This window comes from Onychostoma macrolepis, chromosome 11 (assembly GCF_012432095.1).
Source record: "Onychostoma macrolepis isolate SWU-2019 chromosome 11, ASM1243209v1, whole genome shotgun sequence".
NCBI classification, from domain to species: domain Eukaryota; kingdom Metazoa; phylum Chordata; class Actinopteri; order Cypriniformes; family Cyprinidae; genus Onychostoma; species Onychostoma macrolepis.
Window position 1 is genome coordinate 14140648 of NC_081165.1, and position 114044 is coordinate 14254691.

At 37.6% G+C, this 114044-nt stretch overlaps 4 protein-coding genes across 10 annotated transcripts; 1 reads left to right on the forward strand and 3 right to left on the reverse strand.

Annotated features, from left to right (window-relative positions):
• Window positions 1–4318: 4318 nt before the first annotated feature.
• Window positions 4319–76096, reverse strand: sipa1l2 (signal-induced proliferation-associated 1 like 2). Of its 3 annotated transcripts, none has more exons than XM_058790847.1 (21): window positions 75939–76096; window positions 43143–44864; window positions 42898–43025; window positions 35473–35661; window positions 32363–32537; window positions 31946–32049; window positions 30082–30239; window positions 28443–29028; window positions 26232–26506; window positions 23024–23248; window positions 21139–21276; window positions 20349–20443; window positions 20017–20105; window positions 18184–18605; window positions 16965–17189; window positions 14823–14949; window positions 13030–13249; window positions 9626–9757; window positions 6180–6300; window positions 5867–5948; window positions 4319–5722 (listed from the first exon to the last, which is right to left on the reverse strand). In XM_058790847.1, exons 2-21 carry the CDS (start codon window positions 44509–44511, stop codon window positions 5576–5578), a joined length of 5007 nt encoding a protein of 1668 aa, XP_058646830.1. In that variant the 5' UTR covers window positions 44512–44864; window positions 75939–76096; the 3' UTR covers window positions 4319–5575. The 3 variants fall into 3 exon arrangements, with proteins under 3 accessions (XP_058646830.1, XP_058646828.1, XP_058646829.1); XM_058790845.1 differs by having other exon boundaries at window positions 20017–20123; XM_058790846.1 differs by lacking the exon at window positions 75939–76096 and adding an exon at window positions 58783–58869 and having other exon boundaries at window positions 20017–20123.
• A 1201-nt stretch (window positions 76097–77297) lies between these two features.
• Window positions 77298–91230, reverse strand: si:dkey-238i5.2 (uncharacterized). 3 transcript variants are annotated; one of them, XM_058790849.1, is made up of 18 exons: window positions 90592–91230; window positions 88241–88408; window positions 88047–88147; window positions 87853–87967; window positions 87672–87743; window positions 87309–87424; window positions 85288–85444; window positions 84821–84951; window positions 84235–84331; window positions 83864–84142; window positions 83587–83712; window positions 83247–83399; window positions 82752–82969; window positions 82407–82575; window positions 82145–82276; window positions 81007–81753; window positions 79332–80571; window positions 77298–77967 (listed from the first exon to the last, which is right to left on the reverse strand). In XM_058790849.1, the coding sequence occupies exons 1-18, from the start codon at window positions 91018–91020 to the stop codon at window positions 77915–77917; spliced, it is 4503 nt and encodes a 1500-aa protein (XP_058646832.1). In that variant the 5' UTR covers window positions 91021–91230; the 3' UTR covers window positions 77298–77914. The 3 variants fall into 3 exon arrangements, with proteins under 3 accessions (XP_058646832.1, XP_058646831.1, XP_058646833.1); XM_058790848.1 differs by having other exon boundaries at window positions 83524–83712; XM_058790850.1 differs by having other exon boundaries at window positions 83524–83712; window positions 88241–89824; window positions 90592–90721.
• A 2230-nt stretch (window positions 91231–93460) lies between these two features.
• man2b1 (mannosidase, alpha, class 2B, member 1) lies at window positions 93461–102591 on the forward strand. The gene is made up of 22 exons (XM_058791932.1): window positions 93461–93599; window positions 93896–93998; window positions 94251–94424; window positions 94801–94994; window positions 95063–95195; window positions 95429–95574; window positions 95650–95849; window positions 95959–96079; window positions 96169–96247; window positions 96557–96666; window positions 96832–96939; window positions 97033–97149; window positions 97231–97413; window positions 98964–99061; window positions 99292–99534; window positions 99649–99750; window positions 100030–100117; window positions 100336–100416; window positions 100864–101085; window positions 101193–101342; window positions 101898–101994; window positions 102072–102591. Exons 1-22 carry the CDS (start codon window positions 93507–93509, stop codon window positions 102179–102181), a joined length of 2952 nt encoding a protein of 983 aa, XP_058647915.1. The 5' UTR covers window positions 93461–93506; the 3' UTR covers window positions 102182–102591.
• A 10-nt stretch (window positions 102592–102601) lies between these two features.
• trmt1 (tRNA methyltransferase 1) lies at window positions 102602–110531 on the reverse strand. Of its 3 annotated transcripts, none has more exons than XM_058791934.1 (16): window positions 110344–110531; window positions 109548–109927; window positions 109241–109460; window positions 108376–108563; window positions 107948–108063; window positions 107742–107854; window positions 107476–107624; window positions 107122–107205; window positions 106931–107000; window positions 106292–106426; window positions 106077–106162; window positions 105591–105699; window positions 104573–104649; window positions 103425–103544; window positions 103226–103340; window positions 102602–102901 (listed from the first exon to the last, which is right to left on the reverse strand). In XM_058791934.1, the coding sequence occupies exons 2-16, from the start codon at window positions 109925–109927 to the stop codon at window positions 102824–102826; spliced, it is 2040 nt and encodes a 679-aa protein (XP_058647917.1). In that variant the 5' UTR covers window positions 110344–110531; the 3' UTR covers window positions 102602–102823. The 3 variants fall into 3 exon arrangements, 2 of the variants coding, with proteins under 2 accessions (XP_058647917.1, XP_058647916.1); XM_058791933.1 differs by having other exon boundaries at window positions 102604–102901; window positions 109548–109960; XR_009273449.1 differs by lacking the exon at window positions 102602–102901 and having other exon boundaries at window positions 104573–104671; window positions 109548–109960.
• Between the last annotated feature and the right edge of the window lie 3513 nt (window positions 110532–114044).

Genomic DNA, 114044 nt, shown 5'->3' on the forward strand with positions numbered 1-114044 from the left:
GAGAAACTAGTCGCATGCATTGCTCAGGTGTGATTTTGGCCTATTCTTCCACAGACTCTTCAAATCCTGAAGGTATTGTGGGCCTTTTCTATGAACTCTGATCTTTAGTTCTTATTTTCTATTGGATTCAAGTCAGGTGACTGGCTGGGCCATTCTAGAAGCTTTATTTTCTTTCTCTGAAACCAATCGAGAGTTTCCTTGGCTGTGTTTGGGATTGTCTTGCTGAAATGTCCACCCTTGTTTCATCTTCATCATCCTGGTACTGTAGGTGCGACTGAACCAGCTAAATAATTTCCACTGACTAGGGGCAAGATTGCTTTCTAATTACTGATAGATTTCAGCTGGTGTCTTGGCTTTCCATGCCTTTTTACACCTCCCTTTCTTCGTGTGTTCATTACCTTTTTCCTGTGTCATTCCATTTTATTACACATGACTTAATTTCTGAACGTGCTTGTTTTGTTTTCTTTGTATGTATGGATTACTTGGGTTGTTAACGACATCTGGTGAACATTAAGTCAACAGCACCTTTAGAAATATATTTACTGAGAAAAATGATGACGTGTTCAATACTTATTTTAACTCTTTTTTTGTCATAATTTTGACATTTGATCTCATAATTATGACTTAGTATCTCATAATGACAAGTTTTTATGTCAAAATTATGATTTTTTTATAATGTACCAATGCATGTTTTTTTTTTTTTTTTTTTATGTGGCAGAAATGGGCTTTCATACCTTTACCATTATTTTTATAATTTAAAATAATTTTAAAATAAATACTTAAAATAAATGCACTGTTATATTTTCCCAAAATCTTCTTCTGGGGCATTTCCCTGTTTTCAGCAGGGGTTAAATTTGGCCTTCTGGCACCTTTGTTTAGTAATAATAATAATGATAATAATAATAAATATAGCTGCAAGCAGCAATTACCGGGGTTCAAGCACTTTAAGGCCTTTAAGGTGGTATGCTTTTAGGGTCTAGGCCAACCTAGATGTATGGCTGACAGTAAAACACATCCAAAATGGAGAAAAGGCTCACACACACACACACACACACACACACAAACGTACACACACACTGAAATTAAATGATTAAACTAGTATATTAATTCTTAATAAGCATGCTTACACACACACACACACATACACAGACATACATGCACACACACATTTTGTTGCAGATACAGATATTTGAAGTACTTGATAGGTGACACAAAACTTATTGCAAGTCTTCTCTTTTTAAGAGTTCATATGTCATTTTCAGGTTTCATGGTAATCATAATCCGGCATAATTGTAAAAACTGATATGTCTCCATGAACAAAATGGTAAACTTTGACTCAATGTGATTTTAAATGTTATAACAGTGATTTTATAGTGTATAAGCATGAATCCATAAGCAAACCTATGAACAGCACTGTTTTAGTGCATTTAATGAGCCCATTAGTTGTCTTCCGCTGCCATCTAGTGGATATAATTGCAATTTCTCATAAAACGTGTTTTTCACCTTTATAACTATTCTAGTGTTATTTTTTTGTCCAATCTCTCTTAAATTTTGCTTGCTTGTTTAAAATGAAATTATGCATCATTTTACACAGTTTTGAGAAGTTGTGGGCTTTCTTTTAGGATTTAAAGACCTTGGGGTACACTGTGTAAAGCACATATTATAAAATGACCGGTTTATAGTTGTCCAAATTCAAATGCATTTTTTTTTTGATAATTATTTACCTAGATAGTCTAGAGAATTGTACTGCACTGATTTGATTGATTTTGAGTTAAAAACCTATGACTAGTTCACAAAAGTAGTTTTTTTAAATAAACTCAAATATTTAAAGAACAGTTTGACTGACAGCATTAGTCCCAAGGGCAAAGTTGTTCAGAATGAGATCTATCATATGATCTGAAGATCTAGCGTTTGTGTGAATATATGAACATGTTGTACAATTTGAGGTCATTTTCTATAGAAATTTTGTTTTAAGGCCTTTTTAACTGTTAGAGCGCCACCTATGGTCCGATCTCTATGAAACTTTGCATGCTTGTTAAGAGTCATCTGATACATGTTTTCACCAACTTTTGTAAAGTTTCGAGCTTTCGTTTAGGTTGTATAGGCTGTTGGGTACATTTTGCCATGCCCCTTTTCTAAATGACCCCGTTATAGCTAACCAAAGGACAAAATTCAAATTTTCTTTGATAATGTTGGAGACTCTGGAGAGTCTAGAGAATGTTACTGCAGTGGTTTGATTGAGACTGAGCGAAAAACCTAGGACTAGTTCGCAAAAGTAGATTTTTAACATATTTGTGAATATTTAATGAACGATTTGATTGACAGCAATGGTTCTTGAGGCAAAGTTGCTCATTATGAGGAGATCTATAAAATGATATGCATATTGTGTGGATGTGTGAAACACCACGTGATAACAGAGCCATAAAACTCGTTGGCGCCAACTAGTGGGAAATTTCTTTCAGAATTCTTACAGACCTTTAGGGCCTTGAGTCGAACATGCCCACCGAGTTTTGTTCCGATCGACCTCCATTAACCTTGTCAAATAGGTACTTAAACTTGTTTGGCCAATGGCGGCCATGTTTTTTTAGATACGCGAATGTTGTCATAGTCACTTGTGCCACTTCGGACAAAGACACTGCATACCAATTTTCAAGCCGATCGGACCAACAGTTGCCTAGTTATAGCTGTTTTTATGTTTTTCAGTCTTAAAGCGCCACCAATGTGCAATTTTTTTTATTTGACCAAAGATTGAGCTAGTAAACGTGTACTGAGTTTGGTGAGGATATCTCATTCCGTTCAAGAGTTATACTACTATTGGCTAACGTTAGCATAGAATGTTTCTTGTGCACTGTTTCGCACGAAAATCAAAATTTTAACCTTTTTTTTTGATAATTATTGATATTCAGCGTCCAGAGAATATTTCTGCAGTGGTTTGGTTCTGTTCGGGTAAAAAACCTAGGACTAGTTCGCAAAAGTAGGTTTCAGATATAACTAAATTTTGTGGAAAAATGGGCGTCGTAGAGTGAAAATTTCAGCTGCAATTTTGTTCATGCTGAGCAAAGGATCGCAACGATGTAAAGTTTTTGAGTCAACCACAAACGGTGTACGATCTATGGCCAAAAATGTCTGAAATTTTAGCTTTTTGCACTGTAGTGCCCCCGTTAGGCCGATTGGGGCGAGCCTTTGGATCTGAGAAGCAAGCAATACTACTACGATCTAACCAAGTTTCAGCTCTCTATGCCTTACGGTTTGGGCTGCATGATCAGTTTTACCAGAGTTTTTAAAAATCCTAACAATTACAATAAGGTTTTAGCACTACGCACTTGAACCCCTAATAATAATAGTTTCTTCGTCAACCCTTGGTGAAGGTCATATCTTGTCTAGGGTATCAGAATCACATTCAGATTTCACGGTTCATAGATTTCTGAAATCCCAGTTTAACCCTTGGCTGGTGCTCACACAAAGGTACAGTGACCAATCTTGGTCAGAGGATCTTGGAGTGACCCTCAAACGTACACCACTGTTTTACCTTGTCAGTTCCCACAGGAGCAGAAAGTCACCTTGGCCCATGCCATCCATCACAGGTCACCTAAGAAGGTTGACATTTTTCCGCTGCTTCCTCAGATGTAGGGCAGTGCTGCCATTTCTGTTCTCAATCACAACCAGAGAAAGGAGAAATGTATTGATTTTTCTCTGCGTTTTCACGAATAACACACACTCCTAAAATGGGTGCATATGTTCCTCCATCTTCTCAGCTTTTTATCTTAATCCATCAAAAACAATACCACAGTCACAGATTTCAAACATGTCACAAACATCTCTGAAGTAGGTTGAATAGGTTGGTTCCTAGTCATATTTCTTACTAGTAACATTGTGGAGAAGTTCATGGATGGTCACACGTTGTCATGTGCACCCAGCTTCCAAAGTGTCTGATCAATAGTACAAGCCAGTATTGATCAATCACTGGCTTTAAAAAATAAATAAATAAAATAAAAAAAAAAAGCTTTTAAAAAGCAAGCAAGTTTAAAATCCATTCCTTTAGATCAATGGATTCTCAACTGGTTCATAAACCAGATTTTACACTGGACAATGACCAAACACTGTACCAAAATTGACAATTTTTCCAAAATTAAATGAAAGATCGAAATGTATTATTTTTAATGAATTACTCTAATAATGCATTTTAAAAAATAATTAAAAAACTTATGCAAAATATGATGATCCAAATTGTTTTGCCATCTTAACTAAACATATGTAATGAATTGTTTTCCAACTGTTAAAGAAATCCAACACCAACTCCATATTAAAAGGACACAAGTCTTACTTTATTGACATCCTAAACTTTATTTTACAAAGGTAAGCTTTTCATCCCAACCTCAACGAAACAGATTTACAAAGAAATAAAAACATCTTTAAAAGGCCATAAAAAACAACATCCTGTCCTCTAGCAGCATCCGAACATCTGAACTTCCCAGAAATAAACCATTTTATGTTTACAGTTATCTCTCAGCCAAGCTATACACAGTACTGCTGACATGGTACACAAGTATACAAAGTACTGCCACATGGAGCCATTACTCTTTTTTTTTTTTTTTTTTAGTGCAGAAAAGGAAAATACTCTCATTAAAATAACAATCTTAGGTTAAATAAGCTTAAATAAGAGGGCGAAGGTACAAGACACTTTTCTGAGGTACTTTACACCAACAAGCAGAATTTGGCTTTTATATTAAGTGGTTTACAGGTGCTAGTCTGCATGTACTGGCCCACCCACACAAGTTCAACTGTTTAATGTCTGTTTGGGTAAAACAAAGCCAGTCAGCCGCCTAACGGATAAGAGCAGTGGGCATGGATTTTGTAAGCACTCAGACAGTCATATGATTTAACGAAAACAACTGAGGGACGATCCTTTTACCACCAACAACATCAGGCACACAAAAAAACTTTTTTTTTCTACATAAAAGCTTTTGAATACAACCAAACCACACTCAGTGCTAATCTTATTGAACAATTCTGTGATTACAGCATCAGCAAAATTATTGCTACAACATTTGTTTCAATTTGTTACTTACAAAAACAGGTATACAGTACACCTAGTCTTGGGGAGCTTCGGATACTAAGGAACGTTGCATCTGGCTGGTCTACATTTTGACAAATGATGGGGGTGGACAGCCACAAAGCCAGGAGTGAACTTGAGTTACGTCGGTAGCTTGAAGATGTTAAGCCCAAGGAACCAAAGATTTTAGAAAGAAATCACGGCTTATTGCATTACATTCACGATCACCACGTGTTCGTACCCTTTGATTGGTCATAAACGATTTAATTTTTCCCTTCCAGCCCTTATCACATACCTTATTTAATTTCTTACTCTCCCTTTTCTCATTCACATTCTCATGTCCTGCCAACTATGACTTACTTTTTTAGTGTGTTAGCGTATTAGCTCTGCACACGTTCACATTCAAATGCTGAAATTTCTCCCCTAACATCTTTTTTATTTTTTTACAGTATGCTGGACTACTTATCCTTGGGTTATGTAGTTTGCAAAGCACAGCAAGGGGAAGTTATAGACTACTTCAGCTCAAGGTTTCTTGTCCATTGTGTTCAGAAACAATTCAGTAAATCTCCTCAGCTGTGCGGCTGCTGTCTGGCTCTCTTCATGCAGTCGAAGGTTGTCTTGTCGAAGGTGTTGAACTTGTTCTTGGAGCATAGCCTTGTCTTCTTGCTCCTTTGGAGGATAATAAAAGCATGTGGTTACAAATAACTACTTTGAGGTGAATGTTGCTAACAGTGCGTGTTCAGCTATGTTAAGGATTTGTTGAAGCATTATGTTTGCCCATTAAAGGCCTGTTATTATGTTTGGGACTCGTACCTTCCTTAGGTCATACTGCAGCTGTCGGAGAATGAGCTCCAGCTGGTTAACCTTCCCAGTGAGCAGAGTAGGAGAACCTTCCCTGTGTATAAAATAGACAGACAGGAACAATTAGACACAGAGGCACACACATGAACAGACAGATGTGCACACAGACAAATACATAGACGGATAGATAGATAGACAGGCAGAACGATAGAGAGATGGATGGGTGTATGGATGGATGGCCAAATGTATGAAGGGACAGATGGACGGACAGATAGAACAGAATGATAGATCGAATGGATAGATGGTGTTCTACATCAGCACTTACCCTGCTGGTAGGGTTGAGGCATCCACACATGCCACTCTTCTGTTCAACTCCTCCGAGAGCTCCAGAACCTGCTTGGTCTGCTCTTCCTCAGTCAGAGAGCTCAGAGAGGTCGCAGTCTGATCTATAATTGAGCAAACAATTACTCTGTTAGAAATTCAAGTCGAAACATCCATTATCAGATCTATACAGGACAGTAACAGCCTAAGACTGTGCAATGTTTAATACAAGCAGTTGCGTTGTAAATCTACAATTAAACAATTGTTTATCACTCATCAGCATTGCACAGAACAAGCAGGAAATCCCCAAAGGCACACAGGAAACATGGTACATCACGCTGCTTCAGCTGAAGCGATACAGGCTGATGTTCCAGGTAGGAGCTTTGAGCAACACCCAGAGAAAAGCTTATTAAATGTGATCCTTCTTTTCAGCTCTTTCCGAGGTGTTAGAGCTAACTGTTAAGCAGCTTCAGCAGAGCAAGGTGTTAATTAAGTGGGGAACGGAACTCACGCGGCAGAAGGGTTAATGGCGAGACGGGAGGGGGGGGGTTCACACGCTTTCAGGTGAGTTTAGCATTACACTGTCAGTCGGGCATATCATTAAGCATTCAAGTCCAAGAAGAACACACCGATATAGTGCCTTTACCTCCGCTGAGAGGGCAAAACGGGGGCGCAACTGTCAAATGTGCTGCTTTTTCTGTTGTACATATAGTGAAACTATTTAGATCCAATTTTAAATGCCAATGTCTGTTCACCGACAGAAAAAGTTGGACCAAAAGCCAACAAATGTTTTTTTTTTTAACTGAGCTTTAATTAGAATTTACCATGCATCACTGACATAAGTAGGTGTTTTGCACTTGCATGTAACTGTCTAGATCTGTTTTTAAATACCAATTTCTATTCACTGATAGAAAAAGATGGACTCATTTTTATTCATTCATAGTTACAATTTGAATTTATCCTATATCACTGGCATAAATATTTTACATTGGCATAAAACTAGTTTTTAGATACCATTATTATTCAATGAGAGCAAAAGATGGACCAGAAGTCTTTGTTTTTTTTTTAATTTATGGAGCTTTTATTTTAATTTACCCCATATCACTTGCATAAAACAAAACTACAGTATCTACATCCATATTAAATACCGATTTCTACTCACTGATAGCAAAAGATGAACCAAATTGAAATTAAATGGTAAAATCACTGAATTTTCTTTTCTTTTTTTTTTTGCATTTTAATTTTCATTTGCATGAAACAAAATTATTTAAATATCAATTTTTACTCATCTATAGCAAAATACAGACCAAAAGATAATAAATGTTTTTATAGAGCTTTAAACTGGATTCACACCACATGTGTTTTGCACTTGGAAAAGCTGCAGAAACATGTAGGTGTGGTCTCAGAAGTGGAGAATTTATTTTGTTTCTTTATAAAGGCCTACACGCTCTTTGTTAACAGGAATGCATCTCACGACCCTTTACATATTCAACATACCATGAGCAATCTCACAAGATGTTGACCTGCCATTATTTCGTCAAACGCAGAGCTAAAAGCGTTCATGAGGTTCCTTTAAGAGCGCTCACCTCTATTCTAACACCTTTCAACGCTTCCTCCACCCCCCTCTCTCATTTCATTTCATTAACAGTCTCACAGTAAGGGGTGTAGTCGGAGCTGGAGTTGAATGGACGGATAATTATTAGCACTTCGAACAAAAACACACACAAAGCAGCACATGGAAATCAACAATGTAAGCTCACCTCCTCCCCACCCCCTTCTAGTTAGCACCCAAACCCTGAGGCAAAAGCTAACTTAATCATTTCTCCCATCATGAAACGATGGTCTCATATTTGTCACTATTTCGGGATGGAGCTGCACACTCATTCCATTTTTCATATCCGTCAGGTCCCAAGAGCGCATCTCTAAGGACTTGCGAGAAAAACCAACGCTAGCAGAGGGAAGCCGTATACCGGTTGCACCTCCAACCAATTAAAGCCATCTACCATGTATTTTTCCCCATTCCACATGCAGATCAAAAGAAAATTCTCAGTTCAAGAAGAGCCATGCCATGCCCTCGCCAACATTCGCCATGGTCTCCACAGCGATGGTTGAAGGTGAGGGAACAGCTGTAATTGCGCACGAGTAAAAGCGTCCAAAACCCAAAATGTGTAATTACAGCGAGCGATGGCTTGAGTCATTTCCCTAAGTGGTGTCTTGCTGGGCTCACATTGTGATAATGGCTTAATTTCTCCATGCTCAAAATACGTTCTCCGCTCCTAATTAGCACCTTGCGGAACAATGCGCCTTTAGGCAGTCACAGGAAATGAATGGGAGGAAAATAGAGACGTGGTGATTTCGACATGGTCAAGAGCAGTGTTAGAGACGGGTGCTTTTTTGTGGAACCTTCAGTTAACTTTGTTAATGGCGTGTGAGAGCGGCTCAAGCTTTCTGGTGAGGGAAAACCTTGGTCAAAATAATAGGACAAAAAGGCATTTTAAGGTTTTTGTTATTTTCAATGCTTTTTTAGCCTATAGTGAATACAATGAGCTGGAAAAATTTAAAAGGATGAATTAAAAAAATTGCTGTCTGCATTGTCTTAGCTCCCAATTCACTACAGGAATTATGCAAATCAGGTAAAGACACAAACACACAACAAAAAAAATTGTACTTTTACTTTACTGCGACAGAAAATGTGTAAATACACTACCATTCATAAGTTTGGGCTTAGTAAGATATATTTTTTAAATTAACACTTGTAACATTTTATCATCATGATTTCCGAAGGACCATGTGAATCTGAAGACTGGAGTAAAGATGCTGAAAATTCAGCTTTGCCATCACAGGAATAAATTACATTTTAAAATATATTAAAATAGAAACTATAATATTTTACAATATTACTGTTTTTACTGTATTTTTGAACAAATAAATCTAGCCTTATTGAGACTTCTTTCAAAAAATCTTAAAGACCCCCTTTTATTTTTATTTTTTTTAAATAAAATTATATATACTGCAACATTAATTGTGCTGAGCTAACAATGCTGACCTTTGTGAACAAGGCGAATTTTATAATGAGCCTCATTTGCATTAAAAAAGGCATGATTGAGCTCAAAAGAATGCCAGTGACTAAATTGAAATATTTACTGCCTGGTAATGCTGAACTAGTTGGTAAGAAAGATTTGTGTGTTGAAATACCAAACGCTGTTGAATGCTGTTTGACAGACATGAAGGCATTTGACTACATTTGTCTGGTACAAAAATATCCATAGAGTCAAAGGGTCAGTGCTGTCCTTGTGGAAAAAATACCCAGTAGTTGTTCATTCCATAACAGTGAGCAGCGAGTTTATGATCACAAAGCATGCTAAATGGGTCAAGACCGTACTCCGCTGTGGATATGGTGTTTTCCAGAGACAACCCAGTATATTCAGTGTATCTGACAGAAGCTTGTACCTTCAAAAGCCCGCGCCGCATCCACAAGATGTGACCAGTCGAGACCAGAAGAAGGGTCCGGCAAGGGCATCATACCAGTGTCTGCCAGCTTGGCCTTGTCTGCCAGCGAGCTGTCAGAGAACCAGAGCTCATCTGCAGAGACAGCACACACAGTTCATTAGAGGACAGTCAGAGTGCATGTTTAGATGGGACCCATCTGACATTCTCACCAGTCTGTATAGAAACAATCTTTACTGGAGACTTTTTCATTTATTTTGTCTCTTTATTTCTTCATAATTCAGTTCTTTTCTCTTGCGAACAGTCGTCCAGCTGGAAGTCCTATTAGCAAACCATATAACTTCTGAAAAATTAAGTATTTCCAATGGAAACAGGATATTCATCCATCAATTGATTGGTTTATGAAAAGTTACACAAGAAAGGAGCTAAATATGAATGATGGTTTGCTAAAATAATGCTTCAAGAGTCATATAATTATTGGTTTGCATCCAACAACCCACATTAATGTTTATAATTATTAATATTGTTTAAAAAAAACAATCATTTGTGTATTGATTAACATGTGATAGACCAAAACGCCTATGTGGCGTCCATGCAAAGTCATTTTATTTTGATTAAAGATTATAAAGACATTTTCATTTGGAATAATGTGCAGCACTGAATCATTCACAATTAGAGAAGGAACATGCATTAAAACATAAAAAAGGGTCCAATCTGATTCCATGTTGACTTTAAAGCGCTATCTGAACAGAACATTCTCTGACCTAAATGTGCCTTTATTAAATAATTTAACTCATGAGAGACTACAATTACACTTGAACCATTCATTTATCATGGATATAATGATCAGTTCGATTAAGAGGAAACTGAGACAGTCACTGAGGACACAACTGAAGGGCCCTGACCGTTGCATAAACTACATTAAACATTCATCCAGTGGCAGAGATTTCAATTTGACAGAAAAGCAGTTGCCGCTGCTCAACAGCCAAGGGCCAAAGGGCAACTTTACCCACAACTGGGTGTACTTATGGCAAAAGAATCAAACGCGGCAAGTCACAGAAGCAAAGGAAAATTAGCTCTAGGTGACCTAGAGAGCACACGCTTGCTAATTCACACAAAGTCTGCTCATGCAGGCAGACAGACAGGCCTCGCCTGAGAGCAGAGAGGTGAGAGTGATTTGAATAATGAATGAAGTTGGTTGGCTTAGAGTTCTGCTATAATGAGAGAGGAACTGTATGTTTCAGACAGCTGGAGAACAGCTCAAGTGTCTGTATGCGAAACACGCCAAGAGGCATTATGGCCGTTCACACAGGACGTGTTCTTGCGTTCCATATGTGCTATTTATTGCTACAATTTCGCTTGTAGTGCTATGCATTATATGGGCGTTGTTGTCTGTTATGGAGTGTCTAGCTCATATTTGCAGCATCCTATCCCACAAGTGCGATGTTTCTCAAACTAGTGAAGAAAATAGTTCCACTATTACATCCGCTGATATTACATAAATATTTTTACAAAAAATATTATTTTCAAAATCTGCATAAAATTTTTTATTTTTTATTTTAATTTAACAGAAAACAGTTCCCCATTTTGTTAAAAATAATATATGAAAATAAAACAATATTTTCATTACATTCTTAATACATTAAACAAACTTTGTATTTTTTGTAAAAATATAGTATTTTTGTAAATATATTTAAAGCTTTTAATACTTGGAAATTGTTAAAAATTTGTAAAAATATTTAATTTACAAAATATACAAAACAGGTCAGCGGTGATAGCCTCGTGAACAGCATGTTGACATGTAGCGCCATTGCGCTTCGGGCATCCTGTGTTCGAGTCCCACCTCGTGGACCTTTCCTGATCCCATCCCCCCTCTCTCTCCCACTTCGCTTCCTGTCTCACTACCATCTTATCAATAAAAAAGGCAAAAACGCCAAAAATAAACCTTTAAAAAAAACATACAAAACTGAATTAAATTAACTTAACAGAAAATAGTCCCCCTAATTTGAGAATACTGCATATCTATCTATCTATCTATCTATCTATCTATCTATCTATCTATCTATCTATCTATCTATATCTATCTATATATATTAGTGCTGTCAAACAATTAATCGCATCCAAAATAAAAGTTTTTGTTTTTCATAATAAATATCCACAGCACACACTCATATATTATATATATATGTAAATACAAACACATGCATGTATACATTTAAGAAAAATATGTTATGTTTATATATTAAATATTTATTTAATATAAAATATAAGAACATAAATATATAAATGTATATGCAAGTAAATATTTCAAAATATATGTAGTATGTATCTACATATACAAAATAAATATACACAGTACACACACATATATTATGTAAACAAAAACTTTTATTTTGGATGCGATTAATCGTTTGACAGCACTAATATATATATATATATGCACACTTAAAAAAAAAAAAAAAGAAAATCATTCTGTAATAAGATCAATGGAAGCATTTTCCAAATACATTTCTAGAAAAAAAGTCATAAAAAAAAAATTTGAGCGACAGTCTCAAACACTGACAAAGTATATTTTGCCGCTAGAAATGATGATTTCTCTTAAACACAGGGGTCTTCCATTGATCTTATTACAGAATGATTTTTTTTTTTTTTTTTTTAAGTGTGCATATATATTAGTGCTGTCAAACGATTAATCGCATCCAAAATAAAAGTTTTTGTTTACATAATATATGTGTGTGTACTGTGTATATTTATTTTGTATATGTAGATACATTGCTTTATTCACAATCATCTTTGCAATATTTCATTGTTTTCCCTTCGATGGAAACATCTTACGTTAGCAATTGTGTACATATAAAGTTAAACTTCCCTTGAACATGCCTTCTGTTCAACTACTTCACGCTCCAGCTGTTTAATGCATGAACACGTTCTGCTTTCAGTGACCAGTCCAGCACAATTACACAAAAATCATGCTATTATAATGATTTTCCTATTACAGCACACTCTTCATCCTACTAGCATATTTCAGTAGACGTATAATAGTATGATTAGCACTAAGTCTCTCAAGCATTAGCAGCAGATTTATAGTATCATTACTTGCTTCATTACTAAGTACAACATTAAAGTCTGCAGAGGATAAAATTACTGTAAAAGGAAGGAATGTGGTGAGCTTACCGAGGAGATGGAAAAATCAGTTATGAGCCAAAAAAGCTCATTTATTCCATTATCATCAAGCATGTCTTAATGCTGACAATCCGAGCGTTTACATTATATGTACATCTGGTACTGTGATGCATTCTGGGATGAAGTGGACAGCATTTTGAGGCCAGACTATATAAACGGAACCGTGCGATCCTTAAAACAATGTTAGCATCACTGATAGGGTAACGACATCTGCGAACACTCACTTTTGAGCTGACTGGCGGAGTGGTTAAGACCCATGCGAGGTGGTAGGGTGCTGTGGTAGGGCAGGGCGCTGCTGAACAGGATGTCGTTGGGCACGGCCTGGTCCAGCATGGAGCTCCGAGAGCTCGCTAAAGACAGCGCCCTCCGGTGGCTGCTGCACAAGCTCTCGTCTGAGAGCGTCCGGTACAGAGAGCGGCGTGGAGACTGACCGACAAGTGATATCTGAAGTAACACAAAAAGCAGAGATAGAGGAGAAGGAGAGAGACGAATGCGATAGAAATAGAAGACGGGTAACAGCAAGACAAAGAGAAAGCAGAGAGAGAGAGAGAGAGAGTGCGATTGAGTGGGAGAGGGGGAAGCAAAGATATTATTCATCAGAATATGATTATCTGAAAGGCTCTGCAATATTGTTAATAAAACAGCCGTGGCAATAAAGCACATATCACTTAATTGAATTGTGGGGGAGAAGTGGGGGTTGGAGAGCAGGAGGGTGAGCTAAGGGAACATGAGACTCAGCTGGGGACCAATCAGCAGTCAGAGTGAGTGACTGTGGGTCTGTGAGTCAGACCTATTAGAGTCATGGCGCTCTCATCAATAATGCAGGCGCAATGGACACGGTCCTCACGGGGGGTCTACGGGCAGGGGGAGGGGCTCAAACAGACAATTAGAGACATGAACGTGACAGAGGACCAGCAGACATCAGAGACAGGCTGCTTATAATGGCCTACAGGAATTAGAGAAAAATGAATACCACATTGTCGAAGTAATGTTTGTGCACAGTGAGACTGCATACAACAATGACATACGGATTCCTATTTTATTAAATGTCACAACAACAACAACAACAATAATAATATACAACAATAATACTCCTCATGTTATCTAATTTCATCTAATATCACTTGAAAATATTTCTATTAACAATTATTATGATTATCATCATCAAAGTTAACTGGAAATATGGTCCAGTATATGGTCCAGTTAAATATGTTCTTAATACCGTAATTATCGTTGTTATTGTTCTTGCTGTTGTTGTTGATGTTATCACTTAATTATCATTATTATAATTTAAAAAATATTTTTTTATTGTCATCATTTAAGTTAACAGGAAAAATGTTGTTAATAATAGTAATAATAATAATAATAATATTTTTTCCAACAATTGGGAATGCTTATAATAACAAAATTTAATAAATAAATGTTAAACATTTAAAGCTGTATACATTATGTATAAAATAGTTAGTTCATGATACCCAATGCATTAACTAATGTTAATTATAGTAGAGTGTTGCCTAAGAATTTCATAATTCAGATTTTGTTTCAAATTAACACTCGAGTACGTATGCATTATGCCTTTGGCTTTCTCACTGGGGGGTTTGTGAGGCATTATTCTTTGTAACACTGCTTTGGAACAATAGGCATTGTGAAAAGTGCTATGCAAATGAATCAAATTAAAGCTTACAGTGAGACTAACACACATGTAGAGTGTGTGGGCATATGCAGCTTTATAATCCACACTGCTGTGAACAGATCAGGTGAGGAAAATGACTGATTGTTGTGACCTCATTTCCTCTAGACACTTCCATTAGTCAGCCAAATGGCTGTTACCCAGGCTGCTGACTGGTTAGTTGATTTGCTTGTCATTGTAACACATCAGTGAATAATGTGTTTAGTGCAAAACATGTTTAAAATGTATAATTCCTTTGTTTTTCAGTGTTGCTTTATGACATGTCCTAACTACAGCAGCACTTGCTCACTGCATTACTCATCCTCCAGGGCTCAGCTCTGCACTCACCTTGCCTGGACCTGCCTGCCCCGGGGGACTGTCGGGTAGAAGCATCCTGAGGAAGGCCTCCTTAGAGAGCGTCTGGAGCTTCTCACCAGCACTGCTAACCTGGGATGGGTCTCTCAAATAAAGCCCCCTGAGAAAGACACATGGAGACAAGGAGGGAGAGGAAGGGCGAAAGAAAATTAAACAAATTAGACAAGAAGTGAGACATTAGCAGCAGGTTTTGCTGTAGTATCAATCTAAAGTGAATTGTGCCTCCTTTGTATGGGTTGCTGTAGATATAGGTTTCTCTTTGTAAAGGTGCTACAGACAAAACATTCGAAGGACTACAAGGACGCAGCTGCAGTTGTGACGAAACACAGGTTTAAGGGCCATTGAGTAAGGAACAGCCTTCACACAGTCATGACATGACTTATCAGGGAACAAATCAAAACAAATCACTGACTAATGGGAGCTAAAAGGAACAGTTCACCCAAAAATGAAAATTTGTCATAGTTTAATCACACTTTTGTTGTTCAAAACCATTTGATGAATTCCTAGTTAATTTTTAAACAATATACTAGCCAGGCCCTTTTTAATAAAACATAAGTGATGGAAAATGTTCGTTGACAAGCTTTATTCCCGTGACTAAAATGAGATGATGACGAGATGACAATCAGGTCAATAAACGATAACTGTGACTATCTAAACATGCAATATTGTTGATGATAAAAGACTAGACTAAAAGCTCTTACTTTCGTCAAAAAAAGGAGACAAAATAGAATTGCGGACTGCTGTAAGTGCCTCTACTACACAAGCTTTCAGGTGTGTTACCTGATTACTATTAGGAATTTTTATTTCCGTTTTTTTACCATTTTTCATAATGTAGACAGAGAGAGTGCCTCTCTAAGTCTTTATTAATTTATATATTAAAATAGCCTATAATAAACACTATAAAGATGAGGTAAAATAAACCATGTGTATGAGTTCACATTCTGTTGGTTTGTGCTCATTGGTGAAAGTGCAATACCTGAAATGTAAAAATAAATTTCTCAAAAATAATTTTTTATCAGTTTAGCCATTATATAAGTTTTCACTGACTAAAATGCGTAGACATTTAGTTGACTAAATTTTGACTAAACAAAAACAGGACAAGGCTGACTAAATATGATAACTAAAAAGTACATTTGACACAGGACTAAAACTAAACTGCTTTACAAAATGAACACTAGTGAGGAACATACCAAAATTTTATATTTTAATATTTTGACACTCCTCAGAAGAGTAACAATGTCTGATTCATGAATAACTGAGTCAGATCTTTTCAATGAATTACTTGTAGTTCACCAAACAGGTCTGAATTATTTGTTTAGCTTACAGTTGCAGCTTACTTAAAGGGAAGATAATCAGTGAATAATGACTTAAATTGCCTGTTCTTCACATGAAACTATCACGTAACTGAAATAAAATTGTATAGGCTACTTTTTTTCAATGACATAAGGATGAGGAAATGATATCAGAATTATTTGTGCGTGAACTGTCCCTTTAAGGGAGTAGATAGTGCCATTTTTACAGGACAAGAGGGAAGGAACAACACACTACAGTGAAATATTCAGGGCCAGGTAATGATCCAAATACCTTGATTTCCTTAACAGTGTCTTTAGGAGTAAAGACAACAAAGCCTCTGACCGACTGAGGCGGCAACAAAGAGGGAAAAAAAATGATTACAAAGAGCTTTGAATCAATTCAGTGACCCTTTTGTTTTTAAACCTGACACAAGAGAAATATGAATTTCCATCAAATATCATCTGCGTCAGGAAAACGTCAGCATCCCCTGGTGAGCATGTCAATCAAATCAAGTCTCTGCTTTAATCATCAGAGAAACATTTACCAGGCCTTCCGTCTGATAATGTGAAGTGGCAGGTGTCAAGTAGATTCTGTCTGGATTCTGTTCGATGGAGGTTATATAATATGTCTGTTGACATTGATCATCTCTTAGATGCTGCTAGCAAGAGATGTGTTACTGAACTAAAAGGTTTTCCGAATGTCACCGGTCAATGCATTCGTTAAACAAAAAATGCAACATAATTGAAGTGATTTAATCTCACTGTGAATACTTCACTAGCTCCAACGTTACATAAGATACATAAAACATTAAGTGCTACTTACCTAAAGTCTCTTGCTTGCCCTTGCTCCCCCAGTAAGTGGTCATTTTCTCCTTTCTTCCAGCCAGTCAAATATTTCTCGCCATGTGACTGGCAGCTAATCGAGTGCTTCTCCCGCCCTCCCATTGGAGTGGTGTCCGTAGGAGAGATAATGTAGATTTTAGAGGGGTCAATGGAGCTGGAGTTCTTCGAACAGCGCTCAGAGGGGCTTCCAGAATGACGAGAACCACTGGGGGAAAAACCAAGGACCGAAATGAAACTAACAACTGATTAAATAACTGATTTATCATGTAATAATGTTGCCTGACTTAGTAAGAACCATTAATTATCAGGTTTTAAGAGCATTCTTGTCAAGGCATGAACATGGCTGAAACAGCAATAAACAGTACAGCTGTTTCCATTCTGCCTCCTGCACAGCCAGTGTTATTTTATTATTATTTATAAACTAATAGTTTTAGTAATTTTATTCATTTTTATACATTCATTTGTATTTCAGTTTTAGCTGTAGTCATTTATTTCAACAAACTTATTTCAGTTAATTGCCAAGGCAACATTTGTAAATTGCAAAAGTTTTTCATCTTACATTTCTATTTCATTTTAGATTTATTACAATTAAAGAAAATTACTTTGGATATTTAACAATAACACTGCACAACAACATGCTTCTGTTATGTTATTAAACCAAAAAAAAAAAAAAGGACTGAGGTGGAAAACGCTGCAGGGCTGATGAGATGATGTTTGGCTGTTTGTGTCAAATCACCTCATCTCTGCTAACTCAGATCATTTTGACCCTAGCAAGCTCTCCATCTGTGTCTGTCTGTGTTCAGACCCTTAACAACAAAGCTGAATACAGAAGCATTTTTCATTGTATAACTGACCTAAGTTTGTCAAGTTGATCCACAAGAACAAGACATGCTGTTCGCTTCTTTGAAAGCATTATATGCCAGAATAAAATGAAAAGAAGATCTTATGTTTTCATTGTTTTTAATTCATTCAACTAAATTTTGCTGATATTTGTTTAATATTTGGCTCTTAATGTTAGTTAACATTCTTACTGAAGGCCGTGTAATTATGGACATCCTACTAAATGTGTGCAGCTGCAGAAAATGAAAGCAAAACATTAAAGAACTAGGCAGTTGTTCATAAGTAATCAAGCATGATCCAAACCTTAAATTTTTTTTTCAAAAATCTATAATAATTTTCTGCTCTCCTTCTCATCTCACCTCGAAAGCGAAGAGATCTCACTGAGATCTCCGGTGCTGCCATCCGTGGTGTGACTGGTGGGTGTAGCAGCAACATATCCTTGAGACAGGAACATCTTTCCCCTTCCTTCATCTGTCTCGCCATCCTCATGGTATTCCAGAGGCCACGGGAGTCCTGTCTCAACCCTCCCATCCCTCATGACCATCCGTGAGGGTCCCACCCCAGTCAGGGGCAGGGCAGGAGGTGGAGGGGGCATGCAGGGTGCTGTATCTATGCCGCTGTCGGTGGACGCCCCCTTTATGTAGGTGAGACCCAGGGGCTCTGGATCCATCGGGTCTCCAGAACCAAAATGTTTCTCGTCACTGCCGCTAGAAGCATTGCTGGAGAGGGTGTTGTTACTGGAGTGGCTGGAGCAATGACTGTGGCAGCTCTTCTCACCGGTCTGGAATATTATGGAAGATGACCAAGTGTTAAAGTAGTTCAAAAGTTTGGGGCTGGTAAGATTTTTCATGTTTTTCATAAGAAGTCTCTTATGCTCACCAAGGCTGCAATTATTAATTTATTAACCTGCATTTATTAACCAAGGCTGCATTTATCAAAAATAGTTTTACAAAAAAAAAAAAAAAAACTATTTCAGACTTAATTAATTTGAATTTACTAGCGAGTGAAAATAGTTTTAAAGTAAATCCTACACAATTTTTTTATCAGGGTATTTGTGAAATCAATTCAATTTAAAAAGAAAAAAAAAACGTTTTCTATTTAGTTTTTTATGTCCTGAACTACATAAGCACTGAATACGAGGCAGGCAAACAATTTATCGAAATGTGATTTGTTTACTGCTCTGTGAAAATACAGCCCAACAAAAATGGATGAAGGAAGACCCCCGGAGCGGTGAAGTGCATTTTGCAGAGCAAAAACAGCAACACATAGAAGAACCAGCACTGCACCATTACCACCTACTGTAACCAATCTCATGGAAAAATTAATAATTGATTATTCTGTTAAATTGCATCTTCTAAATTTAAGCCCTTTCAAATGAATTGAAAGTGGATGATTTTTAAACTTTAATGCATGGTTTGCTTTGGAAGATCCACTATGGTGGACTATTTCCAAATGTCCCCTCTGGCTAAAGCCAATGTGGTCAATACACTACTGCAAAACACTGTCAGTTCTGCGAATCATGCAATGGAGGAATGTAGGGCTTTGCATAAGTGATATGCGATAAACATGGCCCATGAATTTACTTCATGCCCTTAGCATCAACATCGGCTGCGAGCAGCAAGGGTAGGATGACCTTTTCGCGCTTGATAAATCAGGAGGATTTGTACTTAACCTGATGCACAGGATGCACAACAGAGACTGTACAGTGCGGTGTCCTGTAACTGGCGTCCAGTTTCTTACGTCAATTCCCACAGGGATTGCATGACTGGATGGGGCACTATGAGCCATCTGCCATAGATGTCAACCCCCTCTACTCTCCAAACCTGCGACCTCCCCTCCACAACCACCCAACCACATGGAGAAATGTGGTGCATTTGCAGTGCTGCCAACTACACGTTCCTGACTAATGAGGTCACTGCACCCATCAGCCACATATAAACACACAAACACTTGCACCGACACATGCATTCACTTAGCATATGTTCCTGTTGCTGTACAGTGCAAGACATTTACTCTATCTTAAAGATATTCACGCTCCAGTAACCAAAAGGTAATATGCAAACTAGAAAATCGCTGTCTGGAAAGAATGTACACAAGTGGAGTAATACAAGTCCCAGTGCAATAAAAAAATTATTAGTCCAATCAATTCAGAGGAATGGACAATTTTATAGTTCATTTGATTGATCACTTACCCGAGGGAATTTACCAGGTGATTCTTTCGCCCCCTGTCTCTGTAGACCTCGGTTGAGGATCTTGGTGGATGGGATGTGCCATTTCGCTTCTGGAACACAAGGCGAACCTAGAAGTCATGGATGTGATGTTACATGACGTTGATAGGAGCGCAGTGCATTTAAAACTGATTAGTTCATTTTAACCAAATGATTTATAGAAAATAAATTTCTCAAGTTATTTAATGCAGCTTGTTAAATTTAGCCAATTAAATTGGTAAATCAATTCTATAAGTCGTTTGAAACTAATGTAGTTGAATCTGCATTGGAGTTTGAGAAAAACAGGGCTTCCGTACCGGCAGATCGTGTCCTCTCCAGCTTGTGCTCTCTATCTCTGTGCCCATCTCCCTCTTTTTCTTCTGGTTGGTCGTGAAGGGCAGGTGATTGTGATCTATTGGAGTGCAAAGGTCCACTAGCATTAGTCATTAGTGACTACTCAAGAATGTTGTATAAGCCTGATAATTGCACTTCATATGGAGAGAAAATGCAGCTCAATGTCTGAAAGGGGTCATATTATAAAAATAACATTTTCCTTGATCTTTTGAGTATGAAGACATGAAAAAACTCAATTTTCAATTATTTTTAAATTTCCACATTCACATATTAACAAGTGTCTATTATTGGCCAGCAACTTTTATTCAATCTTTTAACGAACGAGGAAGACAAACACTTAAATACTAAAATAGTATCAGTAAGAACAACAGGAAAAATATTCAGAAAAGCAGTACTATTTAGCACAGATTCTGAATCTGTCATTATGTAAAAATAAATTATGACTAAAATTCAGGCAGGCATCAAGAGAACAAAAAAACTATGATATGAAATGTTTGTTTAAACTGAGTAGAGTCAACAATAATGATAACTGATCCTAGAATTGGTTGTGCGGGGAGGATTCAAAACTATTGTTGTGCATCTCTCTGTGAATGGAGAGCTAATACTGGACATGACTTCATCTTCTACCTAATTCTGTTTGCACCAAAGATTTACACCAAATCTCATATGATTAGACTCCTGCAATAACCTCTAAACCAGCTGGGCTCTTTGGTTTTCTGAGTTGCGAGGCTGCTTCAAACAGAATCTCATTACCCATCATAACTGGCTTTCTGGGCCCATGTGCCACAGGGACCAGGGTCACTGGAGGTTGATTGGTTACTGGGAGAACTGCAGTAGTGCTGGCCAGGATTTCCAGACGGACTCTGAACCATCTCGAAGTCCTGCAAAACCCTGCAATGAGCAAGCACAGGGTAGAAGCTCATTAATCAAAACTCTGGTGGCAAAAAGCAATGAGAGCGCTACAGCAAGACTCATTCATATTCTGGGCCGGAGGGAGGAAACATTGTCAAAAAAAAAAAGTGGTGGAGCAGATTCTATTCATAGCAGGACCCCGTGTCTCCAGGGCTGGGAACGTCTGCGCATTCCAGGGGGGAAAAAGAGAAACATACTCCAGGAAGGAATGACAGTCCATGTGCAACACGGATCCCAGCAGAGGACGAGATGACAGCCTGGGTGAAGAGGCCGCAAAGGTGTGTGTGCATTTCAGACAAGGTGAAGACACAAGCATGCAACACACAGTCGCTCAACTGCACAAGACGACGCACATTATGAAGGGATCCCAAATCTACAGCACCAGAAAATCAAGTTCCCAATTAGCTCACCCTGAAAGGCGTCTCCTGAGAAACACGAAAGCACGAATCAATGCCACACCAGACTAGAACATAATCATTCTGTACTTTTTTCCTTCCTCTAATCCACAGGGTGGCATGTATCATCCTTAATAGCCTCTATGTGCTCCCTTTTGGGCTTTCCCAGCGGATATGTCAGCGGAGATGTGTCTGGATAATCAAACATTACCATTATGAATCAGTGTTTCTTAAAGTTCCTGTTGCTGAGCCCGATAAAATCCAGGTGTTGCTTTTTGCTACCTGTCCTGACACATTGGTGACCAAATACAGAATAACTTAATACTGATATTATGCTGAAAATACTGTATTTTCAGCTCTCTTAGGCTTAACATTTGGACTCCATTCAAACATATTTAGGGCAAATATTTTTGAGTGAATGTGCCAAAACTGTCACATCACAACAAAAACAGCAGCCTACTGTATACTGTACCATCTCTCTCTCCCTATACACATATTACCGGTATTTAAATTTTATATAATTTCATATTAAAATCACATTTGTGATGCAGAATTGTAAATCTGATAAAAAAAAACTAAAAAAAAAAAACTGGATTCATATATTACTATAGCCATCAGAATGAGATTTTTCTGCATTAAGGAGAATGAGAAGGGGGTATGTCCTTAACTGTCATTAAAATAATGCTACATGTAAAAACTAAAATAGTCCTAATATAATTGTATTTAATAGAGTAAGTGAACATTAAATGTGTTGTATTCTTTGTTTAATTTTTTATTTCGTTTTGAAGTGAAATGTGACCTGAACATTTCCAAAGGCAGTCCTCTATTTACAGAGACAATATGACAATTTAATACATTTTCATATGGTAATATGAGCCAGAAAAATGTTTGTCCTTGTATCTGACTTCAGGCATTTTTTGCTTTAGCGGTCCATATAAAACCGATTTTCAGATCAATCAGCATTATAGAAAATCTGGGTATTATCTATTCTGAATATCATCAGAGACACAGACTAGAACAGAAAAGGCCTAGGGACGATATTGACACCTTTTTTAAAGAAATCAATGCATTGCACGTGCCCATACACAAATAAACAGCTAAGTCCTGGGTAAGGAAGGCCCACATGCTGTAACAGGGATGACAGGATCAATTACACAAACAAAACCAATCCACTTTGTGCCAGCCTCCATGAGAATCGCTTCCCTATACTTTCTCCTTACATCATGAGAGTTGGATGGCAATATGATACAAAAATGAAATTACAAGGTATATAGTGTATGAGTATGAAAGAGCAGCATATGTGTTTGGAATGACAATCACATTTCTCTTACCTGGAACCATCCTGGTACTTCTTATCAAAAGAAGTGCTACGTGAGATGGCAGCTTGGGCGTACTGGAACATCTGCTGGCTCGGGGAGGGTCGATCTGGACCCTGAGTGGGTGAAACACGAGACAGCGGCAGCCCCTGGGGAACATGAGTCATCCTGTGCCAACCAGGCCCAGCACCAAGAGTCTTGTACTCCACGATGGGGACACGATACAGCTCTGAGACACCTCTGAAAAACACAGAGGAAAACTACCATGGGTTTTTAGACTTGCTACCATGTTTTTTTTGGACACGTATTAAAGTAACACAATTGTGTTTATAAATACTCTACCATTTAAAAGCTTTTGAAAGAAGCTTCTTTAAGCCTGCATTTATCTGATAAAAAATACAGTAAAATCGCTAATGTTGTGAAATAATATTACAATTTAAAAGAACATTTTCTGTTTTAATATATTTTAAAATGCAATTTATTCCTGTGATGGCAAAGCTGAATTTTCAGCATCATTACTCGAGCCTTCAGTGTTACATGATCCTTCAGAAATCATTCTATTATGCTGATTTGGTGCTTATGAAACATTTTTCATTAGGATCAATGTTACAAAAGTTGTGCTGCTTAATATATTTTTGTGGAAACTGTGATACAGTTTTTAAAGGAAGTTGAAAAGAACAGCAATAATTTGAAACAAATCTTTTGTAATGTCTTCACTGTTACTTTTGATCAATTTAATGCATCCTTGTTGAATAAAATATTAATACCTGACCCATAACTTTCGAACGGTAGTGTATACACATGCATACACATTACCACTGGATAACCATTTGACACCGTCGCAGTTCGTTTTTACACACATCACTCACAACAGCCCAACATTTTATTTTTGATGACTCAGGTGACTCATTCTGAACATGGTGAACAGTCGTAAAGTGATTTGTGTTTTCAGGTTGAGTCACATTAACTTTTCTCTACAGGTAAGCAAGAAGCAGAAAGCAGAAATTCCTGCTCTGATAAACAGGACGAGGCCGATACTGTGCGTGGCGTAACATACATCCAGCATTACTGGCATCGTTACCTGATTTCTCACATACTGTATATAGGACATAAGAGCTTTGTGATAGGCGCCTATATGCACTAACCCAGTGTTCATCTTCACTTAGAAACAACTTGCATTATATCAACAGCACAACATCTAATTATAGAAAAGCCCGCAGGGATTAATCACATACATACTATGTATTAGCCTGATTTTTGGATAGATTGCTTTTTTTCCCTCAAGTAAATTAGCCTTGAAATGGCTGAGAGGTTGAACTCAGCATTGTGGGGGCAGACCGCTCCTTCCAAAAGAATAAGGATTATCATGGCAGCTGAGTTAACAGGTCAGAGCACCCCCAACAGCGGGATCGCTTCCATCACACTTCTGAGCTGACTGGATAACTTCCGGCTGTTGACGCATATATACACACACAGAGGGGTGTAAAGGTCTAAGACCACAGTGAAAAGCATGGAGTACAAAAACATGTTTTAAGTTTTGGGTTCATTTAGTTTGTGACATTCATTTTGTGATTCCTTTCTTCACATGGTCAGATGTAACCAAATACTAACCCATTCTGAAATTCATGTTAATTTTTCTAATTCAAAATCTCACTAATAACATAATTTGTATCAAATGAGAAAAACGCAAAATAGAAGCATTTTCTCCAGTGGTCTAAGGCTTTTGGACCCCACTGTACATAACTGTGAGCCGTATTTACAGCCAGGCTATTTTTATGAATCCATTCCAATTTATTAATCTGGATTACTTTTCTAGTCAGCTAGTGAAATAACAAATTTAGTGTCAAGGGAAGATCTCGTAAGTGAAATTGGCAGAATGTATTAAATGATAATCACCGCAGGGATGTTTGGCAAGAGAAAAGACACATCCGCAAATGAGATGACAAATGGTATCAGATAAATGATGCACTGTATTTTGCTGTGATTATCTATGGCATGTGTTATTAGAGAGGGGTTTCCGTTTCCGATCTAATCCACTCTGTGCCGACCACACGCACAGAACTGCTCCCAAAACAAGAATCTCTGCTGATCTTCTTGAATGGAAAGCTGGAACCGCCGAGAGCTCTCAAGACAGATTCTCACAGCCTCTACAATAAGATACAGTTCTTCAAAAAAGTACTTCAGTGAAGAACACCACACTCTTGGACTCTCACACACAAATTCCTGGAATTGAGAAATGTCTTACAAACAAAGTGTTGTGAATGAAAAAAAAGAAAAAACACACTATTCATTTCAAGTTCAAGACATCTCTAAAGAATGCAGACTTTAAGACAGAACAAGTTAGATTTTTACAGAAATAGGAGTTGTTTTGTTGCTCTGAATGGTTTTAATCTATTGCTATGCAGTAGCCAGTGTGATACAGGCAGTTTCAGTGTTGCTAAAGTGCTACAATTCGTTTTAGTGCATTGTTTTGCACTCGAAAGGGTGCTAGTTTAGAACAAATATTCTTGCTAAATACTTCTACTGCTAAAAACTCTCTGCTCTGATCTGTAACCAAATACAACCCTGACTTGTCCGGGCATGCTTCAGTTAACTATAGTTCTCTAGAAATGCTTGCCCAAGATACAGATATATAGAGCATTTAAGGTCAACCAGAAGTGCAAGCAATCCTCCATAAATATGTGTTTACAAAAAGCACAGACTGCTTGATATCACTGGCATTTATGCCTCGCAGGGAGGCGATAAATGTCAATCCAGTTACTGACAGTCTAGAGGGTCACTTTAATCTCTGCCTTTAGATGTTCTTGGTAAAGCCCTCAGCTCTTCTGAAATGAGCAAACAGAACATGAGGCACATGTTCAACAAAGTTCAACAGGGTTCTGGTTATTCCAGGATAGAGAAAAAAAAAAAATAATCGAGCAGACTATGATCATATCATTCACAGATTATCTCAAGAAGATTAATTTTCTCTTCAGAAGGTGACCTCTATTGACCCCATGAGAAACTGGTGTGGCCCATCTGTCCATGAGACACATTTAATAAAGGATAAAGGTTCAGTTTTGATGGTTGTAAATGTGGCCACAACATGATAAAGAAAATACCTGATTAAGGTTTATAACAAGTGCTTCACCCTTGAACGGTAAAAAAACAACAACAAAAAAACAACAACATTTTTTCACATTTTAAGCTTATCTGCACATGTAAGATGAAGGACCAACTGTACCTTCTGGGGGTGCCATCTTCATGTGGCTGTATGACCATCACCGTAACAGGTGTGGAGGTCCGCAGATATTCAATCATCTGCTCATGAGTTAGAGTCCCAACAGCAACCTTGCAGATCTCCAACAAACGGCAGCCTGGGCGAAGTCCTGCCTGCCAGGCAAACCCAAATGGCTCCACATCGGCAACCACACCCTCAAAGTTGACGTGGAAGCCCAGCTGGCCCAGGGCATTTCTGCGCAGGGTCATCTCTAGCGCCTCACAACCCCTGGTGATCATCTACAGGGAAGACGGAACAGACAAACAAACTTTAAACATCTGAAACTGGGCTTTTTGTCACATCAGCGACTTTTGAAGATTAAATCTGTGCCGTGATAATGGGCAGAGGGTCTTGCACAGGTAAGCATGCAGATGGGTAAGCAGGTACGCAGAGATATAGATGATGGCTGAAGCCAGGTCTCTCAAGGATGAAATTAACCGATGTCAAAGCAACATGGGAGAACTCAACAGACTGGCTGTCTCATGAATAACACATACTGACAACCTGTGGTCAGATTCACATTTTCTTATTATTTTCTTGTATAGAATATTTTGTATTCCCAAAAAAACGTATGATAACCTTGAACTTGTCTTAAATCCCAAAAGGTAAGATGTTATATGAATTTATTATTGTTTATTTAATTTTTTTATTATTATTTTTCAAATTGCTGTAATTAAGCATTAAAACATAACACAAGCTACGTATAATACATAATACTACTACTAGGGATATGCACAAGTTCACACCAAGGATCGATAATGTAAACAATGATTGCGTGACATGCCTTTTTGTTGAATTTGAAATTTAGTAACAACTCTACAAAAACAAGTCAATTGGGGATTTTAATGTAAGCCTATAATTACAACATAATTCAGAAATATGGCCTTTGAGCTGATCAGCGAGTCATAGAACCGCCATACAAACCAGATAATGTCACAAGCATTTTCTCAAGAAAAAAAATGATGAACTGAGTTGAACTGTTCAGAATTTATCTTAAGAAATGTCTTAATTTCTTTCTTTAGAGGATTTTCCATTAATCTGCCCCCTGACACCTAAAACAAATGTGTTTTGGATAAAACAGCTTAAACCTTCTGAATGCAACTACTTGATCTGAAAACAAACAGTTTTTAAGCAAACCTCAGGTAAGCTGATATTACTCTGACTCCGCAAAGTTGCTAAGAGCCCAAAGGCACCTTTTCTAAGCACCCACAAAAACAACAAAAGCACTTTGAAAAGACTGCGGTGGTTAAAATGAAATATAAGCTTCCTTTTTTTCCTAAACCATATTACATACATTTTTTTGACACCGAACTTTAAATGAAACGTGTAAAAATAAATGCTTTTAAAAAAGGCATAAACCACAAAGAGTCATAATTAAGGAATATGAAAATGCATGTTGTTCATAACCTGCATGAATTTCTTTCTTCTGCATAACACAAAAAATATTTTGAAGAATGTTTCAACTGTTTTTTTTTATCAATGAAAGTCAATGGGTTCCAAAAAGAGTGGGGACGACGACTAATTTTGTGTTCAACATAAAAAAATCAGTTGTATAGGTTTGAAACAACATGAGGCTGAGTAAATGACTGAATTTTAATTTTTGCTTATTCCAAGAAAAACGTGCTGATGGTCTGCTGCAAAAATGCTATGATGATGACAGCAAACCACCCAGTGCAATAAACACATTTAAGAGCATGTTTAAGAGTCAAAGGATGGTATTTTACAAGCTGTCAAATCTCACAAAGAGAATGGACCACACATGCTGACTGGGTCCATCAACCTAAACAGCATGTACACACATTTAAAACTCCACTACACTGTGAAAGTGTAGTGTAAGTCTGCAGGTCTGGACCAATTGAGCATAAATGGGTGGCAATAAAGCAAGAAGCGGAACTAATATTGATTTATGAAGGTGTGTGCTGATGTATGTTTTTATCCCAGAGTGAATAAAGTGAACATTCTGGCAAGCTTAAGGAAAGCTAAGGTAAGGTAATCTGCTCTATCATTGTCTTTCTACCATTCTAATGCTAATCCATTGACCATTGGCCCATGATTCCAAGAGAAACTTGATCCTGTATACCAACACTGCTCACTTATTCACAGTAAAAGGCAAGCTTGGTTTTAGCTTCAGCTTAGATAAAACTTGATCTTTCATCCTGGATTGGCTACTCATACCTCTAATCGTTGCACGACCTCTCGAACTTCCTCTGGGCATCCGTCCTGCACAGAAAACACCACACAGTCGCCGCGCTCGTAAAAGAGCTTTACCCTGCCCACCATTGAGGACGAGCTCCAACCAATCACGTCTTTGCAGTAACAGTTGAAAACCACTTCCCGGGATGCTTCCTCAATGAGCGCCACAAACTCTCTGGAGATGGCCAACAAACAACCAATATCGGTGGACTGGCAACTGTCCCGAGCAACCACCGGCCACGTGATGGCTCCCGTACTGTACAGATGAGCATTGTTCCTTGGCCGACTGCGCTCCTTCCTTTTGGCGCCTAGGGTGATAAAGCTGAATTTTGCACCCGTGGCGTCCACAGGCGTTGCACTGGTAAAGTTGTCCACAACGTCTTTAAGGTATTCCTGGCGGGTACGCGTTGCCATGGCACGGAACTTCTCAGACTTGTGGGCCGCATTTTCTCCGTTGATCACCTTGGCCAGCAGGAAGTCCCGGAATACAGCAGACTTTGGGAACATCACCCCTTTGGGTATGGGAGGTCCAAACACAGGCACGTCTTTGGATCTGGCAACTGCAACACTATTAAGTAAAGAAATACGATGAAATGAGTTTTAGTCACTTTAAATAAATAATGCTCTTTTGAACTTTCTATTCATTAAAAAATCCTAAAGAATGAATCATGGTTTACACAAAGATATTAGAATACTAGGTATTATATTAGATATTCTACAAATATATGACATATGATTTCTGAAGGATCTTGTGACACTAAAAACGGAAGAAATGGTTGCTATAATCATTGGAATAAATTACATTTTAAATTATATTAAAATATAAAACAATTGTACATATTGTAAAAAAAAAGAGGAGTAATATTTCGCAATATTACTGTTTTTACAGTTTTTTTCACCTAAATAAAAGCAGCTCTGGTGAGCAATATAATGTAATATAATACAATTCAATATAATATATTTTTATAATATTTAAAAAATATATTTATTTTATATATCCTTTTATCGGAAAATTAATCTAATCAACCTATGAATGGCTTAAATCTGTCTCCACATATTAAGCTCAACTTCAAATATCTGTAATATGTGCAAAAGGCTGAAGAACATGTCCCCTGTAAGAAGAATACATAGAAAGCTTTTCCGTTTGACTTCAACATTGACATCAATTCAGAAATCTTTCTGCAGCAGTCTCTCATAGAGCTGCTCAGAAGAAGAGATGGGCAATTTTGCTTTGAGCCAGGTTCTAGCCTCCCTCAGCTCTCTGTAATGTTACGCTGAACAAGCTTAAGAGGTACACACTGAGTAAATAAGACTGGAAATTGAATTCCCTTCGATCTTATCCTTTAATCCTCCCTATCGTTCTGAGAGGTCAAATCTGACTGTCACCAAGCTGTTTGGAAAGCATCTTCGTCTACCTCCGTCCCCCTTCCCAACAGATCGAGCTCTTTAATTGACAAAATTGGATTTATTCAGGACGGGTTGGGTATGACTTTGCAAAAAACAGTATTTTGTTTAGCAAAGCCACATGTATAAGCTAAACCCCCATTCTAATTGTAAAACAGAAGCTTTTATTTTACAGGCTAGGCTAAAAATGGTGAGTAACTGACATTTTACATCTTACCTGTAACACACATGCTCTGTGCAAGGATTGTGGACTTTGACGATGATGAAGACATGTTGAAAGTGAGAACGTATGTTTTGGGGTGTGAATGGAAAAGCTCCTGGTTCCTGGAAAATGATGGTAATGATGTCATTTCCAATGTGCCTTTTCCTCAGTAGCTGGATGGGTGAACAAATAATATGAAGACAGTCATTAGAGTGTACATTTGAACAAGAAACTAGTTACAGTTAATGCCATCCAATGAAAAACCCAAAGCAAAAATAAACTTCAAACACACTCTCCAAAATCGAAATCATTTTGAAATCATGAAATAATTTTTTATATAAATGAAAAGCAAAAAAAAAAAAAAAAGTATCAACAGAAACATCCACATATAATTGTAACTACTGCATACTGGATAAACAACTGTTTCTATAAGAAAGCTTAAGCAATGTGTAAATGGTTTAGCTGTAGTCTACTGTATATACCTTGGGCTCATCTCTCTGTCAGCAAAGGAAAGAAAGAGGATCAGAAGTGCACCGAATTTAAAGCTCAAAGCTGTGGAGATCTTCACCAGCTTATTTTCCAAGATTATCCCTATCAGACCATGATCCAATGGACAGAAAACAACAAATCCCGCAAATCAGCCAAATAATGGCCAAAGTAAGGGCTCGTACATTTCTCTTTTTACTCATTCTACAAAAAAGCTTTCTTTTAAAAGCACAGATCTCAATTTTATCTTCCAACTGAGCTCATTCTAGCTATGGGGATTTCAGGAAGTCATTGATGGAAAGCTGTTACGGTGGTAAATTAATCTGCGGCAGACTCTATTAGGATTGTTCCACCCATTGAAAAGTACAGCGGATAAGGGAAATAAATCTTTTTAAATTTGTTCCACCAAATAAATAAGAACAGCCTTTCACCATCAGTGAAAATGATGCATTTCTAATTAATTAGCCCTGATATATCCTGCTCTTCACTCATGACAATAAAATCTGTGCCTTGTCTGGGCAACTGGAAAGGGAGCTTTTTTTTTAAAAGATGGGGCATTCAGACAGTTGCCATGACAACGTGGCCTACCGGCAGAAGTGTTTACAATTAGCAGGATGCAGGACAATTGCTCTAGGTTCTGTGAGGTCTGTAAAGATGCACAGATCAAGACCAGCCACTTGAATAGAGAACTGACGAGGGCTGAAAGAGTTTGTGTAGACAGGCATGAGTAAGTGATCAGACCTGAATCTCATTCGCGCAGGTGCTTGTTCAAGTGTGCATAAATCAGCAGAAAGGCTGATCTATCTTGGATTATCTGCTTTTTTGTTTGCAATAAAGAAATTATAAATCGCACCTATCCACATGTTAATTATCTACCATTAAATCAAAGTGTTGTCATCAGTTACTTACACTAACAAACTACATTTTTTTTTTTTAGTATTTAACATTTTCACAGTAAAGATAGTAATATTGTGAAATACTGTTACAATTTTAAATAACTGTTTTTTATTTTAATATATTTTATAATGTAATTTATTCCTGTGATGGTAAAGCTGAATTTTCAGCATCATTAATCCAGTCTTCAGTGTCACATGATCCTTCAGAAATCACTCTAATATGCTGATTTGGTACTCAAGAAATGTTTATTATCACTAGCAATGTTGAAAATGATTGCGCTTCTGAATTGTTTTTTTTTTTGTTTTTGTTTTTTTTGTGGAAACAGTGATGCAGGTTTTTTCAGGATTCTTTGATGAACAGAAATAGCTTAAGAACTCAAATATATAGAACTCTAAATATCTCCCTTTAAGTTTCATCTAAAAAGGTCATATGGCCTTGGATCATGAAGATGAGTAAATGAAAAGAAGGGATCAACTATGAAATGTGTCCAACTCACTTGTTGTCTGTTGTTGGGTGTGTAGGGAAGCATTGTAGAGACGTGAAACATCAGTTCAAAGTCTTTATAGGTGGTGTAGAGAGAGTGAGTGCCAGTGGAGTCCGCTGCAGAAAAGATGCGGTTATATCACACACATCAGTATAAAGGCAGTAAATTAAATAGACAAATACACTGATTACGGAACACGAAATTAGTCTCTTGCAGTTCAATATTAATTTGCAAATGGCTCATCTGCACAGACTAAGAGATTATGAGAAACTGTCCAATGCACTGACCAAGAATAAATATGGTATTAACAAAACCCATTTCAGAAATGAACCTGCCAAACAGATTTTTGGCTTGTCAAAGATTCACAGCAGCGAAAGTGGATCAAACATTCAAACATTTCGAAAATATCATTGTGAGAGCTGCACTTACTTTTGTTGTCCAGCTGTGCCCTGTACTTGTTGAATCCCTTCAGTCGGACTTTCTGACCTAGTAGATCTAGAAACTCTTCCAGTGCAGGACTACCACTCTCATTATTGTACATCTCCTCCTCTGTGCTCTGCCCAGCCTGGCAGTACAGGATGCCCACTTTGTGCTGGTAACTCAGCTACAATTTACAAAGAATAAAAACACAATCAGTTTCAATCATTATAATGATATTTGACAATTTTTTTGTGTATTACCCTTCAGTTTGAACCAGTGATTCCATCCTTCACAGAGTATTGCAAAGCCCTAATTACACCTATTATATGTCTCTGCAGAATCTCTACAGATTCGCTGCATTCTGTGGTCTTTTTTTTTTTTTTTTAAATGACCATTGCACTGTACAGTATATTTGACTGGTTTCTAGCAACTGATCTTCCACACTGTGGTAATTGAATGTATTGTATCATTCTTTGGTCTTTTCTTTTCATATAATTTAAAATAAATATTATAAATATTTTCCCATATTATTTCAAGTAACAATATTAAAAATATCAGTACCGTCCCTTCCATATTATATGGCAGGATTACAAAAAACAGAATCAATTCCAAAAGAACACAGTAAAAAGTGATATATTTATCCGATCTTTAATGCACATTGTACAGGGATCCTTCAAAAGCACTCTTAAAGCATATTATGGAACAGTGATATACATCGCTTACCACAAGTGGTGATTTAGCCATGTTAAGTGCTATCAATCTATGTAAAAGCCTGACACGTAATGACATGCGGATTGGCCTCAGATGCCACTTTTGCATTATGTATGAGACACATACCAGCCATAAACTAAAGAAAGCACCTTTGGAACCAGACACAGGGCTTCAAACAGGCAAAAAAAAAAGTGCAGAGCCAGACAATTATTTAGACAATTATTAAAAGATAATGAACAATATGTCAAAAATATGATACTTAACATTCATAATAATAGGAATTTATGATCGGGGACAAACTGAAAAATGCTGGTTTTCAACGACATAGGAATTTTAAGAGGTCTATGGTAATTGTCCAAAATCTGCTGTAATTCCCAGCCCATACCAATTTTTTAAAAATGGTAAAAGCAATTTTAGTGTTTAGTTGTGCCATAAAATGCCACCAACAGTCTTTAGAGGAGAAAAAAAGACACCATTATCAGAGAGGGTAGAACTGGGAGAGAATATGGAGGCGAGATGAAGAAATGGACAAAGACGGGGACTCAAGAAAGCATAAGACGAGCAATGATTTTCTTTTCTTTCATTTTCACCACAAGTGCTGCTGGTCACAGTTGGCAGCGTCTCAGACGGGTCAAGTGGCCGTTATGTGTGGCTAGGTGGTTGCCATGGTGATGTTTTCAGCGGTTTTTGCCAAATAATTTGCCTTGAAAACTAGTTATCTTTTGTCTGAGCGCTGGAAATGCAGACAATAGCTGAATTATCATTTTACAGTTAGGTCCTCATTGAACTTGATTGATTTGAGATGACAAAATACCACTTGAAATAATTACCAACCTTAATTTTACAACTAGCCTTTTTCAATGCATTCATTGTTCTACAGGGTTACTGCTCAGATTTTCCCTTCTGGCTGTCGTGTGGCTGCAATATCGATCAAGAAGACTTTAACTGCTTCTCAGATTCCATTCAGTCAATTTACTGACAAAACTGCTCATCTCTCTGTTCTACTCTAGCCCTGAGATGTGCAAGTCTGGGTCTGTCAATAAGTAATTGGATTTTTGTTTTTATTAAGGCTTCTTTAGTAAAACACTGTCTCATTCTGACACACCTGCAAATTGAACCCTCAAACGGAAATGTTGTAAGTCCATCAGCGGCACCTGATAGGCGCCTTGCCCAAAGGAACCAGTTTACAAGCTCAATCTTGCTTAAGTTATCAAATAACCAACAGCGTTTAAGGACATCACATCATCAGCAGAAGTTTAAAACATCTGTTTCTGGTTTTATCAGTATGCATTAAAACTAAGCAAATGGGACGCATGAAGGATATAACTGATGGTTTCTTAAACCCCCACTTGATTATGACTTAGTAATTACAAGCCTTGCGGACGTGTACAGTTCACAACATTGTACACTGTATGCTATGAATCATCCCAGAGAATGAAGTTTCTTCCCACCTGTCAGTTTGTGTTAGCCAAACTGTCTCTTACTGTCCAAATGGTGGTACGATCATTTTACAGTCTGGCTGTATTGTGGGGAAATGCTTGTTGTATATTTTACCAATTCAAGAACTTACAAAGGGTAGTTTGGGTAGCTAATGTACAAAAGTTCATGGACATGTATTATTTCTTTTACCAGACTTTTTAATTTGTTATTCATCAAAAAGCATTTCTAATTAACTGAAATATTATTACTATTTTTATTTTTTTCAGAAATACTGTGTTGTGTATTTACATTTTCCTGCTAAACAAATTCTGGTAAATAAGTTCTCTGGTAAATATTCCTTTAAAAATAATGTTTAATAATAATTTTATTAGTAGTAGTACTATCATTACATTCAGTAATATTTCTGTCATGGTATCTTCAAGTTAAACAGAACCTTTATATTGATGGGTTGCTGGGAAGACCTTTAAGTTTCCGTTTGTATATGACGATAGTTTTACTCAAAAGAAACGGTAAAATGCTCATGAAATGACTCTCAGAGCAGCTCTGGAAATTATGTATGTGTGTTCATATACTCATATATTGAGGCAGCAGAGGCTGAAAACACTGCGAGCATCATGTAGTAAACGAAACTGCACGTCCGTGCCATTCATTCACACAGAACATGCAGGATTCATATTTAAATGGTATTTTTGCAGCTTAATATTCACATACACTAGTCCATATCGCGTTTTGATTTAAATGTAGTTTACCTACTTTTGATATATCCATCCAAAATCTGGCAAATTCTGTGACATTCCGCTTTATACAGTAAATTCCATTTTTATGACTGGATTCCACGATTCCATCCACGTTTTCCGCATCGCGGAACTCATAAGGCCCTATATGGTTTATAGTATTTAAATCAAGTAATTTGTCTACCATTTCTAACTGTGTAAAACTAACTGTAGAGCTTTTAGTACAATACGTACCCCCTGCTGATCCAGCTTCAGCAGTTGTTCTGGGACTTTAGGTGAGCTGGTGGCCAGTCTGAGGCACTGAATGTTGACCTCAGGAACTACGTACTCCAGCACCTCTTTAAGAGGGAGTCCACGGGAAGTCCCATGCTTAGCCGTGGAGGGGACGGCATCCTCCAGAATCGAGCCTCTCAAAGTGGTGAGCTGAAGATGGACAGAGTGAAGAGAGAAAAGTTTAGCAAAAAAGAAGGAAAGTTTACAATGTTGGTTGAACTGAGCAAATGTATCTATTAATGAAAACACTGCATTCTCAAATAGTGAACAGTTGGATAAACCATTGCAGTTGTCTCTCAAATGGCAAAGCACTCTCTAAGAGTGTCCCTGCAATGATGCTGAATCCAGCGACATGCTCTGCCAATCTTTCTGATGAATAATTGAGTTCAACTAACTGTGGCAAATGCTGAAGTAACGCTTTGGCTTTTAGCAAGAGGGCCATTGTACGCTCAACCGCCAGTTCAGCAAACTATCCAGTCACCCTTAGGAAAACCCCTGGCAGGCCACATATGAAAGATCTCTTGCCATTTTGAAAGCCGCACTGGTTGGGACTTTTATAGCGTCAGTGGTGAGAATCATGTAGTACAGTAAGGTTATTTATATCACCATACATGGAAAAATCAATAGTACACCATAGACATCATCCATCTTGAGCTGATTTTCAAAACAATCAATGCTATCATTGAGGCAGCTCTGATTTGTATTCAGAAGGAATGATATAAAAGCTTTGGGAAATGCACTTAATGGAAAGATGGAAATCAATTATAAATTAATGAGAAGTCCACTCATTGACTGATAAAAACAGTATATACAGTGGGGGGAAAAATTATTTGATCCTCTGCTGATTTTGTACGTTTGCTCACTGACAAAGAAATAATCAGTCTATAACTCTAATGGTAGGTTCATTTGAACAGTGAGAGACAGAACAACAACAAAAACAACAACAAAAAATCCAGAAAAACGCATTTCAAAAAGGTTATAAATTGATTTGCATTTTAATGAGTGAAATAAGTATTTGATCCCCTATCAATTAGCAAGATTTCTGGCTCCCAGGTGTCTTTTATACAGGTAACGAGCTGAGATTAGGAGCACTCTCTTAAAGGGAGAGCTCCTAATCTCAGCTTGTTACCTGTATAAAAGACACCTGTCCACAGAAGCAATCAATCAATCAGATTACACCATGGCCAAGACCAACGACCTGTCCAAGGATGTCAGGGACAAGACTGTAGACCTAGAATGGAATTGAAGGCTAGAATGGGCTACAAGACTATTGCCAAGCAGCTTGGTGAGAAGGTGACAACAGTTGGTGCTATTATTCGCAAATGGAAGAAACTCAAAATAACTGTCAGTCTCCCTCGGTCTGGGGCTCCATGCAAGATCTCACCTCGTGGAGTTTCAATGATCATGAGAACGGTGAGGAATCAGCCCAGAACTACACGGGAGGATCTTGTCAATGATCTCAAGGCAGCTGGGACCATAGTCACCAAGAAAACAATTGATAACACACTACGCCGTGTAGGACTGAAATCCTGCAGTGCCTGCAAGGTCACCCTGCTCAAGAAAGCACATGTACAAGCCCATCTGAAGTTTGCCAGTGAACATCTGAATGATTCAGAGGAGAACTGGGTGAAAGTGTTGTGGTCAGAGGAGACCAAAATCGAGCTCTTTGGCATCAACTCAAGGAGTGGCTCAAGAAGAAGCACATTAAGGTCCTGGAGTGGCCGCCAGTCTCCAGACCTTAATCCCACAGAAGATCTGTGGAGGGAGCTGAAGGTTCGAGTTGCCAAACGTCAGCCTCAAAACCTTAATGACTTGGAGAGGATCTGCAAAGAGGACAAAATCCCTCCTGAGATGTGTGTAAACCTAGTGGCCAACTACAAGAAACATCTGACCTCTGTGATTGCCAACAAGGGTTTTGCCACCAAGTACTAAGTCATGTTTTGTGAAGGGATCAAATATTTATTTCAATCATTAAAATGCAAATCAATTTATAACTTTTTTGAAATGCGTTTTTTCTGGATTTTTTTGTTGTTACTATGTCTCTCACTGTTCAAATAAACCTACCATTAAAATTATAGACTGATCATTTCTTTGTCAGTGGGCAAATGTACAAAATCAGCAGGGGATCAAATAATTTTTTCCCCCACTGTATGTATATGTATATATGTGTGTGTGTGTGTGTGTGTGTGTGTACCTGTTTTTCTATTCAGGTGGGGACTTAAACCTGAATACACACAAACTTATGGGAACTCGTGTCATGGTGGGGACCTAAATTGAGGTCCCCATGGGTAAACAAGCTAATAAATCACACAGAATTAAATTTTTGGAAAATCTAAAACTGCAGAAAGTTTCCTGTAAGGAGTAGGTTTTGGTGTAGGGTTGGTGTAGGGCAATAGAATATACGGTCTGTACAGTAGAAAAAGCATTACGCCTATGGAGAGTCCCCACAAGGATAGCAAACCAGACATGTATGTGTGTGTGTGTGTGTGTGTGTGTGTGTGTGTGTGTGTGTGTAAAATTAATAAATACTATAAATTAATTACAAAAATAAAAGAAAATTTCATCATGAACAAGAACAACATCACATTAGACCACAGAAATTCCAAAATGACATTTCCCTTACATTCAACTTCCAAAAGTGCATTCATCTTTGCCATGTTACATTCATTTAGTTGACTAGTTCTATACACACACACACACACAGACATACATACATACATACATATAACAAAAACATTAATGGCATTAATAAAAACACTTACACTGACAAGCTACGCAATGTCACGTTCATAATCGAATGTGACTCATCCGCAATTATGAACGCGATATTGCGTAGCTTTTCAATGATCTACGGCTCCGTGTATCCATCTGAAAGCACGTGATGGGGATTTGCTATTAATCACGGAACTGCCTTTACTGACGAGATGCACATCACAATCACATGTGATTTACCGTGCAGCCCTAAGTTTGTTTGTTGATCACGAAGTATAAAGTAGATGAGGAAAACTAGGAAGCCAGGTGTATTCAAAGCGCCGCTATTACTGTCTACAGTGTGTGGAATGGTGCACTGTGATTGGTTGAGCGGATATCACACATTCTGCAGAGAAAGGAGACTGGCATTTGTCGCGGTTTGGAAATAATGGGAGAAAACATGACCTAATAACTCGGCGGATATCGCATTTTGCATAAAATTAAATTAAATTTAATTAAATTAAATTAGACTTTTCAGTACCGACCAGATACATTACAGATTTTGGCGGAAACTCAATTATCTTTTAAAAATGGCGTTTAGGAACCAAACTCTTCACATATACATATATGAACTGGAAATGCTGCTGAACTTGATGCAGATCTGACGCTGCTTTACATGTCACTCATAAAAAATAAATACTTGCATGCACAGTTTTAAGGCAGCTTTAATCGCCTTTTTTGTGACTAAATGACTTAACTGACGACATAACTACAACATTGCATACTCGTAGTTTAATTTGGGTTTGAGTATGATACAGCGCTTTAATATAGCCTAATACAGCGGCACATTTGTGCGTGCACTTGAAGAGCATGCGCTAAGAGCACAGTATAACAGCTGACAGGACAGGAAGATTCGTTTTTACTGACATATGGCCTGACAACATCTCTTCTGACCGCAGTTCACTGATGTTCTTCTGAAGCTCCTCGTCTCCGGTAACGTTTCTGCGCTCGTTTGATTCGCACCTGGCGCTGAGGTGAAGTTGGAGCGCGCGTCTGAAAACTGTCCCGTTTAATGTGCTCGTAAAGACGTTCTGCATCTGAATAAACGCAATTCTTTAGCAGTTGTGAGTGGTGGCCAAACCTAGCCCCGCCCCTGCATTAACTGCGTTAAATATTTTTAACGCGTTAAACTGAAAAAATTAATCACCTGTGTTAATGTGCTAATTTTGACACCACTAATAAATAAATAAATAAATAAATGTGTGTGTATGTGTATATGATTATATATGTCATTTTTATCCAAAGCGACTTACAAATGAGGACAATGTAAGCAATCAAAATCAACAAAAGAGCAATGATATGCAAGTGCTATAACAAGTCTCAGTTCTCTTAAGGCAGTACACATAGCAAGGTTTCTTTGTTTGTTTGTTTTTAAATTATACAATAAAAAGAAAAACAGATAGAATAGAGCAAGCTAGTGTTAAGGGCCTTTTTTGCTTTTGTTAATTGTATAATAAATAAAAAGAAAACAAATAGATCGAATACAAAAACATTAGAAAAACTAGTGTTAGTTTTTTTTTTTAAATAATGGAATTAGAATAGAGAGAGCTAGAGTTAGAGGGTCAATTAAAGATGGAAGAGATGTGTTTTTAGCCGATTCTTGAAGATGGCTAAGGACTCAGCTGCTCGGATTGAGTTGGGCAGGCCATTCCACCAGGTGGGAACATTTAATTTAAAAGTCTGTGAAAGTAATTTTGTGCCTCTTTGGGATGCACAATAAAGGACGTAAGCTTCTAGAGGGCACATAAGTCTGAAGTAATGAATTTAGGTAAAGGGGTGCAGAGCCAGTGGTGGTTTTGTAGGCAAACATTAATGCCTTGAATTTTATGCGAGCAGCTATTGGTAGCCAGTGCAAATTGATAAACAGAGGTGTGACGTGCATTATTTTTGGTTCATTAAAAATTATTCTTGCTGCCGAGTTCTGGATTAATTGTAAAGGTTTGATAGAACTGGCTGGAAGATCTGCCAAGAGAGCATTGTGATAATTCCAGCCTGGACAGAACAAGAGCTTGAACAAGGAGTTGTGAAGCATTTTCCAAAAGAAAGGGTCTGATCTTCTTGATGTTGAATAAAGCAAATCTGCAGGACCGGGCAGTTTTAGCAATGTGGTCTGAGAAAGTCAGCTGATCAATCAATCATATCTCCAAGGTTTCTGGCTGTTTTTGAAGGAGTGATGGTTGATGTGTCTAACTGGATGGTGAAATTGTGATGAAACGATGGGTTTGCTGGAACCACAAGCAGTTCTGTCTTGGCAAGGTTGAGTTGAAGGTGATAGTCCTTCATCCAGCAAGAAATATCTGTTAGACAAGCTGAGATGCAAGCAGCTATCGTCGGATCATCAGGATGGAATGAGAGGTAGAGTTGAGTGTTATCAGCATAGCAGTGATATGAAAAGCCTTGTTTCTGAATGACAGAACCTAGTGATGCCATGTAGACAGAGAAGAGAAGTGGTCCAAGAACTAAGCCCGGAGGCAAAAGGAAGGCAGCAAACCGGTCTGTAGTTTTCTAAAAGAGATGGGTTAAGGGTGGGTTTTTTAAGTAGTGGGGTTATACGAGCCTGTCTGAATGCCGAGGGAAAAACACCAGTGTGAAGAGATGTGTTAATGATGTGAGTGAGTGCAGGTACAACTGCAGGAGAAATGGCTTGAAGGAGATGAGTTGTCAGGGCCATGAGGTTTAGTCTTGAATGACTAGTAATAGATGTAATGAAATCTGCTTTGTTTACTGCAGATTAACAATTCCAGAGACCAATAGAAAAAGAAAGCAGTGTATTAGCAGACATAGGCAAAGTGCGCAGGTTGTTAGGATTGCGGTGCCTGTAGTGTGTGATGTGTGGTTTGCGAGTGGTAGTAATAGTAGGAGTTGGTCATAAAAACTGAAACAGAAGTGAAGCAAGGTGTGGAAAAGAGAATGAAGCAAAAGAGATACTTAAGTCCCTTGCCGGTGTCCCTGCCCGGTGGAGTCACACGGTAGAGGTCTTTACACTCTTCGATCTTCACACTAGGGCTACCGCGTATACTAACCTTTTTTTTTTATACACGTTTGACAAAATGGAAATTGAATTCAGCTGAACACACTTTACTGTTTCTCACAACAAAGGGCTAAGCAAGTGCACGACACTGACAAGGTATGCAATAGAGTACGAGACCAAACGTAACTTCAGCACATCTCAACACAGTAAACAAAACCAAAATAAATATATGTTATATATATTACTGGTGTCAAAATTAGCGCGTTAACGCAGGCGATTAATTTTTTTCAGTTTAATGCGTTAAAAATATTTAATGCAATTAACGCAGGGGCGGGGCTAGCTTTGGCCACCCCACTCAAAACTTCTAAAGAATTGTGTTTATTCAGACGCAGAACGTCTTTACAAGCACATTAAACAGGACAGTTTTCAGACGCGAGCTCCAACTTCACCTCAGCGCCAGGCACGAATCAAATGAGCGCAGAAACGTTACCGGAGACGAGGAGCTTCAGTAGAACATCAGTGAACTGCGGTGTTGTCAGGCCATATAAACGAATCTTCCTGTCCTGTCAGCTGTTATACTGTGCTCACAGAGCGTGCTCTTCAAGTGCACGCACAGCTGTATTAGGCTATATTAAAGCGCTGTCTCATACTCAAACCCAAATTAAACTACAAGTATGCAATGTCGTAGATATGTCGTCAGTTAAGTCATGAAGTTACAAAAGAAGGCCATTAAAGCTGCCTTAAAACTGGGAGTGCAAGTATTTATTATTTATGAGTCACATTCAAAGCCGTGTCAGATCCGCATCAAGTTCAGCAGCGGCAATTTTTTATTAAGTAGCAGCCAAAATAACTTAATAACCAGCTGCTGTGTTGTCTGTTAATCAAAGAACAAAAATTAAAAAGAGGAAATCAATAACTTCTTTAGTTTTACTTTTTTTTTTTTTTTTTTTTTTAGAATTTAGTATTTGATAACTTTATTAAATTAGACTATATTTTCTTGCTGAAGGGCACAGGTAGCTATATGACGTTTATTATAATGGGTTTATGTGAAGATTGTTTTAAGTTCATTTAAATTAGAAGTTATTTTTTAAAGTCTAATAAATTGATAGCTCTCACTTATACTGCATGTTGAATGGCTATAGTCAATGGTTAAATATTAGGGAAAAAATTAAGAGACATCAGTTGGTATCAGTGATACTTGCCTTCAGTCATGAAAAAAGATGGCATTAAACAATTATTAAAAATATACTTTATGTTGTTTCTACATTAATTCGAAGATTGAATGTGAAATTATTGCAACATAAAAGTATAATTATATAATTATATATACACTGATATATACACACACACACACACACACATATATATACACACACACACATATATATATATATATATATACACATATATATACATACATATATATATATACATATACATATATACATATATACACATATACATATATATATATATATATATATATATATATATATATATATATATGGCACATAAAGGCAATGAGTACATGTAATTAAAATTTATTCCCCTGAACCTGACTGGCTCACAGACCAATGGATCTAAAAAAAAAAAAAAAATTAATAAAAAAAAACAATTGTTAAATGATGTGCGTTAAACAGTGTGTTTTACAGATGCAGTTCTACCTCGCTGGTCCTGAAGATGACTCTATAATTATACTGTGGTCCCTCCTTCCCCTCCTCCAGTTTCTCTCTCCGAATGCTAACTGCCACTGGGCCCAAGTTCTCATCAACACCAAAGTAGTTCTGGTGTTCTTTAAAGAAAAGAGAATAAGTAGGGATCGACATTATACAGGGAGATATACATATCTATCACAATAGTACACTTTTGTGTAGACCAATTAAATTAATATCTAGATTGCAAAACATACCTTTATTGAAGAAGAATTTGTGATAGTAGTAAGCACCCATGTCAATGTGCTCAATGATGTAGCGTTTGATGCAATCCCTTGGAACAGCGTAGTTTTCACGAGAGGCGTAATTTTCACGGGACATTTCCAAAACGGAAACCCCCGCATTGGTGCAGTGTGAGCTTAAAGTAGACTCAATGGTATAATTGTCACCTACATTGTTGTGGGGTCCACTGTTTGGTTTGGTGACACTCAGTTTCCTTTCACCTTCACCACCTATCTCGTTACGAAAGTACGGGCAGGTCAGCACCAAACCATTGCTCTTCCCATCCCCTTCATCAGGATCTGTACAAGCTTTTTGACCTAGCTCCTCACAGCTGTCCAAAGGGGATTCGCAAACAGACAGGGGGTCAGGACTGTCTATTCCTCCACCAATTTGGTGTTGGGATGCTGCAGAAGCCCCCGTGGTAATATTCTTCCGACGTGCCAAGTTGGCACGATTGGTAACAGCCTCGCTAATATTGAAAAGCACACTCTGTACGTCATAGTGGGCAAAACATCTCTGGAAACTCAATGGACGACCATGTCTACTACAATCGTCATGGTCGCTTAGTTGCCTCTGCTCGCTCTTCATGGTTTTCAGTCTGCGAAAAATGGATGTCTCGCCCTTTTCAGATTTCTGTCGCTGTAGGAAAGACTTCTCCCTTTCCCGGCTGTAGAAGAGTGAACTGTCCACATAGTCTGAGTAATTTGGAATGCAGAGAATGTCCCCCCGTGCAATCTGCGCAGCAGTCTGAAGACTTGGAGAAATGGCAGGCTCATACCGGCGAAATTCTGGAAAGCCATGTGGAGGTGGTGCACTTGGTTGCTCCGAAAGTTCTGGCTGGAAAACCTTCAAATTGCCAAAAAACCCTTCATCTGGCAAACCCTGGCGATTGATGGAGGACGTGCTTCCATACTCTCTGTGCAAAGTGGCACCTGTATTGGGGTTAATTGCAGTCTGATCCACGTCCTCTGCCCCTATATCGCTGATGGTGACATCACTGTTGCTCCTTTTCTGGAGAGCATGGTGAACTTTACTAGGAGAGTGGTTTAGAAGTTCACCAAGTCCATATTTTGCCTCCAGAAAGCTGCGGTTGGGAGGAGAATCTGGGCTTTGTTTGACCACATCTTCCGGCAACTGATTGGGTTGTCCATTCTGGAAGGTCGTCATTAGGCTTTCGTATCTGGGCGGTGGACCGTGGCCATCCTTCTTCTGTGGCCAATCGGACACTCTTGCACGTACGCCCATCTTGGGCACTGCTGGTGTTCCCTGTGTGTTTGCACCAGGAGGTCCCATATTACCATTCAAGGCTTGAAGCTTTTTGGCAAATAGATCATCGGTCTGCATTTCTGAGGTGAGGCGCTTCTCAAGCTTCTACGACCTTGTCTGCTGTGCCTCTGGTCCTAAAGATAGGGACATTCATACCTGACGTTAAATTGTCCAGACCAGAAATTCCAACTCCAGCATTTTACAGAATGGCGAAGGAGTTTGATGGCGCTGGGAGATGTCTGTGAAAGATGATTGACCCAAGTCAGGGCGTTCAGACCTATGGGTCTGTAATCCATAAGAGGAGAATGGCTCTCTTTATCTCTGATTCACTGTCAAGGACAACTGCTCACTCCATGAGAGGGCAAGCAGGAGATGCGGTCATTTCACAGGCATGTAGGCTTAACAAAGCCAGGTGGGATCTCTCTGATGCTCTGGAAGGAAAGGAGAAAGAGAGAGAGATCATTAGAGAATCCATTTGGGAGGGAGAGGATACCAATGTGACCTTGAAAGAATGCAAAGCACTCAAAATCCTCAGCTGAACAAAGCATCAGCAAAAAGACCAATTAATTTAATAAGGGTTTGAATGTCTATTCAGAAAGCACATTTCTTTTTCACCTGAATGCATGCCATTTCTGGATCATCTATATAACAAATGTACCACTTTTTTGACCTTTGTGCACAGACTAATTAAAGATAAAAATCTAAATGAAAAAGCATTAGTGAGCTAGTAGGCAGTCTACTACCTCTGATAAATAGCAGGACAGATCCAGACCACTTTTCCTACAGTGTTAAGCCAAAATGATATTCAATGATGTTAACAAATCTTTGAAAAAAATAATGCAATTTTTGCATTTGAAAGTACTTGACAGATAGCAATCTTTTTATGTCCTCTTTTTACAAATAGAAAACAAGATGCAAGCTGGAATATTTAATCAGAATTCAGAATGAAAATGACAAACGATTAAAATAATGTTAACCTCTCCCCCTTAAATTGTTTTCCAAATTAATCACAATTTTAAAATCAAATTTCTTTTACTGAGTTCAGTGGCTCTCAAAACAAACAAAAAGCTAAATGAAATTAATAAAATGCAATTAACCATAAAATCATACATTGTTGAAAATGCAAAATAAACAGGCATATGAAACTTTAAAAGGGAAGTGAAAACTTTTTTTTTTTTTTGACAAAGGTCACACATCAAATCAAATCATAAATTATACTTTGTTACTTAAATCTATTCCAATGACATGGTTTATGAAGTTCACAGTTATTTCAATATTTGACAGCATCTGACAGGGTGCCCATGTAGGGCGTTGGTATTTAATACTTGATTTAAGAACATTTGTTTTGAGTTTCGTATTGTTTTGGATCGCCACTTGTTATCCAATGTAAAATCTGGGTCCTGCACCAAAAAAAACAAAAAACAGTTGAGAATTACTGGTTTTGTGCAATGAACCCAGAGACTGCCTTTTAGTGAAAGAGCTTTCCAATATCAGATCCAAAAATAAAGTACTAGTGAGAACGGAAGAGAGTATAAAATTACATTACTGACCGACGCCACCATGGGTACACACTGAAATTCAGCAACCTAAAAATAATCCTTCGGAAGGAAAGCTGATTAAACTGGCATTTATTAATAATGTGTTTTGGACGTGCAGTCCTGTCTGTCTGTCTGTTACAAACACACTGACCCCAATACCTTTAACCCTCCCTCCAAAATAAACACATCTTTGTGTCAGCATCAACACCAGCTGTGTACCACGCTCAAGTTTTGCAATTTCAAACTGCAATAACAGTCTAGACTCTAGAAATTCACTGGATTCAGAGCTGTGATTTAATGTTAACATGGAAGAAAAATTGACCTTACTTAACTTTATACATTTATCCTATTGCACACAATTCATGGGAGCGTATTATTCCAAGAAAACTATTGTTTGTAATCTTTAATCAAAACATAAAAACTCCTCTAAAACAAAATTCCATTTCAGCTGACGTCGAGATCGAGGGGAAATCTCTGTTAAATATTTATCAAAAGACATGGCACTGACATTTGGACAAAGCGACACATGTTCATCCCCAGAGGAGATGCAGAGGTATTACTGCTTTTAAAACGTGGGTGTATCAAAAATTGAAAATGCAGAAGTTCCATGATCGCAAACATTCCCAGAAGCACTGAACATTGGGTTAATCTGAACATGGCGTGAAAAGAAAGGGCCTGTCAGGCTAAACTTAGCATCAGGCATCAGAAAAAGATAAATAATATGTGCACAAATGACAAGCTGTTTCATTATTAAAGAATGCTGTTAAATTTTAAAGGAGGAAAAAGCAACATGTAAGGAGGCTCTCTTTCACGAAAGAACACAAAGCTTTGATATCCTGGCAAGTGATAGTGTGGGCCTCACGAAATCTCAGGAAAACCAGCAAAAATGGTCCAGAATTCTATTACAAACCAAAAGCAAATAAATTATATATTATATTTTGCACCTATTTTAAACGCATAAAAATATTTTAGTAAAATTTAGGAGAACATGTTTTTTTTTTTAAAACATTATTAATATTATTTACACACATGACATTATTTTAATGACAATTATGCACATACCATCAATTTTCGTTATATCAGTGCAAAAAAACTGCCATTATCATTACTGTAGTGTAAAACACATTATTTTTGTTGCAAAGTAAAATACAACTTTAAAAAATATATAAATGGTACAATCTGTTGTATGGAATTTATTATTATTACTAATTACATTACGGTATATACCTTTGGGAGGAAAACATGCTTAATTGTCAAGAAAATACAATGGTTAGCCTAAAATGTTAAATGGTCCTAAAAGAGGCTTAATTTTCACTATGCAAAATACATTTAAATTCATCTTATTTTAAATTATATTCGGGAAGTTTCTTCCAGAGGTTCACAAAACAAACATGTGAAAATTCTAATCTAATCTTATATCTACACTTCATAGCCACATTCAGTCTAAACTCACATCTTAATCACTGAAAAAACATCAAATGTAACTCCCATGAATTATTCACGTCTTCCTGTGAATCCTCTGTGGTTTTAAAAATTCATATGTGAGAGGGAGGTCCGTTGTCCTCCAAGACATACAACATTACTGTGATCCCTATGATACAACAAATATCCGTTTTGGGACTCATTTACTTTAAAATAAATGGAAAAAATGTGTTATAATAATGTGTACACTGTCTTTAGAGGCATTAGCGCATTAGTTTCTCAATAAATCAGCCTTATCCAAATCAAGAGAAGAAAGAGAAACAGAGCATCAAGCACTAGAAAAGGCTTGAGAGGACAACAAATTGCACATCTGAAAGGCTCCCTCCCACCATCTCCCGCTGGGCTTCAGAGCCAGGCAAATGGCCAATCCTGTCCCCTCCAACGCCCTCCGTCCAGCTGCAGTTCCTGTACAGGTCATTGATTACCATTATGAGCTAGTCCCCTGCTTTCAAACGCTTGCTCACATGCACCGTGCCGCCCAAACAACAGAGCTCATCATTGCTATCATCGCCCACCGCGAAGACACACTGACCCAATCTATTTAGACAGCTGGATCTATAGCGGGGACTGTGACCACACTGGGCCGTCTATCATTTCCAACAGCCACAGAAGTTAAAAGGAGTCCCTGTCTGCCTAGGGTTTGATAGGGCAGGAGATATGAGGGAATATTTGAACTAAAGAGTGTTTTCTCTTGTTAGAAATATCCACTTCCTGACAGGCATGACTCAAAGGAGGTTTTTCCACAATCAAGAATAAGCAGCTTACATGGACACTCTTGTCTGATGTTAGGTAATAAATCCACAACATTCTGATTTTTTTTTTTCAGAAAACAGATTTAGTAAGTCTGATGTTACTTAACCCTCTGGTGCTGTTCGGTCTATGCTGCACACTCACTCACTCACACACACACACACAACACACTATTATACACACACAAATGAACTGGTGTGGCTATAACAATATGGCAAAATTGAGCCAGAAGACTCAAATCAAAAGAGGTTGAAATAAGATTGATTAAATCTCTGATAAAGCATTTCTGTTCATTTTTGTTACAATTTTCTTGAATTTTGATGTTATGTGTAACAAAATGCCTTTCTCTGTGTTCAGGTTTGACTGTTGTAAAATTAATGCAAAAACTAACATTTCAAAACAAAATTTCAAACAAAAAAAATCTAAACTTTTACAAAAAGTTGTCTTTGAGAATGTCTAAATATATATCCAGATCCACAACTTAATAAAAATATGGCTTTATGCCTAAAAACCACTAGAGAGTATATTAGCCTTTTATATAGAGCTATATAGGAATCTAGTGGCTAAACCATGGAATTGCAGATGTTTTTCTTTTTTTACTCCGACCAGATGGCACTAATCTGATTTCCAAAATTGGATTTTAAAGGCATTGTCTCTATTTTAACATGAAATACTGCCATAATTGAAAAGTAATATATATATTTAAATTTTTTTTTTATTATTTTCAATGGGAAAATATTGATCATAATTATTGAATAAATATTAATTAGTACCATGAAATTCTCTCAAAATAGAAATTCACATTTCAGGTGTTCGGTCAGTTTTGACCACGAACAACACAAGTGTGACCCCGAAATGAACAATACCAGAGGGTTAAATTTAAACTGCGTCACTCTTTACTGGATGACTGATGGGAACAGTGGTCTTTTTTGAGATGTGGGCTTTGAAATGTGGTATGAAACAGATCAAAACAATGCTGGAAAAGAGGGCAATGCCCTTACAGAGCATCCCCCTCTGTCCAACCCACATACAGAAAGGTCCAAAGTTCCACACTGAAAATCTGGAAATCTAAATCTAATTTAAATAAAAAAACTAAATCTGTAACATGGATCAGAAGTTGCAAAAGAAGCTATTTGGATCTCAAATAATGCTAAATAACATAAACATTATGTTTTGCACAAACTTTTGGAGATTGAGCACTGCTGTTAATAAAGCAAATGAGGCAAAATAATCAGTCAAATTCATTTTTAAAAAAAAATTTCAAATTAACTTTTTATGGAAATGTTATTGTTATTTATGTAAATGCTATTTACATCTCACAATTCTGACTTTTTCTTTGATGTTTTTTGAAGGAACAAAAAATCGTAGGTAATTGCAGCCTTTTATCTTGCAATCCTGACTTTTTCCTAAAATCATAGTGTGTTGATATTTCTATTTTGTTGAAAAAAATAAAAAATAAAAATAGACATACTTTAAAATCACTTTGGTCCCCACTGTGTATTATATTTCACAGATTAAAACACTGAAAACTGTAGGAAACTGAGACTTTCCTAAGCCCAAATCAATGCTACAAGGTTACAGCTAATGGATTATTGTTTCCTGTCCTGTCCACATTTGTTTGCTCCTGGGATTTATTGGAAACAAAAGGATGACTTTGACAGAAGGATTGAGTAAATTGAGCCCTGCAGTTTCGGCAGGGTAACTGGGGTGAGCAGACACCTAGTAGAACCAGAAAGTTTTGACACCGGCCTCAGTGAACACCCTACATGGGCACACCCTGTCAGATGCTGTCAAAGCTTTCCAGCCTCTTTCACTGCAGCCCTGAGCTCACCTACATTTCTCATTCCTGAGATGCTGCTGGGAGGTCTTCTGTTCTCATTTCCCTTTCCTTGTTAGGAGTAAGGACGGAGTCTCTTTGGCGCTTATGCATTCCAGTGCTAGAGGCACTATAACAAGAGCCAGGAGCTGATGTGCCCTAATGCCTCACATGCCACACACACTTCTGGATTTATTCTAAGCATTGGCATGTAGGAAACCTACATTACTGTTTCACATGGATATTTCAGCACATCGATAGTTCATTAGCACACAGTCTAAAATCCATAAGACATTGATGGATATCTGGATTAAAGTGTCCATCCAGCCATCGATTAATAAGATAAAATACAAAATAAAATAGGTCCGCGTACTTTTGCATCCATTCGTTTTTCGTTTTTTAACCCAGACCAAAAAAAATGAAAAAAGAACGGTTATTGTATTTTTAAATGCTATGCTGAAAACCAAAACTGAAATTAGAACAGTACACACAAAATGTTACCCGAAAAAGTAAAATATTGACTTCTTTTCAGATTTTTTTTAATGAATTTTTGCACTTTTAATAAACATTTGAAAAATGCACAAATTAATATAGAAAAATTTAGATTTTAAAAGTTTTTCTTTGGCCAAATTTAGTAATGCTTCTCCTGTTGAGAACTAGAGCCATCTTTGGAACAATGCAGAGACTTAATACAAATATGATTTTTAAAATAGACATAGCAGAATCCTGGGAACTTTATCATCATGAAATTATATACTGTGTGCTATCTGGGTCACGGTTTCGGAGAGGACCATGCATGGTTGCTCAAAGTACAGTAGGCTATATTGTGTTAGAGCTACACACGGTTTAATATATGGTGTAAATATAGAAATATAATATAGAAATATATAAAATTTATAATCTCCAGATACAGGTTGTCTTTTTTTCCCCTTCTCCCAAATCAGATTATAATACTGTTTCAGCTATTAAAATAGTTCTGTTTTGTATGTAATGGCAAAGTGATTATATATCATTTCGTTTTTTTATTAGGCTAAGTTAATTTAGAAAAACGTTTGGAGCATTTTTTTTGTTCGTTAAATAAGTTTTTTTCTTTCTTAAAGTAACGACCAAGCGGCCAGCAGCAGACCGGCAGGCTGATCATATTTATTTGAATTATGAATAAAAGTTACAAAAATAAACATCTCAAGTATCTCAGCACTCGGTTGATTTATTTTCCAGTTTACTATATTTTCAAACTTCAGATCAAAATGTCACTTTTACAATGAAAAACTGAAGGCGAACTCCACTGCAAAATACTGTATATGTGAGGATGTGAATGCAGAGAAAGAGAGGAAAAGGAACAGACCCAATGAGAAATAGGCTAGGAACAATAAACAAACAAAAGGCAGGTCTCACACCCTCACAGGCAGTGTGGGCAGGAGTTGAAAGGTTGGACCCCAGGGGGTGCACTGAGGGGGCTTTCTGAAGGGAATACAGCAACTGACCTTTACTATTCGGGTTAATATAATTTCCAGGTGTTTACCAAACAAACACGGCCCTCCAACAGTGAGCAAACAGAAAGGGAACGGCCCGTGAGAAAGGGTTGTGGTTTAGAACTGGGCCAGTGTTCTGGCTTAAACACAATAACCCACATTTCCATGATTTACAGTATGATACAGCCCAGATATGACTACTTCCTAAGTATTCTGCAAAGCGATATGACCTCTAGTTGGCAAGTTTTACACAGGAATGCAGGCTTGTGTGCCAGAACATGTCAAGATCTTGTCATTTTCATTGCCAGAACTTTAACAAGAAGGAAGACCCATAATTTCATGCTAAAAGCTTACAGCTTGACTGCTTTCTACCCCTCCTAATATGGGTAAAAAGGCCCTCGATAAGTCAAAGTGTGAGAAAACACTTTTCTCCACTCGCTTTCATGACTTCAGACTCAGCTTTTGGCTTTAACTGACCTGGATAACGTGTATCAGCTGTTAAAATGAGTCAGACAGGCACAAACGCAGAGACAGCCAGTCGGCATCTGCTACGCTAGACACAACTGTCTGTGATGGAGTTTATGGCATCCGGTCCAATGAGAGATAAAGTCCTGTTAATGACACACGCTGCGAACACAGTATTTCATGTGCTTATTGTCGATCTTATCAATAACATCTGGAATTGCCCTTGTTTAGACAGATTTTCCCTCATTCTCAGCTGCAACTCAAGTGGAGGAGACAGGCGTGCATTATCATTGAGATATTTTGCCTCGCAGACAGTTGGATTTAAACATGAGGGACAGCCACCTCCTCCTCCAAATCTAATTTTTCCTCAATCACTCTAGGCCAGAAACATATGCTAGCTTCTAGCTAAATGTGTCAGCAATTCATAACGCAAACCAATATGCTTTCTCAGCAATGCCACAGGGGCGTTTTAACGTAAACGGGTTTTCTTACAGCAACCGTTTGAAGACAATCTTGCTGAGCAAGTTAAAGTTAATTTAACTGTTGGCATATTTAAAGCTAGCTACCCGAATAATAACATGCATGGTAGCTACATTTTAGGGTAAGTCTATCGCCCCCTTGGCTTCTGAGGTTTCTTACGAGCACTAGAACGAGCCTTAAAGTCACCATAAAAGCAAAATTCGTATTTTTTTGTTTTATTATAAATTATTTACCCGTGCACTAGGGATGCGCCGATCCAATACTCATATCGGGTATCGGTTCCGATACTGCCATTCTTTGATTCTTAAGCTCAAATTTTTTAAGACCTGCACAAATAAAATTAATACCATATGAACGGGGTCTTCAAGACCATCCGGTGTTCCCATTATTGTACTTGATTTGTAAATAAATGTCTATGATTTTGCATAAAAGGACTTTCTCAAGTTTACAGTTGTTTCATGTTACCAGGTGTCTGTTAGAAGAAAACACGGGAGTAGAAAAGACTACAAATTTTTAACATGCACAGTAACTGAAACTTAAAACTGTTCGGCTCAATAAACTGTTGCACAGATATAATACTACGCATCAATATGATGTTAAATAAAATAAATGAATAACGTTTTTTCACTAAAAGTTTGGATTTATAAAACTATTGTGCGCTGATTTTTCTATTATATCTTTTGCTGCTAAATTATCCACAAACTTAGTTTATAATATATTTTTGTCACAGATTATGAATATGCGTATATTTTTTATTTTTGTTTTTATTTTATTTTTCTTTATAATGAAGTAGTCTGTATTTAGTAGCTTGCAAAAGAGTGATTTTCAGTTCCACACACAGAGATAAAGAAATTCTAAATTTATTTTAAAAAAAACTGCACCGGTATCAGATGGGTATCTGTATCAGCCAACACTAAACCCCAAGTACTGGAGCCGAAAAAGGTGGAACGAAGCATCCCTACCGTGCACATCTTCATTTTTTTATTCATGTGACCCTTGGTAGTTTTTAATAGAAAAATATGTACTCCCCCTCCCCAGAGCAACAACATCTCACATGAGATCGTAGCAATTCTCAACAACAACAAGCCAGTGATTCAATCAGTTCTCGATGGATAAATCCTGCCCTACAATTTTTCTTGTCAGCTTCACTTGGATGTGTGTCAAATTAGGGAAGAAAAGACACAATTTCCACTTTAAGCTGACTTGAAGTGGTGGTCAACTGTACCTAATAAATGAAAGTGCGTTGAGCACTAGTGGCAGCAAATGGAACCGCAACCTGTTTGGAACCAGTTCTGGTGATGAAAATACATATGCCATATTTAATTACAGTAAATTAGACAAATTAGTAAATTAGCACCTAAAATTACTGAAATTATATGAACACTTGTATATGAAATTATTATACATTTTTTTAAAAACCATCCAAACCTTTCTGGTATTTTTGGACACTGACACAATGGCAAGCTAACTCTTATGTTAATCATCCATGCGGACACAATTACCAATTCCAATAATCTAAAAAAAATAGCACAAAAAATCGGCCTGTAACATTATGCACAAAGGGCCGCCCACATACAATGCACTGCCCAAGCATTTACACACGTGCGTAGTAAGTATGCTTCTGGCACACACATTCACTGTTTTACAAGGAACCCAACTATTTTGGCTAATGAGCTGTGTTAAGGATAAGTTATCCTAATTTTAACCAATTTAATGTTTTCCATATGACACATCAACCACAAACGACACCAATCTTATGCGTAATGGAACCTTGTACGGGGGCATCTTAAACAAGGCCATGAGGTAAATTAACCTCCAAACCTTCAGTCCTTTAAACACCAGAAGTCTTGGCCTAGGCACAAATGGGCTTATTTGAACAATGCTCATCAGCTAGCAGCTAAAAAAGTAGAGTTAAGAGTTTATGTAAGCCTTTTGTAAGGACACAAATCCTTCTTTTCACACACATCAATGAGGGTTTAGGAATGGCATAAAGGGCGATTCGGCCTAGTGCCTCGTTTAATTAAAAACTGAATAAAGCAAAAGCTCGTTCGGATCGTGTACAGCTGCAGGGCGAATGACAAACATGCTGAAAGTTTGACACGAGTTTTGATTTCTGCGGTTCACCTGCTGACAACACTAAAGGGTAAAAACACATTCATAGGACAGGACCAGACACAAACAAACATGCGGAGACTGGTTGCTTCGCACATACAAGGCAAGTTTTGACAGCAATCGATGGCACAACTCTAAATCTGTCTCGGCTTCTTTAAGGTCAGTGGGAGCAAACAGGCCGAGCCTCTTTCACAAACCTGACTACATGGTTGAAACACACTGCCTCCTTGTTTCTCTCATTCAAATCATTCCTCTATGGCTTTGGACAGCAGCGGGCATCTTTGTGGAAGCAGAACTGCATTGTCCCCCCGAGCTGAACTAATTTCTTCTCGCGCTCGAGCGGTAACCTTCATTCACCGGGAGTTTCTGACGACATGCTGCACTTGAAAGAGAGGCTGAAAGGGCCTGTGAGAAAACCGAAGCAGCAGGTAGCTTTGGGTGTTGGAGAATTCTGCCTGTCTGAATTGAAGCTGGTCATTCCAGACAGCATGTGGTCCACACTGCGGAGCTCCAGTCGAGAGTGGGAGAGCTTTTTGAGTTTAACAAGCACCATCTGGCATTCTGAGCTCCTCACAGCAGCCGAAAAGACACACACACACACACACCCCAACACCCTGCTGCACCATCCCCGCCAAATACCTTAACCAGCACACACACACACTCACTGCTCAATAAAAGACCTGGACTCCTCAGACTCGGTAAAAATATGACCTTTAACCAGCATCCATTAGAACGGCGCTTCTCAACTGGTTTTACAGAGCCAGATTTTACACTGCAAATCAAGTGAATTTGATTTGTAGTGCAATATCCTTAAAAACACCCACTGAAATGTAATTGATTCATTATACTATTTTACAGTAATTAAACCTTCCTAGCTGCGAACTAACTTCTATTAAGTGAAAGATTCATTTGCACCAGCCCAGACTAAAGCATTTACACAACATTTTGAATTATTGTTTGTCTTAGCCTGACACCAATCAAAGTTTTAAAAGGGCATACAAGTGTATTTAGCAATATTATGAAAAATGGTTCAGTTCACTTGTGATTGTTTTTCCAAGCATGTGTGTATTTGCACTAGCGCAAATAATTTGAGCCAAAATACAGCAGAATTTGATTGGATGCAAGACATGATGTAAACAGAAAGGATATGTGAACTGTTTTCTACTCATTTAAATGATCATAGGCCTATGTCTTTGTATTTTAGCTATCATAATTATTATGCAGTTAGTAGCAGTTTTTACTGTTTTTTTTTTTTTTTTTAGCTTAGAGGTTTCCCCCCATAATGTCATAAGAACAAATCTGCAACCCACTCATGACCCACCAGATCATAAGAAAACACAGAAATTAATTTAAAGACACTTTTTCTGAAAGGATTTAACATGCGAACTGGCTAACAGCTAAAAGCACAAAAGGCACTGGCACCAAAATTAAACATTAACAAAAAAATAAAGATTAAGGCCAATGACATACAACAGCTTCCATAATAAATGAAAGAGCATGTAATTTATCTTCAATACATTAATTTAATATTAATATTTAATACAATTTAATTAATTAAATAATACGCATTTAAGAAGTCGTTAAATTTAAATAACACGATCATATCAAAACTACTAAAAATATTTTTATGGTATTGGGACAGTTGTATCACCTTGAAAATTTATTTACTTCACGAACAGTATATTTAATGTGTTTAACATAAATGATCATAAAACAAAATCATAATGGACTAGTTGGTTGATGGACGATTCGTCTGCCATTGTGAGCCATTCGTAGCACAAGCACTTCAAAACTACCCACTACATCTCTACACCATCACTCAATGCTTTCAGTAAAACTAAATACACAATGCAAATGCAGAGAAAGAAAGAAAAATAGTGTGTAAACACATCTTTCACTGCTGAAGGACATCTATCCCACTGACAGTTAAATGTAATTATACTGCAACCATTCCCAGCTTTGCAGAGCTCTTCATCTAACCTCAGAAAAGCCTGCTGAGAGCGAATCAGAACGTTACAAATGTCAAACACAAACAACAGCAACTCACCAAACAAACCCGCATTCTTCTTCACAGCCGTCATAGATACGAATCAAGCACACATTGGCAGTCATGTCAGGACCGATCAGCTCAATCAGTGGGTTTGGATCGGTTGCCCTCCACCACATCCTTACCGCAGAAAAACAGCTGTAAATCCATGTGTGTCGGCAGAAAAGTCCTCAAGGCCTTGGCTTAATCTGACATTCAGCACCTGGAAACCACACCCAAAGATGTACCAGGCGGAGTGTCATTTCTCGCAAACAGCGTTTGCTTTACCTCAACCAATCAATACATTCCCTGTGTAGGCCACAAGCCTCACTGATATGGAGGATTGATGCTGGTAACTGATTAAAACAAATGTGTGCAGTGAAAACGTGGTTAAGATAAAATAAAAGTACTCGTATATAGACTGAGAGAACAATTAAAAGAAAGCCAAACCTCATTTCCTCAACCCCCAACATCTCTCCAGACCCCTTTGCCCCCCGAACAAAAGCCCCTAATGACTGGTGTCGCTGGCTCAGATTAGCATTTCTTTAAAAAAAAGAGGCAGTACCATGAAACTCCAGTTATCGGACAGACAGATAAAGCCCTTTCCCCCCACTTCTCCTGAGCTCAACCCGCCCCCCAAACCCATTCAGTCCACCTGCATTGATGCAAAGACCCTCAAAGAGGCATAGAGACCATAGCTGAGGGGTTTCTACATGCTTTTTTAGTACTCAATTCAATTTTGGGGGTTATAGAGGGGTGAAAGAGAGAGAAGTTTTGAGAGTGACAGAGAGGACAGAGGTGGAATAATCCCATGTACGAGCCATATGCTGTGGCGCTGTAAACTCAGACTTCCTGTGGCGGTGAGGGCGAGTGGAGGACAACGACAGTGAGACAAGCCCTGACAGAAATACACACTCTGATTTAAAGTTGATACGTGTAATTTTTGGATTTAAAAATCAAAAGTCTAATCTTCAAAGACAACTAGAAGTAAGCTTGCTATTCAGCAAAACCAGGGCTTTGTGGTGATAAAACACTTACTGTTTGTTTGAGAATCCTGCCAAGGACAGCAACACTGGCTCAACCAATGGTGCAAGTTTGGGGACGGGTTTAGGGCTGCAGCTAACTATTATTTTTATTGTTGACTAATCTGTCGATTATTTTTTCGATTAGTCGACTAATCTATAGATTATTTTTCAATTAATCTATTTATTATTTTCTTATCAGTTGAAGGATTCTTTAAACTATCAGTAAGTAATAGCAGTAATTTCTGCTATTAGTCTTTTAATATTTTATTCAAACGTTTTCTCATAATTAATACTTTACAAAAAAAAAAAAAAACAAAGAAAGAAAAAAAACAACAATAAATAAAAATAACAAGAAAATAGAGAAAAAGAAATAACAATAAATAATAAAAAATAAAAATGAAAGAACAAAAGAAAATAACAATAAATAATAAAAATAAAAATGAAAGAACAAAAGAAAATAACAATAAATAGAAAAATAAGAAGAAAAGAGAAAAATAAATATAATAACAATAAAAAAAGAAAAAGAAAGCAAGAAAGAAATAATAATAACAACAAGAAAGAAAGAAAAAGAAAAACAGGGCAGTGATAGTACAATCAATAGAAATGCACATTACGGCTGCTTTCACAGTTACTGTTTGGGACTGACAGTAGTTGCTTACAGGTGAGAGACTTGAAATGTTTTATTTATTCAGCAGATTAAAACATCTGCTTGAATATCTGTATGAATGAACAGCTGAAGTCACAACTGCATTCAGGACACTAGAGCGACAGAATCAAAAATGGAGTCATAACCCCGGGAAGTTTTATCACAGCTGACAGCCCGTTTTTAAATAAACGAGTCCAGTCGAGGCTTGTCCAATTCATCACACAGTTAAACAACTAACAATGACTTTAAATGCTTTGTTAGTGAGTGCAGAGAGTGCGTTTGGTGCGATCGCGCCCACGGCACTGACGGCAGCTCAAGTGGATCTTCAGATGAACACGAATCATTTCTCCTTCTCCATCTCTGTGGGTGAATTAAACCAGTCATGATTATATAGGCAACTTGATGTCCCGTGCTGCTCCGTTCATTCAGCGCAGCTTTGAATGCAAGTTCGGCTATATATATGTTCTGACACTCTTATAATAATAAAATGCTCCATGACACAACTCTATGAAGTGATGTTGCCATGCTAGCCTTTACCTTCTGCTCTAGAGTCTTGTTTTGTGTTCAACACGGCAGAAAAACAGTCTTAAGTAGTGATAGCTGCAGGCTCGCGCAATGGGCGTGGCTAAAGTTGCGACGCGCCGACGCATTCCATGCTAATCGACGTATTTTCATAATTGACGTAATCAATGACGTCGACGAATCGCTGCAGCCCTAGACGACTTAAATATTGTGTAAGTCGTGTTGCAAAATGAGGGTTATTCTCGTGCGTCAAGCAAGTATGGTTGATCTACTGTTTATGTTCGCTGATCAATGTAAATAAAGCCTAAATGGATTCTGTTCATCACACAAAGAGAAAATGTGAACTCAACGGCTCAGTTTTACTTTTTATTTTGAACTTTTATTCTTAACTTTTTTAAGTGGTAGTTGGTGGGAGGGACTTAAATCTCTCAGATTTCATTAAAATATCTGAACAAAAGACTTACGGGTTTGGAACAAATGACAACAGAATTTTTTGGGTGAACTATCCCTTTAATAAATATAAACTATAAACAAATAATATTAAAATATATCTCATTCTCATATCTTATGACTGTCCAAGCTTTGGATCTGTTGTACATAAGCCAGAATTTTAAGTAATAATATTTACTATACTGCATCTGTTTTCCTCTGTTTACAGGAAATGTGCTATACAAAGTTTGATCAATGGACCATACACACACATGCAGTGTCAGGTCTGTACACACACCAAAACACTGTAAAACACTGAAAAGCTCAAACTTCCTGTCAGTATGGGCTGTGTGTTATTAAAAATGCATCTAAACAGACCGTAACGATGGGAACGAACCTCTGGGGCAGTTGGACTGAAACCCTGAGCACACAGTGCTGGACGGTAATGCAGTGTGATCGAACCACTGCAACAAATACCCAAGATGCCTTGCCTCGCTCTGCCTACAGCTGTGCCAAGTCTCCAGGGGAATATTTACACATCACTATGTCAGGCTAACCCAATCTGTTTATACAAGTCTAAATGTAAGGAAAGGACACCAAGTCCAAACTTCCTTCTCCCTCTCTTTCTCTCTCTACCATGTCAGCCGAATCAGTGGCACATTTGAAACTGCTTCTGTGCACTGTGGTGGTCTCTAGGTCTCCAGGGCCTTGCTGCTTGTTAGGGTCTATGTCTTTCTCTCTCTCTCTCCCAGGCTGCACTGTTCTGTCAAGCCTCTGTCTTTCTCCCTAACTCGCCTGTCTTCATTCTCCCTGCAGCCTGGCTAATGTGCTCATGGATCACTGCAACCGCCTGTGTACATGCTCCACTGCAAAGTTTCCAACAGACAACCCCAGAGCAAGTTAGACTAAGTGAACTGGAGCTACTGGATATGTGAGTGCATTTCAAAACTTACACTCGTTCCACTGCTCTAATTTGATTGAACAAGAGCCATTTTAAGAGCTCCTAAAGCACTGGAACCTTTCACTGTCTGTTTTACTTCTAATTTGGCAAGTCAATAAAAGAAAGATTTCTTGTTTTTAAGAGTTACAATCAAGCTCTTGTACTGGATATCCTGTCAACATACTTGCCTTCATCTTGTTTCAAGCCTGAATGACTTACGTTCTTGTATTGAACATGTAATGAAAGTGAATAACAACTTACAAGAAGGTTACGGCTTCAAAAAAATCAAATGGACTACTTGCATAATATATGTCTGTCACAGCTTTCATTATATTGAAAAGGCCGTGATTTTCTTTATAAAAATCACCATTTGAGGCATGAAGGGTGAAAATGACATGAGGATGAGGATGAGGGTAAACTAATCTTTTAAAATCACTGAAAATCACTAACCTGCACTCTCCACCTTCTCAAGTTGGGGTGCAAAAACAGAGAGAACAACGGTAGGGAGTTGAAGAGATGGTACCCCCACCCCCCCACCAAAAGGGTAAAGGTCAGTCAGTACAAGTTAAGTCTTGGAAGTAGCAGCGTGTTTAGTGTGAAAACTCCTCTCATAGCTGCTGTGGGATACAGTGGCCGCATGCCAACGAGATGCCATACACAACAGTTTCACGAACATGTTATTAGCTGTTTTCTAAAATGTGCACTTGCACAGTTTGTTGTTATTAGTTAGAGGTTTGGGGTCTGTTTTACCCTGTTACCTAGCAACCTCTGATCTCATGACTTTTTGATTGACGGCACATTTCCCCCTCGGCTGGGTTACTATGGTGGAGAAAGCAGGTTTGCCATATATCAAACCAAAGAGAAAAGATAAAAGACAGAGATGGCTAGAGATGGGAGAGAGCGTGTAAAGAGTACCACATATTGATGGACTACTTCCTACTATTGCTTTCTCTGGTTCTGTTTTTCTGGGTTATCACTTTCTGATGGAGCATATCAGGATGTGGCACAACCATAAAACATATGGCCACAGTATGTGTATAGATATTACATTTAAAAGGGCATGCAAAACCTTTTTTATTTCCATAATCTAAAAGCATTTTAGTGCAAAACAGGATATTTAATGAGAAAAAAAATCCATAAGGATGATGGTAACACTTTATAATAAGGTTCTGTATAGTAATATTAATTAATGCACAATGCTTTTATAGCATTTATTAATCTAAGCTAATTTTAATCTCATCATACACAGAGTCTTGTATGAAATTGATCATTTTATTTAGCAAGGATATATTGAATCTTGGTTTCCGCCAAAAATATTAAACAGCAGTGTTTTCAATGTTGATAATTAATGTTTCTAATTAAGTTTCATAGTATCTTAGTTTCATAAATTACATTTGAATTTTTTTTTTAAATAGAAAATTATTGTAAATTGTAAGAATATTTTTACTGTATTTTTGAAACCGTAAAAAATTTAATAAATGCAAACAAATTAACAATGGACAACAGTGTATTTATTAATTAACCAAGTGTTAGTTCATGTTACCTAATGCATTAACCTATTAACAAATTGAACCTTATTGCAAAGTTTTACCGAATAAATTAAATTATGACTGTAAAAACTGGGTGTTCCATATCAAGTCAAGCAAGACTTAAATGAAAGTTTACAATCGATTTACAATCTAGTGGGAAAAACTTGCACAGATCAACTGTGCACAATGAGAACAGCAACATGAAGTAATAAAGTAAATAACACCAGTCTTTTCATGCTGATTTTAAATGTCTTGCCAAGCTACAGTTTTCCTGACTCTCACACACTTCTGATCATCAATGACAGTCCATGGACATGTTACTTGACCTGCACTTGACAAGAGTTTCAACACAAACACTCAGACTCTCTCTATCTCTCTCTGAGGTGTGTTTGCAAGTGTTTTCATTTATTGTGAGGTATTAAATGTGTTGATAGGAGCCCAAAGGCCTTCTGGATCTGCAGCAGACAGGATAAAACTCATTCACCCTAAGGAGAAACACAGCTGAGGTGCTTGCGTGTTTATGTCTGTTTATATAGTGTGAACTGCATACATCCGTATACGTGTTTAAAATGAAAACCGCGTGGGAAGGCGATTCTCTTTTTCTCTCTTCTGTACACAGATAATGAGAATGAGAAATATGCGAATAGCTGCTTTTATTAAAAAGGAGAAGTTTATAGCTGCCTGTGGCCTCATAAAGCCCCAGTGATGAAGCACAGGAGGGAGAGGCTGTGAATTATTCTCATTCCTTCTCTCTCTCTCGCTCGCTCGCTCTAATGGGCCTTTGTGTCTTTATCTTTGCTGTCAAGTTTATTAGAAAGCACTGTTTAAATTTAGTTTGGAATTGTACCATTCTGTATCAGGTAACACGTTTAAAGTCTTTGTAGGATAAGAAATCGCCCTTCCTCCACACAGACTACCTTCTATATTAAAGATGAAATTTCAGCGCCACTAGTAGCACCAGTCTGAAAAATAATAACCATTTCCGCAGAAGGCTTCATATGTAAGCCCCAACACCCAATTTATCCTTTAATTAATATTTTGACATCAAATAGATTCTTTTTGTTTTTCAAAGATTTATTTGTAAAGCAGAAGAGGAGCCGCAAAACCAGGGTTGTTAATGTAAAAAGTAAAACGAATAAAACTGTTGTTAATTTCTATGAATACATTTTTGTTAACTGAAACAGTTGAAATAAACTAGAAATGTTGATGAAAACATAATTTAAAAAGTAACAAAAATTTGAAAAGCTCCCTTGGAACTAACAAAACATAAATTAAAAGTACTAAAATGACTAAAATCAAAAATTAAATAAAATTAAAACAAAAACAAAAAGAAACAAGAATGAACAAAATTACTAAAATAATTTTATAATGAAAATAAAAGCCAAATTGTTAATAAACACTAGAGTAGTATAGAAATAAATGGTAAAAATAACAGAATAAAAATAAAATAAAGCTCTAAATTGGAACGTGGTGAAAAAAAAACACTAAACCATGTTACATTTGAGATAACACTACTCTTAAAAAATGAATGATCTAGAGAGCAGAATACATAATGCATTGTTTATAATAGATCATTTGGGATCATTAGATCATTAATGTTTTGAGAACGTTTCAGGAAATAAACCTACCGATGACTTGTTTATTGATGTCTCTGTGCATTAAACTGGCAAAAAAAAGTATTTTATCAATAAAAATAATAATCTATCACCCATTAACATGCTGTCGACCACATCAGGCAATAATTTCAACACGTCCCTTTGTGTTTATAAACACACGAAACATGCGTTTACAATAAGCACGCATTTATTGTCTGAGGTAATCGCCGGCACTCCACAAATGCGGCACACAGACATCAGGTCGCAATAAACCCGGAATATTCCTTCAGCATTCCTCCCTTCCCCCTCATTGAGGAGGAGAGAGATGGGCAACAGCTGCTCCTGAGGTAGAGGTGTGAATTCTTAACGACAGACCGCCCCTTTGCCCCAACACTCTGGGTCACGTCAACAGATCTGAAACACTTGTGTCGTTTGTATTGACGTAGACCCATCCGTCATTTACGGCTCTATCGCCTGGCCCTGTTTCCGCCGCTCAGCTATAGGCCAGAAACCTTCTGATACTTGGTTCCCTTCCTGTTGTTCCTCCTAAACTAAGACATAAAAAACCCGTCTGTTTTGGCTCCTTGCTGAGTCTGTGTGCAGCTGTTGGGTGCCGCTTTCCACTTGGCTCACTCCTGCTGTGGGACGAGCACTCCGAGAGACACAGAGGGGGATGGAAACAGCTGTTTCTCATTCGCAATCACACGTCAGTCAGACTCGAAACACATTCCCTCTTTATTCCGCTGCATTGCCGGTGAAGAAATGACGTGTTTGAGAAAAACAGAAAGACTGAATAAAGGAGTCCTGCTATTTTCTCTTAACATTAGTTCACCCCAAAATGAAAATTCTGCCATTAAATTACTCACCCTCATGTCGTTCCAAACCCATAAGACCTCTGTTCATCTTCGGAACACAAATTAAGATATTTTTGATGAATAAAATGACCCTACATAGACAGCAATGCAACTGAAATGTTCCCAGACCCAGAAACATAGTAAGGACATCGGTAAAACAGTCCATGTACCATCAATGGCTCCACTTCAATTTTGCAAAGCTACAAGAAAAATACTTTTTTTGTGAAAAGAAAACAAAAATAAATGCAAAAAGAACTGGATTTTTAGTAGACATTTCTTGTAAGAGAAACCTGAAGAATTTTAATTCTGGCAATATTTGTTCACCCTCATGTCAACCTAAACCTATCTGAGTCTTTCTTTCATGGAACACAAGGTGAATTTTCGAAAACACGGATGAAAGTGAATGGGGAATGGGGCTGTCAATCTCTATAATGACAAAAAAAAGCACCATAAAAAGTGGTCCATATGATTGTTAGTCATTGAAAACCTTACCCTCCTCACAAAAATATTGTTTGGCTTCAGAAGACCCAAAGTAAAAATCACATGGACCAGTTTTATGGTACCTTTATGTAATTTCAGAAACCAAGAACACACAAAATAAGTTTTGAGGAACGTCGGGGTCCAAGCAACTTTAACCCTCTTTTATGTTCCACAGAAGAAAGGCATTCATACAGGTTTGAAGTGACATGAAGGTGTGTAAATGATGACAGAATCTTCTTTTTTTGAGTGAACTATCCCTTTTAAATAACAAAAAAGGAGGCAAAATGAGAGAGAGAGACAAAGACGGGATGAAAAAGAGAGCCAGACAGAGGAACGGTCCGTTGGGTGTTGTGAAGTATTCCCCTGGCTCTTTTCTTCACATTACAAAGCACACTGACTTTCTGAAATCAAACTGTCCTGCCTTGGCTGCCCAGCTGTGCTTGCCTGTCCCTTTCTCTTTCTCCATCCGTTCCTCACTCCTGGTGCTCCTTGGCGTTCAGGGAAGAAAAACAGCGTGAATAAGGTCTTTCCTTCCACATGGGAACAAAACCTCCAGGCCCAGTGAGTGACGTCTCTGAAGACAACTGACCTCTGACTGCTGAAATCCACTGAGACTGAGATCCGCTAACGATCTCATGAGCCTCGGTGCATATGAAAGGCAAAACAGGGAAGAAGAGGAGGAGGAGGAGAGACAGAAACTGAATCTTATTGAGTGCCTGCATTTTGCCAGCCAATTTATTCTGGATGTTGCATGTAAACAATAACAAAAACAAAAGAAGATAGGATTTTTCTGAATCCAATTTTGGACAATTTCAAATGTACTAAATGTGGCTTCGTATATGGTCAGACACTTCCATTAGCAACATACCAAACAAACCTAAAGGGTGACCAACAGTAATGAATTATAAAAAAAAAAAAATAATAATAATAATAAAAATACATAAAACTATAGCACAAAAAAAAAAATTAAAAAATATATATATATTTTACTACAGTAACCCTCCCCCCTTCCAAAATTCTGTTTGGAATGGACACACAAGACGCATTCTTGTGTTTAAAAACAGTTAGATGGAGCGCAACTGATGAAATGTAACAGGACAGATCACAAGGGTCTTGAGACATGTTTTTAAAAGCTGAACAATTTTTACCCTGCCACAACATCTTAAAAATGCAACACACATGGTTAGAGGCACTGAAAAAGCAGGTATGCTTGTATTTTGAATGAATTTTAAACATGATTGATACCTGGTAACATAATGTAACCTAAATCTTAAACCTAATTTTTGATTCTGATCAAGATATATTTTTTTAAGACAAGGTCTGAAATCAACACTTGCTGCTCAGGTTTGGTTAATGAGGCACATAAATACTTATGAGCGAATCATGCAGGAAATGTGAGTGATGAATATTTTACTATTTATTTTAGAAAAATCTCTCACATTTGCATGTCCCGTTTCCCACTCCAGTAAGCCACACGCAGGTGGTGTTATTTAGTTATGAGCTGCATGGGAAGACAAAAGCTACAAATGTGAGATGCAACTTTAACTTTTTTATTACTGAACTGCACAGTAATAAAAAATAAAGTTCCAAGAAAAAAAAAATTAATATAATATAAAACAAAATCATAGAAATGTGTAAAATACAAAATAAAATAAATTCCAAAAAATAGGCTTAAATCAAACTTAAATGAACCCAGCTGGGAATCACTAATAAAGGAATGCCTGGTGTTTGAATAGGATGCATGAAGCCAGGCTGGGGTGAATGCTAAGGCTCTGTGAGTGTGAGTGTGGGTGTGTGTGTGTGTGTGTGTGTTTGTGCATCTATAGGCTCCAATGAGCTGAAGCAGCACTCTGCTAGCTGAGTCAGGAAAAGGCATTAGACTCAAGTAAACACACATTCACACCAAAACACACAACGCATCAGCACCCTGAAGCAAAACGTCTAATCATGTTATTAATCTAACAATAACCTCATCCTCCTTCCGAGCACAAGAAACAATACACGTTTCTCTCAAATATCCCTAAAAAGCTCATTAAACACATAAAACAGGCTGAACTGGCTGAACCGCAACGCCTGATTGGCTGCAAGCTCAGCAGCTCATTAGAGCCTAAAAGCTGCACATTCATGCACATTATAGCTGTGTCGATCTAGTCTCCGCTCAATCTCCATCTCACAACATGATCTGCTACAATAAACCAATTAACCTTGAACCAAGCAGGTCACTTACCAGCTAATCAATCCCAAAGATAGGACACACGCAGGCAAATACACACTCATCTGTACACATGTGACACGTCTGGCTCGTAAAAATCTCATCATGCCCGTGACTAAAGATTTTATAGCGATAATTACGTTATTGAAACATAGTCAACTGAACTGATGGAAGTCAATAAGAGCGTGAAGATTGTAGAACAAGCAAAAGGTTGAAGATAACAGCTGCCCTTTCATGCAGATGGGAGATTGGTACCGTGATAGGACATAAACAAAGACGCCTGGAAAGGACGCTGAACCAAGATCAGCATTAAAAAAATCACAACATCTACAGAGGGATTTCTAAAAAAACCAGCAAGGTTCACCTACTGTGGCCATGTGTCCATGTTTTTTTAAAACTGGAGAGATGTAGTATCCTGGATTCTCAATGTATATTGTTGTCAGTAACAGAGAAAAGGCTGCAAATTCCATGAACTTAATCCCACAGTTACAGAAGAACATAACCAAATCTGAATGTATTACTTCCTAGAATAAGAAAATAAAACCTAACAACAGAAAATCTCTTGAAGTCTCATCTACAGCTTATAAAAATTGTAACTCTTGTTTGAAAGCAGACAAAGCATGGAAAATCAACACTTATTGAACATCTGTCACCACTTACACATTTTGAACCGCTTAGCCAGAACGATCCGCACAACTGAAACTACTAATCTAGTGCGTTAGATGACATTTAGGTGTCCGAAAATGGATCCAGCGAGGTCTTTGATCACCCGCAAACCCTTTCCAACAAACACGGAGTTGTTGATTTTAATGTGAGGAGAGCTGACGGAAGCTGCACCTGCGTCTCAAGGCAACACGTGTTTTCTCCTCATCTTTTTTAATTGCCAACAGCCATTTCCTGCCACCATAATCAAACCCATAATTTCCTGCACAAATGTCTCTAATTTTCCAGGTCATAGGGGCTTCCAGAAAATGATAAAGCCTAACATCTTATTTCAGTGGTAAAGGCAGAGAAGGATGGGTGAGATTAAAAAAAAATAAAATAAAAAAAAGTTTTAAAAAAATAGGAGAAAACCATTGGAAAAGAAGGAGTCCATAGCGTCACCACTCGAAATTCCTCTAGGCTTCCTATTGAGACATCACTTTTGCTACAGTGGGAAGAAGGAATGCTGGGAGAGACACTAATCCGCTCCTCTTATCTGGCCTTCGGCTCTGGGGGACAACAGGTCAACCATCTCACCCCCACCAAAAAAACCCATGGTAGCAACTCATTGTCTGGGGTCTGGCTTATGGATCTGGAGGACTTACCCAACAGCAAGCACAGGTCATCAGATTGTGAACAATCAAGACTTCTTGAATTAATCCCTTTGTTTCTCCATGTTTGTAGCTAAATGTTACTACATATAGATTCACAAGAATAATCTGGCATTGCCTTACATCTGGCATTGTTACATGGGCCAATGGTGCACATAATGGAGCATGCACAATAAAGTAAACCACGAGGCATGCGAGATGCAATGTGCCGAAAACACCCTTAACCTTGGTAATCCAGTGTAAACCATGGTCTCAAATGGCTTATTGCTTTCACAAGCTAGTGGTAACAACTCTTTGTTGCTGAATGTTTGTTAAAATACATTGTCAGAATCCACTTGGTAATACTAATATATTCATAAAATTGCTTTGAATATAATATTAAGAGGTCTCTACCAGGAACTTCACCAGTTAAACCTTTGTGCCACCCAAACAAACAAGAAGGGCTTAAAAGGTGACCTTGCTGACATTCAGCTCATTGACTGAAGCATATGCAACAGTTCACATTCCAAACCAATGTGGACATGTCCTTTTATAGGATGAGATCAATAAGACAGAACAATAAGAAATCCTTGACCAAGAGGCACCTTGACTTCAAAAATAAACCTGTCCATCTGTCCCTGGTGAAGTGGCCAGTAGAAGGTCAAAGGACCTTCACCACAATCTTCACCACTCCAGGGGCAAGAAAAGTTGCTTCAGTTGATACTTTAAAGGTGAAATTTGTGGTTTCTATACCAACAGTGGCACCAAACAGAACTGAAAAAAATATTTCCAAAATGCCTAAGCTCACACCACTGGTTTTCAGGCCACTTAAATCTCTCCACATTAAACTGGGATAGAAAGTATTTACACATCGTAAAAAAATGGACTTTGCCTTTAAGTCTGAAAAAACATGTATAAAAGTGAACAGACTGGAGCAAGTTGAGTTATTACCTTCTTAGACAAAATGGTTATGATTTATTAAAGGGCTGTGAAGGTTTGCTGTGTGCGCAGAATAGCAGCAGCTATACCACCGCTGCAACAAACAACAGCTGTTTCTGCTACAAATAGCCTTGCTGATTATGACCAACATATGTAAATTACATCCAGCAGTGTCATACTAAATCTCTATGGTACATATTTAGTACTCAGATGAGAGATATATCAGGGATAGGCTGTGGTCATAGCATAGGTAGGACTCCCTGAAACAGTGACATTCACAACAATGCAGCCAAGGACAAAGACCTGAAATATGTGTATTTAAGTGCAATTAGAGTAATATAGACTCTTAACATGAGGAGTCCTGAGGATTACATGCATTTAATCGTCCTTGTACACGCATGACTAACAAACAACCCCACTGCCATGGGAATTACACATCCAGGCCTGGCAAGGAGTAAAATGTAGGGCAAAAATAATAAGCTTTCCACTCGACTTGAATTGTGGAGGTGGCGCTGTCTAGCGTACAATGCGTTTAAATTATTGCGCAAATACGCTGGAAGAAGCTAACGGCTAATGAGCCACAGCAATGACGGAAAGTGAAGGAGACAGTTGCGCCATCTTTCACCTCATCTTGCTCTACTATACATCTTTACTGTCCATCAAGAAGACAAGGATAACGTTGAGCAGAATCCGAATGAACGCAACTGCGCAGAGCAGTCAAGACAAGCTAATGATGTGGTGATTCATGGCTGTTGAAGGGTAAACATTGCAAAACAAAGACTTCACAGATACTGAGCAGTCTTTATCACTTTCTTCGCTTTGGGACACGCCTCCATGACAACCGACACAGGTACAACACAGCCACTGTTCTCTCAACACTTGGCAGGAGCTGTTAACCTTATGCAAGGCCTTATTGTGCACATAATTCATTTTTTCAGCTCCCTGTCAATCATCTGATTAGTCATACCATGTTTCTCCAGGTGGAAGCGAAGAAAGCCGAGAGCCAATTACAGACTTGTTAAGAGGTGACATTCCTCAAATTTTCACCCTGAAGGCTTGTGCACTTTATGAAATTAAAAAATATCTAATTGTGGATGAGCTTTGCTCAGTCCGCTGGTGTTAATGAAAGGCTCAAGGTTTGATCTTCCCACCCACCCAACAACAGAGAGATGGGGATACTCATGTCTTTGAACACTTCACGTAAATCTGCCTGTCCCCATTAGAAGTCCCTCTTTGTGACGGAAACCTCCAAAGAGTCAACTTAGCAAGCGCCAGAGAGTTATATTAGTCCCGTTGAGAACAGAGATCTGGTTCAAAGAGAGAGAGTGAAGCCAGGAGGAGACAGCCCTGTGTGCGTCAGCCAGCCTCCTGAAATCTCCCCCTCCTCCTCACAATGAGCGTAGATGCTTGAATGAGATTCGGTTCAGCCAAAGTGGAACTGAGGAAATCTATCTGCTGATATTTCAATCCTCGTCCTCAACTCGAAATAAAAGCCCCACATGGAAACAGAAACCAATGCAGATGCTGCACTCCAGTGCTCTAGTTTTTTGTAGCATTTGCCATTTTAAATATTGAACAGCTTGTCATCCAAGGTTACACTCATGGAACAGGTGGAAAGGAAGAGGGAATATCCCAAAGGATGGTGGGAACGTATGAGCAAAAGGGTTTGAAATGAAACTATTGTTAATCAGGAAAAGACATTTGGTGGGGTTGAGACCCAACTGGATGGATGAAAGTGAGTGTTACAGTGTCAGGTGTAGAGGCAGATGGCTCCATGCATCTGATAGGGTTTGCCAGCAGCCTCGCTCTCTTTCCCATGGGCCTTTGCATTAGGCAGAAAAGAGGGAATGGTCCAAGATGGCTGAGTTATTATGAGGCTGGGGCTGTAGGCTATTAAACATGACATAAAGATGTTAAATATACATAAAGCAAGTAATAAATAATAAAAACACACTTGTCTTGCTTAAAAAAATATTAAACATTGACAATTAAATGGATAGATTGATCTAAAAATTAAAATTATGTCATGAATTACTTTATGTTGTGTCATATCAAACCCGTATGACTAATTTTCTTCTACGGAAAGCAAAAAATTTTTTTTAGTTTATACAAACAAGCTATATACAAAGCAAGTCATACAGATTTGTAACAACATGAGGTTGAGTAAACTTTTGGGTGAACTACCCCTTTAAGATGGATAGAGTGTTGGATCAGGTAGAGAGAACATTAAAGAGCAATATGTGAAACTAATGAGAAGTAATTTGGTAATATAATTACAGAACCATTAAGGTTTCCAGTACAAGCCTCCGTCTTCCTTCAAATTGCCAGCACTCATATAGCAGGCAGTTCCCTCCATCTCCAATGATCTTAAACAGTTTTGCAGTCACATGACTGCAATACAACACCTATAGCCAGACCTTTATGTTCGGAGATAGCACATCCATGCTTCATAGCAAACCCTGGAATGAAACAACATATACAGACTAAACATAAACCAATGCTCATAAGCTCGTTTTTCTAGTCCACCGACCACACAATGTCTGGGATTTAGAAATGCAGGGTGCTAAGGCGAGGTGATTCTGCCAGGAATGTCAGGAAAGTCACTCAGGCAGAAGTGAGAAGGGTGGTCTGAGTTGGCGTCAGCTCTTTAGGGTTGTCTATCGCAATAAGGATGAAATAGTCTACTCTATATTGACCTGAAAACCGAATCCTCAAGCCTTCAGGCTGCAGAAATGTCATAGGAAGACACTCCATTGTGTCTACACCTTCAAAAAGAGCCATGAAAGAGAATGGGAGAAGGAAGAAAATAGCTGGGAACTCAATGGCCAACTAAATGGAAATCTTTTCTTGCAATAGAAGCGTCCATTGGGACAACCAAATGAAAACCATATACGTCAGAACAGACAAAGCTTAACAGAAAATTCAAGAAAACACCAACAAATGAGTGTCCTCACAATATGGTAGCTTGGGAAAAAGCACTTTGGAAAGTTTTAAAATTGACATTAGCAGTTGGCATTTGGCAACCACTGCTGAATATACAGTACAGCCGACTACTTTAAACCAATTAGGCCTATATCGTTCATCTTAACAAGAGGTTTTCAGGTCATGCAGGGTGCTGGAAGAGTGCCATGAATGGTGGATGAAACGTGGGAGTCGTGGTCCCATATAAGACGTCACTCTCTTGCTCACAAAGGTGCATGATCGAACACTCATTATAAATGGAGTATCTGAGGTCACTCTCGGCCAAACTGAAGTGCCGTTGATGGAGTGGTGCAGTGATCCTTTCCTGTACCCATGCAGGGAAGCTGAGAAAGGTCTGGCTATTGATTCCTCGGGCAACAGATGGCCATAGCTAATCCCTGTCTGTGTCCATGCATTCTCCTCATGCTATCCATCGGTAAAAAATTTATTACTGCAATACTACCAGCAAATTAACAATGTATCCTTTGTCACTGTTTTCCGAGACTCCACTTCAAGAGAACAGATTTCACTACCAGCAGCCATTTCAAAAGCTTTTTCATGATCTCCAGCTGACTAAACCATTTTTTTTCGGAGAACATATTCTTACAATAAATCAATGAACAAACAGGGTCTTACATGGACTTAAGTGACTATTTTAGGAGTTTACAGAGGGGCAAACAGATTAGGAACTAGAGCATCCGATCTGAGTCTCGAGATAATGAAATACTTCCTTTCCAAGAGAAGCAAAAGACAAACTCTTTCAGAAAGAGGTCACACTTAGGGCATGGGCTGTTTAGTCTTCAAATTAAGCCATTTGGATCTTGTTCCCTGAGGTGTTCTCAACTCCTGACCTTGATTTGGTAAACATGAAACACATCCGAACTTATTTCCTTTCCATTATCTGCGAATTATGCAAACTATGTACATAATCTGCCCCACCATGCAGGATCTGGGCGCTCAAATATACTCTGATTGTTTACCATCCCTAGGGAACCAGAGATGCACAGAGGAAACAACTCATACCGAGGAGTCCTCCCATGGAGCCAGATACACAAACATTCACAACCACCCATACTGGACTCACACAGTCGCCTATGAACAATGAAAAAGAGGAGGAGTCTTCTGATTTCCTCACTAGGGTCAACAGGGTCTCACAAGAATTAGATAACTCAATCTACGGTCAGTAGAGGGCTAATTCAAACTCAGCTGCATCTAATATAATTTCCCTAAATCGCATTGCACTAAACCACTTGAAAAACATCTGCTGATCTTTTTCTACGATCTCAACGTTGGTCTAAGGCCCAAGGGATGAGACCAGGGAGTCGCAAAGAAAAGACCGGAGACTTAATTAGCCTGACCGCACTATGCCGGGACAGCCGAAAAAGTCCCACAGGGTTCACGTGAAGAGTCCCCCAGTGCTGACAGGTGCCCGCCATGACAGAAAGAGGGGAAATTAATCCGCTAACACAAACAAATCGCCCTCAGGCCTGTTTTCTGTCAGTGCTAGCGACACAAAAGCCATTGATTTGAACCCTCTGAGCGCGAGGAAAGTGTTTTTGACGGGTTCCCTGCTGTCAGACATTCGGGGTGTTTGACTTCTAATCCACCCTGAGGGGGTTTCAAATGACCACACAAAGCAGCATGACTATTCATTCAGAGGTTTAAAGCAGTGTATCACCATTTAAGTGAGAATATGAACATTTCACAGAAAGAGCACAACATTCTTCTAGCTCAAACCAACAGGACACAGATGTGTTTCTTGGTTGGCACCAAGCCCTGATCTCAAGAGAAGTGTTTCTGACTAAATTTAGCTAGGCTGAACATAATTACATTGGAGTTTTGATAATTAAATTAACAATAAAATATACAAAAACTCATTAGATGCGCATTCAGAGCCATCTGCACCTCATTTGACATGCAACAAGACATTTGGGCGGATATCTGTAGTCTCCATTTGATGAAGACATTTCATTTACATGCCACTCAGTTTCTAACAGATGAGAACAAAGTATTTGCCTGAATTTGAATAATGGATGCGCCTAAAACAAAGACAGCGGAGCTACAAAGGGTTTCAGCCTGCAAAGCACACAAACCCCTCCAATTTGGGCATCAAAAACTCCAAACCCAGGAGAGAGAATAAAAAACCGCAGATTTACTGGGTAGACTGCCAAGATCTTCGAAGCAACAGCTGGCTGCCAAGGTTACTGCTGAAGGAACAACAACAAAAAAAACTATTTCTCTTTAAAGCGTTACAAATTAAGCGAGACTAATCCATTTCGGACCGTTGCAGGGTTTTCAACACCAATGAGTAATGAGTACTTTCAGATGATCTCTCTTAGGATGAAGACCAGTGACAGAATGAGCATTTCCATTATTAGATTGAAGATAATAATTTGTACTAAAATGGTACAGACTGATTTCCCACTGACAATCACAAAAATCCCTCGTTTCAAACTGACAATTTATAGGATCAGTTAGGAATAGTTTTGATCAATGATACTGTCATTTCAAGCCTGTATGAGATATTTTGAAAAATGTATTTTTCATGTAATGGCACTAAATGACGAAGCTTTAAAGAGGGCACAAAATCACCATGAAATTAACATAAAAATAGACCACGTCTTGTGCACTATTTTTCAAGTTGTCTGAAGCCCTAAAATACCTTTGTGTGAGAAGAAAAAAAGAAGAAGTCATTATTGACTGAATATTGTAACATCTGCCCTAGCACTTCTTCAAGTTCATCGGAGAAGCAGCCATACCCAATTTATGAACAAGTAAGACTGTTGTTTTAATTTGCAGGTATTTGGAATTGCAGTTCTAATTAGCTTTTTTCCAAACTGAAACGAGTGTGCAGTATAATTACATTTTAGTATTATTATTTAATATTATTTTTTCTTCAACTTTTTGAATCTAATAGTTCCTTGGCCATAGCAAAATGATCACTGGTTACGCACTTTGAACCGGCTGCTTCCACAATAACATACTCTTTCAGAAGTTAGCCTACTTGATTTGAAAACTTGCTTTGCGAACATTAAAAAAAGTATGTTCTATATGGTATGAATATAATCCAAACCACACTTGTCATGTTGTTATTGTCATGACGCAATTAATGCTGGTAATTCACATGGCATGTAGTAGGTCATGTGGGTATTGTTCACATACTGTTTCATGAAACTGTCATACTAGTGATTTCTGCTTACTATACAGTAGGGAAGTACGCAAACTCGGACACGGTGAATAATTCGTTCACGAATCAGACTGATCCGATTCTGTTGTTCAATTCACTGACTGAACAATTGGATAGCAGCGTTTAACTGAAGCGGATGAGAGTGGATAGCGACTTAAATTTCGGCCTGTTCCTCACAAAAAGCTATCGCATGGCATTAGAAGACTTTGAAAATATATAGCCTAACGACTCGTGTCGATTACTTTTGCGTTTCACGGAAGAAAGTAAGTCAAAAGGGTTTGAAATGGGGGTGAGTAAATGAAGACCACTTTAATTTGAGTTGATATCGATCTATGAAGTTTTAAAGTGAAAAGAAAACGACAAAGCGAATAAATATTCCAACATTTTCACACAAATCACAAATTGTACAACAACTAGAGTGAAAACAAATGTATTGTAGAATGTTTTATTGTTAATCCTCCCCTATTCACAAACACTGGATTGAATAACGCTACTAAACTATGTGCATCAGCAACTACACATTTATTTAAACCAAATAAGATATATTTATCTGAAACAAAGCAATTTAATATGTTCCCCTGCTTTACTGATAGAAGAACCTATTGTTAAAACCAACAAAACACACGCGCTGTGGAGCCGGATGGATCTGTATAGACAAAACCCACTAAGCTCCGTGGAGTTCACCTTTAAGAAAAAGTTTCTTTCGGAACAAGTTCAAATACAAGAGACGGATTCAATTATTTGTCATCTTACCTCGCCAAGCACGAGACGACAATCCCATTGTATGTGAAAATGATACAACGCAACGATTCCTTGAGTCAATGCACGCGTTATTTCCCAAAGAGACGCGCCTTCCACAATAGAAGCACAACAAACTCAACAGATCTCAGGACACAGCGAGCGGCTGACTGACAGCCCCACCGGCACAAACTCCGCCTCTTCTGCGCGCCGATTCGCCGTGGCGTAGACAGAGCCCCGCCTCCTGTAATAGAGGCGTATCATTTGCTGTCTAGCCTGTCAATCTCGCCTTTTCACTTTAAAGGGGCTGTTTGGGACAATGTTATGAGACTCACTGCGCGTGAATTGCATTTACTGTGTGAGAGGCAATTAAATAAAACAGATTTTATGCATGAATAAGTTCTAAAAACGTCCACTTCTTAAATTACATTTTTAATGTATGCATTTGTAAGTTGTAAACACTCATTTAATCCACGAAATTGCTTCAGGGCAACAAACCCATTTTATTTATAAGTACGTTATGCATATTAGATAGCAATTAATAATGAAGACGTTGCATAAACAAGTGAAATGCTTTGACTGGTCACACTACATCCTGACGGTCATTTTAAAAACCTTTTCGTTATGTGGAGGAGACATTTTTGCCCACATGGCAATTTTTTTTTTTTTGTGATTTTCACACATCAAAAAGTGACATTTGGAGGTATCAACCGTTTTAATGAGGATGTTTTGTTGCCTAGAGGCAATATTATGCAATGGTGGAATAGACGTGAATACAGTGGATAATGGATGGAATGTATTTTGTGTTATTCATTGTTGAGTAGGCCTATTTATTAAATACTGCATTTGAGTACTTAACGTTTAAGTTAAAAGTTGTAAAACAAATGAAAGTCATCTACTGTCATGTAAAGTCATTTTACTATTATGCCATCAACAGATTGTATAATCATTCAATTTCACAACATATTTACACAAAATATTTGTTATTTTGATTAATTTCTTTTATTTGTCACATAAAATATCAACTCCAAACATAATTTTTTTCAATATTTATTTGTGATTTTAGCATTTCTAAAACATTTTTAATAACATTGCTGTTGTAATGCGTGCAAAAGAGAGCTAATTTGTCAGAAGTTGACTTATGATCAAATTTAAGCCTCATATTATTGGCATGAACAATCTTACACGCTCTAGTAAAATGTCAAGTTATTTTTAGTTCCGATGGGAGCTACCCTGTGACATGCATGTCATCTTATAACCTATCAAGAGTCGTGTTTCCAACACGGTAAAGTGCCTTTACATTGACCTAAATGTATTACGATGTATGCTATCTTTACCTTGAAGCAATCCGCATGTAAATCACACTAACACTGATGGGGTTTCAGTTTTATTTTGTGCAAAATAGTGTGACATAAGTGTGAGAGTAACAAAACAGCATGACCACACAAACACAGTAATAATCCCTTCAATTGCATATATGTTCCACAATAGTGATTTACATACTGTTTTCTCAGATGTACAGTTTATTGCATTAGAATCTGGTTATGAAGGAGAGTGTAATTCATATGCAAGGGCTTTCTCATGGCAGTGCTGTTATTATTTCCTCAGTGAATCAGCAGGATGAGGTCTCTGGGCATGCTGATTCTGTTGTTAGCTCTAAATGGGTGAGCACAGAGGTGCCTTTTTATTGTACTTGGGTTGACCACCATTCCTCTGTGCTTACCTAATGCTGCACAGTACGCATAAGCGTGACAAGGGCGCCATCTGGAGTTTGGCAATGACATTTCAAACCTCTATTGTGTATCTGCATTGTATATGGCATGATCTTAGATCAACCTTTAGAGTTAAATTTACCATGTTGATATAGAGAAGAATACAAATGAAATACAATAATACAAATACAGCATACTAAATGTACAGCAGATAAATGGATCCATGAAATAATCCATCTTGTCAATGATGTGACAGGTTAGATGTCCAAAACAGCCATCTCATCCATGGAGTGGGTGGGCTACCTGTCCCCTGTTGGTTTTGATTGATAGCCCTGCAATTAAAAAAAGCAATTAACCTGCCATTAAAAAGGAGACGTAATTGTTCATTTGTTTTTCATTATAAATCTGCATGTGTCATATCATATACTCATTCATATACTCAATTTTAAGCACATTTTAAGTCTAAAGGGAAATACTGGCCTAATTTTGAAAGCTGTGTTTTGGGCCCAACACAGCTGTCAAACATGGCAATCAATTTCAGTGTTATCCCCATGAGATATTGTCATTATTACAGCCTGGAGTATTTGTCGGTGTAATAAAGGCCATATCATTTCATGATTAATAACTGGTGCATAAAAATATCTAATGCAATTACAGACACTGTCTTTTCTTTCTTTTCATCCAGAAATGCAGGTGTCCCTCCAATAAACTTACAGTAGCTCTTTATCCATATTTATGCATAGCCTGTGCTTCTGTTTCAAATCTCACATATTTTATTAGAAATGTTATCATTCATATCTGTAGCTCAAAATCTTTTGAAATAAAAACAGTATTTTCCCCTCGTTTGCACATGCCCGACAGATGGAGCTATTTGCTAATCACATCACACTTTGGCAGGTCACATATTCTGGCCTCTAATATGAATATTGCAGTAGTTAATCATATGATGGAATACCGGTGTCACCTAAGAACAGCACTACTCTATTGATTTATATTTTATCAAATCATTTTCAGTGATGGCCAATTAATTAGACAATATATATGTGTCATATGCGTGTGTGTTGTTATGCTTACCTAGGCTGCATTTATTTGATCCAAAATATAGTAAAAACAGATTTTTTATCAAATATTTTTATAATAATATTTATAAGATGTATAATAATAAATCATTTTGATATGCCGATTTTATGTTTAAGAAACATTTATTATTATTATTATCAGTGTTGAAAACAGCTCTGCCTAATATATTTGCAGAAACAGTGATGCATTTTTTAGGATACTGTGATGAACATTTAATTGAAATATAAATATTTGATAACATTATAAATGTCAACATTATTTACTGTCATTTTTGATCAATTTAATGTGTCCTTGCTGAATAAAGGTATTCATTTCTTTAAAAATAAAAAACGTACTGACCGCAAATGTCTGAATTATAATGCATATAATGATTATACGTATTTATTATTATATTGGAGAAAATTGCAGTCTGAATTTAAAAATAAACCATAATAATACAGTAATATAGTTGTGCTGCTTAATATTTATTCAAAAGCATTTCTTTGAAATAAAAATATCTCATAACATTATAAATGTCTTTACTGTCACTTTCGGTCAATTTAATATGTCCCTGATGAATAAAAGTATTCATTTCTTAATTGAGTCATTAACCTTTATTGTGAGAGTCTTCTCCTACCTGTTTCTTCATCCGTATTTGTTTCCACAGTACAGTTTGAAGTGAGATTACCCACTCTTCCTCTCCAGATATCTTCCAGTTCCTCTTCCTCCTGCTGGAATAACCAGTGGCCTGGCTTAAGAAGTTCCTCCATGCTAATGTCAGGTTTCTCTGCCCAGTCTACACTTGTCTCTTTCACTGTATCACTGAAACACACTGCACAGTCTCTCACACCACAGTTTATGACACGGCTGCTCTTACGAGAGCCTGGGCCATTAGGGAACAATTTTTTTGAGGGGTTTATCTTCATGTATTTGGATGTGTAATATAAGTGGCCGTTCAGGTCTTTTATTTTAGTGTAAACACTTAAGCAATTGTGACCACCTGATGACGAAGGACACAGAGGCCCACAGTGAGTGACAGAGCCATTGACCACTGGAGAAGAGGCTTCGTGATGGCTGGAGGAAACATTATCAGGTTCTTCATATTCAAGCGACGTGAAAACCCTCAAGACAGCCTCTGTGCTTTCATAAACTTGGTTTAACTGTTGGGTCTCAACCTCAGTGATTGGTTCTTCTGTACTGTCAAAATCTTCCATATCTACTGTATGAAGGTTTATTTCAGTTTGTTTAGTATGTATCACTGATTCGACCTCCATTTCTGACTGTGGCGTTCGAGCTGAGGGTATTTTTTGGTCGTTTGAGTCATCATAAATCTGGATAGGTTGAATCTCCTCTTTATTTTCCATGTCCAAGACACTGTTGTGAAAGCTCTTGGGAAGACTAAAGCTAAGAGTGGATCCTAGAGACAAATAAGAGCAGATGTTTTTAACCGGTCCACTTGAAGTCTTGACGGCATTAGGCAAATCGTCTTCTGGAAAAGAGTTGGACTTGTTATCGATGACAGAATTCACCGGCAACATGTTTTTTTTAATAAAAACCTGAAGTTTGGAGTTTGATTGACTTTCTTTCACTCTCCTTTCACCTTCTGGCCAAGTGTTACACCTTCGCCTGAAAATGCTTGAAGGTTTGCCAGACCTTTCCGATCCTACAGTGCCAAGCAGAGAGTTCCTTCGCTGGTTTTCCTCCTTATTTGTGATTGGCTCTTTCAGCTTGAACAAAGAGCTTGGCACGAATCTGTTGTGATTATAAACCGTTCTCCTCTCAGGTATGACATTTTCTGCTGCATGTGTTGGGGATATGACCTCCAAGACTCGCCCTGTGGATCTGTAACTATCCGAGACGTGCAAATATGTGAACACCTGCAAAAGAGAATCGAATGCAAACCTTTAGATAAGCTGAGACACAATTTACAATATCATAAAACCAAACTCACAGCCAGTTGATAATGGCCCACACACATTCTGTAAGCTTTAAGAATCGTATGGCTCTTGAATGCATACATACACAGCTGTGATGGCAATAGCCGAAGCATGACTAATACAATTGCATGCCAAGTTAATAAATCCTATATGACATGTGCAGGCTTCACAGCGAATTATTACAATACACACCACCAGGAGGCATTTCAAAGCCACGCCATGGAAACTTGATCATGAGGTCATTGTTTTACCACATGGGACAGGATGTACAGAGCCCAGAGAATAATAAGCACATGCATGTCTGGTTTGTGTGTGAGCTTTGAGTTCAGTTTGGAATGTGTCTGAAGTTAACACACTATTTGAAGTCATACTTACTCTATGAGTGACTTCAGCTGCCACTTCAGCCCGCAGGTGGTCGTCACTTTGGTTTTGGTTTGTTTCTAGATTGTTGTGTGCAGGTTTTTGCATCCAGTTCGGGCTGCAGCTTTGCGACTGAGTTTTTTGCGCTTGATTCTCTGAATTCTGCATCTGATCGACATCTGGTGATAGTTGCAGATATGCTTGGTTGTTGTTGGACTGCAGATTCTCTGGTAGGTGATTGCAAAATGATGATTCAGTGTTATATGTGGACAACTGGCTGGATATTTCTTCTTTGCTTGGTGACTGGTCTGATTCTCCTTGGTTTTTGATTTGCAATTGTGCAAGATTCACACAAGATGACTTGGATTTGGTGTCTTTGCTCTTAACTGATTCATTCGGCCATCTCTCCTGGAGCATTTCTTGTGGCTGTTGGATTTGCATTGAGTTTTTGTCCTGTGACTGACAGCTGTCTGCCTGAATGCTGCTTGCTGACTCTTCAAGTATTTCATTATTGTTGGGGGACCATTGCTTTGTCACTTGGTTAATGCCTGAAGACTGGTCATCAAAGCTCAAAATGAGACAGATGCTGGAGCCTAGGGATGTCTTTGAAAGGCATGACTCCTGACTAGCAACACTGGACACATCATGCCTCCCATTCTGTTGCTCAAACTTGTTTTGAGAGGGCTGTGTTTCAGCAGTACGTCCTTTGACCTCTCCATTTATAATGCAAAGACCTTCAGAAAGTTTTTTGAAAGGTATAGCCTAAACAAGGAAAAATATAACTTATATGAATTAGAATTTATTTGAAATACAAAACATAATTAATGAACGAGGGACTAATGCACACTGCATTATTTACAATTACAGTTTCAAATGACAAATTAAAATATTTTAACATAGTTGTGCATAGTTTCATATCTCTTGTATCACTCTTTCCTCTAAGATAATAAGGCTTATTTAGTAAACATTTGAATATTAAGGAAGATCATGTGCAGTCAGATTGCCATTATTGCAAAATAAACCCCTTCAGGCTGATACAAGATCCTGATGGGGTTCATTTTGCCATTATGATCACATGACTCTACATTATCCTTTTATATTTGAAATTATATTTTTTTAAATAATTGACAACAACAACAAAAAATTAAATAACCTGCTGTTGATCAGGATCATTTGTTGACTCTAGTCTCCCATTCTGGTTTCTTTTAAGCTGCTCTCTTTGAACGTGCCAGTTCACCTGGATCCATCCCAACATGCTTTGCAACTCATCTGTTCTCTCCTTGATCTACAGACAGAAAATTATAATCAAGAAAACATCATAACGAACATTCTGCAGATGGACGCCGCAAATAAACAGCTGAGAATGCTTTTAGATGACCGTGCGGCAACTGTAAGTAAATCAATCACACACTCACAATGTCTTTAAACTGACTCTCATCTTGCATAAGCATTTGACCAGCTGCAGCCAGTTTGCTAAACTCATCCAGCTTTGTTTCAATGCTGTGATCAATCTCTGCAACTTCACTCTCTATCCAAGCAGAGCTGCCAGCAAGGATACAGGATCTGGTGTTCTCTGTCCACGTACTACAGGACACAGGAAGGAAAGACCGTATCAAAATATCACATCAGTCCCAAACTAATAGGCTATAATATAACAAAACCACACCATGGGAAATTATGTCTTGCTAAAGTTGTTGACATTAAATATGACATATTTATTACGTATAATTATCCAAATTAGTCAGACTTTCTCTTCTTACATCATGGCAAGATAATTTTCGAAGTAGTCCTGAATCTGGTGGAACTTCTCCAGGCGGCCTCTGTTTTCAGCCATGTTGCGGCCTACTTCCTCCCAAGCCTGCAGGATCGCCTGAACCTCTTCCCTGAGAGGGTCTCTCTGTTCTGGGGAAGGAACCTTTTGCTGACTGCCTAGTCTCTCCATTTCTCTCACCTCTCCCTCAATGATATTATAATGAGCCTTTGTGGGACAAAAAATGTATTCATTAGCATGACCTAAAATGGCAAACTGAAGCTCATTAAATCCATTTCAGGATGCAGTGGGAAAACTTGTATCCAGCAAATCCCTTATAAAGGAACTTATAAATAATTTTATATGTGCTTAATCTTAGCAACTTTTAAATCCCTAAGAAACTGGGCCCATCTTTAAATGCTTAATTACTGCTCCAAGGTCATTCACATAGTGATTAACATCTATTTATATTCAATTAGTAAAGGAATTATTTTCATTATCTGACCTCTAGGTCATCCTGCTGCTCCTGTAGCCCCTCCAGACCACTAAGGTCAGAGTCACAAAGCACAGCCATATCTGTTTCTATGTCCAGGAGGTCCATACTGAGCTCAGCACAGCGGCAGAGGTGTTGGTTTATCCGCAGTGTTAGAGTAGATAGCTGAGGAAAGATAAATCTTTCAATTAAATGTCACTTGATTTGATCTTTTATCGTCTAATTAAAAAAACTCTCTAGAAAAATTATAATGATACACAATGAATGAAATGTGGTGCTTTTAATTTACTTGTAACTCTCTAATATTAGGTTGATGTTGGACATCGCTTTGTGAAACAAGCTCATATTTTACCGAGCTTTGTAGCTCATTAGTGATCTGGTCCTGCTTCTGGGATCTTTCTTGTTCAGTTTGTTGACTCAGTAAATTTAGAGACATTTCTGCAGCCTCAGCCATTTCTTGCAGAGTTCCAGGAACATCCTAAAGCAGATTTACAACGGCCTGAGTGGTCCTGCATTCATTATATTTTTTACACCTAGTAATGAGTTTGTACTTTTCTTATATTCATGTTTTGGTATCATTACAGTCACTTAAAACTACAGTTTGATGAAGGTTATGATGGGTGTTTTACCTGACATATTTTGTGATAATCGCTGGGATCCAGAAGTTCAAGGAACTTTTCAAGCATTCCTGAACTGCCTTCCTCTAATTTTTCCAGGAGATTGTTTGAAACTGTGAGATCTGACACCATTTGTGCAGCTTTATCTCCAGATTGTTCTTTTTCTGCTGGTTCAGTCTTATTGTTCTCTCCATACTTCTTTTGCAGAGCATCCCAAAGGACCTCCACCTGGCTTAGGAGCTCCTCTATTTTGTGGTCTTGTCTTTGCTTTGAGCAGTCATGCTCTTCATTCTTTAAAAACGAGATGAGAAGAGATAAGTGAGATCATTTATATATGAGTTTAGTGCACTGTTATGAAAAAAAAAATCTTGAAATTGCATTACCATTCCAGTGGATGTCGTCGACTCTTTCAACAGCTTATTGGGTATGAGACATTCTTGAGCGGAAACAGGGGTTGTTTGAGCCATCTGGTCGATACAGCTGGGAAAACATTAAGTGTTAATCAAACTTTACTTAACAACTGCATCTTGAATTCCATTTGTATGAAATGACACATTTACATTTATGAATCAATTACTTCTTTGGTTACACTTTATTTCAATAGTCCAGTTTAGACATTCTACTAACTATAAGTAACTTTGTAACTACATGTCAACTACATGTCAGCTAATTCTCATTAATTAGCAACTACATGTCTACTAACTCTCAGTGGGGTAGGTTTAGGGTTAGTAGAACGACTTGACATATACTTGCAAAGTTTCTGATAGTCAGTATGTTGTGGACCCATCAAAATAAAGTGTTATAAGATATTAAGCAGACAGTCTACTAATACTCTAATGACTGCTAGTTGACATGTAGTTGCAAAGTTACTTACTGTTAGTAGAATGTCTAAAGTGGACTATCGAAGTAAAGTGTTACCACTTCTTTAGTCAACCACAGATTCATTGTGAAATAAAACACTAATTGTACCTCTTCATGTCCTCTTTTTCTGAGATATTGTCCAGCTTGGAACAGCTGCTTTCCGACAGTGAGACTTGACTCTCTATAGAACATTCCTCAACCGGACTCCACGTCCTATGGGTCCACAGGCCTTGAGTGCACTGCAGAAATACATGTTCAGGCATAGATTAAGTTTAATCATAGATAATTAACACCAGAATATCGCAGACACATGGGATGGCATCTGTTGATTTGTATTTGTATCTATATCTATACTGATATCTATTTTTTCACTCTGAAATGGAAACATGCCTAAACAGAAATCACAAAATGAGTACTCAGAGACTTCACTGTCTAAAGAAGGTCATCTGTCAAGTGTGATACGTTTAAAGCCTCTGTGTAAAAGAAATTTCAGACCAGTCGATTTTTCTATGTGGTCATGACTGGTCATTTATAATCACATGCTTGCAGATGTTTTTGGAGGCACTGCAGCTAACCTCAAATCCTCTGAGACGGTTTTGCTCTTCTTTGACGTCTTTTCCCATTACGCTGTGACCCTCATTTCTAGCAAAGCTCTGTGAGTCAGGGCATGTGGTTAGAGGATCAGCGGGTAACGCTGACGGGCGTTTTGAAGAAACATCTGTCTTCTGGTTCCTGTAGAAGTGGAACAAAATGTTACCTCTAATGGCACCACAGGGGCAGCATTACTTTTCTCAAACATATCATGATGTTTCATCGTCATTTATGAATATACAAGTCAGTACACTGTAAATCTTTAATGCTAACAACTTGCAGATTGAACAAATAAAAATATCTATGGAACACTTGCATCATTATCTCTGCAGGTTATGTAATCTTGGACAAAGTTTTGCAGCAATTGTTTTGGCGTTGGGAAGATATTATTTTTGGCAGGCATTTCCTTCTTGTCTGGTTAGCTCATAGTTTCAGGAAAGGTGTGTTCGCGGAGCTAGTGATAGAGGATTCGCTGAGAGAGCCAAAAAAGAATGTAACCATTGTTTGTTGGCTTTACTTCAACATATTGGGTAATGTCTGCAACAGCTTATTTTTTGAAAACATAGATATGAAAGAATTTGTATATTGTGATAATTTTACCATAGACATTTTTAAAAACCCATGAAAATTTCTTGATAAATAACTGCAAATAACAACTGGTATATACAGTGCAATCAAGATGGCCATCTATCTATCTATTGTTAATATAATATAATATATATACAGTATATATCAGTTTCTAGTAATAATTTATGTGCGTGGTTTTAGTTAGTTCTAAATTTAAAAAACAAATAAATACCTTCTACGAAGATTTTACACATAAGTATGTGATATGTGGTATTAATTGCAGCAAATCTGTGTAGTCCAAGCCATCACCACAAGAGTAATCAATATTTCTGTTCCGTTTTCCAAGAAAAAAATATAACATTTATTAAAACTGTTTTATAAAACTTTTTTTAATTAATGGATGTGTATATCTACTAAAAGTGAATTTTCAATAGCCTCAGACCCAATCGACATGGATTAAACTCTCATTGATTTCAAAATATAAGTATTTTACTATTTTACTCTGTATTTTTGTTTAATCATTCTGTATTAGTCTGAAGTAGTTGCTTTAGTGAGATTTATGACAATCATTTAGACAGTTTTTTTTTTTTTTTTTTTATCAGTTCCTTCCCCACTGCATGGGCACATTCCTCCAGGCATTTTCACAGAGTACCTGTCTCCCATCACCATATCTTCATACCATACATATGAGTTATTCCTCACATCTGCACCAGAGCTGAGGCGAAACAGCCTTAGTTCATCGATAACCACCCTTTCTCAATTTCTTTCCCTGTCTGTTTTTCATTGTCTGACACTTTCAGAAGTCATCCTATTTAGCAGAGGTCATGTTCCAAATCTGAGTTTCCATAATGGCGTGAGTATCTGTGGAATTCTGTGTCTAAAGCTGTTGACTGTTCTGTGATAAGAGCTATGATACAATCAGTATGATATTTTGTAACTTAAAAGGGTGACGTTAGCCAAGCCACTAATTACAGCTTTCTGTAATGGTAGTGGCAATGTTTTAAACCAGACATGCATGATTTAACAGAAAAATGATCTAGAAACCAAAATAATATTTTTCTAAGCTCTAAGTGATATTTATCTTCCTGGATACAGAATCACACTTCAAAAAGGCACAAAACATTACATAAACTGGCAAATGCTTAAACTCAGAATCAATGCATGAAACTAAATATGTAGCAATTGCGTCAAAATAACATCTACCATTTATGATCTAAGACTCTGCAATAGGTCAATATCAAAATAAAAGACCATTACATTACATCACTAAACCACATGTCAGCTCCACTCCTGCATGTTGACAATTATGGAATCCATTTTAGCATGATATCATGTACTATTCCAAGCCTTAAATGTGACATCACTGCTCTCCAATACTTTGTTTACTATTGTTTTTTGTTCACAGGAGGACAATGGGAGTAAGTGGACTTTCGTTTACCGGAGAAACTCCTGGAGAAGTGCCCAGTTCTCCTTCACCTCGGCCTGTTTGCATGTAACTCTTCTGGCCAGGGTTGGGTGGAGAGTTGACAGCCGAGACGCAGACTCGTTCAGCATCTGGAAAGAGAGTTGTCCAGGGAGGGGTGGGGTCATGGAAGGAAATGACATCATTCATTTGGAGTTCATCTGCTACAGTCCGTAGAAAAAAAAACCTTGTATGTGAGACCAATGCAACGCACTACTATTTTGTCGAGTGAGAAATCCTACATAAAAAAACAAAGTGACTGTGACACTGCGACACTGTTTTCATGTTCTCAAATTCAAGAGACAGTATTTCCTCTAATGAGATGATGGATTGACTTACGTTGATCTGACAGGCAATTTCTCTGGTCTCTTTGTCACTTTTTGGGATGTCGCCCGCCAGTACACGGTTCCTCTGCAACGAAATTCATCTTGAATCAGGACTTGTATTGCAATCATGATTTATAAAGACTGTTTGAGGTCTTCTCTAAATGCCAAAACTAATCAACCCTGGTTTTCTCAACCTTGCTGGTAATGGAGCCAATGATGCTGTCGGCTTGTTGGTAAAATGATGAGACGTCTAGAGCCAACATGAGATCCTGATGATAGTCCCTCAGGAGTGACCTCAACTTTAGCCACCTGCAGAGAAACCAAACAGTTTGTATCACTAATAAAAGTGTAATAATGCTCTACGCTCCACTGTGCCAGGAAATCTTACGATTTGTCAACGTGGTCCCCCGGGCTTTGTCTTCTTCTAAACATTTCCAATCCTAAATCTACAGCATCTGTCTTCTTCTGAAGAGGTCTTTCTGGTTCCTCCTGGCATAGGAGATGAATTAAGAGTACATGAGGTAATGGTACAAGAAGATGCATTAATAAACAAAACAGAAACATCTTTATAATGCATTTAACCTGCATCAAGTCCAGACTTGTCGTCAGTTGGATGAGAGAGTTCTCAAAGTCTTTGAGGTCTCTCTTTTGGCTCTGAGATGCATCCTCTGGTTGATCATGTGGGAAAGTTGGCATGCTGTAATCGTAATGAAGGTTCCTTATCTTCCTTCCTTTAGTCCATGGATCAGTCTGGAAAGATATATACGAGCTGTATTTGTGCCAAAGTTGTTAATTAAACAAAGATCGTTAGAGTACGAATGACAAAAAGTACTATTTCAATTTTAATGTATTTAGTTTGTACATTTAAATTTCAATTGTTGCTTGCAATTTGATTGAAAATACAGATTCTACACCTATTTTTTTTTTATTCCCAGTATATGTGGGTTCAGTGTTTTCCGACCTTTTTTTAGTTTCCTAATTTTAAGTGTTTCTATTTATTTATTTCTCATTTAAAAATATTTTATTGAGTCTTTTTTTATAGCAATAATGTTCTACCAGTTATGGTTTTCATCTGCGCTCTTGGCCAATGACCGACAGACTATTTCTCATTTTGTAAATCTCCCAAAATGTCTTACATCATTCTATGTTGCTGCAACTAATTCGATTTGTGCGCCAAGTTCTGGTTCTTTTGCAGTTTCTCAGCTGTTAGGCAATAAAATCATGTTGTTTGTTTGGGTACATGAAGTACAGATTAAGTACTGAATTAATTCAGGAAGATTGCTTTCAAGATGATATGCCAAAACATTCTCTTCAGAAGAATCCGATATCTCCACAGCGAACACCTCATGATTATGCACCTGTGTTTGGGACACCCGGGGGATTTTTATGATGTATTTTATAGCGTAAAACACAATAATAGCAGGATCTGAGTCTGTTGGCCCACCAACAATACATGAGCCTGCAGCAAGGTGTGGTAATTCCAAATAATGATCTCATCTAGCAGTGGTGTTTTATGTTGCAGATCTTGCATTGCTTAACTTGTCTTCTGCACCACTGCGATGACTGCATCCTTGGCACATAGTGTTAAAATTCTTTAAGAGTACACAAACCACGCCTTCTGCCCTTTAACATTTATAGTGTCGTTTTACCACTTACACAAAAAAAAGAACAAGTTGTGGAATACTGTAACATAATTTGGTACTTCTTTAGCCACAAAGTGCATCACAGCCAATAGTTTCAACATTATTTGTGTCTGATCATCAGTTTAGACTTAGATCCTTCCCTGTGTGTTCCAGTTTGGAACCACCTCCCATTTTTTTGGTGGAAATTACCAGTTCATCTCGGATGTGGGCTTGTGTAATGAGGGGCCTGGCTATGACCTCATCTCAATGAGCACAGTGTGCAAAACTGTAATAATCCACACAGTTTTTTCTTCTTTTTTCTTCCTCTCACAATAAGACAATGTGTTCTTGTTGTGCTCATTTGTGCAATGAGAAGCTGCATTTCTAGTTTTGCAGTGGGAAACTCTTTGCAGACATTTGTGGAGAGTGTGCATGGGCAGTAACTGTAACAATTTAACAAACAGCTCATAAAAAAAAAAAAACAGCGAGAGACCGAGAGAATAACAAATATGGAGCTGGTGTGTGTGCTGTTGGTTTGTGATGCCTGTGAAAAAAAAAAAAAAAAAGTTGTGATGCCAACTAACTAAAAATGATTACATTTGAAAAGTGTGGAAAAGCTGTTTTGTTTTTTTATGATACGATATCTTTATAATCCTCTGTTTATCTTATGATCCCAGATATAGAGTTTGGTTTCTTTTTGTCTGTTTTTTTTAATTTATTTTTTTTCATGTTGAGTCTAAAATTGCATTCAATAAGAATAATTTAAAATATTATATAAAAAATATAATATAAAAAATGATAAAATGAATACTTAATCAATATTACTATATATAATTAAGTATATTTATAATTTATTATAAAGTTTATATATATATACAGTACACACACACACACACGCACATACACACACACACACACACACACACACGTTATCATTTAAATGTAATATTATTATAATTTAACATATTAATTTAATTTATCATTCAAAAAAATACCAACAATTTTAATGAATTAAAAATGAATACAATTAATTTCATATATATTATTTATCACCCAATAAACCTTTTGGCTATAATACTTCTTAAAAATTAAATGCCACTTGGTTTGATACTTTATCTAGTTCAGTCATATATCTTCCTTAAACATTTGAATAAAATTCTAAATATTAATTGTAAATGCTAAATGTTTTTTTATTTATATAATCTATAATTATAATAGATTTATATAATAAAAATTAAAATATCACAAATAAAAAATTTCCAGCTAAGGAACATAATGTCCAACACATGAATGCAATGCAGTCTTGCTCACCTCCAGCTGTGCACCGGACTTGTCACTCAATCTTTCCTCGACAAGAAACAGCTTTTCAGTAGAAGTACTTGGCTTGTTTGTCTCATGGTTTGTCACATTAAAGTCACTGACAGTCTGGCTTTCAACATTTGCACACATAGCAATCTTCCTGATGGATCTGGAGGAAGCTGATGGGGAAACAGAGTCCCTGTCATCTTCCTCTTTAATTTCATCTGAAATTCCTTCCACAGGTGTAGATGTGGACAATCTCTCCTCATGGAAAGGAGAATTGTCATGGTTAGAGTTGTTTCTTAGCTCACAGCAGTCCAGAACCGGTACAGGAAGGATGTTGCCCACATAATCCAGACATTTGTTTTCGGCGGGGACAGATAACTTGGTCCCAATAGTAAAAGGTTGGATCCTCTTCATTGCTGTTCTTGCTTTAATCATCTGATTGAGGAACAAATAGCCATAAAACAATAAAACATCATTCTCATTGTTTAAAAGAATCCTTCTTCTAGTAAATCCAATCAAATTACAAGTCTGAAGTCAACCAAGTCAGTCAACAAAGCTAAAACGGTCCACTCTGGAGTCGTCTGAGACACTGCAGAGAGACTTTTGAGATGCAGACTGCAGGAACTGTGGAGAACGTGACTCCAGCCTCACTCCCGCACAGACTATGAGAAAGCGAGAGGGGGTGAGGGAGGAGAGGAGTAAGAGAGAGTTTAGTAGAAACAGGGTGAGGTCATCACACTAAGTCACGGCCCCATTTGGAGGGAGAGAGGGCTGTAAACCCAAGCTGTAAAAGCTTCCTCCCAAAATAAGAAGTTGTGGGCAGATAAGAGTCAGAAACACCTCTCTGAGGCCTTGCTTCTCGACCATGATGTCATATATTTTTCCTCTGCTGTTCCCTTTTTTTTCTGTCTCTCATGCAGTGTTTTTGTCAGATTTCTTGCAGCATGCATACAACTCACAGATCCATTAATGTTACAGAATATTTGGTTCGTCTAATGATACATGTGCTCGGACGCTTCCTGCAACAAAATAAACAGATAAACACTTCTAGGTGAGTAGATGCAGGAGGCTGTAAGTGGTTTAGACGGTGGTAGCCTCATACTATTATCTAAATGTTTACAGAGCAGCAACAGGGGAAAACATTGCACATTCTGGCTGTGGTCCTCCTCTGATTTAAACCAGGTGTTTGGTGCAGTGTGTTGGAATAAGCTACTGTATAGCACTTGTCTCTAAATATCGGCTTTATCCCAAAATCCTGATAGTCCCGATTTCTTTTGTTATTTGTATGAAGTTTACTTTAACAGACTTAAACGTTCATAATACGTTCATAAAACGTTCTTGTGGCAGTAAGCCACAAGAGACCAATATATAAGCTACAATGATATAATATAAAATATGTTTATGATTGCCAAGCAATGTAGCAACTTAAAGGTGTCGTTTCCCAATGTTTTATTTTTTCAAGTTTTAGTGTAAGTCTATCATGTAAAGAAAATTAATTAATTAATTAATTAATAAAAATAAATAAATAAATAAAAGGGCAAATCAATAGCAATATGTCAAAAATGGCAAAAACAAATAACATAATGACATACTAGAAACTAACACTATACGAAACAGGCTATAGGGCTAGTTAATGTTACTGCTTGTCTAAACCTAAAATTAATTGTACTAATTCTACATAACTGTACAGAGAACAGAGATTCCTCACAGAGCCTTTGAGTGAAAATCTATGCAGCAACATGATCTTGGATTCCTTTCGAAGTGGCTCATCCTTTAACTTGTCTTTTCATGAAGAGACTAAAGTGTGAACAAAGACTTTAGTCACAAGGGCTCCCTGCAAATCTTTTTTTCTTTGGGCTCATGCTGGACTGCCTTTTAAGCTTCTCTTGGGTTATCTTCTTACAATATAAAGTCAAAGTTGCATGATTAATTATGGAGGGATAACCACAGGGAGAGTCATTCTGTAGGGAATATGAAATTGAATATTTTGATTGGTAAATCTTTTGATTGTACAATAGTCTGACATTTGAGATGATGATGAATGACTTCTAATGGTCTAACTAGAGGCACTTATGACGTAATGCTTTAAACGTCTGTTCAGTTCTTCAACTTCTATCACGATAAGCCCTTTAATAAGCTTCTCATTTGGATTTGAAAAAGATCTGTGTTTTACATGAAGTACTAATAAAGTACAATAAAAATGCATCCTGACACACATTATGTTTTTAAAAACCTTTTTGTCTGCTGCTGATTGATTTTGAAGATTCTTCCAGATCTGAGGAATGTTAGCTATCTGTTATGGGAGACAAGCAGGAGATAGATGGGGGGTACGTGACTCTTGCAAACCCATGAAAAGGAGGGGGAAGGGAAAAGGAGTGCTTGAGAATGAAGTAGATAAACGGTGAGGTCATAATGGTCCCAGCCGCAGACAGATGAGGCAGTAAACCACAGCTGTAAAAGCTTCCTCCCTTAATACATAACATTGTGTCTTTGTGAGCAAAATACTGAAGCAATGTGGGGGAAAAAAGAAAAAGTTTATCAAAAATGTTTAATATCCATCAGACACTAACAGTTTACAGGTGGCAATTAAAGTCATAGTTACAATAACTTAGGACATTGTTGTCATAAGACACTGTTAATTGTCTCCTTAGGTACACTTAAAAAAAAAAAAAACTACTAGGGGTAGAAATGTTTGTTGTTACGGAAGCAATAATAATAGGCCTATAATATAATATACTGTCTTGTATTTTTATCAATGGCTTTATTCTTACCTTTTATTTAAGGACGTTTATTTTGTAGATATTTAAGGACTTTGTAGCTATTTGAAGACTTTTATTTTGTTTATTCGTAAACTACGGGTGGAGAAGTCACGTGACATAACATAAATTCGGCTGTCATATGATTGTAGTCTCATTTTCATCATGGCTGCGCTCTGCATCAGTTTTCTGTTCCAGCTGCTCTTCTGTCTTGTGTTTTCTTTACCCACGGGACGAAACTCCATATGCGGTTACAAGGTGAGTTCTGTTTTAATGTGTAAGTGGTTATAAGTTCTTCGTTGTAGGACCCTTGAGAAAGGTTTGACTAAATGTAAAAATTTAGCACTGAGGGAAATAATCCACAATAACAAAAGTTTACCAAAAGTACTTTGGTATTAATAATTTTTGCACTTGATGTCACTACATTACCATAGAGTTTTGGGCATGCACCAAAGTAGATGTTAAAATTAAGTAAACAGGAAATGATTGTAGAATGAGGAAGCAAAACTCATTGTTGTATCTCTCCACTGACAACGGACAATGTATCTCTGCAGTCATGTCCAGCCACAAATCCTTCCATGCTGAATGTCCATCTGGTTCCTCACACACATGATGATGTTGGCTGGCTCAAGACTGTGGATCAATACTACTATGGAGGTGAAGCTTTGTTCATGTCTCACTTGTTCGTAACTTCCATTGGTTTGTAGTAGACCACATTCTTCATGTGACTGTTGTATGATTTATGTGTTGCTTGTCATATGATCGTGGAAATGCATTGGAGTGTTAAAGCTTAATGTTTAACCTCACAACATAAAACACACAGCATTTCGTTGGTGTCAGGCTGGTTCAGGCATGTAAATAAAACGCAAAGCTCAGTTTTTTTTATTCCAGTCATTGTGTTTTTTTTAGACCGAAACAACATCCAGCATGCAGGAGTTCAGTATATTTTGGACTCGGTAATAGATCAGCTACAGAAGGATCCAGCCCGACGGTTCATCTACGTAGAGATGGCCTTCTTTTACCGCTGGTGGAGGCAACAGAGCCAGAACACACGGCGAATTGTAACACAACTGGTGAATGAGGGTGAGGAGGGTGTTTGTTTTTAAGTCTGAGATGATAAAAAGTATAAAAATAAAAAAGATTTGTAAAACACACACACACACAAAATGTAATGATACTAAAATGTGAAGTGACGTAAAACGTAATGCTTATCTTACACCCTGAATCTGTATAATTATTTTCCCCTTTTAAAGCTGTCTGAGACAATAAAGAATACAAAATTAATAAATATATATAAAAAATGATTGGAATACATTTTTACAAAAATGACGCTAAAATTAATGTTAATTTAATTGCACTAAAATTGTGAAGTGACGTAAGAAGTTCTAAAATACTTTGCTTACACTCTGAAAATGTATGATTATCCCCCCCCCCCAATATTTTGAATCTTTTCTCTTAGGTCGTCTTGAGTTTATAAATGGTGGCTGGTGCATGAGTGACGAGGCCACCACGCACTACAGCGCAGTCATAGATCAGATGACTCTAGGGCTGCGATTCCTGAATGACACCTTCGGTGAATGCGGCCGTCCCCGGGTGGCCTGGCACATTGACCCGTTTGGACACGCCCGAGAACACGCCTCCATCTTTGCTCAGGTAACCATGGCACATTATTTGTGACTGGTATGGCATAGTGATGCTGATGACTCTTGATTTGTTTACAGATGGGCTATGACGGTTTCTTCTTTGGCCGTTTGGACTATCAGGACAAAGCTCGCAGGATGAAGACCAAAGAGATGGAAATGCTCTGGAGGGCCAGTGAAAGCCTGACGCCGCCTCTCGCTGATCTCTTCACGGGTACTAATCTGTAAACGTGCTGCTTTTTGTTGTCTGATTATTCAAATTCAGTTTTTCAAATTGTGCAGAATCGACAATCAAGTGCAGAATCGACACTTCGTACTTACAGTACTCTCCTGTTGTATATATTATATTTAAAAACCATTCAAAGTCAGTCAGTAAGATTAAATTGATCTTACAGACCTCAAACTTGATATGTTTTAGCCATATCCTTATTTCTTTCATCTCTAAAGGTGTTCTTCCAAATGGCTATAACCCACCTGCGGGCTTCTGCTGGGACCAGTCATGTAATGATGCTCCCATAAGAGACGACCCAGACCTTGAGGACTACAATGTGGATGAGATAGTACAGTGGTTTTTGAATGTTTCCTATGACCAGGTATTTCAACAGCATTGCAGCAGTACTCAGTTCAGTCAATCATATATAAAGCTCATGTGAGATTTCTGTTCCCAGGCTGCTTTTTATAAGACAAACCACATCATTATGACCATGGGTTCAGACTTCCAGTATGAGAACGCCAATCTCTGGTACAAGAACATGGATAAGCTGATCAAGTATGTTAATGCCCTGCAAGCTAAAGGAAGCAAGGTGAATGTGCTTTACTCGACACCATCCTGCTACCTACAGGACCTCAACCTAGCCAACCTCACCTGGTTTGTGTGACTACATATCTAATGCGTTTAAATACGACCTGTTAAGATATCCTTTAATACTAGCATAAAAGGGTGATTTTCTTTTTTCTGTCCTGGACATTCATCTTAGGCCTCTGAAGACAGATGATTTTTTCCCCTATGCTGATGATGCTCATGACTTCTGGACGGGTTATTTTACTAGCCGACCAGCATTGAAGTTATACGAGAGACTGAGCAACAGCCGACTACAGGTAATGCACACAAAAACAATCACATCTGCAGTGTTTATTTATTCAATTTGGGGGGGGGTAATCTGTATTGTCTGGTTTTGATCTTCTAGACATGCAACCAGTTGGAGGTGCTCGGTGGGCCCAAGTCCACATCAGGACCCTTTGGTGAAGGGGACAGTGATACTATGAGTAAGTCTGCATCTGTTGTAAATGTATCACTTCCGTTGGCTTTAATTGTTTAAACTCATCTCTTTCAACACTATTTGACTTCATCAAATAGTGTCTTTCTCTTTATTTATTCCTTCCCTTTCTAGCTTGTACTTGTTTGGAACAATGCCTGAAACTTGGTATTACGAGCACTTCCTGCTCTTTAAGATGAATCGCTTTATGTATTCCCCAATTCTAAGTCGCTTTGCATAAAAGTGTCTGCAAAGTGACTAAATGTACATGTCTGTAAATGTAAATGTGGTCTGTTTGACATCTTTTCTTGTTACTCAGAGAGGGCGATGGGTGTAGCCCAACATCACGATGCTGTGTCTGGGACAGAAAAACAGCATGTGGCATATGACTATGCCAGGAGACTGGCTACAGGCTGGGCACATTGTGAGGTACAAAGACATAAACTGTAATTTTTTCTGCATTTTTCTTTGTCACATTGTTTCGATTGTAATAAAATTTTCATTTGAATGTGCTTTATTGGCATGGCTATCAGAAACATTCACAAATTAATTAAAAAAGGCATTGTTTTTGCCACTGTCCCTTTCTTGTTCTAGGTGCTGGTTCGTAATTCTCTGGCTGTTCTCAGTGGTTCTGAATCTCCACGTGTGTTCTGTGAGAATCTCAACATCAGTGTGTGTCCCCTCACAGAAAGCAGCCAAAAGGTACTATACACAGATTTCAGTAAACACATTCATACAATAAAAAGCACATTCACTATTGAATTATGATCTTTCTCTTTTTTTATTCTCTCTCAGTTCTCTATGAATGTGTACAATCCTCTGGGCAGGACTGTAAACTGGCCTGTTCGCTTGCCCGTCAATGGTTCATTGTACAGTGTTACTGATACAAACGGGAAAGTAGTGGACAGTCAGGTTGGGTTTATGTCATTTTAAGCATATTTGTAACATTTATGATATGAAATCATCATCTCTTCTTCCTCTGCTGTCTGTCAGGTGGTTCCACTGTCTCAGTCCACACAGCAAATGAGGCGGAACAGGGGTTATGCTAAAGGTGAGTTGGTTTTCCAGGTTGAAGCTCCTCCTCTTGGCTACACTACATACATCATCTCCATGCTTAAGGATGAGCCTCCAGCATCCAGCGCCAAACCCATAGCCACTCGCTCCATTCAGAACAAGGTACATGCAGCAGCACAAGTGGAAACTATCTGGTTAAGATCCAAAAAATTGCTCTTTTGAAATAACTTGTTTAACCACCTAGGCTGCATTTATTTGTATCAGAAATGCTGTAAAAACAGTAATATTGTGAAAGATTATAACAATTTTAAATATTTAAATATATAAATATATATATTATTTTTTTTTAAATGTGATGGCAATAGAAAATTCAAAAGAACAGCATTTATGTAAAATAAAAATCTTTGGTAGCAATGTAAAAGTCTTTGCTGTCACCTTTTATTAATTTATTGCATCCTTCCTTAATAAAAGTATTATTTAAAAAAAAAAAAAAAAAAAACTGACCCTAAACTTTTGAATGGTAGTTATATTGACCCCACCCACTTCTGTATTTAGCAACTTTGTACGCCTGAATGACTTCGTGTGAACTTGGCTGGTGGTTTTCACATGCAAAGTGGTTAGCTAAATGAAAACAGGTGGCATTTACAAGTTTTCACAGAAATTAAAGGTAGAGTACATGGTTTTTACATGACAGTAGAGAAATCTATTTAATGTTTAGGGTAAAAGAGGGAATGGAAATGGTCATGGCTATTTTTTGATGCAAGAAACCAGCTCAACAAACAACTCAAAACCTACTAGTCAGTCCCACCAGGATTTCATAAGGAGGTTACCACATTTAACCTCTTAACTGTCACCGTCCACCCTGTGGGACGCCTACGTTTACTTCACTATTTTACAATTAAATCCTAATCTAATCATGACAAACTATATATCGTTGGAAAGGTCTAAGACTCCTAAATAGGTATTTTACCACTTTTTTTGTTAAATTATGTAGGAAAAGTAATAGATTAATTTATGACAAGAGTGCACCTGAAAAATCTACATCATATCAGGAGTTCTGACCTTTGTCACAGAAAGTCTTCTTTTTTGCCTTTTTCTCTATCACGCTTTAGAAATCATAAGAAATTATATATCAGTTGAAAACTTAAAATCTCAAAATTCATCCTTTGAAACCCATTTTAAAATCAGACATTGCATTACCATGGAAATGGTACATCAAAATCACGTTGGAAAATGTTTTCATTCATGAATTATAAAAAAATAAGTTTGGATAGTGCACTATCATGTCTGTGTTCAAAAGTGTGAGTGACAGTTAAGGGGTTAAGATATTGTGTATGACACTAAATGTACAATAGTCGTGCATGAAATGCACTGAAAAAAAATGTGTCTTACTAAATTCAGACACTTTTTTTTTTTTTTAAACAAGTAGTTTTTATTTTTGGAATTAAAAATAATAACATTAGAAGAATAAGACATAACCGAGTATGTTTATGTGAATAATCGGCAAAATGGGTATTTTGACACAACTTGACACCGAGCATTGTGCTTAATAACTCTTTTTAATATCAAACACATTCTGCGCTTGATTTTCCGTATTCACATAAGTGTGTCAATAACTTTACGTAGCACTGAACTTTTTGCGATTATTTTGCAGATTATTTCATGTTTTAGTTAGCATAAATTGTAAATCTGTTCTTATGTATGCGTTTTAGTTCTTGAAGGTGACCTTCGACGACACCACAGGTCTGTTGAGCAGCCTGACAAACCTGGAAACGAATCAAACCATTCGACTCACTCAGAACTTCTACTGGTTAGTTTAGTCTGTGCCTTCCAGTTTTCTATCTACCGTAGTATTATCTTTGGGTTTTTTAATGTGAGTTTTTGATGTGATTAGATACGGTATACTATATTATTTCTTGAATTGTCTTGGAGTGCCAGTAAATACAATGATATGCAGTATTTACTTGTCATGTTTGATGGTATCAAAAAAGTGAATCCTAACAAAAAAATAAAGTGTTGTGTGCTTTTTGACAATTAAAGGTATAACGCAAGTGCTGGGAATAACAAGGAGAGTCCGCAGACGTCGGGGGCTTACATTTTCAGACCAAATTCTTCAGACCCCTTTGTCATTAACAAAACTGCTGAAATACAGATAGTTACCGTGTCCAGCACAGTTCAAGAGGTGACGCAGCAGTTCAGCCCCTGGGTGTCACAGGTTGTCCGTTTGTATGAAGGCCATAGGGAACTGGAGCTGGAGTGGACTGTGGGACCTTTGCCTATTGCGTGAGTCAACACACATACACGGATTTCTCTGCATTATAGATTTGTTGCGAAAATGAAAGTAGTAAGGCTTAATAGCTCTTCCTCTCTGACTATCTGCTCTCCTTCTCTTTACAGAGATGGTTTAGGGAAAGAAGTGATCACTCGTTTGGACACAGACATTGAGTCCTCTGATTATTTCTACACTGATTCCAATGGCAGAGAGGTTCTAGAACGACGGTGAGGAGATTAAAATAAATAGAAGGATTGGTTACAGAAATTTTAATGTACTTTTTATATATATATATATATATATATATATAAATATAAATATTTTTTAATTGTAATATTTTTTTTTACTATGTTTTGAACAAATACTGTAAATGCAGCCTTGGAAAGCATAAGAGACTTCTTTAAAAAACCTTACTGATCCCAAGCTTTTAAATAGTTATGCATCTCTGCTGTTGGAAAAGTAATCTAAGGAGTCATTGTAGTGGAGTCACTTTAGTGTCATTGTAGGAAAGATTATCGGCCCACTTGGGATTTGAAGCAGACAGAGCCAATCGCCGGAAACTACTATCCAATCAATTCTCGCGCTTACATCAAGGCAAGTGTCGTTCAGCCAGTTACATCAGCTTTCTTGTCTTTTTTTGGATCCTGTGTCTGTTTTTATTATTTTATTTGCATATTTTAAACCCATTTTTTTTTTCTTTTGTCTTTTTAATATTGCCTGTCTTCGTCCTCGTTTTCTGTTGTCACTTAGATTTTCATAAACAGTCTTGGGCCTAACCTGTCAGAGAGTCTAATATGCGTGTGTGCATTTAGGATGACAAGCATCAGCTGACAGTAGTGACTGATCGCTCTCAAGGAGCCAGCAGCATCTATAACGGCTCACTGGAAATCATGGTAAAATAAAATTACCTTTCCTTCTCTCTGTCAAATCTCTCCCTCAGTTCATTTTAAAAGTGCTTTATTGGCATTACAGAAGGTATTGTGAGTGTGAGCGCCGTAGCTAATCATAGCGTGCCGATGCACAGCCATATCACGCAGCTACAAGCATTCAAGAAGATCTGGCCGAGGTAATTGCTGCTCTCGGCGGGTTCATGAGTGCTGAACAGCCACTGATGCCCTGGAGCTCACATCTTCGAAAATTCTGAAGCAAATTTTCAAATAGACATTTTCTTTATTAACGGACTGCATATTTGAAGTCTAAATACACAAAAGTTCTTGTCTAAAAAAAACTCTTAAAACTGTATTCTGACAGAAAAACAGTATTTATCAAATTATAGTGGATTTGGGCATCCAGAGGCATGGTCTCTATATGCTAACAGCTAATAGCAAACTCTCTCTCAGCTGCACAGGAGACTGCTGCATGATGATTTTAGAGGAGTGGGAGAGCCTCTCTCTGAGCCAGGAGAGTTTTTGGATGGTTTAGTTGCCCGAGGGCGCCTGCTGCTGACCCTCACTCCACCAAATATGGCCGCAGATGTCCACAGACCCCTCGCACAGGGTATGGTGCTCCAACCCTTGCTCTCCTTCCAGGACGGCACACCTCCCACCAATATAAAACTGGAGGTTTGTAGAAGATCAATGGATGGACGAACTGAATAGGTTCCTCATTATTAGCTTAAACTCTTAGTAGATGACTGAATAAGTGACTGATCATTCCCTCCTTCCCATAGTTCTCTGGGCTTCAGGCTGCTCTGCCCCCTGCTGTTCACCTGTTGACACTGTCTCAGTGGGATAAAGACTCGGTTCTGATTAGGCTGGAACATCAGTACCAGGCCAAAGAGAGCAAAACGCACTCGCAGCCTGTTACAGTCAACTTACAAGTAACACACACATTTTCAATCCTACTTTAACAATAAGTAAATCTTGCTGCAGTCAAACACTGATTGTGTTTCACGGACTAATTTCTCAGAACAAACATCCAAGACAATTCTCCTTAAGTTCTGTGTTCTGCAAGATTTGTTCTGAAGAATCCTGATAAATTGTTTTAAAAGATCTTTCTTATGCATTCAGCAGTGTGCTAAGCTAGTTGGCTAATCTGTTAACTTGCTAACTGAAAACAAATTGTTACTGGAAGATTTTAGCTTCAGCAATGAAATATAAGTCATTAGCTAACACGATTTTCATGATTAAGAATTTCTGGTTATTTATAAACAGGCACCAAATAGAGCATCCATCTCTTTGGGGTCCAAAGGAGATCGGATTTGGCATGACTATAATTAATTATTTTAATAAAAATCAAAAACTCAGTGAATCAAGACGCAGTGCAACACCTATTGTGAATGTAGTCAGCTCAATCTTGAGTGCCTTATTGCTTATAGTACATAAATAACAATGAATCATTTTCATATTGATACACTTTATCTTTGTGTGTGCAGAAGCTGTTTTCTACTCTGGAGGTGCTTGGAGCATCTGAGATGAGTCTAGGGGCAAATCAGTGGAAAGAGGACATGAACCGCCTGCAGTGGAACACGGGTAACAATTCTTAATTTCTCTAACTTTTGAACAAATTAGCTTCCAGAAATTAAGTGTCTGATGTGTTTGTCTTTCAGCAAAGGCATCAAAGCCCCTTCCACTCAGTGCCAAAGATCCTTCACCATGGGAAGTCACTCTAAACCCAATGGAGATCCGCACCTTCTTGTTGCGGGTACGACAGCTGTAGAACCGACAACCTACAGATCACTGTATGAGCCAATCAGAGTGTTGCATTGGAGTCTCTAAACCTGGCACTAATTCATTACGAGCTGAACTACGCGGCATTGTCCAATTAGAACTGTTTCTAGTTTTTTTCTAGTTTTAATTTTGTAAAATTTGAGTATGGATATTCTTCACTGTGCCATATGTTCATAAAGATGTATATGATTTAGTCTATTTCTTCTGCATGAATCTCACAAGCTCTATTTTGGTTATCTACTGGCCAAATGGGCATCTTATATTTCTTTCTAATATACATTTGTGCAATAATCTGATTGTATTTTTCTACTGTGCCTTTCATATGAAAATGACAGATTTTTTGAAGAATGAACTGTGGAATAAATTTAATGTCCAGTAATAAATTGTTTTTAAATTATACATGATGTGTCCTGCTCATGCTGAATAGACATACACAACCATTCACTTAGTATTTATTTGCCAGGCAAAACTAAAACATTCAAAACATAAAATGACTGCAAAGAATAAAATATGTCCCACCACTGCATCGCCAGAAAAATTTAACTTGCATCGCACAACTCCAATTAACAAACTTTAGTTGCGAATCTGTACCCATTTGGACACATGCGTTATTCAGTAGTGAGAAAACCACTTAGTCCATCTTTTCCTCATTAGATTCTTGCTCGAGTTCATGCGAATAACAGCATTTATCTCCATATGAACATGTTCCCTAGAAAAGAAAGAAAATACAATAGCTTTATGTAAAATAGCTGTTGTGATTTAATATGTATGAGTTATTGCTGAATAATTTATCATCAATTAAGGGCACTTCTGACTACTAAACCCAATTAATTGATCTAATACATTAAACATTTATCACATGTACTAGAATAAAAGTTGGACAATAATTCTTGTACTTTGCAAAATAAAATAAAATTGCTTGTTTTTAAATTCTCAAACACTGACTAGTTTGGTAAGGACAACTATTAAGGCAACTTCTCAGTATTTAAATGATTCTGAAATCACTACATATATTGTAGTCAAGCGGACATACCCTTCGAAACTTCTTACAGGGGAAGCTTTTGAGTTGAGAGGAGTCTGTGATTGGTTTCTTTCTTTTACCCTGAAACTGTTTTCTTTTGTCCTCCAGCTCAGAACAGATTCCTCCACTAAATACAAGAAAATACACTTTTAAGACCGGTTAAAAGATTTTGCTTATGATTTAACAAAAGAACATTAGCCGTATGACCCACCCAGCTTTGGCACGTGCTTTGGGTCCCCAGTTGGCATATGGGTTCTCCTGGAAACGTGTGAGGTGCCGTTTTCGTGATTGAGGGTTTGCATCTTCTCTGATTTCAAAGCAGGCTTGAAGACTAAACAAGAGAATATGAAGATTAATGGTAATACAATTTTTTTTTTATTAAACTAAACTAAAAGGTACAACAACACAAACAACAGGGATTTTGGTAACACTAGTATAGGGACCAATTCTCACTATTAAAGGTGCACTAAGCTATATTTGAAAAACGCTTTTGGCCACAGTGCGAGACCGAGTCCCAAAACAGCCAATCAGCTGTAAGGGGCCAGTTTCCGGCGGTGGAGAGAACTCAAGGAGTGGGAAGGCCTCGTATGCCGAGGTTGCTTTGTTTCTTATTGAAAGGTGAGTAACATTGATTTTTCATTGTTTCTCACAACTTCATACCCTCGGCCGGCAGGCATAGCAGATTAGGAGTTTATTGAGGGAAACCAAACCCGTAAGACCTCTGTTCATCTTCAGAACGCAAATTAAGGTATTTTTTTGATGAATTCCGAGAGCTCTCTGACCCTCCCACAGACAGCAAGTGTCCTTACACGATCAAGGTCCAGAAACGTAGCAAGGACATCGGTAAAATAATCTATGTGACACCAGTGGTTCAACCGTAATTTTACAAAGCTACGAGAATGCTTTTTGTGCGCAAAAGAAAATAAAAATGACTTTATTCAACAATTCGTCTCCTTGGCGTCACCCTGGCGCCATTTTGGAGAGTATCCACTGAACATAAACAGCGTATGCTTTTCTGTGTCAGCTACGTCACGTGAATACATGTTTTCGTTCAGATCAAAGCGCAACAAAATAGAAAACACCTTGATCGTACCTTGATCGTGTAAGGATCCTTGCTGTCTATGAGAGGGTCAGAGAGCTCTGTGATTTCATCAAAAATACCTTAATTTGTGTTCCGGAGATGAACGGAGGTCTTACGGGTTTGCAACAACATGAGGGTGAGTAATTAATGACAGAATTTTCATTTTTGGGTGAACTATCCCTTTAATAGCAAGAACTGGACCTTAAAATAAAGTGTGACCGGGATTTTAATATCAAATAGCCATCAGGTGAATTAAATACAAGGTGTTTGATCATTACATTGGCTCTTTGGAGAGAATGCGGTGAGCAGGACTGGTTTCTGATAGCCGCTCTCTTTTCACAGGGTTGGACTTTTCCTGAGGAATACACAAACAGAAACTACATTAGAAAATAAGGTGTTATCATGAGGATCTTTTGGGGAGGTTCTTAAAGGGGTGGTTGACTATTTTTTTTTTCTAGGCTTGATTGTGTTTATGGGGTCTAACATGTGTTATTGCTTCGTTTAAAAAAAAAAACATTATTTTTCACATAATTCACCTTTATTCTACACCGCTCTGTCCCTTCTCTTTTGAACGCTCCGATGATTTCCTGTTTTTATGAAGCCCCTCCCTCAGAAATACACGATGGGCTCAGATTGGTTAGCTGGCCCAGTGTGTTGTGATTCGCTAAACCGCCTCTAGTGCGCGTCTAAACATCATGCCCCTCACCTCAGCGGCATGTGCTCCGGTTGTATTGTAAACAATGGCGTCGTCATTATTGCTTATAAATTTGAGCGATTTGATTGAGACTCAGAGAATATTAGTGTGGAGGATCGCGCAGAACCTGCGCAAGCACAGCTCTTAATGTCTATATATGGTTTTATCCTGATTAAAGCTTTAATACAGCACAGTAACTGGATTGTGAATCCATTAGAATCGTTAGAGGAAAGAATAGCGATTCATATATTCAGATTTTATCGTGCAGCCCTAGTTTTGACGGCATGGCAACAACTCTTCCTCTTCTCTAAAGTAGCGCAGCATGGCCTCGCCCCCTTTGTTACGTGTTCCTGGGGGTGGAGCTTATGGAAATTTCTGGGTTTGTGACATCACAGTAGCTCATTGTAGTCCCTACGAGCCGTTTTTGTAGGCATTAAACTGCCATAATTTTAAAAGACAATATCTCTATTTGCATGGAACTTTCAGCATCGTAGTTTTGCAGATATTGTTTATGCTCAAACAGCAACATTACACACTAACTAACGTTAAAAAGTGAAATCGCAATCAACCACCCCCTTTAAGAGTGTATGGTGGTCACTTACCCAGCAACGAATGATATCCCACAACACCTCAGCAGGAGCGTTGGTCTTCACTGCATTTTTACAGGCATGAGAGAGAGACACTCTGTACCCAGCATGCAGGAGAGCTGACCTACACCACAGAAAGAAAATGAGGACACCCTCCATTGAAAGTCTATTGACCCAAAACTCTTGACGCTTTAAAACCCAGGTATTCCTAAGATATATAATCACTTCATGTAATGAAAAGATTTAATTGATGCCTTTATTCACATATAAACATTGATCAGTGAACATAAAAGCTCAACCATAACTTTTCTCTAAAAATATCCTTTTTTTGTATTCCAAAAATGAATGAGAGTCTTATGACTTAAAATGTAAATGACAGAATTTTCATTTGGGGGTGAACTAACCCTTTAATTTAAAAATAATAATAATAATTCTTACTGACTCTAATCTCTGCAACAGTAGTGTACATAACACAGGTTGAATATGTTATATTGAGTCTACCTGAACTGCAGAGTGGACGGAGTGTTGCAGTGAACTGTGCTGCTCAAATTATCCAAAACATAATACAGAGGAATATCCTTCAGCTCCTAAAACACAAAACGCAAACTATTAGCACTCATTCTCTATTCAGAAAACAAAAACTTATTTGCCTGGATACATTTAAAATGTCACAATCATGCTGATGATTCTTACTGTGAAGTTCATTAACGACTGACCTCGGTCACCATGCTAAGCACCCCCTCGATCCGCTTGGACGTCCTGAAGCGGGTGGGGTTCCCTGAAACGGCACTCAGAACCTTCTGAACAAATGCAATGTCATGAATAGGCTCCGCCCAGATGGGACCACCCAACTGCAAATACAGAGAGGAATAAAGAAATCAAAACAAGGTGAGGAACTAAAAGTTCATCGTTGAAACATACTGAAGATGTCAGTTGCTTTTATACAGTAATGCAACGATATTACAATTCTGGTCAATACGATAAGAACGGTTTGATACATGGCTGAATCAAATCAAAATTCTATACTATTTTGTCTGAATAAATAAAAGAGGAAACATTAAATCTAAACCCCAAACAGTAATATTAACGGAAATTAATATTAGTACATTTAACAGTGTTATTAAATGACTTCTTGTTGTAAAAACATTAAATGTAAGATGTAAAAACAGTGTAAACGAGAGGATTAACAGCTGATACTGATTTATATAGTAACCGCAGATAACCGACACTGTGTAAGTAGGGATGCATGACACAGTAAGTAGGGATGCATGATATATCAGTACCAACTAATTATACATCAAAGGGATATTTTATTTTTTGTAATACACATAAGAGGAGATATTGATAGTTCAGACCTGGTGCCTCTGCCCACAGTGTTCACAGCTGGGCCCTACAGGTGGTCCAGTGGCTGCCGAATACTTCATACTGTAACAAACATATTACATATATATTATAAATATAAGCTTACTGAAAACACAATGATACCGACAGTACAGTAACATTGAGAACAAGTGAACAGATCAATCAGGGAGGTAGAAATACTTACTGTTTGCCTTGGCTTGTCTTCTTGCCCATCCTCTGAAGATGAAACGCACCACAGCCGACACAATTATACAGCAGCGCCTGCTTACTATGAAGCACACAGATACCTGGATTTACTAATCACAGAATACATTTCCATACAAAAATCTGGGGTCTGTTAAATTTTCAAAGTATTTGAAATTTGAAAGAACTCTCTTATGCTTACACATACATATATATATATATATATATAAATAAACAGCATCTTTTTTTTTTTGTAATTCTTGTAGAATTCTTTATAAATATTGCACTTTTTCATATATGATTAGTAGCAGATATTTTATCTCTATATAGACAGACAGAGCAAACTGTGTTTTACCTTGCAGCGTTTTTGACCACGACCTGGCCTGTTTTGACTCTGACGAATACACGGATGTAGAAATCCACACTCACACTCAAGAGAGGTTCAATGTAGCGCTGATAAACAGCTGCTCTCTGATCTAAACTGTGCAGAATTATACGCAAAGCCTAGAATAAAAAAAAAAAAAAAAAAAAAAAAGAGTGTGATTAAGACATAGATATGATGTTATGATATGAGCTTCCTTCAGTCCATCCATTTCCAATCAAAAGTTAGCCCGATCTTACCATCTCATGACAGTATTTGGACTTGATGGACACAGAGCCATATTTGCTGTAGCAGGTCTCCCCACTATTTCCAGCCATTACAGCCATATCCGTACACGTAATGCAAAGCAACCCTGACAGTGAGAGAGTGAGATTACTTTATGTGTAGAGCATATTGTGTTAAATGAAATCAGAATGTGCATGTAAGAGAACAGCCACAGACTCACCACCCTCACTGACAGCCTGCACAGCTGCATCCAGAAATGGAGAAGGGCTGCCATAGGGGTCAAGATCAATAACATCATATCGTTCCTTCCTCCCTCTTGCCTCATACATCACCATGCTGTAAAGACGTTGTTATACCAGAATTTAGAATGTAATCGAATCAGTGTTGTTACTGTTGACTAAAACTATAACAAATCATTTTCAGTAACTGGGCAAAAAAAAAAAAAAAAAAAAACTTAATTAGGAGGGGTGAAATACTAAAATTATAATAATAATTACTAAAAAAAAAGCTTCAGAGCTTGAAATTACAGAAATAAAAAATGAAAAAACAAAAATAAAGATAAATTGAAATATATATAAATGAAATATGTTTGTGAAATAAACATATTATAAAAGAGCAAAAATAAAATAAAGAGCAGGGTGCTCAGACCTGGCATCTCTTTGGCTGGCTTGCAGTATGTGGGACACGTTGTTGTGTTGTGCATTGCGGGCAATCAGGGCGGCAGCTTTAGCAGAGTAATCATTAGCAGTGATGCTCTTCAGGCCAGGAACCTCCAGAGCAAAACGTACAGAACGCAGGCCTGATGCTGCCAGACCCTCCAGCACACGCAGACCTTGCTAAAGCAGAAAAGAGATAAATTACTTTATTTATTTGGCAGACAGTTTTAGCCATAGAAATTCACAAATACGGGAAAAAAACCTGACTTATGTCTGTCATAGAATACTGAGAAAAAAAACAAGACAAGGTGAAAACACCAGTATTGTAAAATAATCTTACATATAAAATTTATTTAAAATTCTAAAATTAATTTAAATTATTTTTGACCAAATTACTTGAATTTAAATACATCTATAATTTTGTTATATTTTATTTATTTATTAATACCCTATTTTAATTTTACATATATACACACACACTCATACACCTGAAGGGCTATTCATTACATATACATCCTGAGAACTAATTCACACACAAAAAAACAAAAATTAAAAAAACGTTAAGAAGTGAAACTGAAAACATAAGATGAAAACTTCACTAGAAATGTTGCCATGGCCACTGAATGAAAGTTTAAGTACCAGAATTACTAAAACTAAAACTGAAATAAAAATAGTTAACATAATAACAAACTATTTAAGTAATTAAAAACAATCCAATAAAACAACAAAAACACATTACAAAATTACTAAAACTAAAATGCAAGCGAAAATAAAGCTACTTCAAAATATTAACAAATGCTATATAATAGTATATAAACAATGATTAAAACACAGTTTTAAGACGCCCACACACAGACCTCACATCTTTCTCCTACAGAGGCAGTGATGAACTCCTTCTTGTCACCCTCTTCTTTCTTTTTCTTCTCATTTCCAGGCTGTTCTGATGTTTCCTGGTCCACCGTTCCATTCTTCTCCTCCGAGAGTCGAACAACAACTCGATCTTTCTCACCCGGGATCAAGATCCGGACGCCCCTCTGAGCCAGCTGCTCCCTAGCAAACTCTGTGATCACCGCACACCTGATCGAAGAAGGTATATAGGCAGTTCAATGGCAAAATTAAAAAGAAAACATTAGAAGACGTCACAAGACTAGATGCCATACTCACGTTAAATCTCGGTTGAACTCCTGCACAGGGTTGTAGAACACCTCATTAGCACTAGGGAATAAAATAGCAGCCTTTCCCTCCCTGACAACCGTCTCCCCTGGTAAAAGCCCAGGTTCTGTAGATGAGGTCTGGCTGCCTTCTGTAGAGCTGGAAGGTTTTGTTTCTTCCATTGGTACTGCTGTGGTAGTACTGTCTGCACCTGCACTGATTGTGTCCTGCGATTCTTCAGGTTCTTTCTTGCTGTCCATTGTCCTGAACTTTTTGAAGACACAACTGTGTGCTGCAGTGAGGATCTGAAGGAGTGAGGATTTCTTCTTAGGAAATACTAAAGATAAACCAGTACACCTTGAGGATACCTGAAGTCCAATCCTTGCTAACATCTACCAAAAAAAAAAAAAAAAAAGCCTTGTGACCTGTCAACAAAAAATGTATTTTAGTTAATAAGCATTTTTTTTAAAAATTACAGATAAATACAAGGATTCCCACACCTTTTGACAGAAGAATATACATAACTTTACAATGATTTTTCCAGTCATGTACAGATATACTCATTTCCAATCTTGAAACACAGACAAACAAAACTACATCAAAACGTCCTTCTGATTTTTTTAATGACCCTTAAAAACCACATGACTTAATTTTACATTTAATAATAATTTAATTTAATGAATGTTTTAAACTAAGTTTAATTTAATTTGCATGTTTACTTTTTATACACATCAAAACATGGTCAGCCTCACATTCATAATGTAACTAGCCAAGCTAGCATTAAAATGTATCTCGCTTTCCAACTTACCGTTGATTATTGATGATGATTGATACTTTAGTTATGCCATCATTCACGAAACAAAAACAAACCACATCGTGAAATGTACAATAGCACAGAGACTTGTCAACTGTTAGCTTGAGTGTTTCCAGGGCAAATTCACGTGTAGCTCATTCTGTGTATGAACTACGGAAGCCTTGTAGTACTAAACGTCAGACAGAGACGCCAGGCATTGCGCATGCGCACAGCAACATATAGAAAACCCTACACTGTAAAATAAGGGCACCGAGGATAAAAGTGGGTCATTTAGGAACTCGTTCTCTCAGTGAAGGTCTTTTTTTTTTTTTTTTTTTTTTGTGCCCATAGGACAAATCACAGAACGTTTCAGTAACTTTCCCCTTTTTGCTTTGGATAAATGCGTCTGCTAAATGCATAAGTGTAGTGTCACAATAATACATTTTATGTTTAGTCTGTGCTTGTTTATGCTTTTGTAATATTGTATGAATGAATAAATAAGTAAATAAATACTACTTTCTCTAATTCTATAATATTTTCTTTAATTTTAGTAACAGAATTATCATTATTATTATACTGAAAAAAAGTGCTGTGTACACTGAAAAGTGGTTAATATAAATACAATTTTAAAAGTTTTTTTGTGAGGAAAAGAGTTTGTAGTAGAACACAATATTATGACTTTTCTTTTATCTCTGATGCAATCCTAAACTTTGCAGCTGTCAAGAGGGGTCTTCAACGTTTTTCAGGGTAAGGACCCCTTATGTGAGGAGCAAGGAGCAAGGACCCCCGATACAAAATGTGTCAAGCACAGCTACATATTAAGCATACACCCTTAGATATTAATATAAACTAACCATATTATGATTAAGAATAAATCATGTTATACTATATGTGTTTTATGTTAAGACAGTAGCCTAGATCAGAACTATGCACATTATTATTGTTGCACATGTATCGCTGCCTGTATATTTCATTTATTTGTTAAAATTGAGATTTATGCATCATAAAAAACATGTTGAGATAAAAATCACAATTCATTAGTTGTTTTCAGTTGTCTTATATTATTTTAATGGATTTGTAGAGTCATATACAAGTGCATCTCAAAAAAATTAGAATATCATGAAAAAGTTCTTTTTTTGTAACTTATTTCAAAAAGTGACATTTTCATTCTAGATTCATAACATGTAAAATAAAACATTTCAAAAGTTTTTTTTATTTTAAATTTTTTTAAATTTTGATGATTAGAGCTTAAAGCTCATGAAAGTCAAAAATCCAGTATCATTAAATGACCATCCCTATATAAATTCCAGGTATCTCTTGTTCTTTGAAACCACAATAATGGGAAAGACTGCTGACTTAGCAATGGTCCAGAAGACAATCATTGACACCCTCCACAAAGAGGGTAAGTCACAGAAGGTCATTACTGAAAGTAATGAAAATTACTGAAAGTAATGATACAGAGTGCTGTATCAAAGCATATTAAATGCAAAGTTGACAGGAAGGAAGAAATTGGGTAAGAAAAGGTGCACAATCAACAGGGATGACCGCAGGCTTGAGAATACTGTTAAGCAAAGCCGATTTAAACACTTGGGAGAGCTTCACATGGAGTGGACTGAAGCTGGAGTCAGTGTATCAAGAGTCACCACGCTCAGACGTCTTCAGGAAAAGGGCTACCAAGCCACTTCTGAAACAGAAACAACGTCAGAAGCATCTTACCTGGGCTAAGGAGGAAAAGAACTGGATTGTTGCTCAGTGGTCCAAAGTCTGCTTTTCAGATAAAAGTTTGCATTTCATTTGGAAATCAAGGTCTGGAGTCTAGAAGAAGAATCCAAGCTGCTTGAAGTCCAGTGTGAAGTTTTCGAAGTTAGTGGTGATTTGGGGTGCCGTGACGTCGGCTGGTGTTGCTCCATTGTGTTTTATCAAGTCCAAAGTCAATGCAGCCATCTACCAAGAGATTTTGGAGCACTTTATGCTTCCATCTGCTGAAAAGCTTTATGAAGATGCTGATTTCCTTCCACAGTGCCAAAACCACTTCCAAGTGGTTTGCTGACCATGATATTAGTGTGCTTGATTGGCCAGCCAACATGCCTGACCTGAAAAACATATGGAATCTATGGGATATTTTCAAGAGAAAGATGAGAAACAGTCAATCCAACAATCCAGACGAGCTGAAGATGCATCCAGACGAGCTGAATAGTGCCTCAGCAGTGCCACAGGCTGATCGCTTCCATGCCACACCTCACTGATGCTGGAGTTTGTGCTAAAGGAGCCCCGACCAAGTATTGAGTGCAGAAATCAACATACTTTAAAGAACTTTAACTTTTCTGTTTTGCAAATACTTTTTTTGATTGATCTTAGGAAATATTCTAATATTTTGAGATACTGGATTTTGGACTTTCATGAGATAAGCTCTAATCATCAAAATAAAATAAAACAAAACAAAACAAAAAAAAACTTTTGAAATGTTTTACTTCACATGTAATGAATCTAGAATATATGAAAGTTTCACTTTTTTAATTAAGAACTTTTTCCACGATATTCAAATTTTTGAGATGCACCTATATTTTACATTTACTAGTCAGATGTGCATTTACATTTACCAGAACTTCAGCTACCCTATAAGTTTATAAAAAATTCACATTTGTGACCCTGGCCCACAAAACCAGTCATAGGGGTCATTTTTTTTAAAATTGAGATTTATACATCATCTGAAAGCTGAATAAATAAGCTTTGCATTGATGAATGGTTTGTTAGGATAGGACAACATTTGGCCGAGCTACAACTATTTTAAAATCTTAAAAAAAAATAAAAAAAAAATCAAAATCAAAATATTGAGAAAATCGCCTTTAAAGTTGTCCAAATGAAGTCCTTAGAAATGCATATTACTAATCAAAAATTAGGTTTTGATATATTTATGGTAGGAAATTTACAAAATATCTACACAGAGCATGATCTTTACTTAATATCGATAAAATATCAATTAAATAGGCCTATTAATATAGATTAAAATCGATAATTTTGACCCATACAATGTATTGTTGGCTATTGCTACAAATATACCCGTAGGGTGAAGTCAGCTAAAATGGGCCACGTTTTGGTAAATGACTTATAATACCATCAAATAAGCTATGCATGAGATCTAATGATATTCTTATAAATTAGCATGGGTCTCTTAAATATATTTATATTTTTTTAAATGTGAAAAAGTATAAAAGTTTTACTATTATGAGAGTTAGAGTATCAGCAGGTACCTTCTTGAGCCACGGCACAACATTCAGGGAAAATGGGCCAGCTGTTCAGTTAAAAGGGGCCAATGTAAAAAGAGAACACAGGTAATTTCAACTTAAATCATTTTATTTTTAACAGTAAATTGACACTATTGTCTTTAGTGTGCCATAGCAACATCATAAATGTATTTCATTAAATAGAAAGTTGAATTAATATTTAATTAAACAATGCAATTAAAAATGAACTAATTATGTTGTATAGGCGTGTTTCTGTGCATTGGTATCTTTTGTGTGCATGTATGTGTGTATGCTTGTATTTTTTTTAAAAGACTGTTAAGATTTTGTATGATACATATCTACAGTAGGCCTATAAACAAATTTTCACCCTCAATTTCTGTGTAAAAGTGTGTGTATACAGCCCATTTTACTGACATCTTCCTTTCTTTCCCTTTCTGTTCTTGTCTCTCTGTTTCCTTTCTTTGCTTGTCC

Excerpts from the sequence above, each read along its gene's own strand:
- sipa1l2 (XM_058790845.1), bottom strand. The coding sequence starts at position 44,511 with ATGCAGACCGATGATCTATTTGCCAAAAAGCTTCAAGCCTTGAATGGT. Across the intron at positions 21,277-23,023 it reads AAGTACCAGGATGGTTCCAG|GGTTTTGCAGGACTTCGAGA; the intron begins GTAAGAGAAATG and ends TGCTCATTGCAG. Across the intron at positions 9,758-13,029 it reads CTCCGCCAGTCAGCTCAAAA|ATGAGCTCTGGTTCTCTGAC; the intron begins GTGAGTGTTCGC and ends CTGTCTCTGCAG.
- man2b1 (XM_058791932.1), top strand. The coding sequence starts at position 93,507 with ATGGCTGCGCTCTGCATCAGTTTTCTGTTCCAGCTGCTCTTCTGTCTT. Across the intron at positions 95,575-95,649 it reads TGAATGTTTCCTATGACCAG|GCTGCTTTTTATAAGACAAA; the intron begins GTATTTCAACAG and ends TTCTGTTCCCAG. Across the intron at positions 99,062-99,291 it reads CTCACTCAGAACTTCTACTG|GTATAACGCAAGTGCTGGGA; the intron begins GTTAGTTTAGTC and ends TGACAATTAAAG.
- trmt1 (XM_058791934.1), bottom strand. The coding sequence starts at position 109,927 with ATGTTAGCAAGGATTGGACTTCAGGTATCCTCAAGGTGTACTGGTTTA. Across the intron at positions 107,001-107,121 it reads AAGACAAGCCAAGGCAAACA|TATGAAGTATTCGGCAGCCA; the intron begins GTAAGTATTTCT and ends TGTTTGTTACAG. Across the intron at positions 104,650-105,590 it reads GGGATATCATTCGTTGCTGG|GAAAAGTCCAACCCTGTGAA; the intron begins GTAAGTGACCAC and ends TGTATTCCTCAG.
- si:dkey-238i5.2 (XM_058790848.1), bottom strand. The coding sequence starts at position 91,020 with ATGATTAAAGCAAGAACAGCAATGAAGAGGATCCAACCTTTTACTATT. Across the intron at positions 87,968-88,046 it reads GGGGACCACGTTGACAAATC|GTGGCTAAAGTTGAGGTCAC; the intron begins GTAAGATTTCCT and ends GTTTCTCTGCAG. Across the intron at positions 82,970-83,246 it reads AGCAGCAGGATGACCTAGAG|GCTCATTATAATATCATTGA; the intron begins GTCAGATAATGA and ends TGTCCCACAAAG.